This window comes from Dipodomys ordii, unplaced genomic scaffold (assembly GCF_000151885.1).
Source record: "Dipodomys ordii isolate 6190 unplaced genomic scaffold, Dord_2.0 Scaffold95, whole genome shotgun sequence".
Lineage (NCBI taxonomy): Eukaryota > Metazoa > Chordata > Mammalia > Rodentia > Heteromyidae > Dipodomys > Dipodomys ordii.
In genome coordinates, this window is record NW_012267311.1 from 4,444,940 (window position 1) to 4,589,118 (window position 144,179).

At 41.5% G+C, this 144,179-nt stretch overlaps 4 protein-coding genes and 2 pseudogenes across 5 annotated transcripts in view; 2 read left to right on the forward strand and 4 right to left on the reverse strand.

The window, feature by feature from the left end:
- Positions 1-7,131: 7,131 nt before the first annotated feature.
- On the reverse strand, positions 7,132-8,042 carry LOC105993378 (annotated as a pseudogene).
- A 6,991-nt stretch (positions 8,043-15,033) lies between these two features.
- Positions 15,034-15,994, reverse strand: LOC105993346 (annotated as a pseudogene). The gene has a single exon (XR_001175449.1). The product of XR_001175449.1 is annotated as an olfactory receptor 2S2-like (transcript).
- A 5,236-nt stretch (positions 15,995-21,230) lies between these two features.
- On the reverse strand, positions 21,231-22,965 carry LOC105993368 (olfactory receptor 2S2-like). Its single transcript, XM_013026605.1, has 2 exons — positions 22,816-22,965; positions 21,231-22,495 (listed from the first exon to the last, which is right to left on the reverse strand). The coding sequence occupies exon 2, from the start codon at positions 22,467-22,469 to the stop codon at positions 21,513-21,515; it is 957 nt and encodes a 318-aa protein (XP_012882059.1). The 5' UTR covers positions 22,470-22,495; positions 22,816-22,965; the 3' UTR covers positions 21,231-21,512.
- A 22,578-nt stretch (positions 22,966-45,543) lies between these two features.
- On the reverse strand, positions 45,544-46,522 carry LOC105993374 (olfactory receptor 2S2-like). The gene has a single exon (XM_013026614.1). The coding sequence runs from the start codon at positions 46,520-46,522 to the stop codon at positions 45,566-45,568; it is 957 nt and encodes a 318-aa protein (XP_012882068.1). The 3' UTR covers positions 45,544-45,565.
- Positions 46,523-63,703: 17,181 nt separating this feature from the next.
- Reck (reversion-inducing-cysteine-rich protein with kazal motifs) lies at positions 63,704-121,343 on the forward strand. The gene is made up of 21 exons (XM_013026596.1): positions 63,704-63,900; positions 77,072-77,130; positions 79,925-79,999; positions 80,859-80,895; positions 83,539-83,624; positions 85,281-85,328; positions 95,276-95,309; positions 96,991-97,188; positions 99,761-100,028; positions 100,282-100,461; positions 103,046-103,258; positions 104,693-104,829; positions 107,594-107,734; positions 108,870-109,058; positions 109,722-109,844; positions 113,455-113,626; positions 115,160-115,352; positions 116,714-116,924; positions 118,382-118,455; positions 119,692-119,847; positions 120,755-121,343. The coding sequence occupies exons 1-21, from the start codon at positions 63,801-63,803 to the stop codon at positions 120,974-120,976; spliced, it is 2,916 nt and encodes a 971-aa protein (XP_012882050.1). The 5' UTR covers positions 63,704-63,800; the 3' UTR covers positions 120,977-121,343.
- Positions 121,344-127,459: 6,116 nt separating this feature from the next.
- The window catches only part of Glipr2 (GLI pathogenesis-related 2), a 21,757-nt gene continuing 5,037 nt past the window's right edge, over positions 127,460-144,179 (forward strand). The window contains exons 1-4 of the mRNA XM_013026592.1: positions 127,460-127,541; positions 137,170-137,278; positions 137,587-137,690; positions 139,729-139,806. Coding sequence (XP_012882046.1) covers positions 127,529-127,541; positions 137,170-137,278; positions 137,587-137,690; positions 139,729-139,806 — 304 coding nt within the window. The 5' untranslated portion in view covers positions 127,460-127,528. The remainder of the gene's footprint in view (positions 127,542-137,169; positions 137,279-137,586; positions 137,691-139,728; positions 139,807-144,179) is intronic.

Below are 144,179 nucleotides of genomic sequence, written 5' to 3' on the forward strand. Positions count from 1 at the left end.
TTATTTTTTGTTTATGTGGTGCTGAGGAATCAAACCCAGGACTTCATGCATGCTAGGCAAGCACTCTACCATTAAGCCACATCCCCAGTCCCTTAATTTCTTGTATTTTCTGATCTCTTGGAACTTAAATTGATGTTTGCGGAAGGATTTTATGGACCTGAGATCCAGAACAAGAAGCCTAGTTTCCTGTCACTGGAATCAACCGACTGGGCTGGCATGGTTAAAGGAATAAGAAGACAGTCTTCTTTTTGTATGCTCTAAAATAATTTGGACAATATTAAAACCTTTTGTTCCCTGAATGTTTAGTGGTATTCTGTGAAGCCATCTGCCTTGAAATGTCTTAAAATGGTAACTGACAATTTCTCAATTTGTTCTCAGTTAATTTGTTTGTAAATTGTCTGTTTCTTTCATGGTTAACTGGATCATTTTTCTCCCCTTAGAATATAAGCATTTTTCTAAGACCTTCAAATTTAGTGCTGAGCATGGAACCACATATTCTTTTTTTTTTTTTTTTGTCGGTCGTGGGGCTTGAACTCTGGGCCTGGGCACTGTCCCTGGCGCTCTTCACCTCAAGGTGAGCGCTCTACCTCTTGAGCCACAGCACTACTTCCGGTTTTCTAGTGGTTTATTGGAGATAAGAGTCTCACGGACTTTCCTGCCCGGGCTGGCTTTGAACCAAGACCCCCAGATCTCAGCCTCCTGAGTAGCTAGGATTACAGGCGTGAGCCACTGGTACCCGGCTCCAAATATTCTTATAAGATCAGTCTTGGCTTAGATGGTGCAGGTGTTTGTGGCCTGGGGGATGGGATGAAGAGATAGCTGAGCAGATGGAGCCCAACCCCACCTCCTACCTCCCATGCGTTCTGTTCCTCAAGCTCTGGACTCCCTGCTTTAACCAGAACATACTTATTTCAAATTGGGAGTTTTTAAAGATTTCACTGTAATTTGGACACTAGAATAAAAGCCAGGAAAACCATAGACTCAGAACTGAGATTTTAAATAATATTTTATATGCATGATTATATGCATAATGAGTAAGGTGTCTTTTTTCCAATCAAAAGAGGGTGGGAGTGAAGGGAATCTTTATTCCTAGAGGAATATCTGTGTATAAAATATTTATGTTGAAGCAACAATGCTCCATAAAAAATGTGCTCATTACCTTACTCATGTAACTGTAACTCTTCTGTACACTATTTTTACAATAAAAAACACATTAAAAATAAACTGTTTATATTATTATTATATTATTTGTAATATAAGAAGATATGGCTGCCATTACTCAAGGGAAACAAGCAGAGGACAGATTCCCAAGAAGGCTGGCTTGCTCACAAGTGTCTGCACAGACAGATCTCCACCATCCTGAGGGAAAAAAGGATTAGATTAATAGCACCATTATTCACTATCAAGGTATTTTCAGAAATGTCATATTCTTTCCATCGCTGGAATAAATAGAAGATGCTACAGACGTAGTTTAGTTCCTATCAGTCAGGCAAGTTGGATGATTTGGGCACTGGTAGAGTTACTGAGGCTGTAAAAGATGGAGGGGAAAAACTTGTGCAACCAGAAAACCATCTTCACTTACCAGTGGGAAAGAGTTTACATGCAGGTCATGGAGAGGCACAACACTGAAGTAGGAGCTGGGTATCAGTAGTTCACTTTGGTAATCCTCGCTACTCAGAGGCTGAGATCTGAGAACCGCAATTCAAAGTCAGCTCAGACTCTTTTCTCTAATTAACCACCCAAAAGCCAGAAGTAGAGCTGTGGCTCAACTGGTAGAGTGCGCAAATAAGCTAAGGGACAATACCAGACTCTGAGTTCAAGTCCCAGGACCAGCATGTACACACACACACACACACACATAAACACACACAGAGAGAGAGAGAGAGAGAGAAAGAATTGAAAAACAGAAGCTACTGGAAAATGTATTTTAGCACAATTCCAGGAAGAATTTGGTAGTTGGGCTGAATGAAACAGCTGGTATCTAAGCAAATGATGGTTGAATGGAGAACTCCAGTTATTATGCAGATAAAGAGATCTCAGAAAGCTCTTGGGAATCACTTTCATGGCTCCGGCAATGTGTGAAGTTGGTTTGAATGGCCACTAGATGTCACTCTTGTATATTCGTGGTAGGAAGATAGTTCCTCAGAATAAGGAAAAATCAAGAACTCAACAGACTAATACAAGAAAGGGAAATCTTATTTTAAAAATATGCATTCTTATCACATGAAATTCATTCTCTGGACATTTTACAAATGCTTCATTAGTGGTCGTGGTTGTTAGGCATTTAGCTTTATATTGCTCTTTGACCTCAAGGTGAGAAGGATAACATAAAAATGAAAGAATGTTACTGCATCAGTGAAATTCTAGCTATATCAATAGTGATAGAGAAAGAACAAATTGGGCACTGGTGGTTCATGCCTGTAATCCTAACTACTCAGGAGTCTGAGATCTGGAGATTGTGGCTCAAAGCCAGCTGGGGCAGGAAAGTCCATGTGGCTCAAGTGGTAGAGTGCCAGCCTTGAGCAAAAAAGCTCAAAAATAGTGTACAGGCCCTGAGTTCAAGCCCCAGTATCAGCATAAAAACAACAACAACAAACCAAGAAAATTGAATTCTGTGTGCAGAGAAATAAGCTCAGGCTTCTGTTCCACTCATCCCCCAGTTCATCATCAAAGTCTTCAGAGTTGGAATCCCTTGGGATGGAAGGGGGTGGGGGTGGTAGAAAGGGAGGGAAGGAGGTGCTGTTTGCATAACAGTTTTGAACAACATGGTAGATGGTCCAGATCCGTCTTCCCTGAAGAGCAATATATTTTCCCACTAATTTCTTTCTACTGAATAATCAATTTGATTTGCAACTTCAACCCTCTTTGAGTTCTGGATGTTAGTCTGTGATGACCTTGGTTATCAATGTCTGCAATATTTTCCAACTATCTTCTGGGGTGAGAGTCTAACAATTTAGTAGTGTCACTTCAAACCTTTCACTGCTCAAATGGTGTGCAGATGCGACATTTCCACTACCTTCTACCATTGGAAGGAGACCTTCTGAGTCAATTACCACCACATTGCCCAGCTTCTCGTAGATTCCATTAAGAGCTATTTTTTAAAAATTCCTCTCACTTATTCTTCTACTACTATTGTTCATCCTCTACAAATGAAGAGATTTTTGAGAAGCTGCTTTCACACCAATGTGTTGCAGGGGTTGAAGGAGCAGTTTGTAATGAGAGGGGAGATGACGATGGCTTATGTATTAGGACCAGAGTTTATTATCACACTTCTAGCTGTGGACAGTGTCCAGAATCAACAGCACTTTCGATTCAGGACTGTTTTCATTGAAACATTGCTTCACCTCAGGAACAAAACACTTCAAAAATCAGTTGGAAACATTTCTCAGCAATCTTTAGTTTTATGCATTTCCTTCATGTAGACATAAAAGTGTTCCTGGCATTCTCTTTTAAGAGGACAAGGATTTTGGAAATTGTGAAGTAACCTGGGTTTAATAAAGAAGTTGCCAGAAATGTTAGAACAAAGCAGAACATTGAGTTTGTCTTTTTCAGGCTTGAAGTCTGGTCTTTTTCTCATCCTTTGCAATAGATGTTAGCATGTGTTTCCAGAACAGGACCATTGCAGTAGCATTGAAGACCTGTTTAGGCAAACAGCTGTTTCCTCAATCAGTTTCTTCAGTTATTTCTGCAGCAGCTTCACAAGCTGCTTCCTTCACCAGCAACTTCTTGGATTGGCTATCATTTTCTTAAGCCTAACCAACCATTCACCTCTTGCAATCAATGTTACAGATTTTCATCCTGATAGAGAGCAGAGCTTGCATGTTTGTGGTGTTCCCAGGTATAATATACAGAAAGCTATTCTGCTTTCTTTGCTTTGAAAATGACAAATACAAATTCATTTCCATTTTCTCTATTTTGGCGTTATGTATGCTTTTCCCAATGTTTCTGATCCTCCTCAATACACTGACCCTAACCGCATTCTCTTTAAAAAATTCACATTGGAGATTCATAAATACGAAAAATTTTGTTATTGGAGCTAGTGACACTTCAGGGAGGAAGTCTCTGGAAGGAGGAGGCTTTTGCTTGCTTATTGGGTACAGAATTCCTATTGTGGTTGCACAAAAAGAATTTGAGTGCATATCAAAGTAGAGACCAAGAAAGTTTATCAGTAAAGCACAGCAAAGAAGGGATAGTACACAACCCAGCATAGGGGTGGCAGGGGCCATGAGAGTGAGCAGCTGTGGTAAAAAGTAGGGTGGGGTTAAATTCACCTTAAGAATAATGTTCCTTTTATTCTGTACATCTGGTATACTTAATAATTTCTGCTGTTACACTGTTGGGTCATTATGACTTAGATGCTACCTTAAGATATTTTTTTTCCTTTACAAATACTTTTGTGATTAGAGTTATTTTAGCAAATATTCCCCTGTCCATCCACACCAACCAGGACAAGTGATTTCTTTAAGATATTCTTGCTCAGTTTCCAGAATGTGTGATCATTTGGGCAAGCAGGCAAAGTCAGAGGGAGAAAGCTGCCTGCTGATCCTAAATGCCACAGACTGTGAGGGAGTATGAAATGTAAAGCAAAGAAAACAGTGCCGGCGTGATCTTAAACGAAGCTATTCATGGATACAGTGTTTATCTCAGAATCTCTGGCTCTTCTTTCCTATGCCTCACTTCCCCTGATCTCTCCCATCTCACTTTTGTAATTACCAAGCATTTCAACATTCATTTTGTTTGCTGTTGACATATCTTCATTGTCCTCTTCAATCTTCTAACATTTCTTTTTCCTTTCTTTTTGTTGATCCTGGGGCTTGAACTCAGGGCCTGGGCTGTCTCTGAGCTCTTCAGCTCAAGGCTAGCCCTCTACCACTTTGAGCCACGGCTCCACTTCTAGTTTTCTGGTTTACTGGAGATAAGAGTCTCATGGACTTCTTGCCCAGGCTGGCTTTGAACTGCGAGTCTAAGATCTCAGCTTTCTGAGTAGCTAGGATTACAGGCATGAGCCACTGGTAACCAGCTTTTCTTTTCTTTTTTCTTTCTTTCCTTCTTTCCTTCCTTTCTTCCTTTCTGTATTGTAGCTTGAACTCGGGGCTGGAGCACTGTCCTTTTTGTTCAAGGTTTGTGTTCTACTTCTTGAGGCAGAACTCTATATCTAGCTTTAAAAAGAAAGTTAATTGAGATAAGAGTCTTTTAGACTTTCCTGCTTGGACTGGCTTTGAGCTGTTATATTCATATCTCAGTCTGCTGAGTAGCCAGGATTACAGGCAAGAGCCACAGGTACTCTGGCTCTTCTAGTATTTCTTTTTTTGTGTGTCTGTCATGGGGCTTGAACTCTGGGCTTGGGCGCTGTCCCTCAGCTTTTCAGCTCAAGGCGAGTGCTCTACCACTTAAGTTACAGCGCCACTTCCGGTTTTCTGGTGGTTTATTGGAGAGTGGAATCTTGCATTCTTTCCTGCCTGGGCTGGCTTTGAACCATGATCCTCAGATCTCAGCCTCCGGAGTCGCTAGGATTACAGGCGTGAGCCACCAGCGCCCGGCTTCTTCTAGCATTTCTTTAGTTTGTTTTTGTTTTGGTGACACTGAGATTTGACCTCAGGGCCTTGTGCTTGCTAGACAGGCTCTCTATTGCTGAGCTATGCCCCTGGTATTTTGCACTGGTAATTTTTGAGAGATAGTGTCTCATTTCCTTTACAGATATGTGCCTGGATTATGATCTACCTATTTTAGGCTTCCATCCTTGCAAGGATGACAGGTGCATACCACCACCACATTCAGCTTTCCTTTGTTGAGATGATTTCTTCTGAAGTCTAGACAGTCTTGAATTAAAGAAATTATTTTTAGTTCTATCTTCTGTATTTTTCTGCTAATTGCTATTGACTTTCACTTGGTGAACAACATTTTTTTCTTTTCAATAAAATGGACTTGTGTTTCATTCACATTTTTTCCTGGACTCTTACACAGATTGCTCTTGAGACAATAGCCCCTCAATTCCCCTGAGAATATTGCTAAAAACGAAGACCCATTTTTTCCTGCAACTATATGCACTAATTTTTTTTTTCAGCAAAGACCACTTGCTTGATCATTAATTTTTGTTCTTCTCTTTTGGGTTGATGTCAGTGATTTTGCTGATGGTGAGTTTTTACATTACTTTGGCCATATATAAGAGAATACTGCTACCGAGGAACAAATTCAGGCTGAATGAAAACTTCATAAAGAGAAAGACAACAGATCAAGCGCTGTCTCCCTGGTCCAAGAACACAGATCAAGCCTCAGTTTTTCTGTACCTTTCTCACCTCCCCCCTACATTTAGGAAATAAATGGATATCTGCTGAGTACCTTGATTAAGAACAACAGACAGAGACCTAGGGAGAGAACAACTCAGAATAAGAAAAATTTGTTAAGTGCTTTTGTCACAGTGAATAGAGTGAGGGAAAGATAAATAAACCAGGTGTTATTTTATATAGATAGTATTTACTCTCAAGGTACTACTTGCTATAAAAGTAAAGACTCATTTAATGTATATTCAAAAAAGGCAATAAGCAGTTGAATAGGATATGTGAGAACTAGAGATTTTAATTTGCTAAACAATAAAAATGTCAAGAGTCACTTCCTTTGGCTTAGTTTGGCTAGTGCCCATCACAGCATGAGACCTTGGAGGACAAGTGAATAACGGTGTACACTTGTGGAACTGTTTCTAGAATGAGCTGGAAGAAAGTTCCATCAAAAGCTCGTTGTTCCACAGAGCCATTTGGTTTAATCAGATCACTTACATAATCTTTAATGAAGTTGGCCCTCCCATGGTGATCTCATCCTCTGGAATGTTCCAGAGGGAGAAGTCAGTGAGCACAGGACAACTGGGGTCCCTCCACCATTATGAGGTGAAATATTTCTTTTCTTTTTTCTTTATTTTGGGGGGTGTCCAGTAGTGGGGCCTGAACTCTGGCCTGGGCACTGTCCCTTAGCTCTTTAGCTCAAGGCTAGCGCTCTATCACTTGAGCCATAGCGCCACTTCCGGCTTTTTTCTTTTTGCTTATGTGGTGCTGAGGAATCGAACCCAGGGCCTCATGCATACAAGGCAACTGCTACCACTGAACCACCTTCCCAGCCCCGGGATGAAATATTTCTTACTCACAGATTCCTTACTACAACCTTCACATCCTTATTCCTCAGGCGGTAGATGATGGGGTTAAGCATAGGGGTCAGCACCCTATAGAAGAGAGAGATAAGTTTGTTTGCAAGGTCTGGCTTGTTGGCCCCCAATGGGTCCTTGGACTTGAGCTTCCCATACATGAACAAGATGGTCACATAAAAAACAACCACCACAGTGAGATGGGCAGAGCAGAGGATCCCCTCCACTGAGGGGATTCTCAGGATGGTGGTGAGGATGAAGATGGAGGAGAAAGAGATGAACAGAACTGGGACCCCCAGGAAGATCACATGGGTCACCTCCATGCTGATGACATTGATGGAGATGTCAGCACAGGCCAGCTTCAGCACGGCCAGGATCTCACAGGTGAAGTGGTTGATGGCATTGTCCCCACAGAAATGCAGCCTCATTGCAAGGGATGTTTGGACCAGGGAGGCAGCGCTCCTAGCTGCCCAGGAGCTGGTGGCCATGGGCATATAGGCAGCCTTGCTCATGACCACAGGGTACTGCAGGGGGTTGCAGATGGCCACATAGTGATCAAATGCCATCATGCTCAGAAGCACGCACTCTGTGGCTCCCATGACAAAGGAGAGCAACATCTAGATGGCACAGGCTGAGAAGGAGATGGTTTTCCTGGGGGTCAAGAAGCTGTCAAGAGTGAGGGGAACAGAAGAGGTGGTGTAGCAGATATCCAGGAAAGAGAGGTTCCCCAGGAAGAAGTACATGGGTGGGAGTCAAAGATGGTGACCAAGATGAGGACCCCATTGCCCAGCAAAGTCACCAGGTACATGGCCAGGATGAACACAATGAACATTTTCTCCAGCTTTGGGTGGGCTGAGAGGCCCAGGAGAATGAACTCTGACACAAGAGAGGTCTCATTTTGCATGACCATGCTCCTATATCATTGGAGGAACTCAGAAGGTCAAGTTCATGATTCTCTGATGCCTAATGTGTCAAGGGATGCAGGAAGGAAATGTTTCCTTGCTGAGCAATTGAAGCACAGGTCCAACTGTAGAAGCAAGCTGTTTATCATCTAAACAAAATGCAGGGGAGTTCATCAGTAACTATTTCATGATATTGGTCACCCCGAAGAGACGTTTGAGGTCACTTGCTTTGATTTAATTTTCCCATCATATTCAAGGCATTTAGTTCATGTGGCATCATGTGTGGGTTCATTTTATTCAACTTTGGTTGGAAATATTATCCTTGATTAGAATTTTTCCCTCTTGGAGCCTAGGACTGATAGAAAACCCTGGTGAGAATATTCAATTTTGAGTATTCTCCCTTATAAGCACTCTTGGAAATTGTCTTTCTTTTTCACATATCTAGGGCCAGGAGCTAGGCATACACTTGCCAAACATTTCTGGCACATTTATTAGATGAACTGGCATTTCCCATCACTGGCACTTATTGGTATATGGGAAATGTCAGGTCCCTTTTTCTACAGAACTGCTCAATCTGGAACAGATTATTGTTGGAGATAGCTGGGTAGAATATCTCATGAATTTCTCATGCCTCGCCTTGCTCTTACACTACTGACACGTCCTTTCCTCTCCTTTTCTTCAAGGTCCCCTCATGCCACTTAATACCAGGAAGAAAGCCAGAGATGGGGATTTTCTCGAGTGTCTATATTGTTTTGAAATTGCTCTATTGCTTTTTTTTAGAAAACATGGTGATAAAGCAAATCACTTCTCTGAGGTCTCAGAATAGCCCAGAAGCGAAAAATAGCCACTCTGGTAAGAAAGCAGCAACCAAAGGAATAAGCACCTAAAAATGAGTGCAAGCAAAGTTTTCTTGTTTTTGTTCTATGTTGGATAAAATCTACATAAGATTGTTCAGTGCACATTCAAAGCCATTTAAATCCTACTCTACTATTGGGATTCTTCTAGTCCCTGAAGTGATTTAAAGTTTCAAAACTGAAGTGAGAAAGTTAAGAAACTTGCAATACATGTGGGATTATGTCCCTAAGATCTAATTATTCTTGAGTCCCCCCAGAAATTTTTTACTTCTTCTCTGCCTTCCTACTCATTCTGCTGAGCTGTGTAGGGAGAAAGGGCCATCCCAGCCCCATTGGGATAAACCTCTAAGTCAGTGAGAAGTCTTACAAGATACCATAATAGTCCTGGATAAATGTGAAGTCCACCACATAGACAAGTCCTTGTGGCTCATTACCTTTGGCCATTTCCAGATTCGGAACCTCAGGGCTATACAGAAACAAGTGACCTTAAAGCTCGCCACTTATCTAGGTGCTGCCACATACACTGTCAGCACCTACCACAGTATAGGCCTTAAAAGGCATTGAAAAGGTCGAAAATGAATCTAGTTATAACTCCTGCCATGAGAATCTCACATGCATAGCACCTATGGGCTTCGAAAAGATGGGATGTACCAGGTGCTAGTAGCTTATGCCTGTTTTTCTAGCTACTCAGGAAACTGAGATCTGAGGATCAAGGTTTGAAGCCAGCCCAGACAGGAAAGGCTGTGAGACTCTTTATTTCCAACAAACTACTCAGAAAGAGCCAGAAGTGGCACTGAGAAAAAGAAGTTCAGTCTCAGCACACACACACACACACACACACACACACACACACGCCCCACAATTTAAAAATCTAGTACCTTAGAAGCCTCTCTCTTTCCCTTTCAAAGTACATTCCTTTTTCTTTCTTCCAAAAGTGATCACTATTCTGACTTTTGTAGAAATAGTTCCATTCTGGGCAGACTTTTAATGACCGGCACATTACCCCATGATTTCCATGCCCTCATGACCAGATATTACCTCAGTGAACACTGCTGTAAAGGGTGCTTATCTGTTCCGTGTATTAAACACCTGCATCAGTTGACTTTAAGATGAGGTTATGCAGACAGGTCTGATTCAATCAGGTGAGAAGTCATTTTGAATGCTTGGAGAGGATCCCACATGCCATTTCTGAGTTGAGAGATGGAGGGAACACAAAGACCAAAGAGCTGCCATAAGTTGCTACCCATGAGTCCTTGGTGAGTCCTTGGAATAGCCAGAAAGGGAAACTGAGGCCCATCAAGAAATTGCATTCTGCCAACAACTTGAATGAGCTTGGAAGAGGATTTTTTTTTTCTTTTTCAGCACCTAGTCTAGCTTACCTAGGTTTCTCATTTATAGAATTTTGGGGTAATAATTGAGGTCTCATGGGTGGTAGAACCTTTGTTCTGACAAGGGCCATTTGGATATTTTTAACATCATTTGTGGGCCATACAAAATGATCAATACAGACAGATGGGCCACTGGCAGTCAACCAGCAGCAGATGCGTCTATTCTATCATGTGCCAAACGGTTCCAAGGGCCTCATGGTCTGTGGGCCAGATGTTTTCCACCCCTGCTTAAGCTGTTATTTTTGGGTACATTGTCATGAAACAATAAGGAAAAAAATACTTTCTTTAGAGTTCTTTTATTGTTTTACCACCTACAAATAGATCAGTGTGCAGTGAGTTATTCCATTTAAAAAAATACAAGAAGGGGCTAGAATGTAGCTCAGAGGCAAAGCACTTGCTTAGCAAGTGCAATGTCCTGGATTCAATCCCCAGTACCAAAAAAGAAAAAACAAAAAAAATACAATAAAAATTGCTGATGTTTTTTCTTTCTTTTGAGACACGGTCTTCCTACATAAGCTAGGCTACCCTTAAACTTGTAATCTTTCTGTGTCAGTCTCCCAAGTGCTGGTATTACAGATGTGTACCTTCATGCCTGCCTTTTTTAATTAAAAAGGAAAAAGTGCCATTATTTACTTGAGAATATAAACACTTTTTTTTTCCTGATGGAGATGACCTGCATTATTTATAGATTTGAGTTCTCTAAGGTCAACAGTCTACAAGGGTGAGAATAGATAATAATCTTCCTCCTCTGGGAAATGGCAAATTGGTGTGTTTAAGGAGAGAGAGGCTGAGACTGACTAAATCCCTGGTTTCAGGCAGCAATGGCTTTGAGCTGTCCAACCCCCAACTGCACTGTGCCCATGCTGGGGCCATGACCCAGCCTGCCAATCATAGACTCAGGAACCCAGAAATGGAAGTTCCCTTGGGGGTGGGGCGGGGGTGGCAGGGTAAAATAATTTCTTGTTTCCAAGATTTAGAGAATCCTGAAATTACATCTAACAACTAACCAAGATCCCCTTAAATTAATCCTCTATATGCCAGTGATGGGTCTCTTTCTTTCTTTCTTTCTTTCTTTCTTTCTTTCTTTCTTTCTTTCTTTCTTTCTTTCTTTCTTTCTTTCTCTTTCTTTCTTTCTTTCCTTTTCTTTTTTCAGTCTTTTCTTTCTCTAGGCAAGTGCTTTACCATAGAGCCCAAGCCTAGGTTTTCAATACTGTATTTTTTTAATTCTTCCAATGAAAATGTGAATAGAATTGCTTTCATTTTCATAAATAAAGGAGTATTCACAGAGAGTAAGCTATTACATATGTTACTTACTGTCTGTCAATCAATCATCTATTTATCCATACTTACCATTTTCATTATCTGGGTAAATCAGACATTTGATACTAAATATTATTAGAGGAGTGGGTTATGTGATGTTTTTCTGTCTTTGGTTCCCTTCTCATTCTTAGGAACAGGTCAAAGCAGAGTCCCGTGGGTGGGGAATGAGTCCCTCAGCTAGCCCCAACAGCAGGAAGAGGGAAGAGGGAATTTTGCTATTGCTCCCTCAAGATATGGCAGGTACAGGAAAGTGTGGGCTGCAAACATATCCTCAAAGGAATGGCATGTAGCAGCAGGAGTCCAGGGAAGGAATTCCTTCTGTGTCTATCTCAGGCCTCCCTCTGAGCTGCTGCCTTCCTTATAGGCAGGAGAATAGCCTATTTCCATAGCTCTGGAGATTTTATAGCTGGTCTAATAGATGGAAACTTCTGTTTCTTCTCTCTCTCTCTGTCTCTCTCTCTCTCTCTGTCTCTCTCTCCCCTCCCCCCAGTTTCTTGGCTTATTCTCTTGTTTTGTGGAAAGCTTCTGCAAAGGATATATTATATATACATGTTGTATCTAAATGTATTTTTATTCAGTCCTCATAAATGACTGATGTTTGGGTGGATTTATTAACTAGGATTCTTCTGATAAAACATAACCAATAGAGTGTGTGTGTGTGTGTGTGTGTGTGTGTATGAATTTTAAGGAACTAGCTCATGTGATTCTTCTGATAAAACAGAACCAATAGTGTGTGTGTGTGTGTGTGTGTGTGTGTGTGCGTGTGTGTATGAATTAAGGAACTAGCTCATGTGACTATGGAGGCTGAGAAATCCCTACAAGTGCCTGCAGCAGGCTGGAGCCCTGGGAAAGCCTATAGTGTAGTTCCAGGCTGCAGAATAACATAATGTCCCGTCCCCAAAGCAGAGGCGTTCCCTCTTACTCATGCACTTTATTATTTTATCTTATTCTATCTTACCTTGTTTACTTACTTATTTAATATATTTATGGGGAGTACTAGAGTTTGAACCCAGAGCCTCCTTTTTGCCATGTACACACACTACCACCTGAGCCATGTCTCCAACCCTTTCTGCTTTTAGGTTTTTGGTTTTTTTTAATGACTTACGGACAGTTCTTTTTGTAAAAACCTTTTTTGATCTTTATCCAATCTTCCAATTTTCAGCTTTTGTAAATTTGTTGATGCAGATAACATATTGATTTAGTAGAACATCAATTTTATGAATAAACAAAAATAGTTCATATTGTAAGGAAAGACAATCTTTGGTGAACACGGAGTTCAGATATGTAGCTTCTGCCTATGGCTCCATCTTTCCAAATATTCAACAACTCAGTAACCCTCTCTTTTCTGAATTGCTCCTCTCTCTCTTTCTCTCTCTTGTCTCTCTGTCTCTGTCTCTCTCTTGCTTTCTGCTTTGTTTCTTTTTCTTTCTTTCTAACAGTATTTAGGTTTGATCTCAGGGCCTTGTTCAGGTAGGTGCTCTACCACTTGAGTCACGTTCCCAGCCTTTTTGTGCCTTAGCTGTTCTTCAGATAGAATTTTGTGGGGTTTTTTTTGTGGGGGGGGGAGTCCAGTCATGGGGCCTGAACTTTGGGCCTGGGTGCTGTCCCTCAGCTCTTCAGCTCAAGGCTAGCATTCTACCACTTGAGCCACAGCGCCACTTCTGGCTTTTTTTTTCTGCTTATGTGGTGCTGAGGAATCAAACCCAGGGCCTCATGCATGCGAGGCAAGTGCTCTACCACTGAGCCACCTTCCCAGCCCCAGAATCTTGTGTTTTTTGCTGAGGCTGGCCTTAAACCATAGTCCTCCAACCTGGCCCTCTGTGAAATTGGGATTATAGACTCAACTCACCACAATCAGCTTATTTATTATTTATTTATTATCTTTAAGTAGTTGTACAAAGGATTCAATTTCAATTCAACATGTCAGTTTGTGAGTACAATTCATCTTGATCAATATCATCCCAACCAGTTTATTTGTTGAGATAGTTTTTTGCTGGGACTGGGTTTGAACCCTGATCCTCCTAATCTCAAGCATCTGGCATTATAGGCAAGCATATTAGTGCATTAGAGATACTAGAAACATGTATTTTGAGCTGAGCAAGGTGCAGAATTCAGGGTTTCTGGCCTGAGCAATTCTGCCAGCTTCCTTCTTGTCTGCATCTCAGGATGCAAAGGCTGCCCCCTGCTGAGCAAAGCCAGTGACAGCAAGATTTAGGAAAGTCACAGATGAGTAATGAGGGGCCCTGAGGTTCAGGTTTGGAGTCTTTCTCTGCTTCAGATCTTCCTAGTCAACCACTCCCTAGTTCCCTACTCCTGAGCTGTGGAAGCTCAGGAAGAGGTGGAAGAGAAGGGTCCACACTACTGCCTGGGCCTCTAATACTCTTTGAAAAACACAAGTTCACTCTGGACAGCTCTGGCCCTAGTAGCTCTTGATATCTTATTATGTTGGTGAACTATTAAGCTGTTTGCAAGCTTTCTGCAGTGAGGAGATACTATATGCAAGAAGGAGATACAGGTATGTGTTGGGTCTTCGTCCGTCTCATGAAAGACAGACGGGGTCTGAGGAAAGGTAAGTGAGACACTCGTTCCTCAGCCTCCCTCAGCCCAGGAGACAATCAGACACAGCAGGGAGCCAAATCCAGCAGGAAGAAAACTCGTTTATTAACACAGAGCAGCCCTTTTTAAAGCCAAAAAGGGCAGGTGGCATGGCAGGGGAGGAAGAGGAACCAATCACTGTCAAGGTCACACCCTATCATGCTGGTTAGGCACTGAACGTAAGGTAAATTGGGCTCTGCCCACTCTACTCTCTCTCAGCGCCATTTTTGCTGCCCATGTGCTCTATAGTAAATTGGGCTCTGCCCACTCAACTCCCTCTCAGCACCATCTTTGCTGCCTGTGTTCCCCACAGGTATGAAATCAAGGCAGCTAAGCAAATTGCTCATCCAGTTATTTATTCATGGAAGACAAACACTAAAAGTTCTCTCCTGCACAATACATTGGCTCCTTCTTAAGTAGCTGAGATGTTCCTTCAACTTACTCCGGACCTCTCCTGATTGCCCACTGCACTGGCTCAGCCTGGTGGTTTTCCCATTTCTCTCAGCCAGCGACCTCACCCCAGGACTTGACTTTCATCTAGCATCCCTCATGCTGTAAGGGTGTCCTTCTCTCTTCTTCCCCTAGTGTCCTCACTCAGCTCTCCAGATTATAGGCCCATGTTATGGCACCTAAACGAGACCCCCATTTCCATCGCTCAGTCACAACCTCACCAAATGCAGCTCTTATTCTTTTAATTGTGTCCCGGAACACATAAAGTTCTCAGTACATGAGGATTCATTTTTCTGGTAATCACACTTCACATGCATCTTCTGGGGAAACACAGTCTTCTGAGATTCATAGAAGCAAGCAAGAGTCACAGAACCATATCTGTCTTCCAAACATCACAAGATGAAGTGCTTTTGAAATACCTCCAGGTTCCTCACAGCAACCTTAACGTCCTTATTCGTCAAGCTATAGATGATGGGGTTCAGCATGGGGGTCAACACACCATAGAAGAGGGAGATGAGCTTGTTTTCAAGGTTCTGCTTGTCTGCCCCCAGTGGGTCCTTGGACTTCGGCTTTCCATACATGAACAGGATGGTCTCATAGAAGATGATCACCACAGTGAGGTGGGCAGAGCAGGTGGAGAAGGCCTTCTTCCTCCCCTCAACTGAGGGGATCCTTAGAATGGTGGTGAGGATGAAGATGTAGGAGAAAGAGATGAACAGAACTGGGACCCCCAGGAAGATCACATTGGCCAAGACCATGCTGATGACATTGATGGAGATGTCAGCACAGGCCAGCTTCAGCACGGCCAGGATCTCACAGATGAAGTGGTTGATGACATTGTCCCCACAGAAATGTAGCCTCATTGCAAGGGATGTCTGTACTACAGAATTGGTGATGCCAGCTCCCCAAGAGCTGATGGCCATGGGCACATAGGCAGCTTTGCTCATGACCACAGGGTACCGCAAGAGGTTGCAGATGGCCACATAGCGATCAAATGCCATCATGCTCAGTAGCACGCACTCTGTGGCTCCCATAGCAAAGGAGAGAAACATCTGGATGGCACAGGCTGAGAAAGAGATGGTTTTCCTGGGAGTGAGAAACCATCTAGGACCAGGGGTACAGAGGAAGTGGTGTAGCAGATGTCCAGGAAGGAGAGGTTCCCCAGGAAGAAGTACATGGGTGTGTGCAGGTGGGAATCAAAGATGTGACCAGGATGAGCACCCTGTTGCCCAGCAGGATCACTAGGTACATGGCCAGGATGAGCACGAAGAACATTTTCTCCAGCTTTGGGTGGGCTGAGAGGCCCAGGAGAATGAACTCTGACACGGATGTGTTCTGGTTGACATTTTCCATAATGTGTCTCCTTTATCAGTTGAAGAAAATACTTAGAAGTCCAAACTCAACACTCTTTGCTTTGCAGAAAGCCAGAGCATTTGGTCTGAGTGATTTTAAAAGAATCCTAAAAGCCCACAGTTTCTTTTTATTTCCAAGAAAAAGGAACAAGAAAATCAGGAAATATTTGGGGAACATAAGGCCAATTTGACAAGGTCTAAAATGATTGCTGATAATTTAATGCATTCGTTCAGTGACCAGGTCACACAGCATATTTATTTAATGACGCTACATATAAATGGCACTTCATTTATTTGAACAGAAAAATCACTTTGTGACAGATATTAGTGACATGGTTTGGGAACCTTACGTTATGACTGGTTTTCTCCAGATCATTCTTAACAAAAACAAGCTCTTGTTGTTCCCAAGATTGTTCCCAACACCAGTCACTCTGCTTACATACACCATACATTGATCCATCCATCCATTAATCTATCCACTAATTTATCCATCATGTAAGTACATCCACTCACCAAAATATTTGTTTATCAGCCTGGTATAACAATTTCTGTGGGGATCAGAGGTGACCCATCAACCCAGGCTTAAATGAGCTCACTACTTGGCAGGGAGGAAATATAAAAATTCACTAGAGGGGGCTGGGAAGGTGGCTCAGTGGTAGATTGCTTGCTTTGCATGCCTGAGGCCCTAGGTTTGATTCCTCAGCACCACATAAGTAAAAAGAAAAAACTGGAAGTGGCGCTGTGGCTCAAGTGGTAGAGTTGCTAGCCTTGAGCTGAAGAGCTGAGGGTCAGCGCCCAGGCCCAGAGTTCAGGCCCCACGACTGGACCCCCAAAAAAAATTCACTAGAGGCTGAAGTATCCAAAGGCACTCTGGGTATTGATGGGAACAGGGAGCAAAGAAGGCTGTCTTGGTGATGCAGAATCCAATTGGGTCTTTAAGAAAAAGCGAAGATTAGTCGCTGAGAGATGCAAATGAAAGGGAAAAGGTTTCCAAGGTGACTTAATGTTCTGGATATTCTAATAGATCCCTCGTAGTTTGAACCTAGTATTTCACAGAGATAAACAGAGGTAGCTCCTGTAAACTATAATGACTCACAGCGCCTACTTCTCTTAGGCAGTTGCCTAAGAGCAGTGCTGTTTTTGTTTTTCATTCTATTAAGTTTCCTTCCCTCAGGTGGAGTGTCTACATAGGAATCAGTGGATATAACAGTGTTCAAGGTTTTGGGGTTTTTGTTGTTGTTTTTTCTCATCTGTTAATTATTTTACACAAAAGTTAGGCTCAGCATTGAGTGTACTCCTAAATAATTGAGTCCAAACGTTTTTCCCATTCTAGATTCTCTTCTGTACAACACTGATTCATAGCTTTCCAGTTTCAGCTTGATCATTTCTGGTGAGGAAGAGCTGACTACATTCCCAAACAACCTGCTCTATACCTTTAGATCTCTGAGAATCAGAAATGCATCATACTGAACCAAGCCAGCCGCTTTGTGAGTTTCTTACGCCAAGGTGATTAAACCTCTTTTGTGAAGTGCTTGCCTTTGCAGGAGGTCATCAGAAGGTGGGGCTATCTCCCTTTTGAGGGGAGTGACATGAGTCCTTGAACTCTTTCCTAGGGCTATTGCCAGCTAGCTTTTGCAGACCCAAGAAGGGCTTCTGCATGACCCTCAGTCTTGGTGCTATCAGTGAAATTGTTTCATTTCTTCCCCCTCTCAAGCCCTAATACCTCTGGAAAATCAACTCAGAAGTTAGAAATATTACTGTGCTAATAAAAGACTGAGTATTAATTTTGTAAGAATCCTTACTTTACCTGAAAAAGGACCCTGGCTGAGAAAGGTCTGTGTGACTTAGGAAGAGCACATGGACCAGAAATAAATAGCATGGGCTTGAAAGGGCCCATATTGAGGTGACCTCTGATTGGAAGAAAAGGGAAACTAGTTCTTCCCACTCTATCTCCCTTCAAGGGTTAGCAAAAATCTCCTAATGAACAGCCAGTGTATTAGAAAGCCATGGAAACTGTTGGGCTCCCTAAAGGGATTCAAAGTTTAGAAATGGAATAGTACAGTCAATAAAGTTTTTATACTTCTGGGACAACGTCCCCAAGATCCAATTATGTAGAAGTAATCAGGAAGAATTCTTTTCCTTTCCCTCTGCTCCTGTTGGACCACCTGTGTGTGTGTGTGTGTGTGTGTGTGTGTGTGTGTGTGTGTGCATTTTGTGTGTATTTGTGTGTGTGCATCTCCAAGAAATGAAGCAAAATGTGAAAACTTCAGAACATAACACCAAATATGACAAATGTACTAGTATAACTTAAGCCTCCTGCCACTGCATACCGTATCTTTTTTTTTCTTCTTCCATTTCTCTTGGTCATGAGGCTTGAACTCAGGGCCTGGACGTTGTCCCTGAGCTTTTCTGCTTGAGGCTAGCACTCAACCACTTTGAGATACAGCTCCACTTCTGGTTGTCTGATGATTAAATGGAAATAAGTCTCACAGACTTTCCTACCTGGTCTGTCTTTGAACTACAATTCTCAGATCTCAGCCTCCTCAGTAGCTGGGATTATAGGCATGAGCCAACAGCGCCCTGCTTCATGTCGTGTATTTCAATCCTGTTTCTTCCAGAACTGGATTTGGAAATTCTGAAATCATTTCCTTGTCTTTGTCTATCAACTTACACATATATAAACATATCATGTCCAGATCCACAAGTTGTTCCAAGGTTTTTCTGGTGATAGTCAACTTCTCCCCCATATATTATTTCTAGTCTTCATCTATATTGATATGACCATACGATTTTCCCTTTTGCATTTCCATGTGGATGACCGTTTTATTTACCCATTCTCTTGTGGAAGGATATATGGATTGCTTTTGGGTCATCTCTACTAAGTTTCTCCAGGCATGGACTGCTGGGCATTGGGAGAACACCCATCTTAGGTTTAAATTAATGGCAGATTGGGACCGGGAAGGTTGGCTCAATAGTAGAGTGTTTGTCTTGCATGCATGAGGCCCTTGGTTTGATTCCTCAGCACCACATAAGCAGAAAAAGCCACAAGTGGCACTGTGGCTCAAGTGGTAGAGCGCTAGCCTTGAGCTAAAGAGCTGAGAGACAGTGCCCAGGCCCAGAGTTCAGGCCCCACAACTGACAAAATTAATTAATCAAACAAACAAACAAATAAATATAATGGCAAATTGTTGCTCAAAGTGGGAAAGGGTTTCTCCACCATGTTTGTGAACCCCTGTGGGTAGTTGCTGTGTTATTTCTGTGTTCAACCTAAGATCCTGAAGAGACACACAAAACTGAGTTTGGCCCTTAGGATCTAGGTGATAGCAGACATTAATTGAAGAGGAACAAGGGAATGTTAATAGAAATCTTACATTGTAGTAATGATTTATCTAACTGGAAGCTGCTAGAGATTCTCTTCTTGACCTCCATTACCTAGAGTTTGGCTGCTATTGGTGCAGACTCCTCAGTGAAGTTTGGTAGGAGTAGTTGTACTCCATGCATTAGTATAAGGAGAGAGAGATACCCCCAAATCAGCTGTAGGTTATTAAGCAGGAAATAAAATGGAAAACATTCTAAGTGCCTAAGGTCAAAGAGAGGTTAAATGGTATCATTCAGGCTATGTATTAATGTCAGGGATTATTCAAAGTGGTAGCTTCATTTTCAGTTTGGATACTATTAAGACGTGATCTTTCAAGTGGAAACATGGGGTTTTTGTCGTAATTATTGTTGGTGGTAGAGGTGTTTGCTTGTGCTTTGGGTTTTTATCTTTTAGGGAGCAAAGGAGGGGCACAGAAAGGGAGGGAAGATAAACAAATGCAACCATTCTATTCAGCATATATTATGTGGAAAATGACCTATATAACTGTGTGCTGGGTGGGAAGGGAAACTGAGAGAAAGCAAAGGAAGGAGTGACATTGTCCAAAAAACTGAAATGTACTCATTACCTGACTTATGAAATGGTAACCCCTCTCTACACCTTAATAATAACAATAAAAACATCAGAAGCCAGGATAATGTAAGACACTTGCATATCTATGTTCATTGTTGCACTATCCACAATAGCCAAATTGTGGAAGCAGCCTAGATGCCCTACAATAGATGAGTGGATCCAAAAAATGTAGTACCTATACACAATGGAATTTTACATAGCCATTAGAAAGAATAATATCATGTCATTTGAAGGGAAATAGATAGACCCAGAATGAATCATGTTATGTGTGGTAAGCCAAGCTCAGAGAGACAAATGACACGTGTTTTCTCTCATATGCAGAAGCTAGATCTAAAATACACTGGGACATAATCAATTATGCAGGACTCTAGCCATTCACACACAGTGAGACCAAAGGAGGATATTCTTAGGGAAGGAACAGAGAGGCACAGTGCCTATGTGCATCTAATCATATCAAATAATATTTACTGAAATGAACTCTAGAAAGTGGAAACTAGAGGCTTTTTTCCCTTTCTTGCTGTTTTTGTTTCCTTTTCTTTTTGTCTTGTTTATCTGTCTTTGGGAGGGTAAGAAGAGACACAGAATTGGAAGGACAATGGGTGAACAAATGTAGCAGTCATACTCACTAGAAACTATGTCAAAAATGAAGTATACAATGTGTAGGTGAGGGTGGGAGGGAAAAACTGGAGAGAGCTGGGAAGAGGTGACATTGTCCAAAAAGAAATGTACTCTTCTCTTTACCTGACTCACATAACTGTAATCCCTTTGTACATCATCTTTGTAATGACAGTAAAAAATTTTAAACAATATAACTATATTTTCAAAAAAGAAAAAAGTGACTTTTCCTCACTATGATGTTCCCTGTAGTTCAGAAGAGCGCGCGCGCACGCACGCGCTCACACACACACACACACACCCCTAGTTTGCATATGAAACAACCATGGAAGTATATTTTTTCAAAGATTAAATTTTTTTTTGTCAATCCTGGGCCTTGAACTCTGGGCCTGGGCGCTGTCCCTCAGCTCTTCAGTTCAAGGCTAGTGTTCTACCACTTGAACTATAGCACCACTTCCGGTTTTCTGAGTGGTTTATTGGAGATAAGAGTCTCATGGACTATCCAGCCCAGGCTGACTTTGAACTGTGATCCTGAGAGATCAGCCTCCTGAGTAGCTAGGATAATAGGCATGAGCCACTGGAGCCTGGCTTTCCAAAGATTTTTATTGCCTATTTTGCCACAATAAAAATAAAAATTAATTTTTATTAGTATGCATTAGTTGTATATGGGAGGCAGCTCATTGTGACATTTCCACACATGAAAACTATGTATCTTTGTCAATCTGACCACCTCCCCTTCTTGAAAACAATTGGGTGACTAGGTGTAACCACCTTTTTATCTCAGTGTTGATTCCATCTATGCTCAGTCACCCAAAAAGGTCTCAACTCAATGTTTATCAGTTTGGAAATTGCCATGTGCAACAACTGAGCAAGTCTGTGTTCCCCAAAGGGTCATTTGCTAGGAAAGCCCCGGAATGTACAATAACCATAAGATTTCTCTCACTTCCTCTGGCTATCATTGGGCAAAGCATTTCTGACTTACAAAGTTCTTCACAGAGACCTTCACATCCTTGTTTCTGAGGCTGTAGATGATGGGGTTCAGCATGGGGGTCAACAGACCATAAAATAGGGAGATGAGTTTGTCTGAAACATCCTGCTTATCTGCCCCCAATGGGTCCTTTGATTTGGGCTTTGCATACATGAAAAGAATAGTTCCATAGAAAACAATCACCACAGTGAGGTGGGCAGAGCAGGTGGAGAAGGTCTTCTTCCTCCCCTCAGCCGAGGGGATCCTCAGAATGGTGGTGAGGATGAAGATGTAGGAGACAATGATGAACAGAACTGGGACTCCCAGGAAGATCACATTGGCCACCCCCATGCTGATGACATTGATGGTGATGTCAGCACAGGCCAGCTTCAGCACGGCCAGGATCTCACAGATGAAGTGGTTGATGACATTGTCCCCACAGAAGGGCAATTGTACTGCAAGAGAGATCTGCACCAAGGAGTTGAGTCCACCAGCTGCCCAGGAGCTGGTGGCCATGGGCACATAGGCAGCTTTGCTCATGACCACAGGGTACCGCAGGGGGTTGCAGATGGCCACATAGCGATCAAACGCCATCATGCTCAGTAGCACGCACTCTGTGGCTCCCATAGCAAAGGAGAGAAACATCTGGATGGCACAGGCTGAGAAAGAGATGGTTTTCCTGGGAGTGAGGAAACCATCTAGGACCAGGGGGACAGAGGAAGTGGTGTAGCAAATGTCCAGGAAGGAGAGGTTCCCCAGGAAGAAGTACATGGGAGTGTGCAGGTGGGAATCAAAGATGGTGACCAGGATGAGCACCCCGTTGCCCAGCAGGATCACCAGGTACATGGCCAGGATGAGCACAAAGAACGTCTTCTCCAGCTTTGGCTGATCTGATAGCCCCAGCAGAACAAACTCAGTCACGATGGTTTGGTTGGCCCCTTCCATTTTAAATGTTCTCTTTTACACAACAACTGAGGACACCAAACACATTTATAGAGATCAATATGTGTGTGTTATGATGACATACTTCCAATACTTATTCATTTTTTTCTTTGAGGTGCTGAAAAATCAGCATGCAGGAGATAAATTTCTATGTCTACTAAACATGTTAAAAGGTTAGGCTAGTCTGATCCAAACAGGAAAAACACCCCCTAAGAAACTTAACCATGATACATGGAAGAACTGTAGTGAGATCTGTGGAGGTGGTGCTCCTGACAGTAGAGAGGCATACATCCCGCATGCACATCTACTTGAAAAAAACATAAAAGAGGAACTTTGAGGATGCTTGTACCTGAACTGTCCCAGCTGGATTGTCAGGAGTTTCAGGCTGTCACATGCAGTATTGTTGGCCACTGATGTCTTCTCCTTCTCTCTTCCTGCTCTAATTCTGTGCTTCTGTGATATTTTTCTGATAGTAACTCAGATTCACCTGGAGTCTTACAGGGACAGAATGTGATGAACAGAGGCCAAGAAGAATATAGCTAGAATGTCTATTTGTTACTTCATGCCTCATGGATACTTCATTTCCTATGAGTCTGTTGGGGACCCCACTTAGTTGCATAGTCAGTTCGGAGTTTCTGGTCCCCAGAACATTTAGACTTTTACAGTCCCTCTCCCTGGCACAGCTTTTGTCCCAAGTACTAAGGTTTTCTTAGTCTGCTCCATACCCCTGAAAGAGCAGTAATAGATTCCATGAAGAGTCCTTCATGGTTCCCAGGGTATTTTTGTGACTAGATTCTGCCTTGGAAGCTGGTCTCCAAATGACAGCATCTAACTCAGGCCCTTCTCTATTCCGGTTGACTGCTAATGCCACTGCAATACTATCACAGCTCACTCTCCACAGCAGAGCAGACTCTACTGCCAAGCCTGACAGACGACTTGCTCAGTGGAGGTATCACTTGTAGAGTGTGCTTCCATTGAAATAAAACTGAAGGTCAAGCCAGATGCTGGTGGCTCATGCCTATAATCCTAGCTACTCAGGAGGCTGAGATCTGATGGTGCTGGTTTGAAGCCAGCCTAAGCAGGGAAGTCTGTGGGATTATTCTTATCTCCAATAAACTACTCAGAAAACCAGAAGTGGCTCAAAGTGGTAGAGCTATAGCCTTGAGGAAAAAAAAAACTCAGGGAGAACTCCCAGGCCCTGAGTTCAAGCCTTTTGACTGACAAAAAAATTAAAAACAAAACAAAAGCTGGGTGCCAGTGGCTCACACCTGTAGTTCTAGCTACTAAGGAGGCTGAGATCTGAGGATCACGAGTCAAAGCAAGTCTGGGTAGGAAAGTCTGAGACTCCTATCTCCAATAAAACCACCAGAAAATTGGAAGTGGCTCTGTGGCTCAAGTGGTAGAGCGCTAGCCTTGAGCTGAAGAGCTGAGGGACAGCGCCCAGGCCCAGAGTTCAAGCCCCACAACCAACAAAACAAAACAAAACAAATCCCTGAAGATCAGAGAGAAGCTCTAGGCAGCCAGACCAGGGCCAGGAGGTTCCTCACCTTCTCCCTAGAGCCCTTCCCTCCTCACTCTGATTGCATTTTTGTTCTTCCATTTGTGTCAGAACAGGTCTATAAAAGACTAGAAAAAAAAAACAATTAGGGAAGTCTTGGTCATTCTTGCTTTCCCTAGGCAACTCAAGAAAAATGGACTTACCACACCTTTCCCCAAGGTATCTGTGTGTAGTAAGGCTGGAGTGGGAGGGATGGCACCCTTACCTCTGCGTGTGGGATGCGATTGTTACCTTGTGGCTGGTTCTGTATCATTGGATGAGAAAAAGCAGACACGGCCTGAAACTGTTCTTATGTAAATTACCAGTAGAGATCAACTGCAGACATCAGGATCATTTCAAGGAAACACAACTGCTTCTGAAGAGATTAGTACTACATTACCTCCTTACCTTCCATTCCATGACCACCTTAACATAATTTGCCCTTTTTCTGTTTTTAAATATATATTGCTCATGTCCCCCATTCTTTTGCCAGGCAGCTTTGATCGCTGGAGCGTTTGCCCTAAAATTGAACAGAAATTTTCTCCTCTAAAGTCATCCCCCATGGCTCCCCTGACCTTACCCCATCCCTGTACTGGTTTGGACTCTCAGTATGTGTCTAGCCCTTTCCCTAGGATTACATTTTATTTTTTGTAGTGCTGGGAATTGAACCCACCGCCTCAAACATACCAGACAAGCATGCCAACAAGCAATAGCACCAGCCCTTTCATTTCCACTATACACACATATGGAAATTGGGTTCAAGTTCCCACCTTGGAGTCCACTTCTTAGATTTCCATCTTTGCTCTTCTCACCTACCTGAAGAAAAATTGGTTATAGAGAGAAACCAGTCTGTGTCCATTGGGGAGATAATTTCATGACGAGTCTTGGAGCACATCCAATCTTCCAATTAAAAGGAGCACAGAATATGCTGGAAGGCATCTGGCTTGGTAAGATTATGATTTCAATTGCTAACCCGGATCACTCCTAATCTATCTTATCTGTTGGAGAAGAATAGGTAGCAGATTCGGTTTAGCTGTTTGGGAACTTGCAATCAAGGTAAGGGGAATCTAAGCCCTAGCTGGGGGACTTCTAGCTACTCACTGTCCTAGTTGGGTCTCTCCATGCCCAACAACTTGACATCCACTTCCTCCTTCACCGTGCCTGGGAGCCACACACAGCCTTTCTCTCTGGGAACCTTCTGCTCTTTTCCCTTTACTCTGCTCTCCAGAGGATCCATCAAGGAACCTGGAACAATTTAGACTTCTAGTTGTTCAGAAGCAATTTAAAGTTTAATCCCAGAAGCAATTTAAAGTTTGACGAAAGGCCTCCTAGGAATTTAGGGAGCCTGTGTCCTATAAACACAATTAGACAAGTTGTAGACAACTCTATGGTAAACCTAACTATGATTATGAAAGAATCTTCCTTAGATAAGAAAGTCTCCAACCTGGGCTTGCTAAACTTCCTGGAAGTTGGGGGGTGATTACTAAAGTCTGACTGTACTTTGACCACAAGGTTGTTATCTGTCTATCGGGGCCCAGCCATTTGTCTTTCAAAGATAAGTGACAAAATGAGAGGCAAAGGCCTACTGCTGCTAAGATGGGTGCATTTGTCACCCACCTGCTGGCCTTCCCTGAAGTCCCTCCACACCCCTCAGAGCAGACTAGACCTGGAGACACCACGCACTGGGAAGCAAGCAGGAACTGTCAAGAGCTCTCACCTCTAGAAAGTCCTGGGGACTGCTCCATGCTGAGAGATGACTGCCAAGCATCCTTGGCTTTTAGGAGAGTCCAGAAGTAGAGAAGAGTCAGAGGAGGAAGATCAGAGGGCAGGATGTGGTGGGAGTTAATGTGAAAGATGTCAGGTGAAGACAGGGCTTAGCCACAGATCAGGGACAAAGAGAAAAGCTAAACAAGGGTAGAAGTTTAAAACTAAGACACAGAAATAAAACATCACAACTAAATTTGACAAAAAATGAAGCAGTTAAGATAGCATAGGAGTCTTGGGTCTGAAGAATTGCTTTATCAAATCACTTTTCAGATTTCCCATATTCTGTGTCTCCTGAGGATAGGAGATTAACAAGGAATCTTTCCTGTAATTGAAGACTGTGGATTGGTAGACAGAGAGGGAGTAAATTTATAATGGGACACTATCCTCATGGACTTTCCTTCCATGGCTGGCTTCTGAGACCCTCAGCTCTCAGCCTCCTGAGTAGTTAGGATGACAGGTGTGAGCTACTGGTGCGTTGCTGTGGTTGAGACTAGTAAGTGCTTTTAACCAGCCTCCTTTTAACTGGATCCTTCGGTTAACTGATGCTATCATTCCTTGGAAAATATGTGTGGCGCAACAGACACAGGGCTGGCCAACAGCATGTATGTTCCCACTCACTGGGAGTCATATAAACCAAGAGGCAGTTAATCTTGCTTCCCACCTTGCTCAAGCCAAAAGTTAATCATCATTTTAACTTACACAAACTGAGCTTAAAAAGTTGTTAAAGAAACTTAAGTTGAATACTTTGATAGGTCCATTAAAAGCCAGTTATAAAAATAAAATATTGTCCTGTCAGATGGCAGGAAGACATAACAGTTATCTGTAAAATATAGAGACTCTGCACTCTTACCCTTTTGCAAAAAAAAAAAGTTAACATTTTTAAACAACTTGGAGAAACTTAGAATGAGTGCTATTGCTGTGATTTATTTGAATCCAACAATTACTAATAGGTGAGGAAAGGCTCTCTCTCTCTTTATAAAAAGATTAACAGATAAATCCCATTATATATTTTTGCTTAAAAGGAAATATTTAAGACAATGGTTCTCAAAATTATAAGTGTAAATATTTATAAGATAACTATTGTTTGGCCCCTTTTCTCCTCCTGTGATGCTTCTATGATGCACAATATGTTTTTTTTTAGTTGCCTTATAGTTCTTGGATATTTGTTTGTTCATTGGTTTCTTGGTTTTCAGTTTTTCTTTCTTTGCTTCTCAGTTTTGGAAATTTCTTTAGACATATCCTCCAGTTTTGAGATTCTTTTCATCAACCATGTAGACTAATGAAACCATCAAAGACATTCTTCATTTCTGTCACGTGTTTTAATGTCTAACACTTCCTTTTGAGTCTTTCTTAGAATTTCTGTCTCTCTGCCTACACTGCCCATTTGTTTTTGCTTGTTTTCAACCTTTTCGATTAAGACCATTAGCATATTAATCATAGTTGTTAGAAATTGCTGGTCTACAATTCCAACATCCCTGCTGTCTCTGGATTTGGTGCTGATGCTTGCTCTATCTTCAGATTATGCTTTTTATCTTTAATATGCCTTGTAAATCCTTTTTGAAGACCAAGTATTATGTGTTCAGCATAAGAAACTGGGGGACATAGGCCTTTAGTGATGTTGTGATAAGATAGGAGGAAAGAAAATATTTTAAAATTGTTATTATAAAAGTAATGCACAGAAAGTTAGTAATTTAAGTCAGGTAATGAGTACATTTCTGTTTTTGACAATATCACCCCTTCCTTGCTCTCTCTGTTTTTCCCTCCTGTCCCTACCTATGAGCTGTATAGTTCATTTTCAACATAGTATCTAGTGAAATTTTTAAAAAATAATCCCCCATATAGGTCATAATCTTTTGGGCTGTAATCTTCACAATTGCTTCTCCATATTTTCTTCCCTTTAGGTGGGCTAGAATGTCTGAGACTGGCTTAAGTCTCTAGTGAAATACAAATAAGCTAGAAGCTATGTAAAACACAAAACCAGAACAGGAGTAATGTGCTCAGGGTGAGTCAAAGCTCAAAAGATAACTAGGGAGTCTCAAAGAGTGGCCTAAGCAATATTCAATAGTGGGAATTAACCATTTGGCCTTTTAAGGTTATATGCCTTGATGGGTAGTCATCATGAAAATAAGAGTAAAAATAACCTATTCTTTTGGTTGTCTACTATGTATCAGGCACTGGGTAGACATTTGTTTCATATTTTAATTTAATCCGTGCAAAAATCTGATAAAGTCATTTTTAAAATTCACATTATAAAAATCTGGAAACACATACAGAAACTTTAAGTAAAATTTTGAAGTTTACGTAGGAAATTTCAGAACTGAGATTCATACTCAGGTAAGTCTAACTCTAAATACTGTGGGATTTACTCATATAATATATATTAATATATTATAATTGTGTTTTCTAAAGTGTACTTAGATTGGATTAAGTGTTATTAGAGCTCAATCTTGGTCCTAAAGAGAAATAGTCCTGTTGTTTGAACACGATATCTGAATAGCAGCCACAGTTAAGCCCCAACAAAATCAAGTCCATTGAAAGACAGAAGAAAAATAAAAAAGCTATGCTTGTATACTACATGATTCTACTTATGTGACATTCCAGAAAAGAGAAATTATTAGGATGGAATTCAGATCAGTAGGTTCAGGAGCTGGAAGAAAAGATAGAACCGACTAAAATAAGTTTCATAAGCATTTCGGTGAATGAAATGTTTATTTCTTGACTGGTTGTGGTTCATGACCATGCATTTGTTAAGACTATCTAACTTGTGGTTACAATGCTATACATTTGGCAAAACTCATCAAATTAATTGAAGTCAGTGTGACTCATCTAGAATAAAGTGATTTTGTTATACCCCAGGGGCATACGCAAATTATACTTGAATAAACTTTAAAAACAAGTCCAAGCTGGGTGCTGGTGGTTCACACCTGTAAGCCTAGCTACTCAGGAGGCTGAGATTTGAGGATCATGGTTTGAAGCCAGCTGGGGCAGAAAAGTCCATGAGACTCTTATCTCCAATAAACTACTCAGAAAAAGCCAGAAGTGGTACTGTGGTTGAAGAGGTAGAGCACTAGCCTTGAGCAAAAGAAGTTCAGGGAAAGTGCCTAGGATCTGAGTTCAAGCCCAGGATCAGAAAATAAATAAATAATATACAATGGAATTCTATGCCTCCATCAGAAAGAATGGCACTGCTCCATTTGTAAGGAAATGGAAATATTTGGAAAAAGTTATATTAAGTAAAGTAAGCCAGGCTGAAAGAAACATAGGTACCATGGTTTCCCTTATTTGCAATAACTAGTATATGTCTAGGACAAGCAGAAAAGCTCAAAAGCTATGTACATATGACCATATAAGATGATGCTAAACAAAATGACCCAAAGATAGAGACTCAAGTGGTTTTTATCTTTCTTGCTGTTGTTTTAAATGTACTTATAATGTACCATGTGATTATTTTTTGTTTCTTTTGTATGTGCTTCCCCCCATGGTATAAACTGTTTTCACTGTATTTGATTTTAGTGCCCTGAGTCTTGTATATACATTTTTCTAATTTGGGGGTGGGAAGGGAAATAACAAAATGCTGAAATAAGGATATAGTTTGACCTATTGTAACAATGAGATGTACAAGACACTATGTTGAAAATGAACTTTACAACTTTGGGGAGGTGGGGAGGGAAGGAATGATAGAGGAAAAACAAAGGAGGAGGTAATGCGCAATAGGAAATGTACTCTATAATGTAAACTATAACCCCTCTGTACAGTATTTTTACAATAAAAATATATACAATAAATAAATAATAAATCTGTATACACTTCATCATTGAAAATAAACTATGCAACTTGTGAGGGAGACTGGGAAGAAGCAAAGGAAGGAGTGACATTGTCCAAAAAGAATTGTACTGTTTTCTGACTTATGAAATAGTAACCCCTCTGTATAACACCTTCATAATAACAATAAAATTACATTTAAATATATGTATAATTCAGAGGTAGGTATGGTGGCATAAGTCTATCATCCCAAGGCTGAGGCACCAGGGGCCTGAGTTCTAATCTAGGCTATGTAGTGAAATTCTGCCTCAAAAATAAATACAATTCAGTAGTTTTTTAAAAAAAAACATATTTACAAATGTGTACGGCATCAACACTATCGAATTGCAGAACATTTTTAATATTCCCCCCCAAGAAACCCTGTACCTGCACAATTACTTCCCTTTATCCCCCTCCCCCAGTTCCTAGCAACCACTTATCTATTTTCTGTCTATGGAAGTTACCTGCTGGGACATTGTATATACAGAGGGTCATATCACATAAAGTCCTCTGTGTCTACCTCATCCTCACTTAGCACAATGTTTTCAAGGTTCTCCATGTTATAGCAAGTGTCTGTCTTTTATTTCTTTCAGTTATGGAATAATATTCCATTAAATCACATCTTGTTTATCCATACATAAGTTGGTGAACATACAGGCAAATTCTATTTTGGAGGGGTATTTTTTGCTAATATACCTAATATAATTAATATATATACAAAATATACATATTTTTCTTTTTTTGTTTTTTTTAGAAGTACTCTTTTTTTTGTGGGGGGTCCGGTTGTGGGGACTGAACTCTGAGTCTGGGTGCTATCCCTCAGCTCTTCAGCACAAGGCTAGCGCTCTACCACTTGAGCCACAGCGCCACTTCTGGATTTTTCTTTTTGCTTATGTGGTGCTGAGGAATGGAACCCAGGCCTCAGTCATGCAAGGCAAGCCCTCTACCACTGAGCCACCTTCCCAGCCCAAAATATACATATTTTTCTAATATGCATGATACAAATAATAGCATAATGCTAATATGCATAGTAACATGCATGACATACAGAATGCTAATAAACACAATATACATAATGCTAATGTACATATACATAATGCTGATGTGAACATATGTGTACCAGTTTTGCAGGAACAAGTGTTTTCAGTTCTTTTGGATATTGTCTTTTGAAATTGCGGAGTCATGTGGTTAACTTTAGATTTGCTTTTTTTTTTGAGGAATTGCTAAATTGTCTTCCAATGTGACTATATCATTTTCTACCACTACTAGCAATTTAAAAGGGATGCGATCTCTTCATATCCTTCTGAGTGCTCACTATTCCTTAGTTTTTATATTACAGCATGCTGTAATACAGAAAATATCATATGCTGTATATTATATGCTGTAATAACAAAATATTTCATTGTTGTTTTGGTTTGCATTTTCCAGATGCCTAATGATGCTGAGCATCATTTCATGTGTTTATTGGCCATTTGTCTATCTTTGAGAAAATGTTTATTCAAATCTTTTATCCCAACTTGGGATATTATTGAGGTTATACTTCTGTAACCTAATACCCATCATTTTATTTTATCTATTTGGTGGTATTAGGTTTGAAGTCAGAGCCTCACACTAGCTAGGCAGGTGTTCTTTTTTGCATTGTTGATTTTTGAGATAGGGTCTCATTTGGTGCCCAAGTGTATGCCTGGGCCATGCTCCTTGTATTTTCTTCTTTTTTTCCTACCATAACTGGGATGACAGATATACACCACTGTGTTCTGCTTCGTCAATTGGGATGGAATCTTGTGGACTTTTCTGCCCATGCTGGCCCGGAATTGACGTCTTGTGAATCTCAGCTTACCACATAGCTAGGATGACAGGCATTGGTCACCACACCCAGCTATTGGTTGAGAAGGATTCCCAGGAACTTTTTTGCCTGAGTTTGCTTCAACTGAGACCTAATCTCAGCCTCTCAAATATCTAGGATTACTGGTATGATTTACTGATGCCTGGCAAAACCTTTTTAAAGTGAACGATTCAGTGGCATTAGTACATTCACAATATTGTACAAGTACCAACTCTACCCAGTTCCAAAGCATTTCAGTCAGTCCAAAATAAATCTTCATACCCTTATGCAATTTCTCCCCACCCATCTGATTCCAAGTTAGTGAGAAGACACTCCATTGGATTAAACCAAAGTTCTCAGCTGGGTTAGAAATCAAGTAGGAGGGCAGGGTAGGGAGAGTTTAGAACCATGGTTGCAAGTGAAAAAATATACATAGATTAACCTATACTTAAGTGGCATCAGTTCTAAAATGTGTAATGATGGTGTATTTCTTCTCTTCAAAGACCCTTCTGCATTTCAAAATCTGTATTTGTAGGAAATGCTCCAGCTCTTACTTTATACAGTACAAGTAAGTGGTAACTTCCTAGATAGGTCCCACTGTTCAAAAACAACAGCCAGCTTTAAATGTCCATGACTGAACAAAAACACTCTGTGGTTTGATTTGGAACCCTTTACATCATTACATAGTAAACACATAAGCTTCAGAATTGCTAGAGTTCTTGTTACCAGCCTTACAGAAGATGTATATCTATTGGTGAAAACAAAGCAGAGTGTGAGACTTAAGATGAGATTTAGAATTTGCAACTCAGATGACCCCGGAGGACATGAATGACATGAACGAGTAGGTATAGAAAGTCAAATAAATACTTTGATCTCACGTATATGTTTAATCAAAAAAGATCAAGGTCAGGGGTTAGAGGTGTGGTCAATTGGTAGAGTGCTAGCCAATCAGCGAAAGGATCATCTCAGTTTCAGACAAAAGAAAGAAAAAAAGAAGAAGCAAGCAAGCAAGCAAGCAAGAAAAGATCAAGTTCACAGAAATAGAGAGGAAAATGAGAGTTATTACAGGCTGTAGGGTGAGGTTCACTCGGAATATGTTGACCAAAGGACACAAAATTTTAGTGAGACAAAAGAAATAGTTCAAGAGCTCTAGTGTACAGCATGATAATTATAATAGCAATATATTCTATACACAACAGCTGCTAACAGAGTAGACTTTTAATGGTTTTTACATGAAAAATAAGTGAGGGAATGTATATGCTAGATAGCTTGATTTAGCAATTTAGCCAGTGCATACACATGTACATATACCATATACTTATATCAAAACCTCATGTTGTACAACATAAATATATACAATGTTTACTTGTCAGTTTAAAATGTCAAAAACATTTCTTCTTGTATGGTTTCACCTCTTTTTAGTGTATCTAGAGAAATCATTTCTTCTTTACAAAATGAACAAGAAAGAAAAAGGCATGATATAGAGAATGCTTTTAGCCTTTAAGTCTTTAGCTACAGTGTATTACAAAGTAAGCTGCAGTTCTCACTGGTGCATACTTGTAATCCCAGCACATGGGAGGTAGAAGCAGGAGATCATGGGTTTGAGGCCAACCTACACTATATAGCCAGACCTTGCCTCAAAAATAAATATAATAGATAAAAACAAATCATAGATAACAATAAATTTAATTCTTCATCTAAGGTTGATTCACTTCAGGTTTCTACCTCATATAACTAAAAAAATGATTAGCTAAATGGATTAAACAGGCCTAGGGCTTATGCTCTTATGGCCAGTGAGAAGATGAATGCTATAAGACAGTGTTATAATCTCCATATTTTTGGCCAGTTGAGAATCCATTAGCAGCTTGGGTCCCAGTAGTGCAGGGACTCTTTCTGCTAGAGATGTTGGGCACTAACCTGTCCATTGCTACCATCTAGCATGGAACAAGGGTTACAGATTGAAGTAGAGAAAATGTGGTCAGAGGGAAGTTCTGGGGTTCCCGAGGGAGCAATCATATCAAGCCTTAGGCAGAAGGAGACCCGAGACCTGGCAAATAACAAACATTTTGTAAAATAAACCCAGCTTAATCATGGATCCTCATTAGTACAAAACAAGTGTTTCAAGTAATCCTCACCTAGGGCTAAAGGGGTAAGCACAAGTAGTAGAGTGATTGTCTTGAGCTGAAGAGCTCAGGGACAGTGCCCAGGCCCAGAGGTCAAACCCCCCAACCTAAAAACAAACAAGCAAACAAACAAAAAACCTGCTTTCTCTCTAGAAATAAAAATTCACTGGGTGTTGGTAGCTCATGCCTATAATCCTAGCTACTAAAGAGTCTAAAATCTGAGGATCGTAGTTCAAAGCTAGCCTGGTCAGGGAAGTTCATGAGATTGTTGTCTCTAATCAACCACCAAAAAGCCACAAGTGGAGCTGTGGTTCAAGCAGTAGAATGCTAGCATTGAGCCCAAAAGCTCAGGAATGGTGCCCAGGCCCTGAGTTCAAGCCCCAGGACTGGTATACACACACACACACACACACACACACACACACACACACACACTTATAAATGTGAACTGAGGTCATTTTATAGAAGTGAAAATTAAGGGAGCTTAATTTAGCACATTTTGGCTCTTGGCTTTAAAAAAATATCAACTTTAATATTAGGTACATTTTTATATTCATGGATTATTTTTAAACAGTCATTTGACTGTGGAAGTACCTTATTCTACTTTGTAAAAGCCCTGCATTGCATTTACACAATTATTTTTGAGAAAGCGTTGTATTGTAAGTTATGTGATACACTCATAAGACAAATAAGTGATCACTTTCTAGGGACCATCCTGTTCATGTAAGGGAAGCCCAAGTCCAAGGACCTGCTGGGGGGATATAAGCAGGGCCTTGAAGACTTCTGAACCCCATGCACACTGTGGCTCCCATGGCAAAGGAGAGAAACATCTGTATTGCACAGCCTGAGAAAGAGATGGTTTTCCTGGGGGTCAGGAAGCTGTTGAGAATGAGGGAGAGAGAGGAAGTGGTGTAGCAGATGTCCAAGAATGAGAGATTCCCCAGGAAGAAGTAGATGGGTGTGTGCAGGTGGGAGTTAAAGATGGTGACCAGGAAAAGGATCCTGTTGCCCAGCAGGATCACCAGATAGATGGCCAGGATGAGCACAAAGAATGTCTTCTCCAGCTTTGGATGGCTGAGATGCCTGGCAAGACAAATTCTATCACAGTAGACTGGTTATATGTCTCCATTTCAAACTCTCTTTCATCTCTAGGTATATCAAAGGCAGAGAATACATGCTCACTGATTAGCTTGCACAAGTCATATGCAGATCATAGAACAATCTTTAAAATTATAGATATGCCTTTTCTCTGAGATTCAAATATGAACCCAAGGTATCCAAAAACCAACTGTGTAATAATCCTTGTGAGATCAAAATTTTACAAATGTAATGAATCTTAATGAAATGGAGGACATTTCTGTTGAATCAATGACATTAATAGCCCTAAAGCAATGTTACATGCCTATAAATGCCGTCTGTTGTACTTTGTAAGGGAGCAGGGTCCCCAAGTAACTGTACCTAGAAGACCTTGGGTTATCACAGCTCAGTGACACTGGCCATTGAGTCACATGACCTGTTCTTCTAGATTAGGTTCCTCTTCATTCAGCAAGTTTAATTTCTAGTTTGACTCAGCTGGGCACCAGTAGCTCATGCCTATAATCCTAGCTACTCAGGAGGCTGAGGTTTAAGGATCACAGTTCAAAGCCAGCCTGGGGAGCCTGGGCAGCAAAGTCCATGAGATAAATTACTCGGAAAAAGCTAGAAGTAGCCCTGTGGCTCAAGTGGTAGAGCACTAGCCTTGGGGAAAATGAGCTCAGGGACAGCGCCCAGGCTCTGAGTTCAAGCCCCAGGACAGGCACGCACGTGTGTGCGTGTGCACACACACACACATACACATACTATATATATACACACATATATGTATATGTATATATAAATATATTTAATTTGACTCTCCATATAGACATGCTTACATGGAGAGAACATACTGACTTGAAAACAAAGTTTTTAAAAATCTCATCAGTTTTTTTTCTTCTTCTTTAATACTTGGTTTGAACCTCAGTCTTTTCTTTTTTCTTTTTTTTGGTCAGTTGTGGGCCTGAACTGTGGGTCTGGGTACTGTCCCTCAGCTCTTCAGCTTAAGGCTAGAGCTCTACCACTTGAGCCACAGCACTACTTCCAGTTTTTTCTGCTTATGTGGTGCAGAGGAATTGAACCCAGGGTCTCATGCGTGGAAGGGAAGCCACCTTCCCAACCCTGAACCACAGTTTTTTTTGTTGTTGTTGCTTTTTTGGTCAGTCGTGGGGCTTGAACTCTGGGCTTGGGCGCTGTCCCTGTGCTCTCCAGCTCAAGGCAAATGCTCTACCACTTGAGCTACAGCGCCACTTCCGGTTGTCTGAGTGGTTTATTGGAGATAAGAGTCTCACGGACTTTCCTGCCTGAGCTGGCTTTGAACAGCAATCTTCAAATCTCAGCCTCCTGAGTAGCTAGGATTACAGGTGTGAGCCACTGGTGCCTGGCTGAACCTCAGTTTTTTTTGTGAGTTTAGTTAGTACAAACAAAAGTTAGACCTTGACTCTCTTTCTGCAAAATCTGACCAAAGTGAATTTCTGGAACCTATCATATGAAATCCTACCAGACCTCTCTTAACTCCTGACACCACTCTTGTCCCCGAAGTCTCCAGAAAGAAGGATTGTATTCAGAAGGGTTCATGTGTTTCCCCAGAAACGATACCTGACTGCCTGCAACTTTCTGCTCCAGAACTTCCCTGCAAGAGGAATAAACTCTTACCTGATTGTTGGATCCTGCTCAAAAGTCACATCCTCAGCATGGGTTCAGTGCAACCATGAATTACCCACATCAGATTTGGGAAGAAACACCATCTGATATCACTTCAAAGGTTTGCAGGTGTGATCAAACGCAAACCTACTCAAACCTCCCAGAATCAGAACCTGTGCAACAGCGGATCACAATTTTCCTGCCAAAGATGTTCAGAATACAGCATGTGTTCTGAGCACCGCTAATGGCAGGGAGCTGGCTGCCAAATAGCTAGCCAGATGATAATGACCATCTCCTTTTGCAGATTGCCTTGGCAAACTGATTCCATGTTGTTTGCTTCTATGTTTTGTTCTTAAAATAGAGGTTCCCAGCTAGGTATGGTGGAATGCACCTGTAACCTCAGAACTTGGCAGGGGCAGGGAGCAGAGGAGAGGAGGATCACGAGTTTCAAACTAGCTGGCTACAATGCAAGACACTATCAAAAAACCAAATAAATAAATTAAATAATCCATGTACTTCTTATGTATCCTCTGGCCTTGGGAATGAATCACTGACCTATTTCAACTCCTCTTACTTCAGTTAGAGAGATGAGGTCAGAAGATCAGGAGAGAGATTTGGCCCTCCCAAATAAGGCCCCTGAAAGGATACTTTTTTCTAATTGGAAATGATATAATGTCCAGTAGAAACGAATGCAGGATATCAGCGATTAAGGGATGAGAAGCTATATGTAGAGAAAAGTTTCTTTTAGTTTCCAGAATCAGAAAGTCAGAATCATCAGATTAAACCAATCCATTCACCACCAAAGCCTTTTTATCTTCTCTCTCTCTCTCTCTCTCTCTCTCTCTCTGTCTTTCTCTCTCCTCCTCTCTCCTTCTCTCCCCCTTTCTCCCTCCCTCCCTCTCTCTCTCCCTCTCTTTCTCTCTTTCCCTAGCTCTCTATTTCTCTCTCTCCCTCCCTCCCTCTCTCCTCTCTTCTCTCTCTCTCTCTCTCTCTCTCTCCCTTCCTCCCTCCTTCTCTCTCTCCCCTTCCTCTCTTTCCTATTGAGGATTTGAACTCAGGACCTTGTACACGCAGTTTGATGGTTCAGTTAGTGCTCTACCATCTCCAGACTGGCTTTTTGCTCATTTCTTTGGAGACAAAGTCTCACAGACTTTTCTGCTTAGGCTGCCTTTGAAGCTTGATCCTCTGTATTTTAGCCACAATTATAGGTGACAGTTCTCTCTTTAATTGGTGACAGGAGCCTGAGCTATTAGAAATTTCCAAGCACCTGAAATCTACCTTTTTTCTAACTTTCCCCTTCCTCTGCTGGTCCTAAGTTGGCCTTTCAGGCTCATGTAGAGCATGCTAACCACTTGCCACATTGGCAGCCTTCAGACCTATGGAAACAGCCACCTGTTACCCCACTATCTTATTCCCAGTCTTCCAAACTACCTCAGCCCCCTCTTCACTATTTTTCTTCCCTTGCAAATGGTGGGAAGCTAGCTGCAGAGCTCGTCCACCACTTACCCATGTGGGGTACAGTCTAGGCTCTACCGGCTGCTAGAAGGAAGGCAGCTCAGTGGAGTGCAGGAGTGGCTGGTGGGTTGAGGGCAGGACAGTTGACTTGCTCTTGGTTACCATTTGCATGCTATCTAGCCATCACTAAGCAGGCCATGTATGGTGTATCTCTCAGCTCTGCCCTCAGAAACAGCTGGGGACATGTGGCATATAGTCTTCTACTTTGTCTCACTTTTTGATGTCTCAAGAGAGTTCAAGATGGAGCCTCAGCTCCAGCAGCCTTTGCCTGTCTTTGAGACTCAGTGAGACCAGGAGAGGAGGGATGCCTCTCAATCTTGAGGCTCTGCTAGGATCCCCAGTCCCTAGGAGGCTGCAAAGGGGCTGAGCTGGCCAGCCATGGCCAGCCACTGGACCCCACACCCTCTCCTCTCTGCTCCACGCTGCTCTCCAGGGTTCCCATAAAGACTCTCTCAGGAACGTAGGGCTGGGTTGCTTTGGGGCTGGGTCCTATCCCAGAAGCAATTTAAAGTTTTGTGAGAAGCTCAGGGATGAGTCTTCACCCCATAGATCCAATTAGGCAGTATGGAGAAGGAAAGACTCACCCCAAATGCCTTTCCACTAGGAAAACAAAAACAAAAAAACACTTTAGCTGGAAAAGTTTTCTACTGTCAGGTACTCAGAGTTCTCCTGGGCTTTGATCACAGTGATTGATCCAGGGTGACTCTGTCACCTCAGAGAATCTAGAAACGAAGAAGAGCTGGGCCTCAGTGACCCAAATATTGCCCACACCCCAGCATTTCCTTCTCCTTTTCACCTGCTGACCAATGTCTGTCTGTCTGTCCCTGTCTCCCTCCCTGTCTCTCTGACTCTGTCTGGAGTTTGTTGTGTGGGAAAACCCCTCACACTTGTTATCAGAATAGAGCCTAGCAATAGGCTATCTGGATCATGAACAAGTAGAGATAGCTGTCCTATATTTGTGTCATAGTGTCTTCATTCATGATGTCAACCATTCTTAATCTCTGCCTTCTGAAAGCCAGGAGCCTCCCTTTCATCACACTTAATTTCCTGAAGGGTTGGCCTGTAGCTGGACAGATGCTGCAATGTTAGTCAGGACCTGAGTGACTCCTGTGCCCCCCACCCCCGTGGCAAGGTTTAATGACTCACAGACCTAAGAGTCTGATATTGTGGAGACTCAACCACTCTGGTTTTGCTTCCTCTTGTTCCAGCTGAAACTAAGTACTCTTTAGTGTCTTCATATGCCCTCACTTCAGCTACCACAAATCAAGCTTCTTTTCTATGCCTGTGTTTGCCCTACCTTGCTTCCTCCTTCCTCCTTTTCCTCTTTTATCAAGGACTATGTCCTTGTGTTGTTAGTTCAAGTTCCCTGAGAGACAGATCTGCTTGGTCAGGTCACAGCTACCTCTTGGCCAATTGACAGCCTGTGTGATGATTGCCTCTGGGTTAATAACCAACCTGTCCCTGTCACCAGCACTTGTGGCTAGGACACTTCTTTGTACAGAGCATAGAAACAATGTAAGGAACCTTTTCAGCAGGAAAAGCTAGCCATAGGAGGTAAGTGATCGCTGATATGATTCCTAGAATGAAGCTGCAACTCAGGCAAACATTCTCTGATTAACCCAACTTTCTGACATCTGCTATTATGTGCTTGTTTCTCCTCTTAGTACATGCCTGCAAGGATGGCCTCTCTACCATGAGGAAACAAATCTTTGGCCTCCTCCTGGAGGCAAGCTCCTTCTCTCTCCTCTTTCTTCTTCCTGCTTCAGAGAAGCTTAGTCTCTGACTTACAGTATATGGTCCCTGTCCTTGTTTTGTTTCACGATGGTGGAGATTCTTTCCCCTTCACAGAGGAAGTGCTGCTTTTCTAATGGTTCCTGACAGAGTCTCCTAAGGCCTAAGAGCAGAATTGAAACCTTTAGAGCAAGGATCTCGGAAGACCTGTCCATTCTGAGGAGAATGGACATATTTGTCCTCAGAAAGCCACAATAAAGAGAGTACCTCCCTACACACACACACACACACACACACACACACACACGCACACACACACACACACACATCAAAGCTTGACCAATCAGAACTCAAACTGTGGCTGTTCTGCTGCAGGAAGCTGGAAACAGGGATGAGAGATGTCTATCATTGGCAACCCCCTGAGGGCTGGCTCCACACATGCCAGGAAATATGGCTTTACTTCCTCTAGTCTTTCACCACCTCTGCACATTCTCTTTGTCTCAGCAGTTGCTTTCCTCCTTTAATAAATACCTTTTAGGTTGTGTTATCTTTCTGGTCCTATTTCTGTCCATTCTATCCCCATTCCCAGGGATAGGCAAGCCCTCTACTCCTGAGCCCTCTATTATGTTGTCATGTGGCTCTCTTGCCACTAGAAGGCACATTCTCCAAAGGCAGAGTTCTTGATTCTTCTGCATGTTTCCGTCTTCTCTGAAGTACATAGTCCTGATTAAAATTCGCTTTTATATGCTGATTTACATTCCTCTGGATATATACCCATAGTGGCAGTTATAGTTTAAATTTCTCTATACTGTTTTCCAGACTGGCTAGACTAATTTATATTCCCATCCATAGAATATAGGATTCCTTCTCCCACTCTTCTCACAGCAGTTATTGTTTTCTTGATGATTACCATTCTGATTAAGGTGAGATGGAGTCTCAGTGTCAGAAGTGGTCTGTTTAATTCACTTGTCCATTTACTAATCCAATTTGTTCTTTTGTGGTTAATTTTGAGCTTTTAAAAATATATATTCAGGATATTAATCCTTTGGTCATACAAAAGAGGTAGCTATACACCCATATTGGCAGAAGCACTATTCACAATAGCCAGAGTATTATCTGTCCATAAAGAAGAATAAAATTATGCTTCAAAGGCCAGTTTGAGCCTCTCTTCTTCCCTCTCTCTGTGTTTGGACTTGCTAGTACATCCCTTTGATACTCCACTTGTATTTCAGAGCTGGCAATATCCTGTTCTCTGTGGAAATTCAAACCACAGAAGAAAGGACATAGTTATATAGATAAGACACACTTGAGAAAGATCTGACAGCCAAAGGAAAAGTATCAATTTTCTCATCAGAATAATCTTTAGTTTACTACATTTATAATTCAATGTCCCTCTCTCCAGGATCGAATGTCATCACCTACTCAGACATTGTGGGAGCACTGATGGCCAATGAAAAGGAAGTGGCGGGCAAGATCCCCAAGGGGGAAGCTAGTTAACTTTGAAGCTATGACAGTATCTGGTTTGCCCTCAGCAAAATAGCTAGAAGCTGGATTAATTGTATTAGAGGTGTTCCTGACATTAAGGTCCATAATCAAGATGGTAAACATAGATTCTGCCACACACTGTGTCAAGAAACTCTATTCATGCCATTGGATTTGTACATGATGGCCTGGGCCTTACACTTAGTAAACTTTTTTTTGCTTTTGTTTTGTTTTCGTCAATCCTGGGGCTTGAACTTAGCCTGGGTGCTGAGCAATTTTGCTCAAGGATAGTGCTCTACCACTTTGGGCCACAGTGCCACTTCTGATTTTTGAGTGGTTTATTGGAGATAAGAGTCTCACAGGAACTTTTTTGCCCAGACTGCCTTCAAACCATGATCCTCAGATCTTAGTCTCCTGAGTAGCTAGGATTGCACATGTGAACCACCGGTACCCAGCTAAGTTACTTTTTAAAACATGGAATTATTAAGAAATTAGGTCCTTTATTACTTTTGATATCAATTTTTTAATAAAAATTGGATATTTTAAATAATTTTCCTTATTTTTCCAAACCATAACAGAAATCATGAAAATGGGGTTTTGGGGGGGGAAAGCTACTTGACCAGGAAGGGAAGTGTGTGTGTTAGCCAGGTTCCTGTAGCAGCCATAATCTCACAGGGTGCCTTTCTTACAGTGAAATGCTTACTACAGAAACCAAAACTTAGTAACTAAGATGAACAAAGCCAAGAACAAACCAGGAGTGTTAGCATCCCTAGACTTGCTTTTTGTGCACTTTCTGTGGGGTACTAGTTTTGACTTATGGTTCCCACATGTGGGCTCTCCATCTCGTGGAACTGTGGATGCCCACTGGGCGTCATAGCTCATGGCCAGGACCACTGATTCTAGACACACAATATTTACTCATGACCTCACACTGAATTACTGAATCATGTTTTTCTCTTCTTCGTTGGAAAAAATAAACATACACCAAAGTGATTTCTGTAAATCACTGATTTTGGGCACTGGATTATGTGTTTTGCTTTTAGGTATAAGAACATTTAAAAAGTTGATTACTCTTTGTTTCAGACAGGGTGAATGGTAGTGAGTGTAACGTTCATTAAACCCTTGCCATTTCTATGGAGGAACAAAGGCAGCAGTGGTACTCTCTAATTACTATGTTGAAAATAAACTGTACAACTTGTGAATGGGGAAAGGAGGGGAAAACTGGAAAAAAGCAAGGGAAGGGGTGACATTGACCAAAAAGAAATGTACTATTTACCTCACTCATGTCATTGTAACCCCTCTGTACATCACCTTTATAATAAGAAAAATAGAATGGAAAATAGAAAATCACTTCCAAAAAATGGTTGCCATTTCCAAATTAAAGAAAAACTGTTTGAAGCCATGTTTGAGATCCTGCAATTATCTATGACTATTTTAACAACATTGAGAACACAAAAAGTAAAGTATTCAACAACTACTCAACAAAAAAGAATAATGGAATTCTGTCATTTGTAGGAAAATGGATGGAACTGGAGATCATTATATTAAGTGAGATAAGCCAAGCTCATGAAGACAAATGTTGTACGCTTTTGCTCACATGCAGAATCTAGTCTAAAAAAATATTACATGATTGTAAAAGGGGAGCCGTTGTGGGTAATAGCAGGTGCAAGAGGAGGAAAAGAGTGGGTGAATATTATAGACTATACATATGGATATATATGTATATGAATGAGAACAGCATAGAATATATTATAGACTATACATATGGATATATGTATATGAATGAGAACAGCATAATGAAACCCACCAAAAATTATTAAAAAGAAAAGTGGAGAAGAAAAGGGTTAAGAAAGAGCAATATAGATGAGATGGTTTAATTAAAGATATTATATACTTGTTGTATATATCACAGTGAAGCCCTTAATACAATTAATTTCTGCTACTATATATATTTTTTTAAATAGACATTTCCTGAGTAAAGCAATATGGCCATTCTGTAGACCCTACATGCCCTTCTTTTGCTCAAGGCTACCACTCTACCACTTGAGCCACAGTGCCACTTCTGACTTTTTCTGTTTATGTGGTACTGAGGAATTGAACCTAGGGCTTCATGCATGGTAGGCACTCTACCGCTAAGCCACATTCCCAGCCCCTCTCACCTATTTTCACCAACTTCAGATTTTCCTTTATATAACAGCTTAGCTGAAACAGTCTCAGAGAAGAGCTTCTCCTTTTAATCTGTTTGAGGAGCTTCCATAAGTCTTCATCATCTGCTGTCACTGCCACCATGCTTGCTCTGTAGTTTGTAGTAGTCCAACCAGAGCAAATTGCAGGATATTCATTCTCTAGTAATTGGAACCAAAGGTTTCTAACCCATTAGTGAACTGGGAAACTTCAGCCTATGGCTTGTAGCAGCTGACCATGAGAAGTCAGCCTGAGAACAGAGCTGACCCACAGAAGAGTGGAGAATAGAGGAAATCTTGGAGCAAAGGAGCTGAGCCTGATCACCTAGCTTTTGAATAAATCTAAGTAGTTTTTGAGTATTTCTAAATATATTTGAGTGGAGTTTTCCTTTTTTCACTTTAATTTTTTGTGCCAGTCTTGGGGCTTGTACTCAGACCTGGGTACTGTCCCTGAGGTGTTAGTGTGTGTGTGTGTGTGTGTGTGTGTGTGTGTGTGTGTGTGTGTGTGTGTGTGTGTTGGGGCGTGGTTCTCAATGCTAGCACTCTACCACATGAGCCACAGCCTCACTTCTAGATTTTTGTTGGTTAACTGAAGATAAGAGTCTCACAAACTTTCCTGCACAGGCTGGCTTCAAACCACAGTCCTCAGCTCTCAGCCTCCTAAGTAGCTAGGATTACAGGCATGAGGCCCCAGTGCTTAGTGAGTTATTCCCCCCCCCTTTTTCTTTTGCTACTGAAGATCCCCTGACCACCGAAGCATCCAATTTCCAGTGTTGTCAGTTCTCTCTGCTGCTGACCATGCCAAGCATCCAAACCAATAGACCCATAGCCTTAATACCATGCAGGAGCCAGAGGGGGAGCAGGTCTGAATAATGACCACTGATAAATGTGGAATTGAGGATGATCTTTGCCATTTGCTTCCCCTAAAGTATTTATTGATTTTTTTCATAGTCTCAGACTATTGAAAGTTTGGGAGTTTTCAGTGGTGTGGGTCACATGGGGTGAAAATATGAATTGCTGCTGTCTCCTAACCATGTAGGTCCGTGTCACTGAGTGACTGAAGCTTGGGTGGGGAGAGAAGCTGGCCAATATTTCTCCATGTTCCCTCACAGCACAGCCAAGTAACATCCCTCTACTCCTGGTGCTGAAAGTTAAGAAGCATTCCTTTCATGGTGTTATTGGCCAGCATATTGTAATGGTGTAGATATTCTTCATGTTTCCTTACAAAACGTAGGCCTTTGAGCTGAGTTGCTCAGGGACAGCTCCCAGGCCTAGAGTTCAAGCCCCACGACTGACAAAAGAGAGAAAGAGAGAGAGAGAGATCTTTCATGTGATTATTTCTAACATATTTATAAGATTATGTCTTTGTTGCTTTGTATGTCCCTCCTCCATGGTATGACCCCTGCTCTCACTATATATCATGTTGGTATATGTGGAGGGGAAGGGAAAAAACAAATTGTTAAAACAGGGATACAGGAGGACCCATTGCAACAATGAGATGTACAAGTCGTTATGTCAAAAAATGAATTTTACAACTTTGGTGGGGGGGTGGAGGGGAGGATGTGAAGGGATGGGAAGGGGAAACAAAGGAGGAGGCTACAATGCTTGATAAGAAATGTACTCATTGTCTTGCCCATGTAATTGTAACCCCTCTGTACAGTATTTTCACAATAAAAAATACATTCATAATAAAAAAGTAGGCCTTTAAGACATCGCATATAGTATAAAGCATAGAGTATAATTGATACTTGCACACCAAGAACCCAAGGCCATTAAATCCAATTTCTATACTTGTCTCTCCTCTCTCTGTTTTTATCTCTGTCTCTCTTTATCTCTTTCTCTTTCTCTCTCTCTCCATGCCAGTCCTGGGGCTTAAATTCAGGGCCTGGGCACTGTCTCTGAGCTTTTCTGCTAAAGGCTTGTGCTCTACTACTTGATACACAACTCCACTTCTAACTGTTTTGGAAATTAATTGGAGATTAGAGTCTCATGCACCTTCCTGCCCAGGGTTGGCTTCAAACCACGATCTTCATATCTCAGTCTCCTGAGTAGCTAAGACTACAAGAGTAAACTACCAGTGCCCAGCTGTACTTGTCTCTTAATTTTGTACACATCAACAACTCCACAGACATTTATTAGCTAGGGGTGGCAGAGGACCTAAGATTTGCTAGTGTAAAATTTGTGGGATGGTGTTACCAAGGTTGGCATAAAGCCAACATCTCTAAAGAGCTAAATGCTCTTTCTCTATAGTTTCTCAGATAAATGTTCTCATTGCTTATGAAACAACTGGAGAAAAATAGTTTCACTTTCATTACTAGTCCAAATATCTATGACATGGACCTTGAGAAAGTCCATCCTCTATTTCGGGTCACTATTTTCCCATGCATTCTGGAAGTCTTGAATTCAATAATAGTCATTCAATTGAGTGTTTTTTGAGCTACTAGATTCTTCACAGCAGTCTTCACATCCTTGTTCCTCAAACTATAAATGATGGGGTTCAACATGGGGGTCAGCACCCCATAAAAGAGGGAGATGAGCTTGTCTTCAAGGTCCTGCTTGTCTGCCCCCAATGGGTCTTTGGACTTAGGCTTTCCATACATGAACAGGATGGTCCCATAGAAGATGGTCACCACAGTGAGGTGGGCAGAGCAGGTGGAGAAGGCCTTCTTCCTCCCCTCAGCCGAGGGGATCCTCAGAATGGTGGTGAGGATGAAGATGTAGGAGAAAGAGATGAACAGAACTGGGACCCCCAGGAAGATCACATTGGCCAAGACCATGCTGATGACATTGATGGAGATGTCAGCACAGGCCAGCTTCAGCACGGCCAGGATCTCACAGGTGAAGTGGTTGATGACATTGTCCCCACAGAAATGCAGCCTCATTGCAAGGGATGTCTGTACTACAGAATTGGTGATGCCAGCTCCCCAAGAGCTGATGGCCATGAGCACATAGGCAGCCTTGCTCATGACCACAGGATACCGCAGGGGGTTGCAGATGGCCACATAGCGATCAAACGCCATCATGCTCAGAAGCACGCACTCTGTGGCTCCCATGGCAAAGGAGAGAAACATTTGGATGGCACAGGCTGAGAAGGAGATAGTTTTCCTGGGGGTCAGGAAGCTGTCAAGAATGAGGGGGACCGAGGAAGTGGTGTAGCAAATGTCCAGGAAGGAAAGGTTCCCCAGGAAGAAGTACATGGGAGTGTGCAGGTGGGAATCAAAGATGGTGACCAGGATGAGCACCCCGTTGCCCAGCAGGATCACCAGGTACATGGCCAGGATGAGCACAAAGAACATTTTCTCCAACTTTGGGTGGGCTGAGAGGCCCAGGAGAATGAACCCTGCCACAGGAGAGGTCTTATTGGGTCTCTCCATGATGTAACGGATCAAAAATTTGAAGGAGCACTGGGCGCTTGTGGCTCATGCCTGTAATCCTAGCTACTCAGGAAGCTGAGATTTGAGGATCATGGTTCAGAGCCAGCCTGGGAAGGAAAGTCCACGAGACTCTTAACTCAAATTAATCACTCAGAAAACTGGAAGTGGAACTGTTGCTCAAGTGGTAGAATGCTCACCTTGAGCTGAAGAGCTGAGGGAAAATGCCCAGGTAGGCCCAGAGTTCAAGCCCCATGACAAATAAATAAATAAAATAAAAATTCAGGAACTCAAAAAAGTCTGAATCAACATTCTCTTATCAATAGAGTGAGGCCAGCCAAAAAGTCCTTGACTGCTGAATCACTGGAGAAGAATTCTGCCCATTTGTTTATGTCTTTGGGTTCTAGGAACAATAAGTAGGGATAAATATTAAACTTCTAGTAATAACTAATTTGGGCTAAGCTTCCTGGAGATAATTAGAAAAACTAGGCCATTTAAAAAATCTGTCAGGGGCTGGGAAGGTGGCTCAGTGGTAGAGCGCTTGCCTTGCATGCATGAGGCCCTGGGTTCAATTCCTCAGCACCATACAAGCAAAAAGAAAAAAGCTGGAAGTGGCACTGTGGCTCAAGTGGTAGAGCGCTAGCCTTGAGCTAAAGAGCTGAGGGACAGCACCCAGGCCTAGAGTTCAGGCCCCACGACTGGACCTCCCCCCCAAAAAAATCTGTCAGACACTGGTGGCTCATGCCTGTAATCCTAGCTACTCAAGAGGCTGAGATCTGAGGATTATAATTTGAAACCAGCCTGGGCAGAAAAATTTCCATGAGACTCTTATCTCTGATTAACCACTCAAAAAACCAGAAGTGGTGCTGTGGCTCAAAGTGGTAGAATGCTAGCCTTGAGTAAAAGAGCTTAGGAACAACACCCAAGCCCTGAGTTCAAGCCCAAAAGCCCAAAACAACAACAGCAAAAAACAACAACAACAAAAACAAACATGTAAAGTACTGGAGAGATTACAAAAAAGGGGGAAATCACAGGGTTGTGACTCTTGTGAAAAACAAGGGACTAAAAAAGCGCCAAAGCCTGGTTTGCACCTGGGACATTTGCAGCTTCTGGAGGAAGCCCTTGAGAGGATGTTGATTGACAGCCTCATGGACTTGGGGAACAATGGAAGGCCTAGTGTACAGGGCTCCTACCTTAATTTCTTCCCATTGGAATGGGATACCTCAAGAGCAGCTCCATAGGAAGAAGGGCAGATCAGGGGGAAACAAGTCATTTGCTCAGCCTCACTTCTTCTCCAGCCCTGAAATTCGATTGAGATGGTCATAGACTCTCAGAACCTAACAGCAGCAAACAAAAATCTACTCTGAAGAAAGGTAGCATGACTCTAGTCTTTAATTTTATTTCTACAAATAATTTTGCAAATCCAACTATGCGCACTCATTTCAAAAGAATAAGAATTTGGTGACTTCAAGGCTCATACCTGTAATCCAAGCTACTGGGAAAGCTAAGATTGGGAGAATCCCAGTTCAAGGCCAGCCCAGGTATATATGCAAGAACCCTTCTCGACAACATCATAACTGAAATGGAGAAATTTACAGTTCTAGGGTAGTCTAGACAGAAATGTCATAAGATTTTATCTCAATGAAAAAAAGCTAGGGATGGTCAAGCAGGGAGAGAGGGTGGAGTTGGGGAGGTGGGGAGGAAAGGAATGGTAGAGAAAAAATAAAGGAGGGTGTAACAATGCTCGATAGGAAATGGACTCATTACCTTGCTCATGTAACTGTAACCCATCTGTACAGTATCTTTACAATAAAAGATATATATTAAGAACAACAAAAAAGGGCTGAAATGTGGCTCAATTGCCTGCCTAGTTCAAACACAAATACCACATAAAAATAATGTAATAAAATATAAATATAAGGAGACATGACAGTATAAATGAAAACTAACCGAAATAAATAAAGTAGCCCTTTCTGCCCAGAGTCAGGAGCTCACAGCTGTAATCCCAGCACTCAGTAGACTGAGGCAGGAAGATCTGAAGTTTGAGACCAGACTGGGCTACATGTCTGAGTACATAAAAGCAAAACCAGCCCACAAAAAAGAAGTCCTGTCCTTGGGATCCATGAGAGCCATAAGGACAATTCTTGTGACACTTGCTTTGAGAATGAGCCCAGCCCACTTGGACTCCACAGTGTCAGGCCCTTAACATCCTGTCCATTCTGTGCCCCATGACCAAGTTACATGAGTGTTCTGATGGAATCTTCCTCTTTGTCTCCATTCTCAAGTCTGCTTGTGCCAGCAGCTCAGCTATAATCCTTGGCCAGTTCAGAAAGCCCTGCTTCTGCTTTGCTTGATCTGCTTCGTGGGCAACACAGCTATTCCCTCAGAATTTGAAGTGCTCCCCAAATGAGGAGTTGTTCTGGACTTGTGAAAGACTTGTTTGCAACTTGCCAATGTTGGGCAGCATTCGGTTTTATTTTCATTGCACTAAAATGCTCAAGGATTTTCCCAGATTACCATCTGTTTAAATGCTTCCAGTGATCTAGCATGTTCTCAGTTATAGCAGGGGTGTTTCATGCCTAGGAAGCTCTGAGGCACTCATTGGTTGGTAATTAGCACATGCTAGCTGCAACTAAGCCTGTGACACAGAAAAATCCAGGTTCACAGACATTTGCTGGGACTCCACTGTGGACCAGACGTGATTTTAGATCCTGGGGACCCAGCAGAAAAAGTCACAGCCCATGACTTCAGTGTGCAAAATCCAGTGGGGAGAGCCAGGACTGTGGCACACACCCATCATCTTAACACTCAGGCACAATAGGAAGATCCTGTCTCAAATGAAAACTAAAATCTACTGGGGAAATAGTCACACAAATAACTACATCATCACATTAATTATTATCACCATCACTATCAACTATGATAGTCACCTGATGCTCCCAATATCAGGCCTTGGATTTATTTAGCAATCTACTCCTTTACCTAACTCCTACTTGTATTCCTAGGCTGGAACCTAGGTTTGATTGAGTGATGAAAGGGATCTCTATCTCCTGAAAAGTCAATTCATTTGGAAATAACTACTCTTTGAATTCAAACCCTAGTACCAGAACTTAGATGCAATATATTGACAAAAGGAAAGGAAAGGCTGACATTGAGAATAATCCTCAAGGCTAAAGATGGCCAGGTGTCCAAGACACACTGATCCTGGTGATGCATAGTCTAGGTTAGTAAGTGAACAATGTCCAGTAGAATTTTTATTTTCTGTTTTCCTATCTTCATGATTCTCCCAGGAACTTGAGTCATGTGAAAAAGAATGTTTCCTCAATATCCCTCTCACCAGATCCAGAAATATGGTTCAGTATTAATGAACTCTGTAAAATGAGAATGAGCCCAACTGTTGAAATCAAGAAGGAACACTGGGCTGGGCACTGGTAGTTCATAACTGTAATCCTAGCAACTTAGAAGGCTGAGATCTGATAATCACATTTCAAAGCCAGCCCACACAGGGAAGTCCATGAGTCTCTTGTCTCCAGAAGTAGCGCTGTGGGCTCAAAGTGGTAGAGTGCTAGCCTTGAGCAAAGGGGCTCAGGGATAACGCCCAGGCCCTAAGTTCAAGCTCCATGATCAGCAAATAGGAAAAAAAAAAAAAAAAAAGGAACACTGGGAGAGCGAAGACTACCAGATGTGGGATCCCTGACAAGCCCTTTCCTTCAGTTTGGTGACAGGGTGAGCCCAGATAATTTCAGAGACTCCTAAAACTTGGTCATTTTTTAATTCTAGAATAATATCATATCAATGAAGGTGCTTCATCTCCCCTGCCTCAAGCCCATAATATTCCAATTAAGGCTAAGGATAAAAGTATACCTCTGGTAAGGAAAACTTTGGATTTGCTTTTATCAAAATTCGCACTTACCTTTATAAGAAACGTCATGAACAGCAACAAATGATTTCCCAAGAATCAAAAAGAGGCTACATGTCAGCTACCGTGGATCTAAGCGTCAGAAAGAGCCACAGTGGATCTGAGAACTCAGAGGGTGAAGGGTTGGGCTGGTCCCTTTCCTTCCACCTGCCTCCTGTGCCCAGGGCACAGTCTCCAAAGGACTGGCCATTGCCTTTAGAAGTCAATTTAGATTTCAGTTTGTTCTTTGGGACCATTTCAGTCCCTGAAGTCATTTGAAGTTTGAAAAGTGAGTTGTCCTCAGTTTGGAAACTTTGTATCCTTCTGGGATAACATCCCCAAGATCCAATTATGTGGAAACACTGAAGGAAGTTAGCTGCCTGCTTCTTTCTCTTCCTTCCTTCTTTCTTTTCTTCCTTCCATGCTTCCTTCCTTCTTTCCTCTGTCCTTTCTTTCTCTCTGAATATATAATCCCCTCAACAGAATCAATATCCTACTCCTCAGTGACGGTGTGATTCATTCAGAACCCCATCCCACCCTTACTTTTCCCTCCTGTAGTCAGCCAAGCCCTAGCCTGCTTATGCAATAGTTTTTTGGAGGAGGTGGTCTGAATAAAAGACTTATACTCTGCCTAAATTTTCATCTTGTTGGAGTAGGCACCTTAAGCAGCCTTCTGTGGACTCCTTTAGTCCTCATTGGGCATCCAATTAAGTTACTGTCCTCCAGCTTCCTGTCCTATGTGCATGTGCTCCTTGACCTCATGGGAGTTAACAGAGTGACTGGCAAAAGAAAACAAACAAACAAACAAAATAGGTGAAAGAGCAATGGATGCTGGGAAAACAGCCAGCTTGGGCTTGGAGCCTAGGCAGTGTCCCTGAGCCTCTTTGTGCTCAAGACCAGTGCTCTACCACTTGAGCCACAGCCCCACTTTCAGCTTTTTCTGAGTAGTTTATTGACAATATGAGTCACATGGCCTCTCTTGCCCTGACTGGCTTCGAACCACAATCCTCAGATGTCAGCCTCTGGAGTATCTAGGATTACAGACAGGCATGGCACACCAGTGCCTGGCTTAAATGGTTATTTCTTGGGCAAATGTATTTCTATCTTGAAATAGAAGCCTGCTCCTAGTGTATCATATCACATTTCAACTCTGTAGCAGTGAATGGTCTCTCTGTGATATATTTTGAGGAAACTCTCTGGTTTTGAAGTCTTACTATTACTTTCATTTTCTACTTTCTGATTTCTGTCTGCCCCATTTTCTCGCCAATCCATGTTTATTTTGGGGGCTTCAGGTGTGTTTTGGCTGTTACCTGAAACTTCTTGTGGGATAAAGTTAGGCATAAACTGGAACAAGCAAAGAAAGCCACAAATAAGCAAAGAAACAAATGAAAGAAAGGCAAAATGTAGTGGTGGTGGGAACACAGTGGGCTGGAAGCTGGAGCTGGTTCTCTGAGCTTCAACTGCTCCTCTCCCCTGCTGTAAGTAATTTTAGACTGGCAAAACTGACGTCCTTCCAGGACTGACCTTCCAAAGAAACTGTTCTAAACCCAGTCCTGTGCCTAATGCTATGGTTTGGGAAGTGTGTGTGTGTGTGTGTGTGTGTGTTCCCCAAGAGTGGAGAGGTGATGAAACATTGAAAAGGTGGGGCCTAGTGGGAGTTAATTATGTCACAGAGGAGTATCACCTCTGGAAGAAATTAAGATAGTTCTCCTGGGGACTCTGGTTAGAATTTGCAGTTATAAAAAGAACAAGCCTGAGTGAGGCCAGCACCAGTGGCACACACCTACCTGTCCTCCTAGCTATTCAGGAAGCTGAGACCTGAGCATCACAGTTCCAATCCAGCCCACGTAGAAAGTCTCTGAAACTCTTATTGCCCATGAACCAGCAAAAAGCCAGAAGTAGAGGTGCAGTTCCAGTGATAAGAGTGTCAGCCTTGAGTGAAGAAGTTAAGTGAGAATGCAAGGCCATGAGTTCAGGCCCCAGTACCTGCATAAAAACAAACAAGAGAGAAAAGAAAAGAAAAACCTTGTCGTCCTCTGAGTCTCTTTAGCTAAAGATCACTATGCGATGTCTTTCACTACCTGAATAGTAAACTCTAGGTGCAGGTCTTGGGTCCTGTATTATGGATACATCCCCCCCCCCAAAAAAAAGCTATATTTAATCTATGCTATCTTTACTTTCAAGAAGCTTCACATGTCCAAATTCTGGATGATGGCAGATATCCCTTTCACATAGAATTGCTTATAAAATACAAATGATGAAGACTTTTGTGTGGACTTTATTTTTTTTGGGTCCAGTCATGGGGCCTGAACTCTGGGCCTAGGCACTGTCCCTCAGCTCTTCAGGTCAAGGCTAGTGCTCTACCACTTGAGCCGTAGCACCACTTCCAGCTTTTTTTCTTTCTGCTTATGTGGTGCTGAGGAATAGAACCCAGGGCCTCAGGCATGCAAGGCAAGCGCTCTACCACTGCGCCAACTTCCCAGCCCTTGTGTGGACTTTTTAGGAGAGGCGAGAAAATGTAAGTTTGATGTGGACATAAGAATAGCATGAGGAGATTGGTTACAACTTCCTTCTCTGGAAATCTCTAAAATAAGAATTTTGTTCTTAGTGTTCATTGACCTGTCCACGATCCTGGCTCCTTACCACCAATGAGAGGTGGGGTAGGACCACAGCTAAGAACAGGAACAGATTCCAACACAAAATGAGAGCAAAAGGAAACAGGAAGGCTTGGGGCTCTTTGTTGGTGTCTCTGTGCGTCTGTTTTGTACTGTGTTACAGTAAATTAGATTTTGCCAGAAAACCATGCCTATGCTCCTTTCCTAGGCAACACTACACCCATTTAGTAAAGCTTCCAAACCCCTATTTACCTTGAGATGGCATTCCTCTGAGGCAGCTACTACCATATAAGGCAGCACGATTCCCTTAGCATGACCTTCAGGTCTGGACAGCCGCAGCCCCTTATCTACTATTTGAACAGAAGCCATAAATCCTAGTCCACCATGATGAAGCCCCTGGTCCTCACGTCCACACCAGGGTCTCTGCCTCCTAGCCCCTTCTAGCCCCTCCTAAACCTCCCAGGTTATATAGGTCACCTCAGACAATAACCTGTGCTTCTTTTCACTTCTCCTTGTGAGAAAGGGGGTCTTGCTGGCCCCTTCCCAGCAATAAACCTTTCTTTGTTCTCTGTACCTGGGTGTCTGTGTGGTTTTCTGGCAAAGTCTAGTTAACTCTAACAGTCTGTCTCTGCTTTTAACCATTGTATTGAAGGCTCAGCCTCTACAGACTTGCTGTCTTGTAAGAAAATTATTACTAATGGTTTTTATTTTTTTATTTTTCTTATTTTTTTGGTGCTGTTCCTGGGGCTTGAACTCAGGGCATAGGCACTGTCACTGAGGTTTTTTTGTTCAAGGTTGGTGCTCTTCCACTTGAGGCCCAGCCCCACTTCTGGCTTTTTGGTGGTTAATTGGTGATAACAGTCTCATGTACTTTCCTGCCTCAGCTGGCTGTACCCTCGGATATCAGCCTCCTGAGTAGCTGGGATCACAGGCGTGAGCCTGTGCTGGCCACTAATTGTTTTTTTCCCCCCTGGTTTTGTTGAGGTACAATTGACAGATAGAAATATTATACATTTAAGATATAAAAGGTAATTCTTTTTTTGGGGGGTGGGTCCGGTTGTGGGACCTGAACTCTTGGCCTGGGTGCTGTCCCTCAGCTCTTCAGCTCAAGGCTAGTGCTCTACCACTTGAGCCACAGCACCACTTCTGGCTTTTTTCTTTTTGCTTATATGGTGCTGAGGAATGGAAGCCAGGGCCTCATGCATGCAAGGCAAGCGCTCTACCACTGAGCCAACTTCCCAGCCCTAAAGATAATTTTTTAAAGGATAGAAATTATTATTATTTAGGAACCCTTGGCTGCCTCTTCCCCCTCTCCTCCAACATTTTTAAGTTTTCTTATAGTTTGGACATTCATTGTTGGGTTCAAATACCCTCAATTCTACTAAGACCTCTTCTGTTGATTCTGTAAGGTTTCTCTAATCAATGCAAATGTACTCTTACTTAGGAAAAAAATTTAATTCTTCTTGCTCAAGTGTATCTTTGTTCTCATAGCCAAAAAAGCAAAACTAAACAGATTGAGAGGAAAGATCCTTGAAGAGCCAGAAATTCTCAGTGGTGCTGGCCATAGATTCATGATTCCGAGGGGACACTTTTGGACCAGAGCTGGTCCTGTTTGCTCTCCATTAACACTGATGATTCAACCCTTTAGGGGTTAAATCTAGGACCTAGAGAATTGTGGGAAGCCCATTAACAGTACAAATTGAATTAGGAACTGCTGCTTCCAGCATTCCCTGAAGAAACAAGAGAAACCATTCAAAGATCAACCAGGAGGAGGAAAAGGGTAGGCAGGCCACTCAGGTCAGCATGCACTGGGCTGGCTGATCCACCCTGCTCCTGTAAAGGTGTTTACAGTCCTGGCCAGACATCAGGTCTCCAATTCTGGCTCCAATATATTTGCCATTACTGATCATTTGGCTGAGTATTTCCCTCTCTGGGCCTCAATGTCTTTGTAAAATGAGAGCATAAAGCCACTTAGTTCAGCAGACAATGCATGTGAAAATAGCTGGGGAATGCCCACAAAGGAAGAATTCATATTCACGCATCACAATTGGGCATCTTCAATTGAGGGTTTCCTATGGGCTCTCCCCCTCATTCATTGTGACCAACTGCCTCCAACTTCTGAGACTAGTTATAGGACAATTATGAAGAGTCTTGGTGGCTGATGATGGGTTGCTGTAGCTTATCTACTGCCTGCTGCAAACCTGCCATCTGGTGGGCATTTTTGAAGCTTCCCACTGGAAATTGACCAGCTCTTTAAAACAGGGTTTATCAAACTTTCAGGATTTTGTTAAAAATAAAAGGTAGATTTAGTTTTAGAAGGTCTGAAGTAGGGTCTCAGATTCTGTATCTCTGGCAAGTACCCAGTTGATGCCTATGCTATTCTGCACACTGTAGCCAGCTGAGGGGGTTGGGGGCTAATGGAACACTAGATATTCCTATGAGGAGAAAGAAATGAGTGATGACCCTGACACAAAACTTCACTTGAAAAAGATTATTGACCTAAATAAATGCTTAAGCCAGAGCTGTAAAAAAATCTAGAAGAAAATGTAAGAGAAAATCTTTATGATGCCCCAAGGCAAAATTCTTTCTTTTTTAAATTAGCATACATTAGCATCCATTCCGTAGATACTTATAATGTAACCCATTCAAACCCACCTCCTCCATCACTCTCCCTTATTCCTTGACCTCTTCTAAAACAATTTCATCAGGTTTAAGTGTTTATTTTCATACATACAAGTAAATGACTTCAACCATATTCATCTTCATTCATCCTCTCAGTTCTCAGTTCCCCTCTCCTGCTGGTACCCCCACCCATTGAATAGAGCCAAACAAGCAAATTTCTTAAGATTAAAAAGGAACCTTAAAAGAAATAATGTTGGTTTGGATTTAACCAACATTTAAAGCTTTGGCATCCAAGCACCAATGGTTGATGCCTGTAATCCTAGCTCTTCAGGAGGCTGAGATCTGAGATCACAGTTTGAAGCCAGCCAGGGCAGAAAACTGTGAGATTTAAATTAACTAGCTAAAATGCTGAAGTAGAGCTGTGGCTCAAGTGGTAGAACACTAGCTTTGAACACAAAAGCTCAGGGAGAGGGCCTAGGCATTGAGTTCAAGCACCATGACTGGCTCCAAAAGAAAAAACCTTTTGGCCTTGGTAAGAAAATGAATGGGCAAACAGCAATACTTATAATGCATTTATCTGATGAAGGACTTGCATCTATAATATACAATAAGCTCGTATAATACTATAAGAAGTAGAAAACTGCCCAAATGAGGAAAAGATTCATCAGACTTCAACATACATTTCGCAGAATATTTATGAATGACTAATACCCATATGAAAAATGGTCATAATTAGTTGTTATGGAAATTAAAATAAGGATTTTAATGAGCTTCCACTACTTACCCATTAGAAAATCTAAAATGCAAAAGTCTGGGAATACTGAGGTCTGAGGAGAGGTACAGCAATAACTCTCCCACATGGTTTAATGGGAATTCAAAATGACACAACCCTTTGGGAAACAGATACTAGTTCCTTATAAAGTTAAGATTGTGCTTTCTTATGACTCAGTCATTCCAGCCCTGACTTGTTCTATTTCTTAGATTCTGTGCTTATCTACTTAGCATCTATTTTTTTCTAGTTTTAGGGCTTGAACTCAGGGCCTGGGCAGTGTCCCTGAGCTTCTTTTGCTCAAGGCTAGTGCTCTACCACTTGAGACACAGCTCCACTTCTGGCATTTTCTGATTAGGTTATTGGAGATAAGATTCTCACAGACTTTCCTGCCCAGGCTGGTTTTGAACTGTGATCCTCAGATCTCAGCCTCCTGAGTAGCTAGGCTTATAGGCAGAAACTACCAGTGCCTGGCAAAAACTTTTGTGTGAGTATAAAGACAGAGCTATTAGGATTTAAGGAGTAGAAATTCAGTAAAATAAGCCTAATTGATAAGATGGAGGTTCCCAAACTATAACAAACAAGAGAACTTCTTAACTAAAAATCCCTGGGTTTAGCCCCTCAAAGACTCATTCTCCACTGTCTCATGTAGCACTGATAGGAAATCTGGCTGGATAAACAAAATTATTGGATTATTTACTTATTTTTGGCTGTGCTGGCTATGGAACCCAGGGCTTTCCTCATGCTAGGCAAGTACTCAATCAATGAAATACATCTTCAGTCCTTGTTATTTTATATTTCAAATTCTCCCTTATATACAAAGACTATTGAATTGTACACATTGCTGTAAATAATAATTGAACAAGAATTTTTTATGCTAGTGCTGTTAGAATCTTTATCCCAGATTTGAATTATTTATAAAAGTTACAATTGCTAAAAACATTGGTATTTAAAAATTGTGTTAAATTAGTAGTATCAGTGATGTCAAAAAGTTAATTAAAACTATAATAATTTGATACATATACGGATGATCATATCAATAAGAATAATCTTTAAATAAACAGCAGAACAACACATTCAATTGAATGGTTTGCCTTTGAACCACACATTACACCATATGCTGCTTTAAACTTCAAATAGATTAAAGCTTAACATAAAACACCATCATGATTACAAAAAGCTTAGAAAAAACAGAATGACATATTTATACCAGCTGTAGAAGACAATGTGATTCACTATTTGGGAAGAGAATATTGGAATTAAAATAGACGGGTTCAAGCATGCATTGTACAAAAGCCTTGGACAGTTGAGATAACAAAAAGCAAATGGAGATTCATCACGTCCCAATAGTGTTTGATTTTATTCACAAATAACTAAATACATATGATTATACTCTCTCTCAAAGACACACACACTTTAAATAATTTTAATATATATAGAGAGACAATGAACACATTTAAACTTGTTACATTTCCATTTTTACACACCAACTGTCACCATCACCTGAGCAGATGTGCTGTCAAATTGACTTTTGTAGCAACCTTGTAATAAATCTTTTTCTGTCATCTCTTGGTGTTTATTTCATCATAGATATCGTTATTAGAAAAATCCAAGTTATGTGCATCATGTATGCACAGTTATGCAAGAGAATGCACCTGTGCGTGTTCTCAACTATGTTCTCCAGTGAGATACACAGTCGTCTACTTCAAGCAGAGTCTTACTACAGTATCAGAGCCACTTGCAGAATAACAAGTGAGCATGTAACTGGACATATAGAAATAAAGTCATATTTCAATAGTGTTAGTATGAATTATAAGTTTGGGTAGGTACTTTTCTGATTTTGCACTGATGATTTCTTTAAAAATGTTGAGTGCTTATCAAATCTTCTAAGTGTATCAGGATTTTTTTTCTGGTTGTTAATGTGTCACTGTTTTTAATTAATAGCATTTGTTTTAGGGTAATAAAATTACAAATGTGACAGCAGAATTACCTATATGTCCCTTATTTATAACCTTTCTCATTTCAGTATCTGACACCAGAATAGTACATTCTTTCTAAATGATAGATTACATTGACACATTATTAAACATAGTTTACATGTGGTTCAATCTTGATACTGTACATTCTGTGGACCTTGTATTAAGAAACTATGTCCCTGAACAGCCTAGACTTGGGCTTACAAAGCTAACCTCAATTCTGCCCTAATAGATAAAACTCCTATGAGTTGCTAAGAACAAGAAAAATGCACTTGAAAAATAATAACATGTTCAGTGTACCAAGAAATGGAAATGGCCAATAAACATAAAATGTTAAGCATCCTATTACTAGGACAATAAAGTGCTGCTTGTGTTAACAATGCATGATAAAAATTGTACATATTGAAAAGTATAACTTTATCCCATTATTGTTTGGCATCAAAAGCAAGGATAATTTTTCTGAATTGTGGAAATATTATAACATTTTAGGGAAAAATGTATCATAATTTCTTATATATATAGGCTGAGATCTGAGGATTGGCAATTCAAAGCCAGTCAGGACAGGAAAGACCTTGTGACTCTTTTTTTGGGGGGTCCGGTCGTGAGGCCTGAACTCTGGGCCTGGGCGCTGTCCCTCAGCTCTTCAGCTCAAGGCTAGCGCTCTACCACTTGAGCCACAGTGCCACTTCCGACTTTTTTCTTTTTGCTTATGTGGTGCTGAGGAATCGAACCCAGGGCCTCGAGCATGCAAGGCAAGCGCTCTACCACTGAGCCACCTTCCCAGCCCAGTCCTTGTGACTCTTATCTTGAATAAATTACCAAAAAGCCAGAATTGCAGCTATGGCTCAAGTAGTAGAACACTTAGCCTTGAGCGAAAATAGCTCAGGGATAGTGGCCAGGCCTTGAGTTCAAGGCCCAGTACTGGCACCACCACCTACAACAACAAAAAGAGCTTTCACTACAGTAGACCCCAAACAAAAACACAGAGCCAAAACTGTGTGATTGCAGTTGTTATCCATAATTCCAAATGCTGTGTTTTTTCTTTAAACCATCCTCATAGTCTTTGAATCAAGAAATTGTTATATATTTGAACTTATTGTTTGAATTTGTTGATAATTTGAATTTATTGTTATAAGAACTTATGGCAATAAAGCATAGATAGATAGATAGAGTCAATCATGGGGCTTGAACTCAGGGCCTGGGCAGTGTCCCTGATCTCTTTGCTCAAGGCCAGTGCCCTACCACTTTGAGCCACAGCTCCACGTCCAGTTTTCTGGTGGTTTATTGAAGAGTCTCCCCGACTTTCCTATCAGGCCGGCTTTGAACCAAGATCCTCAGATCTCTGAGTAGCTAGAATTGCAGGTATGAGTCACCAGTGCCTGGCTAGAGTTTTGTTTTATATAGCAAGAACTTTACATTGACACACATACTCAACCCTAAAAAATAATTTTTTAAAGCTTAACATTAATAGAGAATAAAAACAATTTTACATGAACAAATTTATGTCTTTGTAGGGCTCATTGGAGGCTGGTGGATATTATGAAAGCACTTCTAGTTAAGAGAATCTCAGACTGAACGTCATGTGCTGAGTTTCATAGCATATTGGTGTTAGATTAAGCCTTTCTCCTCTGAGTGCTCACTATAGGAAGCAGTGAGGATGTCAGGTATGCCGATCCAACACATATGAGCATTTTGTTCTCCAAGTTATTCATAATTATTAAATGAATGATATACATGATACACAATTGAAAAACAGTTTTCTGAGTAGTTGCTTCCAAGCAACAGCTTCTAGACAGTGTGATCAAATCTTCAATGGACAATAAATTGACTTTGCACATCTTCCTACTGATTAAAATTTACTCTCAGTTCAATGATATTAGTTTTAGCTGAGGCTCTTATCAAATAATCTCCATAGTTTTGAGAGGAATACATAAGGTCAAAACCAGCAATGGGGCCTGAGGAAGAAGGCAGGACATCTGGTCCTCTGTTGTCATCATGCACTCCTGATGACACCTGCATTGTCATCTGGTATCCAGCTGTACAGGCCATGCACACAATGGCTACAGGCCCCACATTCTGATCTTGAGCCTCTTCAGCATCTCAGCTCCCTTTTCTCTCTTGTGGTACATAGAAAACATTGAGCTACTCTTCTTCTGTGGGAAACATGGACATCATTGAAGCCATTTTTATTTTCTAGCCACATCATGTTGAACAAAGAGGAATTTTGTAAGATTTGTTATTTCTCTGAACTCCACATGGGCAGTAGGACTCAGATCCCCCTTAACTCATTCTCAAGTCTTCCTTAGGGGTTCTGTGTCCCACCCCATTGCATCCTTCACAAGCAATCCCTTCTCCTTTTTTGTTTCCCCCTCTGCATCAGAGTGAGTCATATTGTTTGGAATTAGTGATGGTGGGAGAAAATATACTTGAATGATCACAGTGTGCTTCCGTATCTGTTCTTCATACATATGTTATGTCCTCAGCTTTCTAGGCCTGATTCTGATATTTTAAACATATTTCTCTGGACATTACTGTGCCTAGAATTTCAAACATCTACATTTAGAAAATTTCTCTTTTTATCTACTGCTTAATTCCAAGGATCATCCTGAAGAGATGAACGTCTTGAACCTGTGATCCTCTTACTTCAGCCTTTTGAGTGCTGGAATTATAGATTTGAATCATGACTCCTTCTCCTTCTCAAAAGATGAAATATGAAGGAAGGAAACGGACTACACTGAGGGATGTTAAACTACAATCTTAAGATGGATAATGAAAGAAGGATAATTGAGTTAGGAGCTAAAAAAGAAGAGGGAGAACTTTGCATAGCTTGGAGAAATGGATTTCAGACAGAAGGCACTATAAGTGCAAGGGTTCTTTGCAGGCTCTATGGAGAAATTAAGCAATGACACAGAGCAGGATTGGCTGGAATAGATGAGCAAATAAGAAACAAGGACAATGAGAAACAAGGCAAAAGAAGAAGAAGCAAGAATACAGAACCTCGAGAACCATTGTGATAAATATGACTTTTTCTCTGCATGAGATAGGAAATGTTTGGAGAGTTCTGAAGAGAAAAACAACATAACTAGAAGATCACTACACTTGCTTTATTGCAATAGTTTGTAGAATATAAAAGGGGAAAGAAAGGAGATCAGTCAGGAAGCTATTATAATATTCCAAGAAAGGTATAATGCTGGTTGGGCTAGGATGGTAGCAGTGAGGAAGGCTGACAGGGGCCTTCATTATTTTTAGTGAAATGTTGTTTCTCTTCTTAGTTATGTGTTATACATCACCAATCACTAATCCCTGGCTAATTTCAAGATTTTCTTTCATTTCCAGCAGGTTGGCTATGGTGATGTTAATATTTTTTTAATGAAAGACTATTATACTAGCCTTGCAGAACATAAATATAACAAACATATGTGCAATTCTTAGTTTAAGCTGCATTTAAAAAAAAATGAAAAATGATGGCTACACAGTTGTCAAAGCCTGTAGAAAGTAGGACATGGAAAGTGAATCCTTGTGTAAACTAGGGACTTTGGAGAATGACTGTCAACATGATCAGATGTACCCACTACAGTGAAAGATGCAGGTTAGCAGGGGACTATGTGCACAAAGGCTAAGGGACATATGCCCCCAACTCAGTCTTACTGTGAACCAAAACTGCTCTAAAAAAGAAAAATAAAATCTCATTTTTAAAAAAGTGAAAAGAGGGGCTGGGAAGGTGGCTCAGTGGTATAGTGCCTGCCTTGCATGCATGAGGCCCTGGGTTCTATTCCTCAGCACCACATACGCAGGGAAAAAAGCCGGAAGTGGCACTGTGGCTCAAGTGGTAGAGCACTAGCTTTGAGCTGAAGAGTTGAGGGACAGCGCCCAAGCCCAGAGTTCAGGCCCCCCCCCCCACTTCTCATTTCTTTTCCTTTTCTCCTTCTTGAGGAGTAGGAAGCAGGGAGGGAAATGAGACCAGCCACTCAGTCTCCCAGCCCTGGGGGAGGATCCATCCATCTCTCACTACAGTTTGAAAGTGCTCCCATTATATGCATTGTCAAATATGTCAAATACATTATTTTTTTTGCCAGTTCTGGGGCTTGAACTCAGGGCCTGGGCAGTGTCCCTGAGCTTCTTTTGCTCAAGGCTAGCACTCTACCACTTGAGCCACAGCACCACTTCTGGCTCGTTTTGTTTATGTGGTGCTGAGGAATTGAACCCAGGGCTTCATGCATGCTAAGCAAGCATTCTTCCACTAAGCCATATTCCAAGCTCCCGTTTAGACATCTTAAATATAGTATATTCCTTAATTTTCTCCAAGAGGGCCAAGAATAACTGAGAGTGAAATTAAATGTCTGTGCAGAATCACAGGTCTAGTGGGAGCTAGTGTGCAGCATCAATCCAACGTTAAGCCCTTGCTCTTCTCATGGAGTACTGCACCGCTCCCTTTCCCAAAGGAAAGCGTCAGCTTCTAGTGATCTCCATAGAGGGGAACCTGGAAGTAAACTACCGGCTTCATCATCGAGCATCAAAGTAGCTCCAAAATGGATGGACTATTTGTTCAAGAGGGAGAGCGGAGAGGCACGCGCAAACCGTGAGTCTCTCTGGGCCTGGGCGCTGTCCCTGAGCTCTTTTGCTCAAGGCTACCCACTCTACCACTTTGAGCCACGGCCCCACTTCCGTTTCCTGGGGGGTTAATCGGACCTGAGTCTCTTGAACTTTTCTGCCCGGACTGGCTTTGAACCGCCACCCTCAGATCCCAGCGTCCTGGGTAGGTGGGGTGACAGGCGTGAGCCACCGGCAACCCGGCTAAACTGTCAACCACGCCTGACCTCCTCGGTCTGGCCTTGCAGGCCCTCCAAGCACAGTCACACAGCACCCTCCTCCCCTCAGGGAGGATTAAGAATTAATCACTAGTACCCGAGGCCCGGGGCTCTGACCTGGGTCTGCGCGGGCCACGCGCGAGGCCGGGCGCCACGCCTTCTCTAGCTGGAAGGGTGGAGAGCATCCCCGGGAACCCCGTGCGGAGGCTCCCGGGGCGTCGCCGGGGCTTCGTCCTCGGCCCAAGAGCTTGGAGTACGAGCTTGACAGTTCAGTCCCCATCGGAACCCCAATGAGCCCAAGTGCAAACCCCCGGAGACGGCGGAGGCGTTCCCAGGGCGCCTCAAACCACCCCACCCCGCCTCGGCGAAGCTGAAGCCGACCCACAGCTGGCCCTTAACAAAGAGCTGGGGTCTCGGGCGCGTTGCCGCCCCCAGGAGGTTTTGGAAACTTCTTGCGCCCGGGGGCGGGGCTTAGAGCTCACTGCAGCCAATCACCAAAGGCCCGGGCGGCGGGGGCGGGGCCTGGAGCGAGCGGCTGTGGCGGCCCGGCTGGGTCCGAGCATCCCGCTGCTTCGGACCCGCCCGGCCCGGACATGGCGGCCGCCCGGGCTTCCCTGAACAGCGTGCTGTTGCTTCTGCTGGCCGTGACGGAGGTCGCCGAAGTGGCAGGGGGCCTGGTCCCGGGCAGTGCGGGTGAGTAACCGCTGGAGCAGCGGCTTGGGGCAGTCCGGAGTGGCCGCCTCAGCGCTCCAAGATGGCGCGGGGCAGGGGGCGGCGGGGCGCGCGACCCCAGACCCGACCCGCGTCCGGTGACCTACGGCCCGGAGATCTCGGCAGTCAGAAGTGGGGTGCCGGGGCGCGATGACCGAAGCCTTACGCTCTCCCTCTTCGCCCCGAAGAACTTCTGAACCGCGCGGACAGGGACCCGGGTTCGAGGCCTTGCTCTGTCATCTCCCGGGCAAGAGACCTCTGCTGGTCCCGATCCCCTGGTCTGGCCCTGGTCTCTCTCAGAAAAGCATGGCGTGTCCTCGCTCCTGGGTCGTCGTGAGGCTCGGGTGGGATCAGGACGTGCAGCCGGTTACCTTCGCCCCGGCCGGGTACTGTTACTGGAGCTGAGTTCACTTGGTTCCGAAAGGCCGGCGGTGGTCGGTGCTGGGTGCACTGGCTGTAGTGCTGAGCCACCTCTGGGCTCCGACTTCACTAAAAGCCATTAAGAATCAGTAAACCTGTATGAGTGGGGTTAGGAAAGATGGGGGAGAACTTGGAAAGGGTGACATTGACCAAGATGCGTTGTACTTATGAACTGATTTGTTCGATTGAAACTCGTGTGCACAACTATTATATATATATTTTATATATTATATATATATATATATATATATATATATATATATATATCAGTAAACCTCTTCTGAGGGGCCGACAGGCTTGATTTGTTGTATTCTTGTGCCAAAGGAATTAAAACCAGACATGGATTGGAAACTGTGCTTACTTGTGTCTTAGAGTTGCTGGTCTTTTGGACTAACCCCACCTTCTGCCCTGCAGGAGATCTTAGGATAGGTGATGGGTTAGGATCAGAGTTCCTAGTAGCTGCTACTATAGGTAGATACCTGTGGAGAGGAGATGCTGGGTGAGGCTGCACCCTGGGGGGAGGGAGATGACATCCACTTAGGAGGGGAGGAAAGTTGACAGGTACCTCCTGAGTCTGTTAGCCATTAAAAGATGGCTGGGATTTGTACTCCGGAGGTGGAGGAGGAATGCATTGCTTCCCATGAGAAAAAAGAAGAAGCAAAGTCAATCCAAGATATGTGTGTGTGCGCGCACACACACATGTGTGTGTACACATGTACATGCACATGCCAGTACTGGGACTTGAACCTCAGGATCTTGGTGCCATCCCTGAGCTTTTTTTTCTCAAGGCTAGTGCTCTGCCACTGGAGCCACAATTCCACTTCTGGCTTTTTGGTAGTTAATTAGAGATGAGTCTCATGGACTTTACTGCCTGGGCTGGCTTTGAATGTCAATCTTCAGCTCTCAGCCTCCGGAGTAGTTAGGATTGCAGGTGTGAGTTACTGGCACCCAGCTCCAACATGTTTTTTTGTTTGTTTTGTTTGTTTTTTTGTTTTTGGGTCCGGTCTTGGGGCCTGAACTCTGGGCCTGGGCACTGTCCCTCAGCTCTTCAGCTCAAGGCTAGCGCTCTACCACTTGAGCCACAGTGCCACTTCCGGCTTTTTTCTTTTTGCTTATGTGGTGCTGAGAAATCGAACCCAGGGCCTCATGCGCGCAAGGCAAGCGCTTTACCACTGAGCCACCTTCCCAGCCCGTCCAACATGGTTTTAAGATAACCTACAGTGTTAAAAATAAAGACTTAATAAAAAGGAAGGCATTTAAAGAAGGGAGAGAACTGTATCAGGAACCGGCATTATATAATTGTAATTGGATTCTAAGTTTTGCTATTAGTTCAGAAACCCAAGGAGGGGAAAAATTCAAAGAGAATGCTGCTTTCATGGCTAACTCATTTCAGGGCCCTGTGTTTCTCACAAAATTAAAAGAGACTGAACTAAAGCTCTTACAAAGATATACCCCATAGAAAACTGTTATCATGCTCAGTGTACAAGTATTCTTGTTGTATTCTTGTGCCAAAGGAATTAAAACCAGACATGGATTGGAAACTGTGCTGTGCTTACTTGTGTCTTAGAGCTTGATCATTAAACTCATTGTTTCTCAATGGTTAACACATAAGCACGTTAGTTACTTAATCTTCAATCTTCTCTCTCTCTTCCTCCCTCCCTCTCCCCCTCTCTCTCTCCCTTCCTTCCTTCCTTCCTTCATTCCTAACTTTCTTTCTTTCTTTCTCTTTTTTTTTGCGCCTGTTCTAGGGCTTGAACTTCAGGCCTGGGCACTGTCCTAGAGCTTTTTTAACTCTACCTCTTGAGCCACAGCTCCACTTCCAACTTTTTGTTGGTTAGAGATAAGAATCTCACAGCTCTTTCTGCCCCAGCTGACTCTGAAAGGCAGTCCTCAGATTTCAGCATCCTAAGTAGCTAGGATTACAGGCATGGGCCACCAGCACCTAGCTAGCCTCAATCTTTTATGCTTTAAAATTCACACTTAGTATATTGTATGTCTTAGATTTTATTATGAGAATTGAGATAACACATGTGCAGTATTTAGTATGATACTGCAATGTTAGCTATTAAATATGTTACTACATCTTCAAATTCATAAAACACTTTTTAACACCAAAAGTTCCAAGGGTTTCTGTGACAAGGATGCTTGTTTGCCGAGTGAATGGAGAATGGCTGCTGTGGAGTCATTTGGAGTGGTCTAAAATTAATAAAGGTGATGGTTCACTCTTCCAAGTATACAGAAAACAACTGAACTATACTTTAAAAGGGTGAATTTCATAGTATGTCAATGATAACTCAAAAAATGTTATAGAAAGAGAAAAACATGTTTGATCATCTTTTTACCATAACATCTAAAGTTCACTTTAGAAAATGCTTCACTATACAGACTCATGCCTGTAATCGAAACTACTTAGGAGGCTGAGCTCTGAGGATCACAATTCAAAGCCAGCCCTGGTAGGAAAGTCCATGAAACTCTTATCACCATTAACCACCAAAAAGACAGATGTGAAGCTGTGGCTCAAAGTGGTAGAGTGCTAGCCTTGAGTAAAATTCAAGGCCTGAATTCCAGCCCCAGGACCAGCACAGAAAAAAAAAAAAAGAAAAGAATGAAAGAAAAAAAAAAAGAGAAAATGTTGGACTAGTTAATTTCCAACAGTCCTTCCAGCTCTAAAAAAGTCCATGACCTCATATAGTTATATTGTTTGATTTAACAGAAAACTCCCAATTTGATCTTAAAATGAGTCTTGTTTTCTTGTACTCAGTACTAGCAAGCATATATTGCCTGGTTCCTTACATAAAAGATATTGAGCAATATAATAGACAAAGGCTTCCACTGTGGATTTGTAGAAAGTGTAGAAAACATTCTTCAGTCCTAAACAGAAATTGGGGACACAATTATTAACTTGTATTTTATGAAAGCCTGGCTTTTATTACTGTTCAGTCTTCTTTCTCATCTCATTATCCTCATCCAGGATTGGATACCTCTGTCTTCTCTAGTATACAGCTTTCCAGGTCACAGACTCCCTCTGCCATGGCTGCCCTGCTTATTCATACACTTGGAGATAAGAGAGTGATGTGACTTGCTTAATGATTATTTCTTTGCAGGATGTATTGAGACCATGTGCTGCAGTCTGAGGGTCTCTGTCTCCTGGCACCTAGTATTAGTTCTGTTTCTATTTAAGATGTTTTGTAATAGTACAAAAGAAAGAAGGATGTAACATCAAGGGCCAAGTTTCAACAAGTTGACATTTAAGAAGTTATGTAATAGCCTACGATCCTGAAAAAGAATGTAATGAATTTTAAATTAGAAAAAGAAAGTGCCTATCTAGAGGGAAGTAATAAAAAGCAGATTCTCTTCCCATTGAAGTCTTAGCCCACACTGTAGAAGGAGTGAATACTAGTGATAGACCAGAGATGACAGTCTTTTTTTCCCCTGATATACTGCTAAAAGTTCCTATCTTATGTTCATAGACTTAAGCAATTTTTTGTTCATCAGACTTTACGACTCTTGGAAGAAAGTGAGAAGTCAAAAGTGTGGGTTTTACGTATTACAAATATTGCTTTAAAAGAGCAAAACAGATATTAAAAGGTTTGTTTATTCAAAAAACATTCCTTTATGGCAGATCCTGTTTCCAGTGAGAGCTGCTGCTCTACAGGAGCTTACCTCTAGAGAAGCAGAGATAAATATTAAGTACTGTAGAAAAATAAAATGACTTACTGGTGTGATAAGTATGCTGTGAAGAAACCAAACTAGATAACAGCAGAATTATATGAGTAAGGGCAGGGGAGGAATGTTTGTTATATAGAATTGACAAGAAGGGCCTCTTTGATAAGGTGAAGTTTAGAGTGAAGATCTAAAGTCTGAGAAGATGCTATCCTTAACAAGACGGGGGCAGGGTCAGCAGCAGCATGCAGATCATGTGGGTATGTGGTTGGAACAACCAAGAGAATAAGCTAGGGCTAGAGAATGCTGCACTTTGCAAGAAGCCATAAGAGGATTATGGACTTTATCCTAAGTACAGATAGAAAACAAGAGAGTTTTTAATACGAGATAGACTCGGGAAGTGATGGTTTATGCTTGTAATCCTTGCTACTCAGGATGCTGAGATCTGAGGATCTCAGTTTGAAGCCAGTCCAGACAGGAAAGTCTGTGATTTTTATCTCCAATTAACCACCAAAAAGCTCGAAGTGGAGTTAGGGCTCAAATGGTAGAATTTAAGCCTTGTAAGCCTCACAAAAGTTCAGTGACAGCACCCAGACCTTGAGTTCAAGCCCCAGGACACTCTCTCTCTCTCTCTCTTTCTCTCTCTCTCTCTCACACACACACACACATACACACACACACACACACAATTAGCAGCAAGATTGAACTAAAATAGATACCAAATCATATATCTTATTTATTATTGTTTTAATTTTTTGCCAGTCCTGGGCCTTGAACCACTGGACACTGTCCCTGAGCATTTGTGCTCAAGGCTAGCACTCTTATCACTTGAGCCACAGCTCCACTTCCAGCATTTTGGTGGTTAATTGGAGATGAGACTCTCACAAATTTTCCTGCCTGGGCTGACTTTGAACCATGATCCTCTTCCTAGGATTGCTAGGATTACAAGTAGAAGCCACTAGCACCTGGCTGCTAATTTTTGTTAAAAAAAAATAGCAACAATTGAGATCCTTCTGAAAAAAATATTAAAAGCAAGAAAGGTGTCTGTAATCCTAGCTACATGGGAGGCTGAAAATAGAAGAAGAAGGGGAGGGGAAAAGAGAGGAGAAAGGTATAGAATTTAGATCATCAGGAAGGGAACATCAAACATTTCAGATAGAAAACTGTGTTCCAAGTTCTTCTTAAAAGTGATTGGGGGGGGGCTGGGAAGGTGGCTCAGTGGTAGAGCGCTTGCCTTGCATGCCTGAGGCCCTGGGTTCGATTCCTCAGCACCACATATGCAAAAAGAAAAAAGCCAGAAGTGGGGCTGTGGCTCAAGTGGTAGAGTGCTAGCCTTGAGCTGAAGAGCTGAAGGACAGCACCCAGGCCCAGAGGTCAGGCCCACGACTGGACCCAAAAAAAAAAAAGTGATTGTGGGCTGGGATTTAGTTAGTGGCAAAGTGCTTGCCTAGAAAGTTCAGTATCCTGAGTTTGATCTTCAGTACCAAAAAGGAAAATACAAAAATATATACAGTTTAAGAAGAAAAAAACAATCCAACAAACAAACAAAAAACAAAACCTTAAAAAAAAGGCTGGCTGCTGGTGGCTCATAACTGAGCTACTCAGGAGGCTGAAATTTGAGGATTGCAGTTTGAAGCCAGCTCAGGTAGAATGTTCACTATACTCTTATCTCCAGCTAACCACCAAAAAGCAATGGCTCAAATGGTATAGAGCTCTAGCCTTGTACAAAAAAAGATCAGGAACAACACCCAGGCCCTGAGTTCAAGCCCCAGGACCAGCAGAGAAAAACCAAAAGGAAGAAAAAGTTATTGAGCTGGGCAGTAGTGGCTCATGCCTGTAATCCTTGCTACTCCAGAGGCTGAGATCTGAGGACCATTATTTAAAGCCAGCCAGGGCAGGAAAGCCCCTGAGATCTTTATCTCCAGTTAACCACCAGAGAAACAAAAGTGGCCCTGTGACTCAGTGGTAGACTGCTAGCCTTGAGCAAAAGATCTCAGAAACAGTGCCCAGGCCTTGACTTCAAGCCCCATGACTGACAATAATAATAATAATAGCCAGCACTTGGGAAGCAAATGCAGGAGGATCAAGAATTTGAGGTACCCAGGTGCTGGTGGCTCACACCTGTAATCCTAGCTACTCAGGAGGCTGAGATCTGAGGATCACGGTTTGAAACCAGCCCAGGAAAGTCCCCATAAGACCAATAAACTAATCCAGAAAGCTCGAAGTGGTGCTGTCGCTCAAGTGGTAAAGCACTAGCCTTGAGCACAGAGAGACTTAGGGACAGCACCCAAGCCCTGAGTTCAAACCCCAACACCAGCAAAAAAAAAAAAAAAAGAATTTGAGGCTAGGTTAGAGTGTGATGCATGTGGTAGAGTACTTGTCTAGTAGGAAAAGTACCTTAAGTCCAAACCATAGTACTGCCAAAAACAAAAGAAAAAGGAATTTGAAATGACCCTGGACTATAAGAAAACTGTGTCAATAAACAAACAAATATAATTGAAGTTTAGGGAAGGCTAGAATGCGAGAAAGAGACTTGGAAAATCTGGAGTTGGGCTACCAAGAAGCTATGGTAGGCTCTTGATTGAAAGAGTGGCATTATAAAAGATCTGTTTAAAAAATTAAGTTGGCAGTTGGATTGGTAGTACAACCAATTGGTATTACAACTGTAGCAGTGTAGTATGAGACCAGCAATGAAGGATATCTGTAACTTGGAAATTATTCTGAAAACAATGTGTCTGTTTAAAAGTATATCTAAGGGCCAGGCACCAGTGGCTCATACTTGTAATCATAGTTACTCAGGAGACTGAGATTTGAGGATTGTGGTTTGAAACCAGCCCAGGCAGAAAAGTCCATGGCACTCTTATCTCCAATTAAACACCAAAAAAAAAGCCAGAAGTGGCACAGTGGCTAAGTGGTAGAGCACTAGACCAAGTCTTGAGTTCAAGCTCCAGGATAATCCCTAAAAAAAAAAAGTATACATAAGTCGTCTGAGTGCTTGTGGCTCATCTCTATAATCCTAGCTACTTAGGAGGATGAGACCTGGAGGATTTTTGTTTCAAAGCCAGCTCAAACAGAAAAATTTCCATGTTCAGTTAACCAAAATGCTGGGCAGGAGGCATGGCTCAAGGCTTAAGTGGTAGGACATCAGTGAAATCATAAGGCACTGAGTTCAAGTGCCAATACTGGCACCAAAAAAGAAAGAATATACATAAACAAGTATGCAGACAGATGAATCAAGATGAAAAGATGTTAGCAATTTTTGTGTTTGAGGTAGGGTTTCACTGTTTAACCCAGACTAGTCACTTGTGATCCCCCAAGCCTCTAGCTCCCAAATTGATAATAAAATATTATCAATATTAAATATGTGGTAGGTATAAAGGTAATCATTTTACTGTTTGGCTACTCCTTGGCTAATAATATATTTCATATAAATATATGCACACATATATTTTGTAAGAGACAGGTGTAACAGTTTCATGAATATATATATTAAGTTATAGTTGTCATCTAAACATTTCTTATTTTTAATAAAGTTTTTAAATTTTGTATATACCATTACTGGGACTTGAACTCAGGACCTTTCACTTTCACTTGGCTTTTTTACTCATAGCTGGCACACCACTACTGGAGCCATACCTCTAGTCCAACTTTTTGCTAGTTAATTGGAGATAAAAAGTCTATTGGATTTGTCTGCCCTAACATGGCTTCAAACTGCAGTCCTGAGTTCTCAGCCCCCTAGAATTATAGGCTTGAGCCACTGGTACCTAGCTTAAACATTTTTGGAATGATTGTCATTTTCCAACTTGTATTGAAAATAACAATTTTATCAAAATCATATCTCATATATATAATGAAAATGACTTTTATTTTTTTAATTGAATTTTGTCAAGGTGATGTACAGAGGGGTTACAGTTGCATACATAAGGTAATGAGTACATTTCTTGTATAACATTGTTACCCCCTCCCTTGTTTTTCTCTCTTTCCCTTCACCCTAACTCTCTCCCTCCCCATAGATTTTAGTGTATCATCTTTATTTAGAATGGCCTTCTTCCAGTATCAGCTAATATTTCTCTCAGTGGTGTGAGATGAATATAGATTTGTTTGTTTATACACATTTTCTGTTCTAGTTATTCTTTAAGAAACATTAATTAGAAGGAATCTTCATTTGCTTAAGAGAGGAAAAGAATGGCTTTGTATTAACCAAATTGAATATTGAATATAGCTCTTCAGAGGATTCTCTGGTAAAAACTCTAACTTCAAAAATTTTATAATTGTGTGTGTGTGTACATACCCCAAGGCTTTAACTCAAGGCCTGGGTGCTGTGTGTGTGTGTGTGTGTGTGTGTGTGTGTGTGTGTGTGTGTGTGTGTACATACCCAAGGCTTTAACTCAAGGCCTGGGTGCTGTCCCTGAGCTATTTTTTTTTCTTCAAGGCTAACATTTTACTATTTGAGCCATACCCAAGGCTTTAACTCAAGGCCTGGGTGCTGTCCCTGAGCTATTTTTTTTTCTTCAAGGCTAACATTTTACTATTTGAGCCATAGCTCCACTTCCAGCTTTTTGGTGGTTAATTGGAAATGAGTGGCCTTCCCATGCTGGCTTTCAACTGCAATTTTCAGATCTCAGCCTTCTGAGTAGCAAGGATTACAGGCCTGAGCCACTGGCCATTTGTGGGTATTTCCTATTTTTAAGATAGTGTGTGTATTTTTTTAAATGTAAATTTCTTCATGTGGCTTGAGTATGTGCTTCCTGTATACTTGCCTATGTTTAGTATACACGTGGCCCAAACCTGCTGCCAAACCTTGATGTTTCAAATTATTGGATAATTCTGCTTGCATATTTCTAGACTTTGCCAATTCCTTCTTAAAGCCAACACATGTGTCCTTTAGTTGTCAACTTTTGATATTTATGATTACAGACTCTTGGAATAAGACTTCAAGATATGACATCTCTGTCTTTAATGAGGATAAAACTTGTGCTTTTCATTTTTGTCATGTTACTGTCAAGTTTTGTTTTGAACAATTTTACTTTTATTTAATCTCACTTTATGGGAATGAGCAGAATTTTAATTTTTTTCTTTAAGAACAATTAAAATCAAATTATAAAAACAAAACATTTTTAGCATTCTAGCCTTGTTAAAAACATTAGAGTGTTTTTTTCCTTATGTGATAGTTGAATGACCCAGTTAATCCATTTTAATTGCTCTAAAAAAGATAAAGACCTTTAATTGCATTTGGGTTTCTCCTTCCATCCTTAATGAAGGCACATGAATTGATGTCTATTTGTAGACTTTTGATTCTTCAAAAATAGGCGGTGTTAAATATTGTAATGTTTTTTTTTTAAAAGGCAGAATGTGTACTAATGCAGTAAATGATCAAGTGTGAAGTCTGATCAAATACATTGCATGTATTTATGGACATACCAAAATGTAAACCCCTTGTGCAACTAATTGGTGCTGATTTTAGAAAAAATGTTGGGGGAGGGTAGTGGAAGAATCAATGTAGAAAATGTAATGGAGCAGAGAGGCTTATTTATGGAAGTTGGCAGTCCTCACAAGGGAGGAAGTATACTATTATAGTGGAATACTTTAATGGGGAAAGGACTTATTATCATTTTTCCTTTTTAAAAATCAGAATAATGCTTTTGGAAAGACTAGAAAGAAACACACCAGAAAGTCAACAGATACATACAGATACATATTAAACTTACACAATTTTGAAGAACTTATAAAAATTTCCCCAGGGCTGGGAAGGTGGCTCAGGGGTAGAGCACTTGCTTTGCATGCCTGAGGCCCTGGGTTCGATTCCTCAGCACCACATAAGCAAAAAGAAAAAAGCCGGAAGTGGCGCTGTGACTCAAGTGGTAGAGCACTAGCCTTAAGCTGAAGAGCTGAGGGACAGCGCCCAGGCCCAGAGTTCAGGCCCCACAACCGGACCCAAAAACAAAAACAAAAAAAATTTCCCTACATTAAAAAAAGTACCATATATACATATGTATTATGACAATGAGAGTTAACAGATCAGTTTTCCTTTGCTCTTTATTTTCCAATTTTGTAGTGTTTTTTCTTTTAAACCAAAAAGAGTTATTTTAATTTCTTTTCTTTTTTGCCACTCCTGAGGCTTGAACTCTGAGTCTGGGTTCTGTCCCTGAGCTCCTTTTTTGCTTAAGGCTAGCACTCTACCACTTGAACCACAGCACCACTTTTGGCTTTTTCTGTGATATAATTGGAGATTAGAGTCTCACAGACTTTTCTGCCTGGGTTGGCTTCGAACTGTGATTCTCAGATCTCAGCTTCCTGGGTAGGTAGGATTATAGACATGAGCTATGGTGCCTGGTTTGTTTTAAAATTTTAACTCTAGAAGTCACTTACATGAATTTGGTCTTCATCATTAAATAGGAAAAAGGCCTTTATAATAAAACTGCTGACTGTTATCAGGGTTTTAAGTGTAACACATCATGTGTTTCTGTTTTATATAGACCTTTGCTCCAACAAATTGTTTTTCCAAAGTCCCCAGGCCCAAATCAGACTCCTGTCTGCTTGATTGTTTACTTTTTGCTTAGCCTGTGTTTATTGGGACCATATGTTACTGTGTGTTATCTTTGCTGAAAATCAGCTGGATTTTTTGCTCTGATATGACCTCTGTGTGAGGGGATAGTAGAAAGTGCCAACCTTCAGAGCACTTCAAAAGAGCACATCAATGTCACATGAGGGAGCCTTTTTTTTCTTCTCTGTGGTTCTCATGAGACTGGGGACATGACAGTCTTAGGGAGATGTTAGGTTGGTATGGCTTTGCAGAGAATGCAGGGTTGCTGAGAGAAAGTCCCATGAGTGCTTAGGCCCTCCCTCAAATTAGAGCTTCTTAAGATTAATGCAAGGATAGCCGGGCGCTGGTGGCTCACGCCTGGAATCCTAGCTACTCAGGAGGCTGAGATCTGAGGATCTCGGTTCAAAGCCAGCCCAGGCAGGAGAGGCCGTGAGACTCCTATCTCCAATAAACCACCAGAAAACCGGAAGTGGTGCTGTAGCTCAAGTGGTAGAGCGCTCGCCTTGAGCTGAAGAGCTGAAGGACAGCTCCCAGGCCCAGAGTTCAAGCCCCATGGCCAACCAAAAAAAAAAAAAAAAGATTAATGCAAGGATGTGTGTGTGTACATACACAATATGTATGCCATATATAATATATATAGATATATATTTAAGATACTTTTTATACTTCCCCCACTCCCATGCCAGAGTTCATTGAGCTCTGGCATGAAGCATGCTCAGCTTGCTTGTTCCCCTAGATCTCTACCACTTGAGCCATATATTCAGCACAAGGCACTTTTTTTTTTTAATGTAGGGAGATTTTTATATGTTCTTCAAAATTTTGCAAGTTTAATATGTAGACCTTAAGAAAACCTTTCCCCATAAAATGAGTACTAAAAGTAGCCCTTACAAGTCTTTTTTTTTTTTTTTTGGGTCCATTCATGGGGCCTGAACTCTGGGCCTGGGCGCTGTCCCTCAGCTCTTCAGCTCAAGGCTAGCACTCTACCACTTGAGCCACAGCGCCACTTCCGGCTTTTTTCTTTTTGCTTATGTGGTGCTGAGGAATCGAATCCAGGGCCTCAGGCATGCAAGGTAAGCGCTCTACCACTGAGCCACCTTCCCAGCCCCCCCTTACAAGTCTTTTATGAGACCAAACTATAATATGTCAGTAATACATAGACCTTGAAATTGTTTTATAAAGAGCCAATTGACAGTTTCAAACTCAAAGCCTTATTTGTAAGATCTAAAGAGTATTTCTTTTATTCATTTGTTATTTCTTCCCAATATCAATTGGACTATCAACCAAAAATCTCTGCTTTTTCTCAAATTGTTTAGATTTTACTTGGATGGAGGACTATGTCACATATATTGGTATATGCACATAAATATGTTTATAATATAATGTAACATACATATACGTATTTTATCACTGTTAATTTTATATTTTATTACTGTATATTATTGGACAAGAGGCTTTCAATGTACTATTTCGTGTATGTATAATTGGTCCTTTATTGCTTTGCCTTTTCCCCATCCCTTTTCCCCTTTATTTTCATCTTGTACATGCTGGTTTTAGACCTTGAACTTAGGACCTGCATTCTTACTTGGATTTTTCACTAAAGGCTGACATTCTACCACTTTGGCCGTATTTCTGGCTTTTTGCTACTTAATTGGAGATAAAGAATCTCACAAATTTGTCTGCCAAGGCTGGTTTTGAACCACAATTCTCAGATATCAGCTTCCTGAGTAGCTAGGATTACAAGCAGGAGCCACTGTTGCCTGGGTTTAATTTGGATCTTCAGACTTTTATTTTCTCTGTAATGTTTCCTAAACAAAATTCAATATTTTTTCGTCATGTGACTGTTATTGTAGGTATGACAAGAGAATGTAGTTTATAAGGCAGCTGTAAGGATTGAATAAGATAGTACAAAAAACAAGTTTAGTGTAAAATTCTGGCACATTGAAAGCACATAGTAACTAATGTTATTACATTACAGTTTCCCCTATTAGACTAGGAGCTTCACTGGGCAAAGACTATATCCCCAAATGTAACATTAAGTGTAGGGAAGCCAGGCCCTGGTGGCTCACGCCTGTAATCCTAGCTACTAAGGAGGCTGAGATCTGAGGATCATCAAAGCCAGCTTGGGCAGGAAAGTCCGTGAGACTCTTATCTCCAATAAAGAGCCAGAAAACTGGAAGTGGTGCTGTGACTCAAGTGCCACAAGAGCACTTGCCTTGAGTTGAAGAGCTGAGGGACAGCACCCAGACCCAGAGTTCACCCGTGACCGACCAAAAAAAAAAAGGTGTAGGGAAGCCTTTGAGTGTAATAGATACTCATTGAAGGTTAAGTTACAATGAATAATAGAGTAGCTGGGTGTGGTGATTCATGTCTGTAATCTCAGCTCTCAGGAGGTGGAGACAGGCTTTGAGGATCATGAGTTCAAGACTTGCCTGGGCTACATAGCAAGACCCTGTCACCAAAAAAGAAACTATTGAATAATCCACTGATAGTTAATCATGGAATAACATGTTTATTTTTTCTCCTTAGGTGCATTATGTTGTAGTCATTCAAAGGATAACCAAATGTGCCGTGATGTATGTGAACAGGTGAGTTTGACAATAATTGTAGGAGCTATCAGTTATGTAACTATTTATCAGGTTTGATTGTTGCGGAAAAATCTGTTGGGAAGCATCTTTACCATAGGACCACAGTTCCTATCAGCAGTGATAGGACAAACTGACATGTGTCTGCTGACGGGAAGCATTGAGGAGGAACACAGTAATTTATAAAGGTCACACAAAAATGTGTGACCTGAATCATGAGGAAACAATCAGGCAACCCAGCCTGAGGGATATTCCTCAAAACAACAGCCTGTACTCTTCAAAAATATCCATTACTTATAAAAACAAAGAAAGACTAAGATTCTAAAAAATAGATACATGACAGCTAAGTGCAATGCATGATTCTGGATTGGATCCTGGAATGAAAAATAAAATTGCCCTAAAGGGCATTATTGTAATTAATTGGTGGAATATGAGTATAGAGTAGATATTAATAGAAAATATTTTGCCAATCCATATTTTGGTCCTGAATTTGGTCATTGTATTGAGGTTAGATATGACTGTCATTTTGCTAAAAAAAAAATACATACTAGGATTTGAGAAAAAATGATCATAATGTCTATAATGAGTTATAAAATAATTGATCCAAGTGGTAATAATAATTTATGTATTATAAAGAGAGTTAAAAGCAATTTTGAAATGTTAATTACATGTGAATTGTGTTAAGTGAATACTGTATGGATAGTCATTGTGCTACTGTTATGACTTTTTTAGAGGTTTGAATTTTCCTGGCTGAGCTTTTGTAAAGCGACTCTAGTGCAGTAATACCCAGTCATAACGCTTTCCTTTCCTCTCATCATCCTATGTTATCTAGTCTTAGCAGATAAATAATGATCATAGTTACCTTTCTTTCAAGTGTTCTAGTTGTAAACTGTGCATTTGTCCCTTTCTTACACCAAACTCTTTAGGGAGGTAATATCATAAATAAGGAGATATAGAAAAGTTAAATAACTTACCAAGTCCCCAAGCTAGTGATTTTAAGAATGGGAACTCAAATCTGCATGTGTCTGATTGCACAGTGCATACTATTAGCCGCTGGGATACAACTGCCTCATTTAGACCCAAATATTTGTTCATTTACTCAAAGTATATAATTTATTATCTCAGTTCCTTGTCTTTTCCATTGTTTTTACCTCTTTCAGGTGTTTTGAAGTTTTTGCTTTTTTTGTTTGTCTTTGGTTTTATTGGTTTTGAGAAGAGATAGAGTTGAAGAATGAGGGCATGAGCTTAGAAGCATGCTTCTTCCTATCCCACCCCCAGAGACACATGTTTCTTTTTCTCTTTTTCATTCCTTTTTTTGGTCTTGGATTGTTGCCTTTCTTTTACTCATTTCTAGTTTTTTCATTTTTCCTTTTATAAAGATATTACCACTATATTCAAGGATAAAAAAATAGAATCTTCATACTCAGATTTAACATTAGCATGGCTATTTTGTTTCATTTATAACTCCTGTACTCTTTCCATATCCCCCTTTTGTTTGTTTGTTTTGAAAAGTCTTCCCCATACAGGGTATTGTGTCTAGTTGTCTGTTTTTGTGGTGTTATGTTAACCATGATTGTTGATAATTATTTAAATGTACTAATTCACTAGCAAGTTATAGAAAGTAATATTCTAGCTCATTTTGCTTCTTAATTATAGTTAGTAGTTTTGGAGGGAAAATGGCTACTAAATAAACTAACTGGAGTTAAATCCTTTCTCATTATCCTTAGCATTCATGGATTTTACAGTCTCAACTGTCTTCAGGTAACCATGAAGATCTGTCTGATATATGCTATGATTTATAATTTGCTGGTATACCAGATTGTAATAGCATTAATTAAATTCTGGCATGACAGTGAGCTAGTTAGTGAACCTTGTCAGTGCCTAGCTTCTGTATTAAAAGGTGTCTTTGAAGCCAGGCACCATTGCCTGTAATCCTACCTATATAGGACTGAGATCTGAGGATTGAAGTTCAAAGCCAGACTGGGCAGACAAATGCTAGAGACTCTTGTCTACAATTACCCAGCAAATAGCAGAAAGTAGAGGTGTGGCTCAAGTGGATAGAATGGCAGCCTTGAATGAAAAAGAACAAAAGGCCCTGAGTTCAAACTTTTAATACTGGGTCCATATGTGTACACATGCACACACGTGCGTGTGCACACTCACACAACAAACATAGATATGCATGCATCAAAACACTGCCTTAAGATGGTAGGGGAAAAATAAAGGAGGAGGTAACAATGCTCAATAGGAAATGTATTCATTACCTTACTCATGTAACTATAACCCTTCTGAACAGTATTTTTACAATAAAAAATGTAATAAAAAGACTGTCTTAGTTCCTGTTTCACAACATTTTATGGTAAACGTGTGCCATAAAGCTATTCACAAATTTCATTTTCACTATTATTACTGGTATGACATTGTTTATTTTTAAATTGTCATTATTCAAATAAAAACAATTTATAGAAAATTTTAGAATAAATTTACCTTTTTTCCTTCGTTTTCTGATACCTTCCTTTTCAATCTCTCTCTAGCCCCATTCTCAACAAGTTAGTAATCTAGTTTTCTCTACCTTCAGTTGATAGAAAAGGGTCTAGGCTTTCTGATTTTAGACTTTCTTATTTCCCATACTTAAAAACCTTTTAAGTTATGTTACTTCAGCTTAATTTTGATCATTGTGGAAATCTTCTACTTAAAAAATAATTTCAGAGAACTAATACATCTAGAAAATGATACATTTTATACTTTCTTTCTCGTATAGAAAAAAATGCCACAAAACTTTGTTTTTCTCAAATAGATTTTTTCCTCAAAAAGTGAATCCCGACTAAAACATCTGCTACAGCGAGCCCCAGATTATTGTCCAGAAACAATGGTGAGTCTTAGTAACTACAGAAGATTTTATCGAAATGAAACCAGCTAATGAATTATTTGGGGATCTAGCAAAACTTCAAATAGTATTGAAATTTGTGGGTAGAGTATAAGGTTAGGTTACAAGTAGATCTTTTTAATCTTCATATACATTACAGGGTAGAATATTATCTATCATCTTTTATTATCCTATTTTAGTATGTGAAAAAAATCGCAAATATGAATTTATTCCAGTCTTTCAATTTCACTATAGTATTTTATCTATAATTTAGAATTTTATTTATTATTTATATTTTTACTAATTTTATGAAAACTGTAATAACTAGATCTTATACTTTTTTAGATTTTGAATAACTGGATTTGGGATAAGGGAAAATATATGACATATTACTCCTATTTTTCTATTTTCTGACATATTCTCTATATATATAGTATATTGCTTATGTCTCTGAATCAGGTAACTGACCATTATCTCCAATGTTTGAGTTGTCTTCAGTGTTTGGAATGCTCCAAAGTCAGGCCAAGAAAGCCGGAGCTTGCATGAAAGAACCTTTAAGATATGGTAGCATCTGGATGTGGAAGGGGGAAAAAAATCAATAGTCAGACTGACATATTTTCCTTAGATCACTCAACAGACACTTTTGTCTCTGTGTTTGGAAACATGATTTGTATGCTTATGACTAATGCATAATTAGTCATTTTGTATCTCAGGTTTCTTTCTTTTCTGAATGAGAACTTAGCCCTAGAACATTGATTATATGGAATCAGCCATGGTCAAATTAACGGTACATACTTTCTGTAGATATTGCTATGTATAGGAACTAGTTATGTGCATAAAAGCTTTTTGGTGATTCCAATTTCAGGTTGAAATTTGGAGTTGTATGAATTCATCTTTGCCAGGTAAGCAATAGAAATGTAACATTTGACATTTTAAGTTAAGAAATTTTGATGAATGTAAAAATCTTTGTCTCATAATCTAATGTTTTCTGGAGTTTTTATCTTCTTCCTTTTAGCACCTAAATTTTCAAATGTCTAATTTATTCTTGTCTATTCAGTCCTCAACAGTGTACTCTTATCTTTTATGATTCTAAACCCAGTCTTTGACATATACTAAAATGTCTTGATTCCTAGATCTTATGTCTTTTTCTCAGTATTTATCTCTGATTTCTCTCTAACATTTGATTGGGGGGGGGTTGTCTGGGGGTTAGCACTGGGGTTTTGAACTCAGGGACTCATGCTCTCCCAGGTTGCTTGCCCAGCTGATGTTCTACCACTTGAACCGTACCTCTAGCCCTGCTGTTCTGCTGGTTATGGAGATGGAATCTTTTGGACTTTTCTGCTCAAGGTGGCTTTAAACCATAATCCTGGACTTTAGCCTCCTGAGCACCTGGGATTATAGATGTGAGTGACTGGAGCCTTTTGCAACACTTGATCTTGTTGATCATTTTAGGATTTCATCTTGGTCTTAGAACCTTGTTCTCTCTTACCTTTCTCCTCCTGTCATAAGAACTGCATCCTGTGTACAGAACTCTTCCCTTCTCTCTCCACACTCACTCTGGTAACAGTCTTTGCCAGAACTGTTAACTAATCAGCTCCAGGTTGGAAGGGAACTCTCAAATCTAGTTGTTGTTGTTTTTTTAATGACTAATAGACACCTATATCTGAATTTTTACATCCCAGTGGCACTGAAGTGCAAAACCAAAATTAAATTCATAATTGCTCCTTTTGTAAAGACACTATACTAAAAAATCTGCATATTATCTTCAGTTTCTTTCCTTTCTAGTTCCATTGACTGTCCTGTTGGAAAATATTGGATCTGCTTTTTTCCCCAAAAAAATATGCTAATAGGCTAGATCAGTCTATTGCCCTTTGAACTCCTAAAACACAAATAAAAAAGATTTTAACAAACTTTGAGAATAATTTATATTTTGAAAATTTTGTTTATGGGTAAACTGTTTATTTGCTTTTGCTCATTTTGCTTTGTTTTTTAATGGAATACTTCCATTTGTTGTCTTACTACTAATTTCTTTCTTTTTTTTTTCTTTTTCTTTTTTTGTCCGTCATGGGGCTTGAACCCTGGGCTTGGATGCTGTCCCTCAGCTGTTCAGCTCAAGGCTAGAACTCTACCACTTAAGCCACAGCACCACTTCTGGTTTTCTAGCTGTTTAGTGGAGATAAGAGTCTCACAGACTTTCCTGCCTGAGCTGGCTTTGAACCATGATCCTCAAATCTCAGCTTCCTGAGTAGCTAGGATTACAGGCATGAGCCACCAGCACACAGCTTACTGCTAGTTTCTTTTGGAGAACTATTTTACTTTTTGCCTTGAGTCTGATATTCTTTAATATAAATAATAATATGACAATGTGGATTTGCAGATCTGTATTATTACAAGGAAGTAGCATACTTTTTTTTAAAAAAAGAGGATTTAGAATGTTCTACATGCATGTTTTTTCTCTTTTCATAATTATCTCTTTTTTTAATTAATTAATTTTTTATTGTGAAAATACCGTACAGAGGGGTTACAAGATAATGAGGGCAAGATATTGAGTACATTTCTTATCATGCATTGTTGCCTCCTCCTTTGTTTTCCTTCCCATCCCTTCCCATCTCGCACCTCCCCCCATAATTATCTCTTGTATCTCATAATTTAGCAGTCACTCGTTGGGATTTATAATTTCAAAGGGCTCTAAAACAAATTAAAAGTCTTAATAATTTTCTTATCTCTTGATTTCATGATAATTTGGTTGGGTTGGTTGCATCAATTATCCCAAATGGTATTATCATTTTGCCCCCTGATTAAATGTGCCCATTAAAAGCAAAGCTTGGCTTACACAGATAATTTGTACATGTTTTCTAAGTATCAGTTTCAAGCAGAATCATGAGGGTTTTTTTTTTTTGTTTTTTGTTTTTTTGGGTCTGGTCATGGGGCCTGAACTCTGGGCCTGGGTGCTGTCCCTCAGCTCTTCAGCTCAAGGCTAGCGCTCTACCACTTGAGCCACAGCGCCACTTCCGGCTTTTTTCTTTTTGCTTATGTGGTGCTGAGGAATCGAACCCAGGGCCTCATGCATGCAAGGCAAGTGCTCTAGCACTGAGCACCTTCCCAGCCCCCAGTTTTATGTTCTTCTATGTATTTATTATGTTGGACATAAAAGACATCTCTTTTGTTTGCTTATTAAATTAAAATAGAACCTTGGTGTCTGATTAAATTGAAAAATTAAGAAGAGTCTTCTCCTTTGCTTTCCTTGAACTATATATGTCCTCTGATAGAGATGCTATACAAAGTAAAAATAACTTAAAGAGAATTTAGATTAAGTAGGAAAAAGAAAAAAAATAAAGACCTGATAAATTATGTTGTGTGTGAGAGAAGAGACTAATAGCGTTGGGAATAAGAGTGAAGGACAGTACTTAATTTTGAGACCCTGCTGTTGGAGCTAGTTTCCTATGAACATCTGCTTTGACTTTCAGTGGCATCCATTGAAACAGTTTGGTATACTATTTGTCTTTGTCACTACTTATGACCATTGTGAACATTTTGTTTTTAAGGTGTGTTTAAGAAGTCTGATGGCTGGGTTGGCTTAGGCTGCTGTGAACTGGCTATTGCTTTGGAGTGTCGACAGGCATGCAAGCAGGTAACACCTAGCAATCAGACTTTTAAACATCATGGAATGCATTTTGGACTTAACTGTGCATATGTTTTGGACCTTAGCTCCTTAGCTTAAGAGAGATAACACTTAGCTCCTTAGCTTAAGAGAGATAACACACAAAAAGTGCTCCTTTTCTACTTAATGCTTTTTCAGTTTTGGCAGCTTCATGTAAGACCCTAAACTTTGTCTTATTCTTTCTTACTTCTCCTCTCTGCCACACAAAGAAAGGACTTATTTTAGAATCAGGGGTTTAATACTTTGTCTAGGTCATCCTGATGATGCTGGGTGACTCCAAAGGGCCATATAAATTTAAGGTAGGGGGATGACCACAGTTTCACCAGATGACTATTTTGTTTTTATCTTTCTTCCCCCTGCATCTTGGCTTTAACCCTAAGCCTGTCTCTTCTACCATCCCTTCTCTACTTCTTAAGAAGAGTATGATTTCTACAGTAATTAATACAATCTGTCTTCATGTTAGGACCCAGAGTTCTCTACTGCTTATTTCCATAGTGGCTCTTCAGAATAGGAAAACTGGATTCCTGGCTTCTCTACTCCATGTAGTAGGTGTAGACTTAATTGAAAAACTAGGTGTTTAAATGGATCAGAAGCTTCAGCTGGGGAGCCTTCTCTTATCTTCTAAGGATTGGTCTCTGGAGTTATGAGATAGAGTATTACCTTCACTTTTCCACACAATACTGTACTGATAGCCTGGGCAATACTCTTTGGGCAGCATATGGCCTAGACATGTGCTGTTCTCTTCCAGACATCGAAGTAAAACTCAGTTGTACGGTATTTGAACTATAGTGGATCTGATGGGACATAAAACAGTTATTCATACATTCTGCTTCTTGCCCTCCCTGTCTTCATCAGCTATCTTGTTCAAGTTGCTTGACTCTAGGTGACAGAATAGGAGGAAATAAACATGGGACCAGAGTCCATGGTTCTGGAACTATGTGTCTCAAATGGAGACTGATGTCATGTCATAAATAACCATCTCTCAGCAGATTTATTTTGGCTTGTTTGAACTATGTACTTAACTGTGATAACTAACTTGCTATTTCTTTGAGTCCCAGTCACTGTCTTTAGAGGGAATAATATCTTCATCATAAACTTGAGAGAATTAAATAAAAGTAACTTTTGTAATTGCCTGCCATGATACCCTTTCCTTCTTTAGTTGCCCTCTCTGGGAAATTGGCTGGATAGGTTCAGTATAAATCTTCAAATATGAAGCGTTTAAAAAAAAGCAAAATATGAGTGCCCCTGGCAGAGCTTCACAAGAAAATTTGCTATGGCAGAGCTTCACAAGAAAATTCACCAGAGTGGAATTCAGTCTAAAAAAAATCTTCTGATTTACATTTCCTTCAAAGTCATCTAGTTTCCAAAATAACAAAAGAACCATGTTATTATGTGAGATTAAAACCATAAAAGTTAGAATGAAGCTCTAGCATATTGGATAGGTCCTAGGATGATGTTTGTTTTAAAGACATTGCATGAAATTTGTTTTAGGAACTTTTAAATATTTGAGTATAAGGTTTTCTTTGATGAAATAAAGAATATTACACCAGCAATTAACATATACTGATTTGTGTCCTCTTTTTGTCCTATGTGTAACAAATTAATAAAGATTTTGTTGGCTTTTAGGCATCTTCAAAGAATGATATTTCTAAAATTTGCAGAAAAGAATATGAGGTAAGCATTTTATGTAGCAAATTTGGATGTACTATTTAGATGTTATCAGAATTAAAATCACTTAAATGTGTGTGGTGTGTGTGTGTGTGTGTGTGTGTGTGTGTGTGTGTGTACATACAAGTACTGGGACTTAAATTGAGGGCTTAGTCACTGTCGCTTAGGTTTTTTGCAGAAGGCTAGTGCTCTACCACTTGAACCACAGTTCTGTGTTTAGCTTTTTGGTGGCTAATTGGAGATAAAGAGTCACACAGATTTTCCTACCCAGGCTGACTTTGAGCCATGAACCTCAGATCTCAGTCTCCTGAGTAGTAGGTATGGAGCCACCAGCACCTAGCTAAAATCACTTCAATATTAAATGAATTTTTATATAAATTGCCTTTTAACCTTGCAGAAAATTTAGCTTTAACAAAAAATGTCATTTATTTTGTTTGGAAATGTTTTGGCTTTAATTAACTTTAGTTGAAATGAATTGTTAATTTTAAAGAAATTTTACATACAAAAGGTTTGTGATGTTTTTGTAACAAAGCAACAGTACTAAAGAGGTGAAATAAGTTTTTTGTTGTTGTTGTTGTTGTCTTTAATAGAGTCTCATATCCTTTTTTGTCCCTGTTTCTGTCTCAGGACCAATTTAGGCATCTATTTTTATAAACTAGTTCTAACATAAAGAAATGTGTAGGGCTGGGAAGGTGGATCAGTGGTAGAGTGCTTGCCTTGCATGCATGAGGCCCTGGGTTCGATTCCTCAGCACTACATAAGCAAAAAGAAAAAAGCTGGAAGTGGTGTTGTGGCTCAAGTGGTAGAGCTGAAGAGCTGAGGGACAGCGTCCAGGCCCAGAGTTCAGGCCCCACCACCGGACCCCCCCCAAAAAAAATGTGTAAACCTATAAGGCTTGGATATGATTGTGTGGGCCTGAACCAAAGTGTGAGGTTTTATTAGAAAAACTAATTAAGAGCACAAGGACTGGAAGCATGGCTCAAGTGGTAGAGCTCTAGAGTGAGAGAACCTGAATTATTCCAAAAGTAAGAAAGAAAGAGAAAATAGGAAGGAGGAAGGGAGCAAGGGAAAGAAAGAGTATGGTGGGGAGGGAAGAAGGGAAGGAAGCAGAAAAGATAAGGGAAGAGGGAGAGAGGTAGGTGGGGAAGGAAGAAAAAAAGATAATGGAGGAGAGGGGAGGGGGAAGAAGGGGAAGGAAGGGAGAACAGATAATAAAATCACATGGCTATTGTAACATTAGACTTTCTTAAGATCTTACATTTGGGAAAATACAAATACTGCTGGGAGCCAGTGGCTCATACCTATAATCCTAGCTACTCATGAGACTAATACCTAGGATTGTGGTTTGAAACCAGTCCAGGTAGAAAAGTCCCTGTGAGACTCTTATCTTCACTTAACCACTAAAAACTGGAAGTGGTGCTATGGCTCAAAGTGGTAGAGTGCTAGCCTTGAGCAGAAAAGTTCAGGGACAGTGCGTAGGCCCTGAGATCAAGCCCCATGATCGACAAACAACAACAAAACCTAAGTTATTGAGGTTATATTAAATCTGAAACTCTTATCTCTGAATGATATTTCAAGCACAGTGATATATAAATGGGAGAAATATTAGAATGAGAGTAAAGGAGGTGGTTTTACATAATGAACATAGGAGTAGCCAAGCACTGGTGGCTCATACCCGTAGTCCTATCTACACTGGGGACTGAGACTTGAGGAACACAGTTGGAAGCCAGACCATGCAGGAAAGTCTGAGACTTATCTCCAATAAACTACTCAGAAAAAGCCAGAAGTGGCACTGTAGATCAAGTGGTAGAATGCTAGCATTGAGCAAAAGAAGACAATGCCCCAAGCCCTGAAATCAAGCCCCAGGAACAGCACACACAAAAAAGAAGATAGATATAGATGATTGTCCTTGATAGGAAAAGTTTCTTTTGTGGGCTGATTTGTTCATTTTTGGGAACCCCATTATTACATCTGACAATTTTATTGTTTTTCCTAGTGTAAGGCCATTAGGAGACTTAAATGTTCATGCCACATTCATCATTTTTATATTTAAACATTAAGATTCCTATTGCTTTTAATAGTCTGTTCTCTTAGAAAAGAAACCTACAGTCACTAAGATGCTTCTAGTTACAGTTTCTAATCTTTTTGTTTCTCAAAGCCTATAATTATATCTCTTGATTAACATTTTTAAACTTAGAGTTATTTATTTTTGTTCCTTTGTATGATTTACTAAATTCTATCTGTTCTTCTGAAGATAAATTTCCAAATTAACTACAGCTGTCTTCAGTTCTTATTTAAAAACCTTGCTACAAAAAAAAACACAAAAAAACCAAAACAACAAACCAAAAAAAAAAAAACCCTATAGAGTCTTTTTCTTTTCTGTTTCTTGTCTTCTACCTTTTAAGTTACCAATTTTAGTTTCTCTTGAGAAGAGTAGCTAACTGATAATTCCTTATTTTCTTCTACACAATGTCTGACACTGTCTGTCTCCTGTAGTCTGTCCTCCATTATTTTAGTGTGCTTCCTTCTCTTGTCTGGATTCTACATTGCCCTGAGAAGGCTGCCAATATGTGTTGATGAAAGACGGGACAGGAAGGTAAGAGAGTTAAACACTGTCCTATGATAGAGATAAGAACAGTTTGTTTCCCCAGTTTATTCAGTCCTTTTCTAAAAGTGTACATGGTAAGAGTTTTTTTTTTATTTTTATGTTAAAAACTGACCCTACAAATTATTCAAGATAATTCAAGATTTAGTTTGATTTTCTTATACATTATTTAGAAATAAAAAGAGATGACAACAATTTATGAAGAAAATGGTTCTTCATTATAAACTTTAAAGAAGTTAGCATTGAAGTCAGTTTAGAAATAATGCCTATTTTCCATGAAGTAAATTGAGTAAGTTTGGGGGTAACATAGTCTCTTTTAACTTGTTGATTATTTATTAGTGTGAAAATAACTTGTAACTGAACTTTTAGTTTCTATTCCTCACCCCTGGACTGCTCCCTGGCTGAGTTTAGATGTTTAGGCCATTCCTTTAGGCATACAATTTTAGGGGTAGCATTTACCCTGAATGATAGTTTTGTGTAGTCTGATTAAAGATTCAGAGAGTAGGGTAATTACATTTGGAAAACTGCTGCAGAGTTCCTTTTTGAAGGAATTTCCTAAGATATTTACTTAAATGAATGAAGTTAAAAAACATAATTCATTTCAGTTCTGCTTTGTTCTAACCAACTAAGGATAAACCAGTTATGTGTAAGTCATTGTTACATTAGATTCTGTAGAGTGATTTTTTTTTCCTTATACACATTGATAGTATTTATTAAACATGGAGAGACAGTTTATGTAATAGAAAAACACAACTTTTGGAATCAGACTTTGGTTAGATTTCTAATTAAGCTGCTTAGAGCCTAACTTCAAGTAATGAATTATATGTAATTGAGTAAATTAATTAAAATATGTACTGCAGTATACAAGGGCTCAGGGAAATCAGAGCAAATAGTCCAGAGTTATCAGGGAAATTTTTACAAAAAAGCAACACCTGAACGGACTGGTATAACTTGGTTAATAAGACTGTGAATCAAAGGCATGTTAATAAAAATGGTTGATTTAGGGGACAAAGAGAAGACAGGCCTGTTTTGGACTGAGTATCTGTGTTTGGGTACGCAAGTGGGATCAGATCCTGGAAAGTTGACATTTCAACACATTTAATAATGAGTTAAACTATTCATGATGAAGATTCTGTGTATACAGGTGTATATATATGCCTGTATATAGACATATAATCTCCAATATTTTAGAAAGTTTAAATTCCTAGTGTGTACAGACTAAATTTTAGACTCTCTAAACCCATCTAGCTTTCTAGCTTAGCTAAAAAGAGATAAGACTCAGCACCAGAATAGCAATACAGTCAAGTATTCAAAAGTAAGTCAGAGATTTGAAGGAAGAATATGTTATGATGGACTAAATATTGTAAATGACATTTAAGAAGATAGACTAGCAATTCTTTTAATTCTTTTAAGCCTGTGTCCTTGCATTGATTTACTATTTTCCAGGGCATGGAGATACTATATAGTTTTTCTCTTTCTGGAATGGGGCAGACCTGGTAGCTAGACTAGTCTTCCAGGTGAAGACAATTTAAAACACTAGCTTAATTTTTAGAAACTATAGAATGCCCAGAGCTCCATGTCAGAATATTTTAGTTATAATAGCAACTATTTTGCTTAAAATTCAATTGCTTTGTAAAAAAGGCTTCACTGAAATACCTCCTAGTGACTTGCCTTTATAATCTCTCATCTTCCTTAATGAAATAATATCAAATTTCTGAAGAAAGTCAAGATGTAAAAGGCAAAAAGAATATAAAGGAAAGTCAAGAGAAAAATCTTTAAAAAAAAAAACAAAAACCCATAAATATCTGATTTCTGATATTAAAGTATGAAATGGATTTATGAATCCCAAATTAAAATATCTCATTACTTCACAGCTTTAACCAGGCACCTGAATTCCATTTTCCAACCTCACAACACCTTAATGATGTTCATTCTGTCATGAAGCTCTGGTTCTATGAGAATACTAAGATAAAATGAAGACTGAAGCCAGGTGCTGGTGGCTTATACCTGTAATCCTAGCTACTCAGGAGGCTGAGATCTCAGGATCAGGTTCAAAGCCAGCCCAGGCAGGAAAGTCCATCTCTTACCTCCAATAAACCTCTCAGAAAACTGAAAGTAGCACTCTGGCTCAAGTGGTAGAGTGCTTCCCTTGAGCTGAAGAGCTGAGGGACAGAGCCTAACCCCAGAATTCAAGCCCCACAACTGACAACAACAAAAGACTGAGGATATTGAAGGGGCTTGTAAACCCACAAAACCAAAGACAGTCAACCTTGTCAGTTCAAGTTGCAGCTCTGTCAGCACCACCTGTGAACACTATGCACTAAGTGCATAAGACATATACAGATATTAGATAGTCATATGGTTTAAAATTCAAAGTGGTTATTAAGCCAGGCACCTATGGCTCATGCCTATAACCCTGACTACTCAGAAGGCTAAAATCTGAGGATCGCAATTCAAAGCCAGCCTAGTCAGGAAAGTCTATAAGGCTCTTACCTCCAACAAACTACAGAAAAGGCAGAAGTAGAGTTGTAATTTAAATGGTAGAACACTAGCCATGAGTAAAAGAAGCTCAGGGATAGTGCCTAGACCCTGAGTTCAAGCCCCAGGACCTTCACAAAAAAGAAAAAAACAAAATGGTTATAACCAAAAGTTTATTTCCCATTTCTTATACTACAACCACCAAGTTCCTAATGTTACCAAAGATAATTAAGCACATAAAAGTGTACATGTATAAACAGTCCTTTTCTATCTGCTTGTACCACATATGGTAGCCTACTATACACTTTGTTCTGCCTCTGGATGCCAGTATAAGTGACATATATTTGTATATACCCACAAGGTCTGTACAGTGTAACCTCAGGAAGTACCACAATAAAATGTTCTGCTTCAAGATTTATTTATTTTTGCTTATTTTTGTTGTTAACCTTGATTCTAGACTTAATACCAAAAACATAAAGAAAAACAAAAAGTAGTCTAATTTAATGATTAGGAAGAAGGGATGACAGGGCCCTAGTATGGGCATGTAAGGCTCCTAAGCTTCACTGTGATTAGATTTGGACTGCCATGATTTTAAGAATAGAAGACACCATCTTGTATAGCAAGGAACAGTTGTACTACCCTTCACTCTGTCCGCTTTTGGCTGTTTTAACCAAAAGAATTATGTGGGTGGGGCAATAGCTCAGAGGCCCTTGGTAGCACCTAAATAAATATTAATAAAATCATGTATCACTTTGCCCTAGCATAGCCTTAAGGCCCTAAATATAAAGTGTTGCTTTAGTTAATGCTAAAGAAATACCAAGAATTATTGGAGTAAAACTAAATTAGAAATCTGTACATGGAGGCTTTGTAAATATTAAAATGCTGTACAGGTATACAGTACCAGAGTACATTTGAGCCGTTACCTGCAGCTGATGAGCTCCAAAAAGAGCGAAACCTATTAGGTCCTGCAGTACTGGCTTAAGATAGTGTAACACTTTGATTATATCCTTCCTGTATGTTGTTTTGTATTATAAATTGAGAACAGGAGTGACTCCTATTGCTGCTAGTGTATTTCCTTTCCAGGCCATTCTTTAAAAAGTTACTTGAATGAGATCATCCCCAAAGGGAAATCTAATCAGATTAGATTGTTATCTGGTCTGATCTTAAATGGTCAATTTTTTCCTACTGGGCAATGTCAGAGTTTTGTTTGTTGGTTTGTTTTTGTGATACTGGGAGCACTATTCAACTATATCCTGAGCCTAACTTAAATGCTTTAATTACCTCTACATAATGATAATTCCAGAATCTTCTCTGCTGAGCTACTGAAACCACTATTAGATAGGCCTGCTTTTTATGTTCTATTAGAACAATAACAAATTTGCCAAAATTGATTGGTTCCAAATCCACCAAATTGATTATTGCTTTTTCTACTATACTTTCCCTTCTCTTTCCCCTACCTCTGTAAAACACCATGCTCACACATATGCACACACTCACATTCTAAAATGGAAATGACATTTTTCTTATATTTTTCATTGGATTATATAATAAGTCCTTCCAGATAACCTACTAAGAGCCTAGTAGTTATTATCTATTTTTAAAATTATTTCTTACCAATTACTAGCTATCAAATCCTAAAGATATGCCTCCTAAATATATCTTTTGTCAGCAGCCTTTCCAGATCCTTGGTTATTGCCTTAGCTCAGACCTTTATTCCACTTTACTAGATGTCAAACCAGTTTTCCTAAGAACTCTCCTTTTTTCTACCATCTCCTCCTTTTCCTAGAATGGTTTTTTTTACTAATCTGATGTGTCACTCTTTTCCTTGAAACCTTTAGTGGCTCAGCCTGGTATATCAAACTTTTGTCAATCTAGCTCCTGGCTTTTCCCTTCTTTATACTTTAGCGACATGGTACTTGTAATTTTCCAGATTGACCATGTTGTTTTATTTGTTAGTTGTATGACTTGTTTGTTCTACCTGGATCCCCCACATCTAATGGTATATTCAAGTTGGTTTCTATCAGCTATGAAGATTGTTACATATCCAGTGTTGCAAGTCAGTTTATAGCTTGAAACTACCTTGTGGGTAGGGGTATTTATAACATGAATATCAACAAGTAATACAAACTAGGACTTTTCTCCTTCCCTGATACACTCTATTTCTCCCACAACCCTGTTCACTAGTAACCTTTGCTTCAAATTCTAGCTTAGATGGCACCTCTTAGAAACTTTTCCTCTTTTCCTTCAATACACATAAAATCGATGGCTACTTCTTACATGCTTTATCATGGCATCAGTCGCCTGAAAGTGTAAATGTGTTTATGTATTTCTTTTTACCTCTTGAGTTCCTAGAGCAAAATCCATATGATTGCCTGTTTCTATTTTCATTCATTTATTTAACACTCACCAAACTGATACATTTGATATGTATCAGGAATTGTTCCCAGGGCACAAAGATGAAAGTATTTGGCCACTGTCTACAAGAAGCTCATAAGTTTAGTCTATACTCTAGAACATTACAAATTTAGTGAGATAAGTACCTTGCTAAAAGTCTGTAAAGACATTTTGGGATATAGAGGAGAAAACTATCCAGGTAAGACTTAAGGGGTGAGCAAAAAGTTGTTGCCTGTAAGTAGTATAATAGTTCTTCTACAGATAAAACAAAAACAAAAAAACAACTTTAGGCAGTCTCACCATGTTTCCCAGGTTAAGCTTGAACTTGTAGGTTAAAATGATTCTCTCACCTTCTTCCTACCTCCCTGAGTAGTTGAGATTCCAAGTGTGCATCACTGCATCCAGCTTAGACACAGTTTTTATCTAGTACTTTTCACTTGACCACTTGAATTATCCAGTTAATTTTATGTAGAATCCTGTATACCTTTCTATAACTGAGTAGAAAAACACTGAGTATTATATCTGATGTCACAGTAATGTTATATAGTAAAACATCTCAAACTATATAGCTTAAAGCAATAATAATTTATTATTTCTCAAGAACCTAAGGCCTAGCTAGGTAGCTCTCATCTAGGTCTCGGGTTATGGTAGATCCTTACCTGAGTACTACTGTAGTTTGATCTGCTCTTAAATAAGATGAATAGAATGAGCTTATTAGAAAGAGAAGGACAATTAGATAGAATTGCATTCATCCAGTCAAAAGAGTATACAGAGTTGGTAGCAGATGACTTTTTACTAGTGATCTAGATTATTTTATAAGTATTCCTGAGGCCATTGGACCCCAGGGGAGGGCAACATATGTTGGGTAGTTGAAAAGTCAAAACAAAAATGTATGGAAACAAGAGGATTTTTTTCTTCATTGTTGTTTTTGTTTTCTTTTTGTTTTGTTTATTTGTCTTGGGGAGGGTTAAGGGGGATGCAGAACTGGAAGGACAAAGGGTGAACAAATGCAGCAATGGTACTGATTAGGCTTTATGTTGAAAATGAACTATACAACTTGTGGGTGAGAATGGGAGGGAAAATCTGGGAGAGAGTGAGCAAAGAGGTGACACTGGCCAAAAAGAAATATACTCATTACCTGTCTTATGTAACTGTAACAGCCCTGTGCATCACCTTTATAATAACAATAAAAAATTAAAACAAAACAAGGATGCATGAGTGAAGAGAATATAAACAAGGTCATTAGTGAAGAACATTAAAAATACTTGTCACTACTCATACTTCTTGAGAAGCTCTAGCAGAAAGTGTTCAGACTGGGTAAATTCAATAGTCCCTATCTATCAGGCCTAGGGTTTTGTTGTTGTTTTTATTTTGTTTATTTGCTTTCTTTAAATGAATGAACTAAGTTGTCTGGTTCTTTTAATGGAATACTATTTAGTGGAGAAAATGAATGCAGTAGAGTGGTTCTAACCATGTAGATGTATCTTTGAAATAGGTTTTAATGTTATAGACCTAGTTCTTTAACAAGTTCAAATCACTTAGTGGGGAAGTGATTTAGCTGTATTATAGTTAAAAGCTAAAATCAACTCAATAAGAGTGCATTGGTTTTCCATCCATTTTTATTTATATTCACATAATGATGATAATAATTCACTCTCTTTCAATTATAAATAACATTAATCATAGCTGGAAAGACCTGAATATCCAAATGACTTTGAGCAAAGAGTTCTTCATTAGGTTTTCCTTCTTGTTTTATTTTTCTTACAGTGACCTTAACACAGAATAGTGTTTTCTGAATTGTAATCTAAGATGTCTTTCTGATACTAATTCTAGTATCAGGCTCTGCTTTTGATTTTTTCTATGGTCTATGGCAAGTTTTCTGTTGCTGAGAAATATTTTCTCTCAAATTTTGGTCTCAAGAAGAAGGCTACATAGAACAATCTTTGAAGTCATGTGTAAAATTTAGATTTTGTGCCCCAGGGGCTGGTAGCATGGCTCCAGTGGTAGAGTGCCTGCCTGGATTTCTGTGTCACTCCCACAAATTCCAATTCCATAGAGAAATGCCTGGGAAGCTCAGGTGATTCCATTGTACATCCAGCCGTGTTTGACAACTACTAAGATGGTTGTATGAAAAGCTTACTTCCCTAAATGTTCTTTATTGGATTATTTTCTGGAAAGTGTTTTATAAAATAATTGATATTAGAACATTGTAACTCTTCCTATAACACACACACATATACACATTCACACATGAAATAAATCTGTTTTATAACATGTCACCTTCCAAGTTCATATTGGGAGGTTAAGATTTTGACCACCAATATGTGTTAGAAGATCATAGCTTCTGCATTTTCAACCTTGGACTTAGAAAATAATTGAACAATTTGATAACCTGATTTGCATATAAACCTAAAATTGAATAAAATTAGAAATTCTTTTTGGTTGTTAATTTCTTTTTGTTTTTCTTGGTTTACAGAATGCTCTTTTCAGTTGTATTAGCAGAAATGAAAGTAAGTATAACATCAATACAGTTTGCTGAGCATGATTAGCAGTTGTACCCATTATCAAGAACCTGGCATTATAACTTGTATTTGTTAATAAGCCATCTGAAGGAATGTGCACAGCAGCATTCTGCTGGGCTCTTTTCACATATTCAAGTCATTCATGTATTATAACATGATTTATAAAGCAGAGACACTTGAGCTAGTAATAACCTGATAACAGAGTTATTACACTTTCAGAGTTTAAGCACATCCATATTATATAATATAGTCCTTGCTAAGGATTTGCAGCTGAGTTCATTCAGCAGGCATTTATTGAGTGTTTATTTGATGTGGGGTAGCATACTTCTGTGGGACTCTAGGACATGGTAGGGTATGTGATAGCACACTTATAAAGTGATATAAATCAGAGGAAAAAGGTTCAGTCTTATGAGTGCTTACAGATGACTTCATGGAGTCGGTAGCTGAGCTGGGCCTTGAAGAATGGATAAGATGTGAACAGTCGAGACCAGAGGATAACAGTAGTTAGCGATGAGAAAAGATACCCTGAGTAACCAGTAACTATTTAGCTTGGCAGAAAGGTATATTGAAGGACAATAAGCATGCCTATAGTTTCTACCCTTCCAAACCGAGGCTTCATTCAAGATTTCCAAAATTGCATCTAGCATGTAATCTTAGCTCCTCCCTCAATGACTGGGAAACGAGGGTAATGGGAATTAGAAGATAACTATCTTGTTTGCCTTGTTTTTTTCTGTGCTTACCTTTCTCCACTACCACCCCTTGTGTATCTCCACTGAGGTTTAAAATATGGCCATAAATAATTCTTATGGGGCTAGGAATGAAGCTCTTGCCCTTATTATGATTCCCACATCTGACTCCTAACCACTCATCTCCTTCTGTCCAGATGCTTTAAAGGCAACCCATTATATATAAAATATCTCATTATATAGCCCAAAGCGGCCCAGAACTCACCCAGTCTGGCCTCATAGTCACAGTCCCCCTGACTGCTGGAATTTACAGGCATATACCATACCTAGCCCCAATGATTTTTTTAAAAATCATAAATCCAGAGTCATCTTATTTCAGATGACTTACTTTTCAGTATTGGGGCAAATCATATCTATTGTGAAGACTATTCTCCATTTAGCCATATTCTTGCAGGTGATGTACAGTTATAAAGATATTAAATTTATTAGATTATCCTGATATCTCAGTTTTTATTGGTCCTATTTTATAAATGCAAGGCATTTGGGATTTTATTATTTCTATTTTGTTTTGCTCAAATATGAAAAGAAGCTATTTCAGTGATTTTCAACATGGGGACTTTTGGCATTTGTAAAGATAGTTTTACTTGCATGAAATTACTGTGTGGATTTCAAGACCTTTACTGACCCTGGCCTCTATACATTAAATGGTAGCAGCTGTCTCCAAATCACCATGACATCCAGGAATGTTTCCACATTCCTTACTGTTCCTGTTAAGGTCTATTGGACTGTAGACTATAAGTCAATGAACACTAACTTTCTTATATCAGTGAACACTTGAATGTCCCCATGACTATACCCACAATAGTGCAATATTTGTCTCGCATGACATATTTTTATTTCTCAAATTCAGACAGAAAGATGTCATTATGCTGATAACTTCATGTTAACAAAAAGCTGTTTCCATGATCTTTTCCTCCCTATAGTGGGCTCAGTGTGTTGCAGTTATGCAGGCCATCACACAAACTGCCGTGAATACTGTCAAGCCATTTTCCGAACAGACTCTTCTCCTGGTCCATCTCAAATCAAAGCTGTGGAGAATTATTGTGCTTCTATTAGTCCACAATTAATACACTGTGTGAACAATTATACCCAGTCCTATCCAATGAGGAACCCAACAGATAGTAAGTAAAAGGCAGATATTCTTCTTATTTCAATCCTTGGTAAGAGTTTATAAAAGGAAGTGATACATTCTTGTAGATATCTGTGGTCTAGGTCACCAGGGAAACATCTGACTTTGACGTTCAGATTTGGCAGATTGGACATTATTGTCACAGCTAAAAGGTACCAAGAAAGATGAAACTGTAGAGAGTATGAAGAAATGGGAATTGTCTAGTCTGTCTGAGAATGAAAGAGTTCTTTGGTATGGATAATTTGGAGGGAAGTTGGGTAATGAACACTAGAATCTCAAATTATCATACCTTTTGACCTAGCAATTCTATTTCTCATAAATTATCCAGCAGGCAAATTTTCAAGAATATGTTGTATATGCACATATCGGTATAATAGAAAGAAATTAGAAATAACCCAAACATCCATTAGTAGGATGTTGATTAAATAAATTATGATGTCAGGCACTGGAGGCCACATCCATAGTCCTAACTATTCAGGAAACAGACCTGAAGAATAACTCCAGGCAGAAAAATCAGATTCCATTTCCATTTAACCACCACAAAGCCAGGCTGGAGGCATAGCTCAAGTGGTAGAGTACCAGAAGCCAAGCAAAAATGTGAGTTCAAGTCCTGGTACTAGCAGAAACACAAAAATAAACTATGTTATATCTGTATATTAACACTTTGCAACCAACAAAAGAAGAAAGGAACACATTTTTATAGAAGGCTGGGAGTACATAGTTCATGTAGTAGAGTGCTTGCCTAGCATGTGCAAAACCCAGGGTTTAAGCTTCAGTACTAAAAAAAAAAGTCTAAGATAAATTAAGTAAAAAAGGCAAATTACAGAATTAAAGGTATAATGGGATATATTTTAATTATATATGTAATTAGCCCATGTTATATATTTCTATAATGCTTTGTTACTTATCAGTAGGTGGTTATTATTTTAATAATTAAAATTTCATGAAAATTAGAAGTAAGTCTGTTTCTTGTTAAATAATATTCTGGAATCTATTTTCTTCATGTAGAAGTAATCAAATTTTTACAGAACTGACTAATTAGCTGCCAAGAGACAATGTTTTGATTTTTGCCAGCATATTGAAAGACTTGCTTTTATAAACTCAAAAGCAATGTGCCTTGTTTGGCCACAATTAAAATCTGTTCTTTGAGGCTTTTGACATTCTATGATGTGGCTGTGTGGTGAAAATCAAAGCATGAAGCACTTGCCACAATAACCTTTATTTGTTTAAAGGCAGATCTATGTTTCCTGACATTTAGACTACACAGAGGTACTGGTAGAGCTAAGAAAATAGAAGATAATAATTCTTTAAAAAGGCCAAAAGAGGTCTTAAAGAGAAGAGCAACCATCTCAAACATCTATCTTAACACAGAAGAATATGAAAAAGACCACTGCAGGGTAGTTTTTTTCAAAAGTCAAAGACACCTGAGAGAACTCAAAGAGGCCCTTCTGGCTGGTTAAAACTGTTCTTTCATTTCGTATTCTTTGTAGAAAATTAAAGGCAGACAATTGGGAGTATAATTCAGTGAGAGTACATGTACTAATTAGCATGTAGAGGGCTTTGGGTTTAGTCCCCAACACTAAAAAGAAATGCTATTGCACTATTTAAATTAGCTTACACAGATGTCTGAAAATGTTGTGCTATCTTGGATATAATGAAATACAATGTTGTTTTGTTTTGTTTTGTTTGTTTTTGTCCATCCAGGCCTGGACACTATCTCTTAGCTCTTCAGCTCAAGGCAAGTGCTCTACCACTTGAGCCACAGTGCCACTTCTGGTTTTCTGGTGGTTTATCAGAGATAAGAGTTTCACAGACTTTCCTGCCTTTGCTGGCTTTGAACTGCGATCCTCAGATTTCAACCTCCTGAGTAGCTAGGATTACAGGCATGAGCCACCGGCACCTGGCTAATGTTTGGGTTTTTTGCCATAAATATTAGTCATTTCTCTCACGTTAAGAATAGTCACAACCAAGTATGTCTGGTGGCTCATGATTAATCCTAGCTACTTAGGAGGTTGAAATCTGAGGATCATCGTTTGAAGCCAGCCCAGGCAGGAAAGTCTGTGAAGACTCTTTATCCCTAATTAACCACCCAAATACTAGAAGTGAAGTGGTGGTTGAACGTGGTAGAGTACTAGCTTTGAACAGAAAAGCTCAGGGAGAGCTCCCAGGCCCTGAGTTCAAGCCCTACAATTGACAAAAATAAATACACAAATTAAAATCTCCAGTAGACATTATTTACTATCAGGAAATAAGTCCATTTTGGCCTACAATATCATCTTCAAGAACATAAAATGATTTACAAGAGATGTAAGATGACTTTTCATTTTTGTGAGGTTGGTACTAAATGTCCCAAGATTGGGGACAGTGATAAATTGTGGTAATGGATATCTTTTCCACTTTTTGTTACACTTTATGGAATAATGGAGAAAAATTAACAGGCCTTGTATAATGCACATACAGACGTAGAGTAGCAATGTTTTCCACTCTGCTGTCAAGTTCTTCTTTTCTAAGTACAACATAGTATTAAGCCACCTAATTAAACCATTTACATTCTGAAAATGTAGGTTTATATTGCTGTGACAGAGCTGAAGACCATGCTTGCCAAAATGCCTGCAAGAGGATTTTGATGTCTAAGAAAACAGAAATGGAGATTGTCGATGGTCTCATCGAGGGTTGTAAGACCCAGCCCTTACCTCAAGATCCTCTTTGGCAATGTTTTCTTGAAAGCTCACAATCTGTTCACCCTGGAGTCACTATACACCCACCTCCCTCAACGGGCCTTGATGGAGCCAAATTGCATTGTTGTTCTAAAGCAAACACCTCAACGTGTAGGTCAGTATCTCATTTTTTATAATTCAGAAGATGTTTTGGTCTCTTACTTATATTATGCAACTTTGAACTTGTCTCACCATTTGTTATATTAGTGAGTAATCTGAATTGACACTTATTTTGAGTGTGGATAGCAGTGTGTTAGCATTATGTTAGTGACTTTCTTGCTGCTATATCAAAATACCTGACATAAACAAAGAAGGAAGAATTCATCTGGTTTATCTCTTCTGTTTCTGCATATGTGCTTTTGTTTCAGGGAGTTGTGCACTAAACTGTACAGCATGAGCTGGGGCAATGCACAGAGTTGGCAAGAGTTTGACCGTTTTTGTGAATACAATCCAGTGGAAGTATCCATGTTGACCTGTCTAGCAGATGTCCGGGAACCTTGCCAGTTGGGTTGTAGAAATCTTACTTACTGTACTAATTTTAACAATAGGTAAGAACAAATTATTTTACATGGACTGGATGTGTTTTATCATTACCTGGGGCAGTTGTTTTGATTTTTTTTAACTATTAAGGTATGAACTCAAGGCCTTACCACTTGCTGGGCAGGTGCTTTACCACTTGAGCTATACCTCCAGCATTTCCCAAATGCTAGGGGTCTATGAAATCAAATTACTAATTTAATAACAATACTGAGATCTTATTTGCCTTTCTCACTTATATTCTCACAAGAGTCAGCAGTGGAGTTTTCCAGAGGCTGTGAGACATATGAAATAGCGAAGACTGAATTCAGAAGCAGATAGGAAAATCTAGCAGTCCTCTACTAAGGACTAATAAATAATGTTTATTGGGATTGTGGTTTAATGGTAGAGTGCTTGACTAGTATGTATGAAGCCCTGGATTCAATTCCTCAGTACCTACCACATAAACAGAAAAAGCTGGAAGTGGTGCTGTGGCTCAAGTGGTAGAGTACTATCCTTGAGCAAAAAGAAACTTAGGAACAGTGCCTAGGCCCTGAGTTCAAACCCCAGGACTAGCAAAAAAAAAAATGTCTATTGTAATTTTCTTTGTCTATTGAGAGGAGAGGGCATCTCACTCTAGACCACAGGCTTCTAACTCAGTCCCCTTGCCTCAGCCTTCTGTGTGCTGGGATTACAGATGTGTGTAACCACACCCAGCTTGTTTATTGCAATTTTAAATAAATTAGTAACTGCTTTTAAATTTCCTGTTTTAATATGTAATATGATCAATATTGGTAGTCATTATCCACAAAAAAAGGTTCTCTGAGAGCCCACTAATTTTAGGTATATAAGCCGTGTGTTACTTGTATTCAAAGCAGTAGGGCTTTGTGACTGGAGTCCCTCTGCTGCCTACTAGTGCTCCAATAAAAACTCCAAATTTGGCCTTTTAAGTGGTGGCTTTTTTCTTATGACTAGATCTACCATACAACATCTGGTTTGTGTGTGTGTGCGTGTGCGTGTGCGTGTGTGTGTATGTGTGTGTGTGTGTGTGTGTGTGTGTGTTGGTACTGGCATATGAATTCAGCCTAGTCACTGTAGCTTAGATATTTCAATTTTTCTGTTCAAGGCCCATGCTCTACTATTTGAGCCACAGTTCCACTTCCTGCTTTTTGCTGGTTAATGGAGATAAGAATCTCATGGATTTTCCTACACAAATCTCTTTCTGGGCCCTAAAACTTGGAGACCAAGGTCTTCTGTGGAACCAGGTTGAAAAGAGTCTGCACAGCTGCTGAAGCCCACTTAGCCCCCCAGATTTCTTCCCCTTTCAGTTTAGCTTTTTTGTGTCAAAAGGATCCCTAGAAGAAAGATAACCTCCATAACCTAGAAACACAAATTTTTATTTATCACTTTGCTAGTAAACTTTGAGCAATTTTTACTTCACCCCTCTCCCTCTTGGCTTCTATGGATATAATATATTTGTTTATTAGCATTCATTAAAAACTCGAGTCTCCAGTTTGACTGATTAAAAAAACAAACATGAGCCAGGTGCTGGTGGCTCACACTTGTAATCCTAGCTACTCAGAAGGCTGGGATCTGAGCAACGCAGTTTGAAGCCAGCCTGGGCAGAAAAGGCCCTGTGAGAATCGTCAATAAACTATTCAGAAAAGCTAGAAAGTAGCACTGTGGCTCAAGTGGTAGAGCACTAGCCTTGATCACAAAGAGACTCAAGGGTAGCACCCAGGCCCTGAGTTCAAGCCCCAGGACTGGCAACAAACAAACAAACAAACATGAATTCATAGTATTTATTTTGTGAAATGAAAGAAATAGAATTGTCTAAGGGCTGTTAGCCCTATCCAAAACATTTCGAAATTTTGCTTTGCAAGAATAAGTATTAAAAGAAAAGGAGCCATCAGTATCTTTTTTTTTTTTGTGCCAGTTATGGGGCTTGAACTCAGGGGCTGGGTGCTATCCCTGAGCTCTTTTGCTCAAGGCTAGCACTCTAACACTTGAGCTCAGCACCACTTCCGGCCTTTTCTGTTTATGTGGTACTGAGCAATCAAATCCAGGGCTTCATGCATGGTAGGCAAGCACTCTACCCCTAAGCCACATTCCCAGCCCTCATCAGTATCTTAATGCTAGTGTCAATATGAATCCCCAAATACTCAAAGCTGGTGTCCTTTGGTGGTTTTGTGTGCTTTCTTCTTTAAGAAATTCAGCCGGGCGCTGGTGGCTCACGCCTGTAATCCTAGCTACTCAGGAGGCTGAGATCTGAGGATCGCGGTTCAAAGCCAGCCGGGCAGGAGAGACCCTGAGACTCCTATCTCCAATAAACCACCAGAAAACCGGAAGTGGCGCTGTAGCTCAAGTGGTAGAGCGCTCACCTTGAGCTGAAGAGCTGAGGGACAGCGCCCAGGCCCCGAGTTCAAGACCCACGACCGACAAAAAAAAAAAAAAAAAAGAAATTCAGACATTTTTGATGCCCTAGTATATTCTGCTTCTCTCTAGAAAATAATTGCTGATTCCTTTTTTTTCTTTAGGCCAATAGAACTTTTCAGGAGTTATAATGCTCAGTAAGATCAAGGAGAAAATAATTATTGATTCCTTTTTTTTCTTTAGGCCAACAGAACTTTTCAGGAGTTGTAATGCTCAGTCAGATCAAGGAGCCATGAATGACATGAAGCTGTGGGAGAAAGGAAGTATAAAGATGCCATTCATCAACATCCCTGTTCTTGATATTAAAAAGTGCCATCCTGAAATGTGGAAAGCAATAGCTTGTTCACTACAGATTAAACCTTGTCATAGTAAATCTCGGGGAAGTATTATTTGCAAGTAAGTTTCATTATCATGACTCCCACTTTCTACCCTTGATCTCTACCTAGAGCCTCTCTTACAGAATTTTTTTCTTCAGCCTCCTTTTGCCTTTCACTCCTCTGTTTGTCAGATGCTTTCCTATTTTATCCTCCTCTGCTTAGATTACTGTTCCTCCCATTCCCACTGACTGTCCAAACTCCTCTCAAATACCAGACATTCCTACGGAGTCTTTACCAGACTTCTCCAGCTGATAGTAATTTATCCTTACTACAAATATTCCTGGAGGCCTTTAAAGTGTACTTCTGTAAGGAATCTAATTCAAGAAACATTTACTAAATACCTTTAATGCACAATTCTATTTGTATACCTTAAACTTGTCTTATATTCTATTAGTTTGCTCTACTTAAAGAACCTGTTCTTTTTTTGTGACATTTTTCTGTTCTCTTTCTTTTTCTCCTCTTCAGATGTTGACATAATCTTGATAAACAGTAGGTATCTTATAAATGTTTGAAGAGTGAAAGAGCAGTGATAGAGTCATTATGGCCTGTTCTCAGTAGACATTTTTGCATGGCTTACTTAGGCAACCTAGGATAAAGGTGAAACTGAACTGTTAACTGTAGTGGTCTACAGTAGCTGTTCTTCAAGCATCTCTTTTTGTTCCTAAAGCTTTTCCAAGACCAAATTAATTTTTAGTCCCTAAGCTGTTGGTAAGTGATTCAGAACTGCTGGTACTTCATGGACCATTAGATATTATTTCAACCTTAAAAAGCTTCCTTATCTGTTTTCTGACTTCACTTGAGGATGACTTGAGTAGGTAGACAAGGAGATGTAACTAGGAGATGATAAACAAGAAGCAACCGTGGGAAATACGTGGACTCTCAGCACAGAAAACTTGCAGGAAAGGAGTCAAGTTCTTCTTCAACATTCAGACAATTTATAGTAATAGACTTTCCAGTTATGATAGCTAAAAAAGATGTTTAAAAAGAGAAAGGAGAAGGGAAAGGAAGCAAACAAGAAAGCATAAGATCTGAGATCTTGAAAGTGAAGGCATATAGTTTTGCAAAAGGCAAATCAAGATAGCTTAATTTAATTTCCTTTCAAAGATGATGAAAAGCCATGTTGATAGGTATAACTTTGAGATACTGAAGGCATGGCTCAAGTGTGGAGGGCTTGCCTTATTTCCACAGGCCCTAGGTTTAATTCCCAACCATCCCCTTCACACACAAAGTGTAAAATTTGAGCAAGATTTTTTATCTCAGATAATAGAAAGTTAGGAATGCCTTGAGTGTACTATGCAGCTGGAAGTTTATTGTGTCTCTTCTTTCCTTTTACCCAATTGTGAAACATTGTTAATTGATGAAAACTCAAAGCTTCAGGAACTGATGTAATTTTGACCAAACAACATGAGAAGGTTCCTTGAACCCTAAATTTGTGTACATTTTTCTTTTCAAGATCAGATTGTGTGGAGATTCTCAAAAAATGTGGAGACCAAAACAGATTCCCTGAAGATCACACAGCTGAAAGTATTTGTGAGCTTCTGTCACCCACAGATGACCTAGAGAACTGCATACCTTTGGATACGTATCTCAGTAAGTACTGTTGGTGTTTGCTTTTAGATTTCAAAGTCATGAGCATCTGTCTATTGAGCAGGGGTTGTTCAATGATGCCTTCTCAGTCACACAAGCTTACCATATTTGCTTGGCCCCTTTTTGGCCCATGTAAGCCTGATCTAAAACTTTGTAAGCACAAGTGGCAGTAAGCCAGGCACTGGTAGCTCACATCTGTAATCCTAGCTACTTCGGGGCTAGGATTACTTGGGAGCTGTGTAGATTATTGGAATTGTAGTTCAAGGCTACTCTATACAGAAAAGTTCTTGAGACTCCTCAATGGAGAACCTGTTATCCTCCCTACCTGGAAGCCTAACATGGGTGAATATCAATCAGGCAAACACCCAAAGAGGCAGAGAGACCCTACCAGCAGATAAAAGAGCTGGAGGTGTCATTTAGCAGTTAGAGCACACACCTAGCAGGCTTGAGGGCTGGAATTCAGATTTCAAAACTAACAGGAAAAAAATGTTATATTATTGTGAGAAAATGTGAACTGATCAGTCAGGAATTCTAAGCAAAGAATCAAATATCATTCTCAAGTTTCTTTACTGTATTTTTGCCATCATATGATCAGAAAGTGAAATTTCCCTCAGCTTTTTTGTTATCAGAAGATATTCTGATATACCCAAATATAGCTGAGCCAGGCCTGGCTTAAACTCACTCAATTCAAAGTGAAGAATGATGCTTGGATTAACACAGGAAAACGTAATTTATCTCCTTGATTTAGCTTCTGTTTGCCAAGTGCTGCTGCCAAGAGCTACAGAAGTATGTTGGTATGTCATTGAGGGATTCTAGAGCTGAGCATCTTGGCAGCAGTGTGACCTTGCCCGGAAGCTGGGCATAACAAGTGCAACTCCTACTGTCAGGAGTTAGACAATGTGTGAAGTGTTCAGGCGGCCACCAGGGGGCACATGAGCCATGAGCTAGCGGGAAAAGCAGACAGTGAAGTCTACCTACTTTTTTTTTTTTTCCTGTGCAGATAGAATTAAATTTTTAAATAACAAAACAAAACATAGAAGTAAAAGATAGCCCAGAAACAAATACCATCTTAGGCATCCAGATTTCTGGCCTCCATAGCACCTGACTTTAGTCATCTTAAGTTACTCCATGTGTTTTTACCACACAGGTCTATTCGGGTTCTAGCTTCTATATGCTAACTCTGGGTGGTACCCCTAATTGTACAGAAAAACTGGGAAAATTATCTTTTTTAGTTATGAGTTTATTGTTACCCTAAGTACAGTTGGAGATTTATTAGTAAACAGGGAGAGAAGGGTGTATTCTGAATTTGTAGCTGATAGTATATGCCAAGACTAGTATATGCTTTCAAGACTAACAAACTATGGCTCTTAAACTTTTGTCTTTCTTTCCTCACATAAATAATACAAGCCTAGGCCTCTGTAACTGAGCAGATTACTTCTTTGGGCCTCAGATTCCCCATGCACAGAATGATTAAGCTGGAACTTAATCCAAGAGCTCTTCCACAACAGGCAAAATTAATATAGTCACAGCCCTGGACTCTAATACAGAAGTCACATATATGTATAGAAGGCATTACTTCATTAGGAGAAAAATCTTTGAAAAGTTTTTACTTGAATCATACTTTGAGACTTTCTCTTAGTTACAATTGCAAAGTTAAATATAATGTTACAGGGTTTATATTGCCATAATAGATTATCATGTTTGGTAAAGCATCCAGATTATCCCTCTTAGACATAAGCACCTATTTGATCAACCTATTGAAAATATTGAGTTACCTGAGTTTACCTTATTTATATATGCACACAAATATTTAGGTGGAGTTTTGTCCTTTCTTTACCAGATGTAAACACATTTTACCAGATATAAATTTTGTTTATGGGCTGAGAATGTGGTTTAGTGGTAGAGTGCTTGCCTAGCATGCATGAAGCACTGGGTTCAATTCCTCAGTACCACGTAAACAGAAAAAGTCAGAAGTGGTGCTGTGGCTCAAGTGGTAGAGTGTTAACCTTGAGCAAAAGAAGCTTAGGGACAGTGCCCAGACCCTGAGTTCAAGCCCCAGGACTGCCAAAAAAAAAAAAAAAAAGGAAAGAAAAACCAAAATATAAATAATATCTTGTCCGGGCTGGGAAGGTGGCTCAGTGGTAGATCGCTTGCCTTGCATGCATAAGGCCCTGGGTTCGATTCCTCAGCACCACATAAGCAAAAAAAAAAAAAGGCCAGAAGTGGTGTTGTGGCTCAATTGGTAGAGCACTAGCCTTGAGCTGAAGAGCTGAGGGACAGCGCCCAGGCCCAGAGTTCAGGCCTCACGACCAGACCCCCCCAAAAAAAATAATAATAATATCTTGCCCATCTATTTGTAACCCCTCTGAACAGTATTTTCACAATAAAAAATAAATAAAAATTTTAAAAATTTGTTTATATTTGGTAAAGACTTGTATGTTAAAGTCTTGTCTATTTGGGATTTATGGGGGGGGGGGAAATACATATATATTGAACTCAAAGCCTCACACTACCTCCACCTCAGTCTTGTTTTGTATCTTGTTTTGTATCTAGAATCTTGTCTACCATATTGTAGGTACTCAACAAATAAAAGAATGAATAAAAGCCTCTTTATGCTAAAATCACAAATGATGATCTGTTTTAATAGCTTATTAAGATCAAGCCTTTCTGCATATGTATTCTAGCCTCATTAATTCAAAAAGCTTACAGACTTCTGTTACTCTTTAAAGTTGTATGCACTTTAACTATTTTGTTGCTGTTTTTCTAGGGCCAAGTTCTTTAGGTAGTATTGTAGAAGAAGTGACTCACCCCTGTAACCCAAATCCTTGCCCAGCCAATGAGCTTTGTGAAGTGAACCGCAAAGGGTGTCCATCTGGAGATCCCTGCCTTCCGTATTCTTGTGTTCAAGGTAAGAGATAATAGGTCTGTGTGGCTGTGGGATGAGGAGAGATGCTGCTGGTGTTTCTTTTGGAATAATCTTTAAAGTAAGGTTGCAAGGGTTTCTATTTCTCTATTGTTTTCCTGTGATATTTAAGATTTTCCCAGAAAACATTTATGATGTATGTAAGCAAAGAAAAAGATATGTAATTTTCAGTTAACATTTAGATGGTAAACTAATAGTATCAGTCCAAAATGTGATTATCATAAATTACAATATTCAGACTATAAGAGAAGTTTGAGCCAGCCTTTTAAACTTTCTCTTCATGTTATAGTGTTTGGCAAATCTACTATACATTGTTCATGGGTTGGTTTTTTTTTTCTTTTCTGTAGTATGCAGAGAAATATAATACCCTCAGCTTCCCAAGTTCTGGGATTAGAGGTATACATCATTATACCCAGCCAAAACTACATATTATATAGCATTTTTGTACCAAACTGTAGCTAACTTCAGAGTATTGGTCCTTAATTACCACTGCCCCCTAGAACATAGAATTTTCCTTTGAGAGGATATTTTAAAAAATATTTTGTGCTTTTCCTGGGGCTTGAACTCTGGGCCTGGATGCTCAAGGCCAGTGCTCTACCACTTGAGCCACAGCTCCACTTCTAACTTTTTGGTGGTTATTCATAGATAAGAGTCTCACAGAATTTCCTGCCAAAGCTAGTTTTGAACCACAATCCTTAGATTTCAGCTTCCTGAGTAGTTAGGATTACAGGTGTGAGCCACCAGCACCTGGCAAAGCAATTTCTTAATTTAGGGAAATTTCTATTATATAATGTTTTTTGGGTTTTTGGGGGATCCAGTCATGGGGCCTGAACTCTGGGCCTGGGCGCTGTCCCTCAGCTCTTCAGCTCAAGGCTAGTGCTCTCCACTTCAGCCACAGCACCACTTCTGGCATTTTTCTTTTTGCTTATGTGGTGCTGAAGAATTGAACCCAAGGCCTCAGGTATGCAAGGCAAGCGATCTACCACTGAGCCACCTTCCCAGCCCCTATATAATCTTTAATAGCTTCACAGCCCCTATAAGACTTTATTCAGTAGATCCTATCTAATATTGTAAAACATTGTCATGAAAATAATACCAGTAATGAATTATTTTTGTACAGGCTGCAAATTGGGAGAAGCATCTGATTTCATCGTCCGTCAAGGGACACTAATCCAGGTGCCATCATCTGCAGGGGAAGTTGGTTGTTATAAAATCTGTTCATGTGGACAAAGCGGACTTTTAGAAAACTGTATGGAGATGCACTGTATAGACCTCCAGAAGTCTTGTATTGTTGGAGGAAAAAGAAAAAGTGAGCCTTGAACTGTATTTGTGCTTTGTTTGTACTATGATTGGTTGTCTTCACTTTATAGAACAAACAGTGATGGGTTCTTACCAGCATATTAGGAACTTAGAAGAATATGATGGGGTCCAAATGCAAAAATACAAATATCTTAGGTTTAAGTCCCTCTTTTGCATACTCCAAAATCATCTTTCAAAAATTTCTATTTTGAGCCAGGTGTTGGTGGCTCATGCCTGTACTCCTAGGAAGCTGAGATCTGAGGATCATGGTTCAAAGCCAGACCAGACAGGAAAGAACTGTGAGACTATTATCTCCAGTTAACCACCTGAAAACTGGAAGTAGCTCTGTAGCTCAAGTGGTAGAGTGCTAGCTTTGAGCAAAAGAGCTCAGGGAGAGCGTCCAGGCCCTGAGTTCAATCCCTATGACCAACAAAAAAACAAAAATAAAAATTCTATTTTGAAACTTTTTGAAGAGTCTTTAACTCCCATTTCCTATATGGGAAGCAGGAAATATTTTTCTCTCTTCCTCATTTCTCCCTATTTTAACCCTGTTTTACTAAAATAAATTCCTTACTAAAACTTAAGAAATAGTTTTAGAACTATTAAAATTTTAATTTTTATTCTATTTTTTAATGCATAATATAGTTCAGTGCTCTCTTATCCTTTCTCTCAGGTCATGGAACATCATTTAGTATTGACTGCAATATCTGTTCTTGTTTCGCTGGCAATCTGGTATGTTCTACTCGCCTCTGCCTCAATGAGCACAGCTCAGATGATGACCGTCGTATCTTCACAGGTGACTATGAACATCAAGCCTGTTGGGGGCAGGGAGGCATCATTGCTTTGTGCTCATTGTTCCTTTAAGGCAGCCTCTCTAGTCTTGCTTTAACTGCAAATATATACCATAAAATCAGTACAGAATCTGGGGCTGGGAAGGTGGCTCAGTGGTAAAGCGCTTGCTTTGCATGCCTGAGGCCCTGGGTTTGATTCCTCAGCACCACATAAACAAAAAGAAAAGCAAAAAAGCCGGAAGTGGCACTGTGGCTCAAGTGGTAGAGCGCTAGCCTTGAGCTGAAGAGCTGAGGGACAGCGCCCAGGCCCAGAGTTCAGGCCCCACGACCGGACCAAAAAAAAAAAAAAAATCAGTACAGAATCTGAGGACAAAATACTTACTTGATCTTAGTTTCATCCTGTATTGATTTTAGGCATTAAATTAAATGGTTCCTTGGGGCCCTTCCAGCACAAATATTCTCGGATTCCATGAGTCAGAAAGAATAGGGTCTATGAGTAGGATGGTTTCAGTTAAATGGAACTTTTCTGCCTAGTGAAATACCCCCACATCCCCCTACCATGTAGTCTAAATGTGTTTTTAAGGTGTTTTTTGCCATTGCCTGAGCTTATTGATTTCCACAGATAGTATCATACCTCATCCCATACTATTTTCTTGATTTTACCATGTTTTATGCTGTGGTATTGTGCTCACATCAGCAGCAACAGATGTATGGCCTGGTAATATGGACATTTTCTGCGATGAAGCTGCACTTGACAACAGCAGTAGCCCAGTCTGCTGGTATCTACTGATGCTGTTTTCTCCCAGATCTCAAGTACCTTTGGTTCTGGGTAAAGACATTCTAGGTCTTTACCTCATACTTCCATTTCATGCCACTGCAGTACCAGTGGATTCTTGATTCTTTTTTCCCAGGAGTTAGTATTAGAGGCCAAGAAGGTGGGGTTGGTGTTGGGGAGAAAAGAATAAGGTTTTACCCACCTTGTATCTCCAGTCCTTTGGAAATAAAAAGGAGACTAAAAGTAAGAAGTGAGGGCTGGGAATGTGGCTTAGTGGTAGAGAGCTTGCCTAGCATGCATGAAGCCCTGGGTTCCATTCCTCAGTACCACATAAGCAGAAAAACCTAGAAGTGGAGCTGTGGCTCAAGTGGTAGAGTGCTAGTCTTGAACTCAGGCCCTGAGTTCAAGCCCCAGGACTGGCAAAAAAAACAAAAACAAAAAACTAATAATAAAAAGTTAGAAGTGAGGGGCTGGGAAGATGGCTCAGTGGTAGAGCGCTTGCCTTGCATGCTTGAGGCCCTGGTTTTGATTCCTCAGAACCACATAAACAAAAAGAAAAAAGCCGGAAGTGGCACTGTAGCTCAAGTGGTAGAGTGCTAGCCTTGAGCTGAAGAGCTGAGGGACAGCACCCAGGCCCAGAGTTCAGGCCCCACGACTGGACCCAAAAAAAAAAAAAAAAAAGTTAGAAGTAAACAGTAGACTGATAAGGAAGTAGGTGGGGAACCAACCCACCTCATCCAGTGAGTCTCAGTCTCTGCTGGCTTAGTACAGTCATAACATCCTCCCTCATTATTGCCCTTTGTTCTGTTCCAATGAGAACAATTCATTGTGCTTAGAAAAACCATAGAAGAATCTGAACATAAGAGTGACCCAAAAATTTATAAGAAAGGTCTTTATTGTTTATTATATATTTATTTATTTACTTGCTTATTTGTTTGTTAGTTTGTTTTAAACAGCTAAATATTAACTATTAAGTTAGCAGATGCTAAGGGAATTCTACTGGCCCCAAACTGCAACACATTTCTTGTGATTAAGTGTTCAAGTCCACACATGATTCAGAAGGAGATAGTCATAAAAATTTTTAAGTTTCAGGGTCTGGGAAGGTGGCTCAGTGGTAGAGCGCTTGCCTTGCATGCATGAGGCCCTGGGTTTGATTCCTCAGCACCACATAAGAAAAAAGCCGGAAGTGGCGCTGTGGCTCAAGTGGTAGCCTTGAGCTGAAGAGCTGAGGGACAGCACCTAGGCCCAGAGTTCAGGCCCCATGACCGGACCCCCCCCAAAAAAAATTTAAGTTTCAAAACTATACTTTTCCGCTTTACCTTCCTGTTCTTCCCAATCCCTGAATAAATGACAGGGGAAGGAACCTATAGGAGGCATCTATGAACCTTGCTTTGTCTTGTTTTTGGTATTACCCTTAATACTTAAGAAATCCCCTAACCCAGAGTTGAGACATCTAAATCTCAGATTTTACATGCCAGATCAGGAGAAGCAAGCTTTATTTTTCTACATACAGTCTTCTTTATAAGGATCTGCTTGTAGGACCGTGGTCTGCAGTTCCCCTGTCCACTGGCTGACAAAGGAAAGCTGCCTTGCACTCATTCAAAGCTGTGCTGCCTTTGAAAAAGCAGAGATGGCAAGGTAGCCATATTTCTCTGACTTAATGTATGAACATAGGACTGCCACATGATTGTTAATGGTCCACCTTCATAAGGACAAATGGAAGAAAGGAAGTCTACGTGGGTGTATATTTGAGGCTGTGTCTGAAACCAGAGTTTTAGATGCCAGCCCCAAACTCCAGGAATTCCACATGTCAGGCCTGATTATTGCCCCTGTATGCCAAATAAAAAGATATGGTGAGGAGCAGAGAGAGGGTTTTTTTTTCTTTTTTTTTCGGTCGTGGGGCTTGAACTCGGGGCCTGGGTGTTTTCCCTGTGATCTTCAGCCCAAGACGAGCACTCTACCACTTGAGCCACAGCACCACTTCCAGAGAGAGGTTTTTTATGTAGCAGCTATGGGAAGACAGCACTTTAGCTCGTCCTCAGACATCTTCTAGGTGTAGACATGAACTATAGGCCTGGTTATTATTTCATTCCTTGGAGGGGATTCTGGAGAAGTTGCTATTACTGTAATCACTGGTCAGAATAGTCATCATTGTTGTAAAGTGTTTTGTCCTGAGGAATCACAATTGGTACTTAAGAGTAATTTCAGTTCTTTGTCATAAAGCCATAAAGATGCAATCAGTCAGCCCTATCCTGTTCCTCCTGAATTCCAAAGTGATTGCAAAGTAACTACAGAGAATGACTTAGAGCAAAGGTACATATGTTAAGCTTTTCTTCTGTTTTTAATTTAGAGACCCAAATAAGTAGTCAGTGCTCTTCAGCAATGAAGTGGGATGTTTTTGTTTTGATTTGTGTGTGTGTGTGTGTGTGTGTGTGTGTGGTGGTACTTTGATTTGAATGTAGGACCTGGGCTCTGTCCCTGAGATTCTTCTTCTCAAGGCTAATGGCTCTATCACTTGAGCCACAGTGGCTTTCAGCTTTTTCTGAATTGTTTATTAGAGATAAGGATCTCACATGCCAGGCACTGGTGGCTCATGCCTGTAATCCTAGCTACTCAGGAAGTTTAGTTTGTTCACTTGGTTGGTGCTTTACTACTTGAGCCACACCTCTAATCCAGCTCTCTGCTAGTTATTTTGGGGATGGAGTCTTATGGACTTGGCTGTCTTTGAACCCAGTCCTTCATGTCTCAGCTTCCTGAGTAGCTACAATGATAAGTATGAGCCCCTGTTGCTCCGCTAGAAAATGAAGCTTTCTAGCATGTCTTCCATTTCCTCTCTTCAGGCCTGCCCTGTAACTGCGCAGATCAGTTTGTCCCTGTTTGTGGACAGAATGGACGCACTTATCCCAGTGCCTGTATTGCACGCTGTGTGGGTCTCCAAGACCACCAGTTTGAGTTTGGATCATGCATCTCCAAGGACCCTTGTAATCCTAATCTCTGTCCAAAAAACCAAAGGTAAGTTGAAAGCTTTTCTTTTTTTCCCCCTCAACCCCAAACCAGCACTTACAAAACATCTACCATCCATGTATCAGATGGTGAAAACACAAAGGTGGGTTGGGTTGAAAGGCAGTCTGTGGCCCAGTATTGTGACACACATATATAATCTCAGCATTGAAGAGACTGAGGCAGAAGACTGAGCTTGATTTCAAGGTCAGCGTGGGCTATATAGTGTGACATTGCCCCCACCCCCCAAAATGTGCTCTCTTTCTTAAAGAGTATGGAATCTAAAAAGAAAAAGAGCCAAGTAAAACTGCTAAGTAAAAAAAGAGCCAAGTAAATCTTCCAACATGATTGGGACCCCAAATATGGGCAGTTAGTGCAGCCTGGAGAGGAAAGGCTCAGGAGGATGTGACACGCTGCTGAATCCGGGAGGATGAGCAGCCACAGCATGGGTGCAGGGAGAAATGTGGTATGGGTAAAGGCAGACGGCTACAGGAGCGGAAGTCATGAGTGTTGGAAATGAGGATTTAGGAGAGCTGTGGAGAAATAAGGAATTGAAAATTAAACAAGGTCCAGACATTACTAGAAGAATCCACTTTGGTGGCATTCTCAGTAAGTAAGTAGTCCAACTAGCGTCAACTTCTTAGTCTGGTAGGTACAGAAATCTGAAAATTTTTTTAGGACATAAAGTGAAACCTCTTTTTTGTTTTCTTTTTGGTGGTCCTGGGATTGAAGCTGGAGCCTCATGCTTGTGAGGCAGGTTCTCTACCAGTTGAGCACGCCTTTCTAACCCCTTTTTTGTCTGGGTTATTTTTGAGTTAGGGTTTTAATGCCAAAACCAGTCTGAGTTATAATCCTCCTGGTGCTTCCCCATCTCTCTGGAGAAGACAGTCAGATGTCATTGTACCTTGCCAGCCATTGGTTGAGATGGAGTTTTTCTTAAACTTTTTTTTGCCCAGGCTGGCCTCAGACTAAGATCTGAGATCCTCTGATGTCTACCCCTCAAGTAGCTAGGATTGTAGGCTTGAGCCACAGTACCTAGCAAAAGCTTTCCTTAAGATAGATTTTTTTTTTTAGCCAAGTAAAATTAAGCACAAGAAAATGTTTCATTTGTTATTGGAGCCCATCTACCTGGCCTCCTGTCTCAGTACTTCTACCTGTGCTTGCATCCTTGGCTCTTGAAATCTCTCTCCCTTCCCCTTTCCCCAGTATCACATTCTGGATCCTCACTTCAGTGTTGATGTCTGCTTCCTCAGTCTGGTCCACTGTATATACCCTTCTTACCCACCCAGCTTCAGTTAGAATGGTGTATCCCCCCAGGCTTCCACCCAGTAACTCATTCCCTTGGGCAATTTGTATGGCATTGCTACCTCAATAGCCTATTCTGCATGCTTGATGCTACCCCTCTACATAAGCTCTTGTATCTCTTGCTTTTTTCTCAGCCACCTGGGCCTCATTCATGGCTCTGCTAGCCCCACCATAATCTTCCTCCCCACCCCTCATCCCGGACCCTACAGCTGGCTCATGCGCTGCATTCATCTTTTTCAGATGTGTTCCCAAGCCACAAGTCTGCCTGACAACTTTTGATAAATTTGGATGTAGTCAGTATGAGTGTGTGCCAAGACAGCTCGCCTGTGACCAGATTCGTGATCCTGTGTGTGATACAGACCACATGGAGCATAATAATCTCTGCACTTTATACCAAAGAGGAAAAAGCCTCTCCTACAAAGGCCCGTGTCAGGTATGTTGTTTGGCTGACAAACAAAGTACACTGGGCAAAAAAAATGGGTTTGTGATCCTTTACAGGCAAGAAGAATTAGGCCCTCCACTGAAAAAGAACACTGGCTCTTCTCATTCTGAAAGGCTGTCTGGCTAGTGCGTACCTCTATGCAGCTAATGTAGAAGAAGCAAGCAGAGACAGTGACTTCTTGCTGCCATTTGTAGGAAAAGGACTTTGGTTTCATTCCAAATGTACTTCCCAAAATTCTATGCATCGTCCCCACTAGGAAACAAATCAGGAAGAAAAGAAAAAGTTTCCCCATCTTTGTACTTCTCTCCTACCACTTACAGTGATTGAAAACTTCTCTAAGATGTCTGTCCTTTTACATTCGCCTATATCTTAGTCTTGAAGGGTTGTGGAATCTGCATCCACATTAAATGACTAATCACATAAACCGCCCCTTTGGAACTTCCCACATGAACCACATATTCTGTCCTGGGGGATACCCATCTCTGGGCCTAGATTCCCTTATCCACTACTCCCTAACAGCTTCCAAGGTTGTATCTCATTCTCTGGTCTTGGTTAGAAAAGTCCCTTTAGCTTGTTTACCTAAACTTGTTTTCTCTCAACACTTAGATTCCATTTGTATTGATATCTTCCTCTCTAAATTGCCAGTCTTCTCTTCTTCCTCTTTTACTCATCCTGTTTATGCTTTTTCCTGACCTACCCAGGAATAAGCCCAGAGTCTGTCTGTTCCACTATTATCTTCACTCTTTTCTCTCCTTTTCCTATACCCACGATGAAATGGTAAGGCCTCCACATTCAGAGAAAGATTGATCTTATTTTCTTCAAACAGATTTTCTTGGATTTTTAAGAGCTATCTGGGTGGAGGAGTTGTGAGAGGATATATTTATTTCATACCTGTTTATATGAAACGACCACCCAGGTCAGAGAGATTGAGTGGTCACCTTTTCAGTTCATTCTTGAGACAGCTGTGTTGTTCTTTGCTTACTACTGTGTCTTTTTCCTTTTTTGAGCATAGAAGCCAGTTGCCAGTGGTTCACACCTGTAATCCTGGCTACTCAGGAGGCTGAGAACTGAGATTCACAATTTGAAGCCAACCTGGGCAGGAAAATCCAAGAGACTCTATCTCCAATTAACCACACACACACACACACACATACACACACACACACACACACACACACACACAGCCTCAAGTAGAGCTGTGGTACAAGTAGTAGAGTGCTAGCCTTGAGCAAAAAAAATCTCAAGGACAAGAGAGAGAGAGAAGGTGAGAGAGATAGAGACCCCCTGTCCTCCTGATCAGGACTGGTACACCATGGCAGTTCCCTGGCTAACTGTGATTTGTTTGCCCTCAGCCATTCTGCAGAGCCACAGAGCCTGTCTGTGCCCACAATGGTGAGACCTATAGTAGTGTGTGTGCTGCCTACTCTGATCGCGTGGCAGTTGATTACGATGGACCCTGCCAGGCTGTTGGGGTCCTCTCCGAATACAGTTCTGTCACTGAGTGTGCTGCTGTGAAGTGTCCTCCACTTTTGGCAACAGGGTGCAAACCCATCATCCCACCTGGTAGGCTGGAGGTATTTGGGGTAGGCACGGGTGGAATTGGAAGAATTTGCTTATTCTCTTCAAGAAAGTCAGTCTGACTAGTTTATTTAAATTTTTCAAGAGACTCACACATTAGTTAGACATAATATTCTGGATTGACCTGGAAAAGTTATGGATTACCTTAGGTATCATCTGGTCTGGTGACTTCAGAACAGTAGGGCATTCTTTTTTCAAGCAAATTTTGCACCAAACACTAATATATAAAATGATAAAGTAATTACTAGGCACTTGGGGCTCATGCCTATAATACTACCTGTTCAGGAGGCTAAGATCTGAGGATCACAATTTAAAGCCAGACTAGCAAGACAGTCCATCTCCAGTTAACCACTAAAAAGTTGGAAGCAGAGATGTGGATCAAGTGGCAGAGTACTATCCTTAATCCAAAAAAAAGACCAAAGACAGGATCCAGGCCCTAAGTTCAAGCCCCAAAACCAGCATAAAATAAATAAAATAAAGTAGTACTTATTTTCTAAAATTGTTATTAGATTAAACATATAGTATTTACTTATAAAAGTAATGAACACTGAATTAGTAAATATATAATCAAAGAAGTTTTGAAGAACACCAACATTTGAAGTTGAGAGAGATAAAAAAGAGTTGTCATATTACCCTGAGTATCTTAATTCAATTGGTTTAGTTGCATATAATCAGCAAGTTTGTGGGGGTTTTAAAGCAGTTTGCCTGTGATCTCACACTCTTCAGAGGTGGCAGGTAAGACTGTATTGCAAAACTATACAGAGCAGGTTAATCTGGAGTCTTCCGTGCATTCACTCATCGAATATTCACTGAGCTTCCACTGTTTGCCAGACAGTCTTCTAAGCACTAGGGATGTAGCAGTGAACTAAAAGGATTATTTTCCTCCTGTTTCAAGGGAGCTGACACAAGTTACTGTGCAGATCTGTACTGTCAGGAGCACCAAGTGCAATGAAGCAGAACGAAGTGGAATAGTGAAGGCCAACTGTGGAGGGCTGGCTAATGGATTGATTACTGAGCTCTGCCATGTTCAATGTGGTATAACATTAAATTCGATCATGCCATATCTTGCTGTGGTTTTTAAACAGTTTTCAGATCATTTTAAAATTAAATTGAAAGCAAATGCTGTGAACTCCCAAATCATAAGCTCTTTATTTGCAAACAAACAAAGGCCCAGTGAGAACATTTGGCCAGGATCACAGAGTGAGATGGAGGCAGGGCAGAATTAGGCCCTGTGTCTTTCTTCGGTGCCTGTCTGTGTGCTCTGTTACACCGCAGCTTCCTCTCCCTGAGCAGGATGGAGGCAGGGGTGAAGAAAGAACTTTGGTAAACTCACAGATTACAAGGCCACAGGTTGGTCAGGCAGTATATCTGAAAAGAGAATCATCACAAAACTTTTGAATTCTTGTTAATTCTGAACCCATACAAAATGGTTTCTGTTACAGGTGCTTGTTGTCCATTATGTGCTGGGATGTTAAGAGTTTTATTTGACAGAGAAAAACTGGACACTATTGCTAAGGTATATTCCTTTATATGTCAGGTACCGTTGTAACCTTATTGCTAAACCTCTCAGAATCCTGGAAAGCAAATGAACTATCTCCATTTATAGATGAAGAAATGAATTTGCAGAAAAATGACTTGCCCACAACCATAGCCAGTATAAAGAGGGTTTGCATCGTAGTGAAGTCCCAACCTGTGCTTCTTCCTGTCACACCCCAGCTGTGCACATCAGTCAGCCTGAGCTTTTCTTAGAAAGCTTGGGGAGATGGTGAGCAGCTGCAGGTGGAGCAGGTGGCTGAGGCTGGTAGATTTCAAGATTTCAAATGATTTCAAGATGGCTGGTATCATACCAGCCCCAATTCCTCCAAGGTGACCTCCTGAAACCACCACCCTCCCTAGGTGGTTTTACCCTTTCCCTTCTCTACATCATCACATTTGCTGTGCCATTTGGTGAAGATAGGGTTCCCAGAATGTACAGCAAACACTTGCCACTGCCTACACAATCTTCTCTATTTTGATTAAAATACTTAGTCTTTGTAGAAAGACTGAGTCAGAATAATCACTATTTAAAAACCACATCTCTTGTGGGTGGGGATGGAAGGGAAAAACTGGGAGAGAGCAAGGGAAGAGGAGATATTGTCCAAAGAAAAATGTACTCCTGGGCTGGGAAGGTGGCTCAGTGGTAGAGCGCTTGCCTTGCATGCATGAGGCCCTGGGTTCGATTCCTCAGCACCACATAAGCAGAAAAAAAAGAAAAGTGTACTCTTTACCTGACTTATATAACTGTAACTCCTCTGTACATCACCTTTATAATAACAATTAAAAATTTTTAAAAATAAATGAAAATCACTTCTGGCTGGGCACCAATGGCTTATGCCTTTAATCCTATCTACTCAGAAGGCTGAGATCTAAGGATTACAGTTTAAAGCCAGGAAAGTCCATGGAACTCTTATCTCCAATTAACTACCCAAAACCTTGTGACTCAAAGTGGTAGAGCACTAGCCTTAAAATAGCCAAAGTTCAAGAACGGTGCTTTGGCCCTGAGTTCAAGCCTCCCAAGGCCAGCACATTGAAAAACAAAATAAAAACACAAACAAAAAACCTAGGACTTGGTCCATAGAGTCATTTTGGGGCCAAGGGTTCTTTAGTCAGCGTCTCCTCCAGTGGCCACTGAAGCAATGGCAGTAATGGCAGCTTAGGCAGTAGTAGTGACCTCTTCTTGTCCTCAGGTAATAAAAATGTTTTCTCCTTCTAGGTAACAAATAAAAAGCCAATAACAGTTCTGGAAATCCTTCAGAAAATCCGCATGCATGTTTCTGTCCCACAGTGTGATGTATTTGGATACTTCAGCATTGAGTCAGAAATAGTGATTCTGATCATTCCTGTGGATCATTATCCAAAACCTTTGCAGGTATCGCTCAGTGCATGGTGTGCACCGTCCTGTCACTTTCAGGTTGTGTGGACTTAGGTAGAGAGTACACATCAGGAGCAGGGAAGGATCAGGAGATGAGGAAACGGGGGCTCTTGGGGAGTTTGGAACCAAGAAGGGAGAAAAACAAGGGAGTCTCTGAAGAACCAAGTACTTTTCTAGACAGCTGAGGCCTGGCATCCATTTGTCAGGAATATAGTGGAGCCAGGGGAAGGGAAAAACTAAGGCACTGGGACTCAGAGGGTACAGAGATGGAGGGACTTTGAGAACACACCAGTGGCAGTCCACTTCTTATACAAATGAGGCCACTGAGGCCCAGGGAGGCAAGACTGGCACAGGCCTCACAGTGAGAAGGCCAGAAAGCCTCTGGCTTCCTCGGGGCTCTGCTCCTGCTGTAGAGGAAGCTAGACTTGTAAGCAGTTTTTCTTTCTCTAATTTAGGAGCAGGTGAAACCCAGATTTCAGCATGACAGTAGTGAGAGCTCAATAAGCAGGATGTTTACTTTGAGAACTGCCATCATTAGATAAGCCTGGTTAAAGTTAAATTGCTTTAGCCTCATGTTTAAAGAACCATTGAAGCACACTCCATTGACTGTTTAACCAAGTAAAGATGAAGTCTAGAGTACATAGGCAGTGAACGATGAGACAAGTTGATTGATTAGGGCAATGGCCTTGTCGTTCATTTCTGACTTTCTTTAATGCCTTACATATATGTAGTAAATTAAGGCTATAATAAAATGTTACTTTAGCTAAGAAAAGAAAGGCAAAGAGAATGAATGGTCCCTAGAAGGCTACATTACTTTAGGCATATGCGTGGAATCTGTCCAGTTTGACCTTTTCACATGTTCCTGTAGTTTTGTGTTGAACAGATCTTTTTCTCGTTCTCCCAGATTGAGGCTTGTAATAAGGAAGCAGAGAAGATCGAGTCCCTCATCAACTCTGACAGCCCCACTCTGGCATCCCACGTCCCTCTGTCTGCTCTCATCATCTCCCAAGCGCAGGTCTCCAACAGCCTGCCATCAGCTGCCATGGGGGCCAGGCCTTCTTGGAACTCCCTGCTCCTCCTCCTCAGCCTGGCCCTTGCCTTGCACATGCTCTGGACTCGTCACTGACTGCCCACAAAAAGTGCAAAATCTTCCTAGCCATAACTCTTCTACCTTGTGAAAGACATTCAAGACTGCGGGTTGGTGGTGGTACAGCGGCCAAGTAAAAGTACGTCACCTCTTGTCACCACACAGTATTTTTTTTTAATCCACCAATATATGTAGAGCTTTTGTCTTAGCTTTACAAATGGTAAATATGTTCTTCTTCCAAATACTAATGCATGAGGATGCCTCTTTCTGGTGGATCACGGCCTTGTGATTTACAATATTCTCAATGATGAGGTTCCCACTCTAGAACAACTTTAATATCCTTGATAAGAGCTAGAGGCATGGCTTAAGTGGGAGCAAGCACAAAGCCCTGAATTCAAACTTAGTACTGATCAATGAGATAATTGTTCTTTTTTTTGTTTGGGTTTTTTTTAACTGTATTTTTTTTGTCTTTTCTTTTTTGGTACTGGGGATCGAACCCAGGACGTTGCGTTGCTAGGCAAGTGCTTTGCCACTGAGCTACATCCCAGCCCGAGATAATTGTTCTTTAGAAAGAGAACTCACAGGCTGGGAAGGTGGCTCCGTGGTAGAGCACTTGCCTTGCATGCATGAAGCCCTGGGTTCAATTCCTCAGCACCACATAAACAGAAAAAAAACAAAAAAAAACCAACAGATGTGGCACTGTGACTCAAATGGTAGCTAGCCTTGAGCTGAAGAGCTAAGGGACAGTGCCCAGGCCCAGAGTTCAGGCCCCACGACCAAAAAAAAAAAAAGAAAAAGAAAGAAAACTCACTTTGCCATTGGGTTCATATCAGATAAACTTCATTTCAGAGTTCTTGTCAGTATTAAGGTTGCCCTAGTAATCGAGATTATATACAGATAATCCCCACTTCTTTGTCTAGAAGCAGGGGCAGGGGTCCAGAGAAGAGCCACTGATATAGGAGAGTGTGAAATCAAGGTGAAGTGTCCTTGAAAATGTCATATAAGTCATCAGGTCCACTCAGTTTACAGGGGGAAAAATCTTTTGTTTTTTTGCTATGTAGCCCATATTGACCTTGAACATTTCATCCTCCTGCCTCAGCCTACAATTACAGGCATTTACCACTCTGCCTAAATCAATTTACAGGTTTCATTCAAGACCCCATCTATATCGTTAAGTAAAAGAGAGCTGACCAAATGACCCTCTAATAATTATATATTGTAAGTGAAGTCTCATTTGTCACTGATTTATGCCTGTCACTTTTGTGAAAGTGAGAGGTCACATTGCATTAAAACATCATGCAATTTTTGTAACAACCAGACATGTACTCTTTGGTATTCATCAAGTTAAATTTAGAGTTTTTAAACATCAATCTTTAAACCATTTGCTGCTATTTTTATAATTGCCAAAAAAGTGAAATAATTAGTTCATGTAAATACATGATTTTTCTATTTTATTATGAAGAAGGTGAATAGCCATATTTGTAATGTGACAATCATGTGTGTTAACCCAGTACCTTGTGTTTATGGAGACACATTTGCTTTTCATGATGTGCACAGTGTAGATAAATGTTCTGTCTGACTTTTTTGATATAGAATTATGAAGAATTGTGCTTTATCTATTTAAAGATATCAAACTGAGTATTAAAATATTTGCATGTTGTCTAAAAAAATGGATACTTTGAATGTGTTCCACAGTTTGAAATAAGCTATATAATGTAATACAATGTAATACTTCTTGTTTGTATGCACCTGACCTTAGATTTTACATGAACTTTTTTTCAGTATTTTATATATATATATATCCTTTGAAATACATAGGGATAGATATGCTTACTATACCAAAATGTTGAAAAGTGGGCACTTAAAGCTTTCAGAATATCTCAGTGCTGATGTAGCATATTTGTTGCAATTGCTTATTTCTGTGTAAATGTCTTCAATGCAATATACTAGAAAGCTTTTCTATTTTAATAAAAATCTTATCTGGTCATTTGTTCTTTCAAGCAATATGGACACTGGAAATGAAACAGTCAGTCACCCTTGGGTCAGCTATGTAACTCTGGAATAAGAAGCCATGGATTGCTAGCGGGGGAGGAGGAAGAGGGCATGGGCATGATAGAGGATGAATAATGTCAAATTTCATGTGTTCAGGTATGAAGATGGGATAAGCAATCTTATAAACTTGAAGACAGAATCCCATTATTAATGAACTTACAGAAGTAGCAAAATCATTACTTTTCATTCCTTTAGGATAGAGCCATTGCCAAAGTGAAGAGGTAGATTATAAGATTATATTTCATGTTGTTCTATAATGGGGATGAGTTTGGCAGAGGAATTGTTTTCTTTATAAAGTTTCAAGGGATGTCAGTGTTCATTTATGCCATTTCCTCAGTTCCAAAATGGTTCTATTCCATACCATAAATTTGAAATATGTAATCTGAAATCCTTAATAAACCTTGGATTTAATTTTATTTTAAAAAAAATTTCAAAAGCTGTTAAACAGGCTGGGTGCCAGTGGCTCACACCTGTAATCCTAGCTACTCAGGAAGCTGAGATCTGAGAATTGCAGTTTGAAGTCAGCCCAGACAGAAAAGTCCATAAGACTCTTATCTGCAATAAACTACTCAAAAAAAAGCCAGAAGTGGTGCTGTGGCTAAAATGCTAGAGTGCTAGCCTTGAGCACAAAGAGGCTCAGGGACAGTGCCCAGGCCCTGAGTTCAAGCCCCAGGACCAGCAAAAAACAACAACAAAAACTGTTTAATAGTAAGGGAGGGGGGCTGGGAAGGTGGCTCAGTGGTAGAGTGTTTGCCTTGCATGCATGAGGCCCTGGGTTCGATTCCTCAGCACAACATTAGCAAAAAGAAAAAAAGCCGGAAGTGGCGCTGCGGCTCAAGTGGTAGAGTGCTAGCCTTGAGCTGAAGAGCTGAGGGACAGTGCCCAGGCCCAGAGTTCAGGCCCACAACCGGACCCAAAAAAAAAAAAAAAGGGAGGGGAGACAGGAAAAAAACAATAGAGGGGATTAGTTTGATCAAAATATATCAGAATATATACATGTTCAAAATACTATGGTGAAGCCCCTTAATACAAGGAATAAACACAAATGAATGACAGGAAAGTAAAACAAGTGCTGTTGAAGGTGGCTATCAGTACAGAAGGATGAATCAGGGTAAATGTTAAAGTTCTTTATATTCATGTATGAAAATAGAGCAGCAAAAGCAATTGAAATTGTTCCAAGAAATGGGGAAAGGATCTAAGAGAGACTGATAGAGTGGTAAGGTGATGAGGTACATTATTCATGGATGGAAATGTCTTATTGAATCCCCACCCCCACCTTTAAAACTAATGTATATAATAATGAGGGGAAAAAGTGAAAGAAAATAGAAAACAAGTGGCCATCCCAAGGACCCTGGGAGAGCAGGGCAGATGGAACGCACCAGACCGAGACATGGCCCAGGGGAAACAGTGGCAGTCAGGTGCTGAGATTGCAGCTTCAGGTTTTCCAAGCCCCAGGACAGACTAGGCAGGTCTACTTTGAACTCTCCACAGCATATCCTGAGGCAGCAGGCTCTGGAAGGAGAGTCAGCTTAGGCAAATTCCCCAGACCTTAGTGGCTTACAATTGAAGCAATTTCTAGCCATACCATCTTCACTCCTAGTAACCAGTCCAGGGTCCTCACAAGGAAAAGAGAGAAAAGAAAGCACCATACCTAGCTCTGAGGTCTCTACTCACAAGTGATACTGTCATTTGTAATACAAATGACATGTGGCTCATGACCCTACTTGGGAGGCAGTCAGGAGGTTTGTAGTTAGCTGGGCATGGTAGTATACCTATCCTCCCAGCTGTAACAGGGAGCATAAAACAGAAGGAACATAGTCTAGAATGGCCCAGACAAAAAGCTAGATCCTGTCTCAAAAATAACTCAGAGTGCCAGGTGCTGGTGGATCATACCTGTAATCAGTTCTAAATACTAAAGAAGCTGAGGGCTGGGAAGGTGGCTCCGTGGTAGATCGCTTGCCTTGCATGCATGAGGCCCTGGGTTCGATTCCGCAGCACCACATATGCAAAAAGAAAAAATGCCAGAAATGGCGCTGTGGCTCAAGTGGTAGAGTGTTATCCTTGAGCTGAAGAGCTGAGGTACAGCACCCAGGCCCAGAGTTCAGGCCCACACGACCGGACCCCCAAAAAAAACAAAAAAAAATAAATAAGCTGAGATCTGAGGATCAAAGTTAAAAGCCAGCCCAGATAGGAAGGTCTACCTGACTCTTATCTCCAAAATTAATCACCAAAAAAAGCCAGAAGTGGAGCTGTGGTTCACAAAGTTAGAGTGAGCAAAAAAGCTCAGAGACACTAGGGCCCCAAGTTCAAGCCCCAAGACTGGGACCACCAAAAAGGAAAAGGAGGAGGAGGAAGAGAAAGAGGAAAAGAGTTACATGAGCCGCCTACTACTATTACTAATAATAATAATTAAAAGAAAGCCAAATGGCTATGTAATAAAGTCCATTTCACAGGAAAGGTTAGCAGAGATAGTCATTTTACTAAGGGTACGGAGTAGTTCCGATAAATTGTAGTGCTAGAACACTTGCCTAGCATACCCAAATCTGTAGGTTCCATTATCAGAACTGAAAGAAAAAGAAAAAAAAAAGGTTGGGGGCATATCTCATCAGTAAACCATTTGCCTAACATGCATAGGGCCCTGATTAAAAAAGTCAATATCAAGATGATATGAATCATAAATGTTTATACTTTGAATAAAAGGTTCAAAGTACATGAAGCAAAGTTAATATAGAATCTAAAGAAGAAATGGACAGATTTAATATCCCTGTCTCAATATTTGATAGAACAAGCAGACAAAATCAGCAAGGATATAAAAGACAGCAACAACACTGCCAATCAATTTTATTGGCATTTAGGGGACATAGTCTTTCCAAGTGCCCAGGGAATATTCACCAAGACAAACCATACCTTAGGCCATAAAATAATGGTTAGCACATGTGAAAGAAATCACACAGGATATTTATAGTCCATAATCAAGAGGCAACTTAGAAGATGCTTTTGCCTGGGTCCTGGGAATTAACAAAAAGCCCTCCAATTTTCTATTTGTAGCCATTTCTCTGAGCTATTCTCTGTTGAAGTCCCTTTGCAGTCACCTTGTTTTGCAGAAAGAAAAGATTCAATGACAACCATCTTGAGTGGTAAACAAACTGCCCCTCAAACAAGCAGTGCCCTCTACTTATTTATCTTTAAAGAAAACAGCCCAGTGGTGGCTCACACCTGTCATCCTAGCTACTCAGGAAGCTGAGATCTGAGGATTGTAGTTTGAAGCCAGCCATGACAGAAAAGTCCATGAAACTCTTATCTCCAATAAACTACTCAGAAAAAGCCAGAAGTGGCTCTGTGGCTCAACTAGTAGAGTGCTAGCCTTGAGCACAAAGAGGCCCAGGGATAGTGCCCAGACCCTGAGTTCAAGCTCCAGGACTGGCAAAACAAAACAAAACAAAACACCCCAAACTCAGGAGACCACCTTGTTTCTATTCTGCTCCTATAATAAGGTGATAATTTCTCCAGAACTCCTCTAAGGACAAGAACAGCTAATAATGGTCAACCAGGCTCCACCTGAGACTTGGGACTGTTTTAACTATGCATACCTTTATCACCCTCTACACACCCAACTCTCCCTACTTAACCTGAAGGCAATGTCTGTACCTCAAAAGATGGCTGAAGATGTACTGAACTGCTGTCTTCCGGTGCCGGGCCCCTCACCGTGTCTCTATCTGGTGTGCAAGGTGAGTGGTCCGACCTAACTGGAGCCTGGACTGTGGGCCTGGGGTCTAAAAGCCAGGTTCAACAACCTAATTACAATGACAATCCATGACAGAAAGATACCAAGGCAAAGTCCCAAATATTTGGAAACGAACATTTTAAAATAACTCATAAAGAACAAGTCATGAGGGATCTTAAGACCAAATGTGAGGGAATATGGAGGAATCTAGTTTGAACCCGTGCCTGAGATAAAACTGGAAGGCGAGAATGGGGGCCGGTGCACAGGTCGCAGGCAGCCTTGGGCGCTCCCTGGGGCGGCTCAGCTAGAAGGTGGGGGGAAGAGCCCAGGCCCAGGGAGAGGAGCCCTTTGGGGCTCCCTGTCACTGAGAAGGGGGCACATCAGGGGGACCTGACTGCTGGGTGACTACTGACCCCAGGTGGCGCGGGCCACAACCGCCCCTGATTGCGGTCCTCGCGGTGCCAGGGTCGCGGCGGGGCCACCGGCAGCCGCGTGCAAGGTGCGCACTGTCCCTGCGGAGCCAGGAGCAGAGACAGTTCGGGAGGGCGGTCCCGAAGGCCTGCGCCTCGCACCTGGAGAGCCCGGGGGTGGAGCCGGAATTCCCCGCGCACGAGGAATTCTCGGGGCCGCCGGCGGGGTGGCCCGGGAGCGGGGCCTGCAGCTGTCTTTGCCTTATAAGGCAAGGGGGCCGGGCGGGGCCGGGGGCGGGGCCGAGGCCGCCCGGCCCCCTCCGGCCCCATCCCCGAGGCTGGGGCGGTGACCGGGCGCAGCGCACCGCGGCTGCAGCGGGAGCGGAGAAGCGCGCAGAGCCGGCCATGGGCAAGTCAGGTGAGCCGCGGGGCCCTGGGGTCGGGGCGCAGGGATGGCCCCGGATCTCCTAACTCCGGGATCCCAGTCGTCCTCACCCTGTCCCGCCGCGGGCCTGTTCCCCGGGACGGGGGAGGGGGCTCTGTCCGGCTGTGATGCAGGACCCCTGGATGCCTGATGGAGAGGGCCAGCGGCTAAGCGTTCCGATGCAGAGCTCGAGTCGGTTCCTGAGCATCCGGGAAGCCGGGGTGGCCGGTGCGGACACTGGGAGGGCGAGAGCGCGGGGGGCTGGGGAGACGGAGGCGGGGTCCTCCTGGCTGCAAGCCAGAGATGGCGTCAGGGAGGGTTTCCCGGCACTGGGGGGATTCGCGCTCTGCGTCTGGCCCGGGCGTGGCTTTTGCTTTGTTTCGGGACAAAGTTAAGAGTTGGGAGAAAAAAAAAAAAGTCCCCCAAGTGTTACAGGATCTCCTCCCACAGCGCGGCTGGCCGCGTTCAGACCTCCCGAGAACACTCTGTGCGTCTTTGCATTCTTCCTTCCTCTCCGAGCGCCCTGGGTGCTAGGCCAGCCGCAGAGTGATCTGATCCTCTTTATCTCTGACCTGTTGCTGAGGATCCCTGCCGCTGTGGCTGTAGTGGTGACTTTCTGTAGGGCAGATCTCTCCACACCCCTCGCTCTGGATGTCAGGCATCCAGGCCTGCCATCCTGGCTGGCAAGCACTCTCCAGTGCCTGTGCCTGGCACTCACAACACCTACCACCCTGCCTGACAACCCTCCCTGTTTCTTTTATGTTTGTATGTTTTTGGTGCCACTCCTAAGGCTTGAACTCGGGGCCTGGGCACTGTCCCTGAGCTTATTTTGCTGAAGGCTAGCACTCTACCACTTGAGCCACAACTCCACTTCTGGCTTTTTGGGTGCCTAATTGAAAATAAGACTTATAGACTTTATTGCCTGAGCTGGCTTCGAAACTCCATCCCAAATCTCAGCCTTCTGAGCAGCTAGGATTACAGACATGAGTCATTGTGTGGTGCTTCTCCCCCAGCCCCTCCTTCTAAGCTCAACTCTTAGGCCCAAGTTAAGTCCATTCCTGATTCCCATGCAGAAGGACAGAGGGATGGCCAGCTCTGTGCATTCTTCGTTGTAGCCCTTTCTTTGTGGGCCTGGCACAAGTGTTTAGCCTTACATTTGCTTTCCCCAGACTCCTCACTCCTGGCTGTTAGTGATGGCTGCGTTTATCTCAGCATTGTTCCTGTTTTATAGTAGTTTCGTATGGTGACTCATAAGTCAGCTTCACTGGGCTTCTCAACCTCATGTGAGGAAGGCTTGGTCCCTCTGCATCTATCTGTCCTCCAAGACCTGGATTCATAAGTTACCAGAATTGAGAGTATGTGGCTTTCTCTGGCATTGGTCCTCACCTGCCTTACTTTGGGTTCTACTGATAAATATGCTTAGCATTTTAGCCTGTTAACCACTTGCTATATGATGCAGGGCTCTTTCCATTGCCATGCCTATTTCCCCATCTTAACAATGGTCCATATGATCTTGTACTGTAGAAGAATAGGATGATAGGTGGTGATGGGCAAACTGTGGCAGACGTGAGAAAGCACTTTGAGATTGCACTTGAGAAATCAACTCTTTTCTCTATAAATTTAGAAGAAAATCTTGAAAGCTACATGCTTTCTTTTCTGTTCTTTTTGTCAGTACTGAGATTTGAACACAGAGTTCTGTGCTTTTGCTAGGCAGACACTCTACTTGAGCCACTCTGCCAGCCTTTTAGTGTTTGTTACTTTTGAGTACAGTCTTACTTTATTCCTGATCAGGCTTGGACTGTGATCCTACTATTTGTGCTTTATTGGGATGTCAGACATGTACCATTGTGCTCTGCCATTGGTAGAGATGGAGTGTCATGAGTTTTCCCCCAGTTGGCCTACCAGTCTCCATATCTCAAGAAGGTAGAATTACCCCACTTTTCCCAGCTTCTAAAGCTATGTTTTAATCAGTTATTACTGGCTTCTTCCATCATACAGTTTTCTAGAATATGCTACTCTGTCTATTCTACTTTTCCACCCCTCATCAGTTATCTCTGTATCAAGCTGTGGATATCTGTTGTCTTTAGGAGTATTCACTTAGATTGTGAACTGAGTTTTTAAGAAGCTGTTTGGGGTGAGGAGTAAGAGGTGAGAAGAGATCATGCATGCACTTGTACAGAGTGTAGAACTTGCAAAGGGGAAGGATGTGTCTCCTCTCTGACGGACCATCAAAGACTTTTTGAAGAGGTGATTGATCCCAGAAGATCTTGGGAAAGGGGCTGGGAAGGTTGCTCAGTGGTAGAGCGCTTGCCTTGTATGCTTGAGGCCCTGGGTTCGATTCCCAGCACCACATAAGCAAAAAGAAAAAAGCCGGAAGTGGCGCTGTGGCTCAAGTGGTAGAGCGCTAGCCTTGAGCTGAAGAGCTGAGGGATAGCACCCAGGCCCAGAGTTCAGGCCCCACGACTGGACCCAAAAAAAAATAAATAAATAAAAGAAGATCTTGGGAAATTGGGTTTTATCTTATGGGTGCATGTCTGGGGTGCCATCCAGCACATCAGCACTAGAACTGTGCCAGCGAGCTGGGCACCCGTGGCTCATGCCTGTAATCCTAGCTACACAGAAGACTGAGATCTAAGATTCACAGTTCAAAGCCAACCTGGGCAGGAAACTGTGAGACTCTTATCTCCACCAGAAGTGGTGCTGTGGCTCAAATGGTAAAGCACTGGCCTTGAGCTGAAGAGCGGAGGGACAGTGCCCAGGCCCAGAGTTCAAGCCCCAGGACAGACCAAAAAAAAAAAGAAAGAAAGAAAAGAAAAGAAAACTAGAACTGTGCCAGGGAGAAAAGCAACTGAAAGGGAGAGGATGGAGGTGGGGGATGGAAGACTCTCACGGTTACAGACACAGGCTTTCTAAAGAGGAAGAAAGAAGTGGCTTTGCCTGCTGGTGGCTTCTAGTAGGCTTGCTGACAGCTTGCTGTGAATGGAAGGGAAGGGTCAGAGGCCGGGTGTGCGTCCGGGATGGCAGCGATGCTGTTGGGACTGCAGGTACAGGGCGGGCTAGTTTCAGAGGGAAAGGGGACCCATGCCAGAAGCAGTTGGAGTTGGTTGATTAAAGAACCATTCCTCTTCCCCCCAAACCCAGGAATCTTCTAGAAATACATTTCTAGACTAGCTCCCTCATAACAACATGTACTTTTGGTTCTCTTCATAAGACTGAACTTCTAGGATCATGGCCAGCTCTTCTAAGGGTCCCTAAGAAACAAAAGTGACTTGTCTGTGTGACCTGGACTAACTGAACCTTTACAGCACAAGCCCAACCTCGAAGTTTTAGGTCTCCAACCTGGACTGCTGCCCTCACAGGCAGGAGGTCGCTCACAGAGCTGTGTCCACACAGGGACACTATGTGCCTCCAAAAAGGCCACCAGAAGGAATCAGTTCCTGTCTCTTGGGGCCTGATCTCTCCTCACTACACAGGAGTAGGACGACTCTTTGCTCCAGAGCTGTGTAGAGCAGCAGACATTGCTGTAAGATTATCGCACCACAGATGCAGCTCAAAGCCCAGAAGCAGCTCTGCCCCACGTCAGAAGACCCCAGGTCTTGCTCTCAGTAGGTCTGGCTTCCCTACCTGGCCACGGTGCCTTGGGCTCCAATGGAAACCTCTTGTTCCTAATAATAATGATTGCCTATCATTAAGCTCTGGCATTTTATATCACCAAACTTTGTAACAAGTCTTAATATCCTCTCATCTCCAGATGTACAGAGCTCACTTTAACCAGTATGTGAACAAACTGGGATTTGAACCCAGTGCTTCTCTACCAGACTACCCATGTCCTCCGATCTTTGGTCTCTGGCCAGTGGGATCTTCCACATACTCTTCTAATTGTCTCTAAGAGTCTTCCTGTTTCTGGAGACATCTAGCATGGAGAGATCAGAGCAGGCTTCTACGGACTATAGTAACTAGCCAGGAATTTTCTGACTGAGGCCCCTGGGTCCTCTGAAATAAGAGGTTGTGTGGGCCTGTTTTACCCTAGCAGTTTGCTTCCATCTGTTCAAAGAAAAGAGTTTCCTTGCATTAAAGGTATTTTGAAAGCCACAGCTGTCATTCTTGGAACGCAGATGGGGACCCTCTGGTTCAGGAGCGGGGCCTGGCCTCTGGGCAGGCCTGAGTGGAACCAGCAGAGCTGGAGTGGCCTGAGCTGGCTCTTTTCTGCCCTGAGTCCTTCAGCTGTCCAAGGAGAGTGAGAGGCTTGGAGAAAGGCTATTCTCCTAGGAAGTAGATTCCTGTTCCCATAGGCAATTGAGCAATCTTCATGATCTGTTCTTGCCATTAGGAAAAGAGGAGCCGTATGTGCAGTGCAAGTGTGCAAGATTGGGGGCAGAAGTGGGGGTGAAAGTATAAATTAGCTCTGGCTCTAATGAGAACTCACTGGATGACCTGAGGCCATTCACAAACGGCCCCAGACATTGATTTCCTCTTTGTAGCAAGGAAAGGAATTCTGCTCTAGGACCTTTACTGTGCCCATGTAAGAACCTCATTCATCGGTTCTTTCATTCACTCACTCACTCACTCATTCCCTTAATGTCCCAGCTTGGAAGTGCTGAAAACTGCCTTCACATCCCATTTTGTTATCAAACAGCCTTCTCGGCTGGCCTTGAATTCTTGGTCTCCATCCATCCTCCTGCCTCCACCCCTTAAGAGTTGGGATTACTAACAAGCACTTTTGTACCTGGCTTAAAGAGCAATTTAAATATGATTAGCCTCCACATTTCCCTTAAAAAAGACCTTAAGCCAGAGGCTAAAGAGCTTCTGCATCTAGAAGAGTTGATATTCTACTACTTCACGGTGTTCTAAAACAGTTCTAAAGCTTTTCCATAGGTGAATTCACTTAAGCCTCCTCACGGGAGCCCTGTGAAGCAACACCGAGGGATTAAACACACAGCTAGTGAAAGGCGGAGTGAGATTTTTACCTCTTGAATTCCCAGAAATCTACCACTTGAACCACACCTCCGCTTCTAGCTTTTGGTGGTTATGTCCTGATTGGCTTCAAACCACAATCTTCAGATCTCAGCCTCCTAAGTAGCTAGATTACAGGCCTGAGCTACCAGTATATGCCTTCTTTTCTACTGTTCTTGTTAGTTTGGGGGGAAATGGAAATCGTTCAGTTGCCTTATAGCCAAATAAAACCAACTTTGTTCCAAAGGCAAGACCTGACTTCTTTCTAGCTGCTAGCCAAAGGGAACTACCTATCCATAGCCCTGCCCTGGCTTGGACTGCCATGACCTCTTTGGTAGAGCCTCTGGGGAGGGTGGAGGAATGCTATAAGGAAGCCTCTGAAGAGGATGGGGAGCCTGATGGGGAGCCTGTCTCCACCAAAAGCAGGGAGTGGTGAGGCAGAATCCTGGTGAGTCCAATTAGCATTAGAAACTCAGGCCCTTAAAGGGCCAAGAACCCTAGGATACCTGTGTCCTGCACCTTTCCAGCACTCCCAGGGAGTCCCTGCTCACTTCTGTAGTACAGTCCCTGACTTGTCAGTTCCCCTTGGGCAGGTCCAGATCTGAGATTCTGGGCACAGAGAAGACACTTCGAAATCTTAATTCTTTTCTTTTCTTCTCTTTCTTTCTTTCTTTCTTTCTTTCTTTCTTGCTTTCTTTCTTTCTTTCTGGTTGATCATGGGTCTTGAACGCTAGGCAGATCTGAGATTCTGGGCACAGAGAAGACACTTCGAAATCTTAATTCTTTTCTTTTCTTTTCTTCTCTTTCTTTCTTCCTTCCTTCCTTTCTCTTTCTTTCTTTCTTTCTTTCTTTCTCTTTCTTTCTTTCTTTCTTTCTTTCTTTCTTTCTTTCTTTCTTTCTTTCTTTCTTTCTTTCTTTCTTTCTTTCTTTCTTTCTTTCTTTCTGGTTGATCATGGGTCTTGAACGCTACGCCTAGGCCCTGTCCCTGAGCTCTTCAGCTCAAAGCTAGCACTCTACCACTTGAGCCACAGTGCCTTCCGGCCTTTTCTGTTTATGGGGTGCTGAGGAATGGAACCCAGGGCCTCATGCATGTGAGGCATGCACTCTACCTCTGAGCCACCTTTCCAGCCCCTTAATGCTTTTCTTCCTTCCTCTTTTCTCCCTTTGAAGACTCTTCCAGTAGGCAGCTGCTAACCTGGTATCTCTATCTTATTGCTGTCCTCGTCTGTCACCAGAGAGTCATTTCTTAGGTGACCCCTCTGTCATGCTTTGTCTGATGACTCTTTGGCTGTGAGGGTAGGGGTACTCTTCCACTAGTGGGAGAATCTGGGCATTGACGTTCCCTCATGCCCCAGTTTCCTAGTCATAACAGTATAAAACATAACAACATAAGCAAGTATGATAGTGAAAGCTCCATAGAATATGGATGATACGAAGTTAATGAGGTCACACACAGGCCCTGCAGCAGATGTGATTGGCCAGCCAATAGGAGAAGGCAGGGGCAGATAGGCCTGCCTCCTTCTCTGGCAGGCACTCTGAGTGGTTGTGACTTTGCGGAGCCTCCCTTTGCCCTGCACTCCCCCATCCTGTGGTGGCCAAGGGCCTTCTCTGAGGTCCCTAGGCTAGAAGGGTTTTCTCTTACTTTCCCCCTTACCTTTATCTGTGTTCTTGAATGATCTACAGAAGTAGGGTGTGCCTCTTGCTGGGTGTGGTTGACATTGATAACTTGTGTCTTTGGGTTGAGACTGCCTGCTGTGTTGGGTGGAGAGGCTGGAACTCCCCGAGGGAGAAGTATGGGGCCCCCTTGCTCCCAGCCAGCAAGGTGAGAGAGGGCTCCCCTACTCCCCATGGTAGGATTTCCTGTGCCTTTGTGGGGTAGCGGCCACAGAGGAGGAGATGGGGTGTGAGGGGAAATGATGACCCGGCTGGGCCAGGGACAGCCAACTTGGTCTCTGAGCTCAGAGTCTCCGAGTCTGGCTGAATACAAACTTTCACTTTTGTTCCTTCTGACGTCTCTCATACTGGAAATGCAGTGACCTAGTTTCCAGCAGCCTTTTTTTTTTTTTTTTTGCCAGTCCTGGGGCTTGAACTTAGGGCCTGGGCAATGTCCCTAAGCTTCTTTTTGCTCAAAGCTAGCACTCTACCACTTGAGCCACAGCACCACTTCTGGTGCTTTTTTGTGTTTATGTGGAACTGAGGAGTTGAACCCAGGCCTTCATGCAAGCACTCTACCACGAAGCCACCTTCCTGGTGGCAGGCTTTTGTGTCTGTCCTTACTGGCCAAGGACATTGCAGGGCCTACAGCGCCCTGGGGTGCAGGACAAATGGACCCCATTGGTTCACATCGTCCTAAATACCTTCACATGGCAAACATCAAAAGTATACATGAGGACTTGGAACGTGGCTTGGTGGTAGAGTGGTAAAGTGCTTGCCTAGGATGCATGAAGCCCTGGGTTCGATTCCTCAGTACTATATAACCAGAAATGGTGCTGTGGCTCAAGTGGTACAGTGCTAACCTTGAGCAAGGGAAGCTCAGATACAGTGTCTTAGCCCTTTGTTCAAGCCCCAGGACAAGCCAAAAAAGTATACATGAAACATATCATCTTAACCGGATGTAAATGCATTGTCAGTGGTGTTAGGTATATCCACCGTGAGGTGAAACATCTTGTAAAGTCAAAACTGTACTCAGTAAACCACTCCTTCTGCCTCCCACCCCTAGAAGATCTGAACAGTTTGTCTTTCATATCAACAAGGGTGGAGCCCATCTCTGGCCACCTGCACCTGAGAACCTGCCTGAAGCCTCGTTATCTTTACCTCAGTCTCTTCTCCGTTCTTACCTCACAGATCTGGATTCAAAGCCCCTCCCTGTCACCCCTGCATCCCATTCTAGAACACCATAGGTTCAGAGATCTCAAGGCTGGGCACTTCTTCTTTGTCAAAGTCCTTGGACACCTCCACTTCCCTGTGCCCTGGGCACAACTCTTCCCCTCTACCGCAGCCAGCCCTCAGCTCTGTGGGGATGGGAAGGAGGGTATACCCTAATGTCCTTCCTCTTGGGCTCCCACTAGGGATTTCTAGGCATTTCCTTGAAGACCCCAGGAGATGGGGTCTGGTCATGAGATTGAAGAGGACCCATTTTTGGGTAAAAACACCCAAGAAAAGAAAAGCCCTGGTGAACATGACCTGGGGCACAGGAAGGATTGTGGCACTTCCTTCTTGGCCCTGTTGACACCCTTCCTGCCACCACCCACAGCCAGTACTCAAATGACAAGTTCCTGGTCAAACAGGACCAACCAAGTATGGCCCTCACTCAGAATCCTACCCCTCCGCCCTACCCCTAACCACAGAGGAGACTCCTAGATTCCTAACGTGGAAGGCAAGTGCCTTCATAATCTTAGCCTGGCTAGCTCCTATCTTCTAACATTTTTCGATTCTCAAATCAGGAGTCATTTGTCTCCTGACCCCCAAGATCTTATTAGGCCACTCTTCTTCCAAGTCTTCATACATGTTTACCGGCATGGTGGCTCTTACCTGTTATTGTCTGTTTACAAGGCTGTCTCCCTTCTGTATGTGAGCTTTGGAACAAAGCTCTGTTTTTGTCTGCTTACCAGGCTGCCTGCCTTCTGTGTGTGAGCTTTGGGGCAAGACATGGTCGATTGGTCTCTGGAGTCCTAGCATTCAAGTGGTGTTCAGAGAATGGATGTAGTGGTACTGCTGCTGAACAAATGATGAATCAGTGGATGGATGATGTTGGATGAGATATAGATGTTGATGTGGATGGATGGAGGAAAGGGGATGTTTGATGATTGATACTTACATAGAAGGATTGATGAAGGAATGAACTGGACAATTGAGTAGAGGAGATGCTGAATGAATAAGGTCTCATTTCAAACGAAAATTGGTATGTCACCTTGCCTGCCCTTGCCTTTACCCACTGTTTCCCTGGCCCCAACCCCCACTGACCTCATCTTTTCTGAGTTCATAATGCAGTTGGGCACTGGTTAACCTCTTCCCTCACTGCAGCCACAGCTGATCATTCCCGCCCCCAATCACCACATGGTCCCGTACTCTCCTTACTCCACTTCCCCACTGCCGCCTTCCCCTTCCCCTCCTCCTTACCCTTCCTAAGTCCTCTTTTCTTTACCTGTCACTCTATTATTATAAAGCCCTGAGTGAGCTCCATCCACCCCAGCCAGGCTGCTTCTCTGGGCTCCCAAATCCAGCCCTTCCTAGCCTGGTATATCTAGTCTCCCTCTGACATTTCCTTTCAGAAGTCCTGTTGCTGATTCGTCCAGTCCCCCAACATCTGCTCTCTACTTCCTGCCCATGCCTCATTCAGCAGCCCTCAGAGTATCTCAGAAACACAGATCTAACCAACTCTTCCCCCTGCCCCCATTCAGTGGCTTCCCATTGCCTTCAATAAAGTCTCAAATCCCCAACAAAGGCCAGAAGGTTCCATATAAATCAAGGCCTTTCAACCTGCAGGATGCTATCTGGGATGAAGATATGAAGAGCCATGGTGTGGGACAAGGCCATTTGACAAGGGTTCTGAGGCCAGAAAGGGGAGAGAAGTCTGTTGTGTGGCCTGAAGTCTGAGCTAGGCATTGCTCTGACTTTGAGGGAGTGTTTTCCTCTGTACTGAGCTATTCTCTGTCTTGTCCTCTTTTAGCTTCCAAAGAGTTTAATAATGAAGTCCTAAAGGCCCACAATGAGTACCGGCGGCAGCATGGAGTCCCCCCACTGAAGCTCTCCAAGAAGCTCAACCGAGAGGCTCAGCAGTGAGTCTCCCAGCTTCCCAGGGGTTCAGACCCTTCTCAGGGTCTGCATTTGGGGGGTCAGATACAGCCAGGCTTGAATATTATTATGCCATTTGCCCAAGCAGGTCTCTTGTTCCTCTGTGCCTCAATGCATTCCCCTGTAAAATGGGCCCCTGGGGGGGGGGGCAGAAGCCATGAAAATGTGATGCTCCCCTATTTCCTCCAAGAGCCTTGGCAAGGGAGGACTACCTAGATATTGCAGCTCTGAGTTGCTCAGAGCTCAGAGGTTCCCTGGACCCACATTGAGAAAACACCATGGATTCCGACAGGTATTCAGAGGCCCTGGCCAGCACAAGGATCCTCAAACACAGCCCAGAGTCGAGTCGTGGCCAGTGTGGGGAGAATCTAGCATGGGCATCCTATGATCAGACAGGTGGGTATTTCTCTGCTTTCCTCCTGTCTGCCCAACCTGAACTTAACGTGTGACCTCCATAGACCTTCCCTGGTCCAGTGCTCTGTCTGGCTTAGCCATGGAGTAGTTGCAAGTCCAGAAAGGGGGAAAAAACCAACAATTGTGTGAGTCTGTTCCCAGGCTGAATTCAGTTCAGAGCCAGCCAAGCGCTGGGAGCCAGGGACAGAGATGAGTCAGACTGAGCGTCCCACTTCAGAAGCTCCCAGGCTGAGGGGTGAGGGCGGAGGAGACAGAGGATCTGGACAGTTTCAGCCTGATTCTGAGGCTTTCAGACCAATCCTGGCTACTGTGAACATCTTTCTCCATTTCCCCCCACCCCCAAACACTGTAGTGCTGGGATATTACCTTTCATAATTAAGGTAAAGAAGTAAGGCTTTTTCCATTTTGGAAATCAAATGGAAAACAATTCCTCCATCCAAGATCTCAAGCAAAATGTTCTTATACCCTGAGCAAACTTTCTCAAGCTGTCTGGCTCCGACAGCCCTGAAGTTGGCTTTTTAGGAAAAAATGTCAGGAAATTGTCTCACTCACTGAAACTCTTACTAAATCCCAGCTGGACGATGACGCACTTCCTCTCCAGCCTCACATTCCTGGGAGTTCCCTGGGGGGAGGGGGAAGGGGGAGCTCCCCTAGCACAGCCAGGGCCCCCTCCCTGCAGTAGAGGCTTGGGCCTGTGCTGAAAAAGGCAGCAGCCCCTTCTGAGGCCTTGCCATCAGCGTCCTGACCCCGGCTGTGGCCTTGTGGGTCCAGGCTCCTCCTGACCCCGGCTGTGGCCTTGTGGGCTAGGGAGAAGGGTTTGGAATGCAAAGAGTCTCACTTGGAACTTGGGAGATGTTCCATTCTAGCCTTGGATTACATCAAGTCTCTGGCCCCAGTTTCCCCCATCTCATTAGAGAGAGATTGGATACCTCACCCTGGCTGCACACTCAAATCTTTTGAAGAGCGTTTATCCTAGCCATTCAGGAGGTTGAGATCTGAGGATTGCAGTTTGAAACCAGCTAGGGTAGAAAAGTCCATGAGACTCTTAACTCTAATTAACCACAAAAAGCTGGAAGTGGAGCTGTGGCTTGAATGCTAGCTAGCCTTACACACAAAAGCTCAAGAATAGTGCCCAGGCCCTGAGTTCAGTCAAGCCCTAGGACCAGCAAAAACATAAAAATAAAAAAACTAATGCCCAGGTCTTTTCTCAGAGAAACTGACACAGTGGATTTGAGGAAGGACCCAGGCTCAGGTTTGTTTTAAATGGCCCTCATGAGGCTGATATGTGTTCCATAAACCACTTGTATAGCATTGGGGAAGTTGCTGGAAATCTGGGCTCATAGGCTCCTCCCCACGCCTACTAAAATCACAGCTGTGTCTTAACAAGACCCCAGGTGACTAATGCCCACATTAAAACTTGAGAGTTACTCCCCCTAGGTTAAGGTTCCTCCTGCCTCTGTCCCTGAGCTCAGTAGCTGCTAGGGAAATGCTTCTCTGTACGTAAATGCTTACCTTTAGGACCAGTAAGGGCTCTTCGTCCTGGAAAATCTTTGGTCTGCTAATCTTGTCAGTCAGTCACCTTTCTTCCTGTGAGCATTGTAGGAGGCAGGCATGGTGTAGGATGGGGACAGAATCTCCCAGAGCATCAGTCTAAGGTTCTTGGAGTGACCCTTTCTTTAGAGGCCTAGGGAGGGGGGTGGTTTTCTCCAGGACCACACAGCAAGTCAGTGGATAGCAGGGATGCTCATGCAAGTCCCCTGCTCCTGGAACTCTTGATCCCAGGCCAGTGCTCTTGCCAACCCCCACACAGTCTCTCTTCAGTCTGGTCAAGCTCATAGAGGATAATTTCCTACAAGTCTACAGGGCCTCTCACATACACAACCAAATGTACCTACTCATTGGCACTTTATCAGATGTCCAGTTGTGGGATGGATGGTTTGGAGTTTATGGAGATAAATAAAGGGAAGAGGTTGTCTGTGGACTTTGTTACTGAGTTCAGAACCCTGCCTTTTCCGTACAGGACAGGAGGTGGCTGATAGATGGTATGGTGAAATCAAGAACTACAACTTCCAGCAGCCTGGCTTTACCTCTGGGACTGGTGAGTGACAGGCCCACCAGTGGTCTGGGCATGTTGGGTGTTTATCTTCAAAGAAGAACTAACTTTCAGAAAGTTAATAACTCTTGCATATTTCTCTAGTTTGACTTTGCCCAGAAACCAAAACTCTCCCCAAATACCTGCCCAAACTATACCCCATTCCACATATGAGCCTCTCCCCATTCCCCAGCTTAAAGTTCTACACATTCCTACGGTGTGTCCTAAGAAGACTGGATTTATTTTTATTTTTTTTTATTTTTTTGTCGGTCGTGGGACTTGAACTCTGGGCTTGGGTGCTGTCCCTCAGCTCTTCAGCTCAAGGCAAGTGCTCTACTGCTTGAGCCACAGTACCACTTCTAGCTTTCTATTGGTTTATTAGAGATTAGAGTCTCATGGACTTTCCTGCCTGGGCTGGCTTTGAACCATGATCCTCAGATCTCAGCCTCCCGAGTAGCTAGGATTACAGGTGTGAGCCACCAGCTCCTGGCACACAAGGAGACTCGATTTTAAGAGAGCTTCATTTTTTTTTTTTTTTAGTTAGTCATGGGATTTGAACTCAGGGCCTGGGCACTGTCTCTGAGCTCTTTTTGCTTGACTATTTTGATTATTTTGAGCCACAACTCCACTTCCAGTTTTCTGGTGATTAATTGGAGATCAGAGTATCACAGGTTTTCCTGCCCCAGCTGGTTCTGAACTGCAATCTTCAGCCTCCTGAGTAGCTAGGACTATAGGCCTGAGCCACCAGCATTGGGCTAAGCTCGTCATTCTTCAATGGGCCTCTCGTATCTTAAAACATGTCTAAGCAAGGGACCAGTGTCTTATGCCTATAATCCTAGCTACTCAGGAGGCTGAGATGTGAGGACCATGTTAGAAGCCAGCCCAGGAAGGGAAGTCTCTGAGACTAATTTCCAATGAACTACCAAAAAAAGCTGGAAGTAGTAGAGTTGTGGCTCAAGTGGTAGAGCACTAGCCTTGAGCAAAATAACTCGAGCAACATCTAAACCCTGAGTTCAAGCCCCAGTACCAGTACCACTAAAAAAAAAAGCATGTCTAATTAGTCATCCTCCCTCAATCCATCTGAATCTCCAGTACCCAGACTAACTCCTCTCTGGCCCAGGACTCTCCCAGTTAAACTGCAGTAACTCCCTGGACTATTCAGGAAAAGGATCAGCTGGACTTAACCTTCTTTACCAACCCACCTCTACCTCTTTCTGCTCCTCTCCATACCTTGCCACCTCCCTTCACCATTCTCTCTAGTCGCTGGATCAGCCAAGCTTGGGATGCAGAAAGACTGGATCTAGTGTGGACTTGGGTCTGTTCTTTATCTTCCCTGTCCAAGGGAAAGGAGCATGATGGTGGCTTCTAAGAGGCCTTCAGAGAGCTGGGGATTCAGAGGCAGGGAAGAGCTTTCTGGAAGGATCCTTGTCCAAACAGTTAGCCTATAAGAGCCTAGGTAACTGCTTTGGCCTCTAGGTTCCTTTATTTCTTCACTGGGCTTCATCTGCCTTCTGTCTTTCCTCAAAATTAACACAGACTCCATCTTAGCCCAGGACAGAATTGGGAAGGGTGTGAATCTGTGTAATCAGAGGCATCAGAGAACCTGAAAGGCAGCCGTCAAGGGCTGTCTTCCCTTCCACTCACTCCTGTCCCTCCATGGGTAGAGTCACCTCTCTGGGTTTCTTCAGAAGTAGGAAATGACACGTTCTCAGAGCCAGTCACAGTTTCCTGTGGTTTACTGCTCACCCTCTAGGGTAGGGGTTCTTGCAACCCTCTGGGCAGAACTCAGGGCCATTTCTCCTCCAAGATGGAGAGCAAGAAGCTACCCAAGGCCTGGTATGAGAATTAACATTTCCACAGAATGAGGGAGGAGGAGTGGTGATGAAGAATGTGTAGCAGAACCTTGTCTTCTTTGAATAAAGATCAGATTCCAGATACTGGAAACTTCATAGCTTCTGGAGTTGCTTTACCCATGAACAAGATTGTTAAGCAATCGGACATGTGTCAGAGCAAGTTCTTGGCACTGTTAGTGTGTGTGCACACTACTTGATAGTTACCCATGCCAGCCTCCACACTATTTGAAAGTAGGGCTTTCAAACCATAAGAAACTGAGGCCCACAATGGGGCAAGAGGCTCTTCTCAGGTCTTCTGCCCTTTACCTAATGTCTCGTCTTCCCATGGCTCCTGCTAAGAGGCTGGAATCTCACAAGTCAGAGTAGGGAATAGGGCTCAACTCCCCATGATCACAATCTACCTGTCCCAGCCATCTCCCACCATACAGGGACAAACCTTGGATAACCAAGCCTTGTGCCATTGCAGATCCACTGAACGACACTTGGGACAGACACACTGACCCTAAGAAAAGAATGGGGCTTTGGGTGGTTGCAAGGCTTAGAAGACCCTTGAAGAGCCTCAGGCCCATTCTACCTTGACCTTTCCCAGACGCTACATCCCCAGCTTCTTGTTGATAAACCAGTCAAGGGTTCCCTGCCCTGAGCCATTGTTGGTGAAAGGGCCTTTGCAAGCCCCTGAAGCCAATCCCACCCTCCCCCCCCCCCCAGCCGAGGCCAGCATCTTGCATGGAAGGACAGGGCCTTGTTCTGTGCTTGGCAGGAGAAACATTATTTCTTTATAATTACTTCATTAGATTCATGAGATTAGAGTGTTTGTTCTGAATGAGTAATATTTTTACACCATATGAAATGTCACTCTAAACTTGTACCCGTGTGTGTGTGTGTGTGTGTGTGTGTGTGTGTGTGTCCTTTTCCCTTTTTCACACTCTGGGGTCAGAGTATGTGATGCGTTCTGCCCTTGCCAGCAATTGTTCCATTTTAGTCCAGAGAGTTTTTTCATTCTTACTCCTTACACATCTCTTACACGTTATCCTTTGCCAGAATATGCTGTAATTTATTCCATATGCTTTCAAAGGTATAGTTTAGAAAGTGGGGTCCATAGCAGGAAAGAGGATGTCCCTTTAAGGAAACAATGAAAGAAAGGAAGAGGGAGGGAGAAGGAAGGAGGGAGCCAGGGAGGGAGAGAGAAAGAGAGGAATGGAAAGGCAAGAGAGAACCGAGGGACAGATAAATAGGAAGAGGGAGGAGCTGTTGTTAGAAATTACTGTGTATCCAATGGTTGCTAAGGAAGTTGTGTCCTTTAATTAATCTCTAAATACCCCTTATTTAATTAACTCTGTGCGAATGGAGACTTCCCCTACGAGAGGAAAGATCGCTTAGTCTCATCTCTGAGAAAAGCTGCCAGAGGGAGTTTTGTGCTGCTAATGTGCACTTCATGTGTCTAACCATTTGCTTAGCAACCTGAGGATAAACAAGCAGCTTCTTCCTTGTCTGGGAGTCAGAGCAAGGGATGGTCAATGGCCAAAGCATGTGGTTTCTTAGAAGAAAGCTTGTGTAAGAAAAGGCTTGAGCCCTGGGGAAGAGAAAGCTCAGAGACTAACGGTAAGGCCTGACAGAGCTGCCTAGTGACTGGATCTGTGGCCATCATCACAATGACCAAGGGGGAAGGGGCAAGAAAGACAAATAGTAAAGGGGCTTGCTTGTGCTTTTTTTCCCCTTTCAATTGTGGGGCTTGAAATCAGGGCCTGGGTGCTATCCCTGAGCTTTTTCTAAGCTCAAGACCAATGCTCTGCCACTTTGATCCACAGCACCACTTTTGGTTTTCTGGTGGTTTATTGGAGATAAGAGTCTCAGTGACTTTCCTGCCTGGGCTGGCTTTGAATTGCAATCCTCAGCTGTCAGCTTCCTGAATAGCTAGGATTGTAGGCGTGAGCTACTAGTACACAGCACTTTCTTGCTTTTTCTGACAATAATGTAGATTGAACCCAGAGCGTTGCAATTACCACACAGATGTTTAAGCCATGCCTTCAGCTCTATTTTTCTTTTAGTTCTTGCTTTAATTGTATCATCAATGTATGGATTTATTTTATTACTATGTAGCCCAGGCTAGCCTTTAAACACTTGCAATAATGCCTGCTTCCATTTTCGGAGTACTGGAATTAAATTGTGTACTACCACACCTAACTCTCTGATTTTTTTTTTTTCTTTTTTGGCATGGGGCTTGATCTCAGGGACAGAGAACTGACCCTGAGCTTTTGTGCTCAAGGATAGCGCTCTACCACTTTAAACCACAGCTCCACCTCTGGTTTTCTGGTGGTGAATTGTAGGTAAGAGTCTTAAGGACTTTCCTGCCCAGTCTGGCTTTGAACCTCCATCCTTAGATCTCAGCCTCCTGAGTAGTTAGGATTACAGGTGTGAGCCACCAACACCAAGCTCACAAAGAATTTAACAACTTCAAATCTTTTGTGGATGAAGACAAATAAATTATACCTAAATTCAAGGAGTACAGAAATAGAATATAGTTGT

What these genes read in the sequence shown, in the direction of transcription:
- LOC105993368 (XM_013026605.1), bottom strand. Translation starts at nt 22,469, where the DNA reads ATGGAAGGGGCCAACCAAACCATCGTGACTGAGTTTGTTCTGCTGGGG.
- LOC105993374 (XM_013026614.1), bottom strand. Translation starts at nt 46,522, where the DNA reads ATGGAGAGACCCAATAAGACCTCTCCTGTGGCAGGGTTCATTCTCCTG.
- Reck (XM_013026596.1), top strand. Translation starts at nt 63,801, where the DNA reads ATGGCGGCCGCCCGGGCTTCCCTGAACAGCGTGCTGTTGCTTCTGCTG. An exon ending in TCCGTATTCTTGTGTTCAAG is followed by an intron (nt 107,735 to 108,869) that starts GTAAGAGATAAT and finishes ATTTTTGTACAG; the next exon opens with GCTGCAAATTGGGAGAAGCA. An exon ending in TGACCGTCGTATCTTCACAG is followed by an intron (nt 109,845 to 113,454) that starts GTGACTATGAAC and finishes TCCTCTCTTCAG; the next exon opens with GCCTGCCCTGTAACTGCGCA.